Source organism: Gopherus evgoodei, unplaced genomic scaffold, assembly GCF_007399415.2.
Source record: "Gopherus evgoodei ecotype Sinaloan lineage unplaced genomic scaffold, rGopEvg1_v1.p scaffold_103_arrow_ctg1, whole genome shotgun sequence".
NCBI lineage: Eukaryota > Metazoa > Chordata > Testudines > Testudinidae > Gopherus > Gopherus evgoodei.
The window spans coordinates 1-139227 of NW_022059766.1; the positions used below are offsets into that span (position 1 = coordinate 1).

At 58.3% G+C, this 139227-nt stretch overlaps 8 protein-coding genes, 1 long non-coding RNA gene and 1 pseudogene across 21 annotated transcripts in view; 4 read left to right on the top strand and 6 right to left on the bottom strand.

Annotated features, from left to right (window-relative positions):
- The first annotated feature begins 31 nt into the window (after positions 1–31).
- On the top strand, positions 32–658 carry LOC115639677 (gastrula zinc finger protein XlCGF7.1-like). The gene has a single exon (XM_030542620.1). The coding sequence runs from the start codon at positions 32–34 to the stop codon at positions 656–658; it is 627 nt and encodes a 208-aa protein (XP_030398480.1).
- A 6894-nt stretch (positions 659–7552) lies between these two features.
- Positions 7553–49776, bottom strand: LOC115639678 (annotated as a pseudogene).
- Positions 10670–12345, bottom strand: LOC115639682. Its single transcript, XR_003997730.1, has 3 exons — positions 12330–12345; positions 11309–11495; positions 10670–10725 (listed from the first exon to the last, which is right to left on the bottom strand). It is a non-coding gene; the product is annotated as an uncharacterized LOC115639682 (long non-coding RNA).
- Positions 15041–28300, top strand: LOC115639681 (oocyte zinc finger protein XlCOF6-like). The gene is made up of 4 exons (XM_030542624.1): positions 15041–15605; positions 17479–17605; positions 21993–22112; positions 24016–28300. The coding sequence occupies exons 1-4, from the start codon at positions 15582–15584 to the stop codon at positions 26370–26372; spliced, it is 2628 nt and encodes an 875-aa protein (XP_030398484.1). The 5' UTR covers positions 15041–15581; the 3' UTR covers positions 26373–28300.
- LOC115639684 (zinc finger protein 585A-like) lies at positions 49546–66665 on the bottom strand. 9 transcript variants are annotated; one of them, XM_030542634.1, is made up of 7 exons: positions 66532–66665; positions 59208–59316; positions 57705–57859; positions 56951–57172; positions 56452–56565; positions 55573–55686; positions 49546–55262 (listed from the first exon to the last, which is right to left on the bottom strand). In XM_030542634.1, exons 4-7 carry the CDS (start codon positions 57051–57053, stop codon positions 52753–52755), a joined length of 2841 nt encoding a protein of 946 aa, XP_030398494.1. In that variant the 5' UTR covers positions 57054–57172; positions 57705–57859; positions 59208–59316; positions 66532–66665; the 3' UTR covers positions 49546–52752. The 9 variants fall into 9 exon arrangements, with proteins under 9 accessions (XP_030398494.1, XP_030398498.1, XP_030398490.1 ...); XM_030542638.1 differs by having other exon boundaries at positions 49546–55259; positions 59184–59316; XM_030542630.1 differs by having other exon boundaries at positions 59184–59316.
- Positions 66666–72121: 5456 nt separating this feature from the next.
- On the top strand, positions 72122–75930 carry RARRES2 (retinoic acid receptor responder 2). Its single transcript, XM_030542642.1, has 5 exons — positions 72122–72286; positions 73865–73969; positions 74528–74632; positions 75005–75141; positions 75778–75930. The coding sequence occupies exons 1-4, from the start codon at positions 72122–72124 to the stop codon at positions 75110–75112; spliced, it is 483 nt and encodes a 160-aa protein (XP_030398502.1). The 3' UTR covers positions 75113–75141; positions 75778–75930.
- A 714-nt stretch (positions 75931–76644) lies between these two features.
- On the bottom strand, positions 76645–78876 carry LRRC61 (leucine rich repeat containing 61). The gene has a single exon (XM_030542641.1). The coding sequence runs from the start codon at positions 78851–78853 to the stop codon at positions 78062–78064; it is 792 nt and encodes a 263-aa protein (XP_030398501.1). The 5' UTR covers positions 78854–78876; the 3' UTR covers positions 76645–78061.
- Positions 78858–110920, bottom strand: LOC115639683 (zinc finger BED domain-containing protein 6-like). Of its 5 annotated transcripts, none has more exons than XM_030542628.1 (4): positions 109527–110920; positions 96456–96499; positions 89515–93582; positions 78952–79040 (listed from the first exon to the last, which is right to left on the bottom strand). In XM_030542628.1, the coding sequence occupies exon 3, from the start codon at positions 92946–92948 to the stop codon at positions 89562–89564; it is 3387 nt and encodes a 1128-aa protein (XP_030398488.1). In that variant the 5' UTR covers positions 92949–93582; positions 96456–96499; positions 109527–110920; the 3' UTR covers positions 78952–79040; positions 89515–89561. The 5 variants fall into 5 exon arrangements, with proteins under 5 accessions (XP_030398489.1, XP_030398488.1, XP_030398486.1 ...); XM_030542626.1 differs by lacking the exon at positions 109527–110920 and adding an exon at positions 97788–97838; XM_030542629.1 differs by lacking the exons at positions 96456–96499; positions 109527–110920 and adding an exon at positions 97788–97876 and having other exon boundaries at positions 78858–79040; positions 89890–93582.
- A 103-nt stretch (positions 110921–111023) lies between these two features.
- ZNF467 (zinc finger protein 467) lies at positions 111024–118071 on the bottom strand. The gene is made up of 6 exons (XM_030542640.1): positions 117985–118071; positions 116619–116917; positions 115236–115350; positions 114771–114884; positions 113972–114088; positions 111024–113619 (listed from the first exon to the last, which is right to left on the bottom strand). The coding sequence occupies exons 3-6, from the start codon at positions 115267–115269 to the stop codon at positions 112052–112054; spliced, it is 1833 nt and encodes a 610-aa protein (XP_030398500.1). The 5' UTR covers positions 115270–115350; positions 116619–116917; positions 117985–118071; the 3' UTR covers positions 111024–112051.
- Positions 118072–123829: 5758 nt separating this feature from the next.
- Positions 123830–139227, top strand: part of LOC115639679 (SCO-spondin-like) — a 42696-nt gene continuing 27298 nt past the window's right edge. Inside the window, exons 1-7 of the mRNA XM_030542621.1 lie at positions 123830–123887; positions 125671–125851; positions 127308–127446; positions 129208–129420; positions 132437–132519; positions 136748–136918; positions 137409–137653. Coding sequence (XP_030398481.1) covers positions 127343–127446; positions 129208–129420; positions 132437–132519; positions 136748–136918; positions 137409–137653 — 816 coding nt within the window. The 5' untranslated portion in view covers positions 123830–123887; positions 125671–125851; positions 127308–127342. The remainder of the gene's footprint in view (positions 123888–125670; positions 125852–127307; positions 127447–129207; positions 129421–132436; positions 132520–136747; positions 136919–137408; positions 137654–139227) is intronic.

Below are 139227 nucleotides of genomic sequence, written 5' to 3' on the forward strand. Positions count from 1 at the left end.
AGGCGCTGAAGAAGCACGAAGCTCCACCCACATGGGAGACGCCTTCATCTCCCTTCACAAGTGCGGGAAGAGCTTCCGGCAGAAGGGCAACCTGGTGTCACACGAGAGGAGCCACCTGGAGGAGAAGCCGCACCGATGCCCTGAGTGCGGGAAGTGCTTCCGGGAGCAGCGCTTCCTGGCCAACCACCAGCGCACTCACACCCAGGAGCGGCCCTACCAGTGCCCCCAGTGCCAGAAGAGCTTCAGTGCCAAGCAGGGGCTCCTCGTCCACCAGCGCCTGCACACCGGGGAGCAGCCCTTCCAATGCCCCCTCTGCGGGAGGAGCTTCACCGAGAGGAAGAACCTCAACAAGCACCAGCGGACGCACAGCGGGGAGACCCCCTTCACCTGCGGGGAGTGCGAGAACAGCTACACCCAGAAGTACAGCCTGAAGGTACACCAGCGAACGCACAGCGAGGAGACTTCCCACACCTGCAGCGAGTGTGGGGAGAGCTTCAAGCAAAGGAACCACCTGGTGAGCCACCAGCGGAGCCACAAAGCCGGGAGCCTCTACATCTGTGCCGAGTGTGGGGAGAGCTACAGCCAGTGGGCGCATTTCACCGCCCAAGAGAGAATCCACACCAGGCAGAGCCAGCCAGCGTGCACTGAATATCGGTAACAGAGGCTACGTATCTCAGAGCATGCCAAGGATCCAGACGAGAGCCCACATCCATACACGAGTTAAGGGCCCCGGCTAGGTATAGGGCATTAGCCAGAGCCATTCTGAACCAGAATGCTTCCCGGCAGGCGTCAGAACGTCTGACCTCCTTGTGTTTCCCTAAAAGCAGCAAAGAATCCTGTGGCACCTTATAGACTAAGGATTCTTTGCTGCTTTTACAGATCCAGACTAACACGGCTACCCCTCTGATACTTGTGTTTCCCTGTCTCTCTAAGGACCCGATCCAGTCAACGGGAACCTTTCTGTTGACTTCAGTCTGGAAAGGGTCTTGGTTTTGTAAACTGGGTAGAACTTGCCATAAACCATTTTACAAGCCAACTAGGTAACAGTGATAAGCATCATGCAGCATTTACGTGGTCTCTAGACTTGCAAGCAATGTTCCCTCTAATTTTTTGACAGGCCGCGTGCACAAAAAATTCTCCTGTGCAAATTTTTGTGCCATGTGCGCGGAGTTTAGGATCTGTGTGTGGGTGCACACGCGCACAGCTTAGAGGGAACAGTGCTTACAGGTACTTGTAAACATCAGTTAATTAAATCAGGCAGAATCCTAGTCTAGGATGCTGTGTAGGTCAATCAGTTTGTAACACAGCCTGTAGGGGCTGGGGATCCATTTGGAAGTTGTGTTCACGCCTTCCTGGGACGATTTTATTTCAGAAGAGCTCTGTCTAAAATGTTGTCCCTCTCGGGCAAGCAGGACCAAAGAAACTGGCTCAAAACACAGAGAATGCTTCGCAGAGCCAATCCTGCTCCCACTGAAGTCCATGGAGAATTTGCAATCGAGGCCTTTATGTTTGCTGACTGCACACAATGCATTTAGAGTAGAAATTGCAAACTTTAAAGGGAAGTGATTCCATTTCTAAGGCACTTACCTCATGCAAGAAACATTTGTGTCTTGACATCTGATGCTGATGTCGTAAACAAAGCTAGAGCTGGGGCAGAGAAGATCTTTAAGCTGCAACTTTCACTGGGTTTAGCTGAGCGGGAAAGGCTGGATCCCCTGGCAGCAAACATAAAACCAGCACCTTCAGAAAACGACAGTTGGTGAAAGAACTTCTGGGGATCCTGGCAAGGATGGACCCATGACAGGCATCACTAACCTCCCTACTGGGTATACTTGAAGACTTAAATTTAAAAAGCTAATGCCCTCAAGGGGCAGGCAGTTTGAGACGGGCAACAAACCCAGACACACAGAATACACTGTACAAAAACCCACCAGCCACAACTAACAAGATTCCTCCAATAACACAATGTGTTATAGTATGATTGGCTCCTAGAGAAAGCCTGGGCTCCAGATTCTCGCTGATCATGAGTGGATGCTGGTATTCCAGTGGGAAGGAAGCACCCAGTCCCACCTATTCATGAAGAGTTTTAAGGGGACTTGCTGAATTTAGCTACCAAAATTCACCCTTTGCATGTAGAGAAATACCACGTGTATGCATCACTTGCTGGAGGTGCAGGTCTTGGTGAGACATTTATCAATGACGCTGCTGGACACGAGGGAAGGGACCAAGTTCTGGCAGCCATTGGGCAGCAGAAAGATTAGCTCAAAGCACATGCTAAGATGTTCATTCTTCCAGATTTAAGTACAACCACAGCAAAATTGAAGCAAAGAATGTCACGCTGTGAAGCAGAAGTCCTGTGGGTGAGGCCACAAGCGTTTCCATTCTGTTTCCTGCCAATGCATGGGTAATTCTTAACAAGTCCTTTACCTGTTGGAACATTGGGTGATGAAATTGGGTGCTGAGAAACATCACACAAGGCAATGCCAGAGAAGAAGAGGGTTTGAAAGGTGACCCGGGAGATGAATGAGCTGTAACTGTGCCATTTGGATGACTAACACTCAGGCTGTGAATGCAGGCTCTTAGAATTTATTACTGTTATTTATTATTTGCATAATGTCAGCAGGTGCTGAGCAGTTTACGGACAGGGGTAAAGGAAATGCTTCGCTTCATTGATTTTACAGTTTAAAGTTCCTGTCTACTATATGGTCCTTAATGCACAAACATTAAAATCAGCACTAAGAGTTTTGATGTCTGTTCCGTACCATTTAATTGTGTTGAGCTAGAAGCTACTCAACCTATTATTTTGTAGAAATATATAACACAGAATTCTCTTTAAATGTGGTACTGATTTTCAAATGTGGTAAGGAGAGTGATCCTGACAATTAAGGTCTGTAACTCATAGCCCTAGTAAAAACAGTAAAACATATTAAGGGAGAAAAAATCACTCATCAGCCACAAGGAACAGAATCATGAGCAATAATGAGCATGGGTTAATTATTATGAGGAATAGTTAGGCACAGAGAATATGTTTGGCATTGCACAAGACAGAAATCAGTTGTCTACAATTATCCTAACTTGAGGTGCTGATGATTGTAAGGCAAATGTAGAAAAGATGAGATGTATTAAGGAGATTCTCTGTGAAAAGAATAAAATTTGCTGCATAAACACAACTGGCATTTTAACAGAACGGCAAATTAGGGGGTAGAGTGACTGCAATAAATCAGAAATGTGAAATATATTTGGATTTTAGTCAAGTATTTGATTATGTGACTCACAAAATTTTCTTTGAAAAGTTAATTCATATTGGTTTGGATTGAAAACCGGCTGGAAGACCAGTCAATCTAACCTATCTATGTTCTTAATATGGTTCCCATCACTGGGTTATTTTCAGAAAGAGTAATCAGAAATGGTCATGTAACCAGTTATAGGGAGGTGTCTCACAGGCTTTAGAGTAACTGGTGAGAGGTCCTGTTTTAACATCTCAGTCAATGACCTCAAAGAGGAGGTGACCAGCACACAAATGAAATCTGCACATGATACTAAATCGGAAGGAGTTGCAAACATCAGACAAGACCTGGAAATAATCTCAAGGGTCCTAGTGGCATTAGAGACCTGGGCAGAAAATAACTAAATTAACATCAACTTGGAAAAAGGCAGAACATGTCAGGGAAAGTAACCAGAATCTCATGTAGACAGTGGGGAAGGAAACACCTGGGAAGCAGAAATGGCTGGAATGGACCTAGGTGGTGGTCCAGTGAGGATGGAGCTCGGCTGTTCTCCGTGGTACCCAATGACAGAACAAGGAGCAATGGTCTCAAGTTGCAGTGGGGGAGGTCTAGATTGGATATTAGGAAACACTATTTCACTAGGAGCGTGGTGAAGCACTGGAATGGGTTCCCTAGGGAGGTGGTGGAATGTCCTCCCTTAGAGGTTTTTAAGGTCAGGCTTGACAAAGCCCTGGCTGGAATGATTTAGTTGGGGTTGGTCCTGCTTTGAACAGGGGGTTGGACTAGATACCTCCTGAGGTCTCTTCCAACCCAGATATTCTATGATTCCAGGTCTGCAAATTAGATGCATGATGTGGCAGCAAAAAGTTTTGTCCCGTGTGCTGTCATTAGCACTGGTTTTCAAAAATCAAATGAGAAGAAAATTCCAAAAAAGTGACCAGCACATCAGTTATCGAAGCATTTCCTATTGGTCCTTGAAGAGTTCCTGTTACAATTTTGAAATGGGCTGGAAAGTTCTGGGATAGAGCATAACGGTCCATGGCCACATGTCCATAGACGCCACCACGACCAACTCAGCTGTACTTCTGCAGCAGTGGGGCTCTCAAACTCAGGAACACAGGAATGGCCCTGAGAACACAATAGCAGCGAGGCTTCTCCCCCTCCCTGGCTCCAGACACACACTAGAGGGCAATGGTGCACAGACCTGCTAGCCTGATACTGCAGTTCTCACCTGTGAGCTGAGGCTGGGGAATTTCTTTCTAGACAGTTAAGTGGTTAGAAGAAAATTCTCAATTTTCTTTGGGTTTTTTTGTTGTTGTTCTTTTTGTTTTTTGCTTTGTTTAAGGTAGTTCCTTGTTCTAGCAGCCATGTGGATGCCAGGTGCTGGGGTCTTGGATTGGTCCCCTGCCTCCAGGCCGGCGGCAGGGGCTCGGTTGTGGCATGCAGTGGCAGTACACTGACCTGCACTGGTAGAGCACTCCTTGCCTCTTGACCCCAGACATGCAGTCCTGTCTGAAGGCAGCTCTGGCCAGAGTGGGGCCTTCCAAGGGTTCATGGAGGGAATAAAAGAGATGAGCTGCTGGATGGGCTCGGAGGACCACATGCTAGGTATATGCGACTAGCTGAGAATTGTCCTCTCCCCCTCAGGCCATAGGCATATGGCCCGGGCCGTTCCGTGGAGTTAAAAAACTCTTCCTCCCACCCCCGGGAAAGAAGCCAGCACTTCACTGATTGATACTCTGGGCAGGCCCTGCGGCTCAGTATGTGCAGAGAAATACCAGCCAGAGCATCAGCTCAAAGACCCCAGCTGGCACCAGGGGGCTCACAGGGATGAAACCAGACCTGTGCGAGCAGCTGGGACACATGGAGATGCTATTCTCATTAGCTACGGAGGAGCCCTTCATCTTGGGTCCAACAGGATTGTGTGGAAGAACTACTCCAATGGGAGATTAGGTGACAAATTCAGAGCCTGCAATGAATGAGTCACTGAGACTGGCATTCTCATCGCATTAACAGTGCCACTGGTCTCAGCGAGGGTACGGAAATGCACATTCACCTAGCACCCCTTGGTGGTGCTGTTTGGGAAACCCAGCGGATTAGTCTTTGGCACGTTACCAGGGAGGTCTCTGATCTCCTGAAACTCCACACTGAAGGCACGTGATCTCTGAGAAAACCCAGTTTATTGTGTGGATCTCTTCCTTTCATCTGAATAAATCCTGTTTGCCTCCTGGCACTGCCTGCCAGGGCCCTTTGAACATGCAGGGACAAGCCCCAGGAATACAGCTTTGAAATCATTACCAAGCAGAGGTGTTGGGCAGCAGGAGGAAACTGATGAAAGAGAAAGCTGGGAGGACGACAAGGGCTTGTTTCCTGCTCCAACCCTAATCTGTCCTGAGTATCCCACGTCTTGGGGAGAGGGCCTGGTTTGGTTAACCTCTCAGGGAATGCTCTGGAAGAGGAGGTGACCAGCACACCCGTGGATGGAATCCCCATGGGGTCTTGAGCTCACACTTCTCGCTGGAGAAGCTTCCATGGGGAGGAGAATGTGAGGGTGGCATTTCCCCCACCCAGCATCCCTCTTCTGCCAGCCCCACGTCCCTTATGCTCTTGGAAGCAGAGGGGAGGAACTGGATCAAAGTCTCTGTGAATTGCTGCATGTGGCCTTGAGTTCTGAAAATTGAGTACATTCTCTGTGCCCACAGGGCATCCCGCGTGCTGATGGGACACTGCTTCTGAGGGCCATCGCAGCTCTGGGGCTAAAGGTTTCCCACTGGCTAAGTGCATGCGATTGTGTCTCCCAAGCCCCAGTGACTACCACAGTCTGACACTGCCTCGAGCTAATGGAGGGTGGTTGTTTAGCTGAACTGATAGAAGCCAGTGATTTAAGCACTGAAGTTCCTGGGCTGTGAGAGTGGGGATAGCCGTGTCTATGCAGCCAGCTCGTTACACCTAACCGGGGCCTGACGCTGGAAGATCATGGGTGAGCCGCGATCCGGACAGATTTTCACCTAAATCAATGATCACACAGCACAGATTTCCTTTCAAAACACACCTTCCTTTATTGATCTCTAGCATTCCAGGTACAGTACCAGAGAGACACCCCATCATTTCCATCCCCAATTTAATTGCTGCTTCCCCCCAGGATTAACCCTCACCAGACACACCCCTCCCCTACCAGCACCCGTCTTATTTTCATTTCCTTTAATCAACCCATCTCTACCACTCCTTCTGCCCAGGCAGGGATCACTACAAGAATTCAAACAGAGTTAAAGACCCCAGGATCCTCTATAGAAATACGAGCCACACATGCCTCTTATCTAGGAATACGGCACTCTCCAGTCACAGAAAGGGTACCTGAAACTTACCCAGCCATTCTCTGGAGTTACAGACAACATTTAGATTTATTTTTTAAATAAGGGTGTTGGAGGGTGAGTATCTCAAAAACCGTCGTACCGATGGGAGTGTTTGCATGAATCTCTGACGATGTGCTCTCTCATCCGAGGGAGTACCCTATCCCCTGGTAGGATGAGGGTTATTGTATTTGCTCCTCGGTCACTAAGGCCTCAATCCTGCAAGATCCTTGTCATGCTGATCCTGATCCAGCAAAGCCCTTATGCCCTTGCTTAACCTTAAGGCGGTGAGTGATCATGCTGACGCCAATGCATGTGCTAAAGCGCTCTGCTTTGCTGGATAAGGGCCAGAGCATTCAGCACCTTGCAGGACAGAGCCGATCTCTGATGTTAATCTCTGGATGTATCAGCTGTTATGACTTGAAATCCATGGTTAATTCTACCCCAGTACAGCTCCACTGAAATGATCTTCCTTCTCCCAGATGTTTAATATTCATTCCCCTGTGGCATTGGGAACCCAGTAACAATATGCCCATGGGAAGACCCAGAAAGTGAAAATGGCTAAAACTGAAACTGACCAATCTGGTTTCATTGTCCAGGCACAGTGACATTAACATTGGAGCAAAACAGCAGAAAATTATGAAAGGAAAATTCATTTTTCAAACCATTCCTGTTTCGCTCATCGGAACAGCTGAGTGACATAGGCAGGAACCGTTTGTGTTCGACATCTCTTGAGTTTTATGCTGACATGCACTGATGGGCCTCTCCCAGGGGAAACAGAGTGAATCTTGCCCTCCTCACATGCAGCAGAAACTTGCCTCCTTTTGAACATTAATGAAACCGTCCCCTTCTGCCCAATCTTCAGGCATAGAACAGAACATCACAAACCCAAACAGAAAGTACCAGAAGAGACTAGAACAGGAGGTGGGAAATACCACAAAGGGAAAAACAGGGATGCCACTGCATAGCAATGCTCCCTGAACTGGCCTGTAACAGCAGCCAGGGAGCAAACACTCCAGTGCTTCCGCTTGGCGATTTCTTGCTGTCCTGTGCAGCAAGGGGAGCGAATAAGATTTCTCCAACATACATGACATTTGTGTGATGTCTCTCCTTGTGTTTTAACGGACTATTTTCCCACCTTCAGGAAGTCTCAGGCTTATATTCAGAATTACAGGTTCACGGAATTTAAAGCCAGAAGAAATCACTGTGCTTCTCTAGTCGACCTCCTGCACTGGCCGGTCACAGAACTACACCCAGTGATTCCTGCAGAGGAGAGAATTAGTCTTAGCTTATCTCCAGTTCTGGGTAAGTGATCTCACTCATGCAGATTCACTCGGGAAGATTTATCTTGTGAGGAGCATGCCCCACTCGGGGTATTTAAATGGTCTCCTCTGGTATGGATTCTCTGGACCATAATGAGGTCATCTGACAGCTGAGGCGTGTCCCATGCTCAGAGCAGATAAATGGGGCCCTGTCTTTATGGATTTTTTCAGCTATCACCAGGAACATTCTCGGACCAAGCCTTTCCCACATTCAGTTCATTGGGATGGTCTCTCCCCAGTGCAGGTTCTCTGGGGTTTTGTGAGCCTGCTTCTCCCTGAAGGGTTTGCAGCAAGGATTATAGTCGCTTACTCTCTCTGTGCAGGGTCCCTGGTGATTTAGAAGAAATCTCTGGTCTCTGAAGGTTTTTTTTAACCGATTATGAGGATAATAGTTTCTCTGGGTGGATTCCAGGGGTGGGATGAGATCCTGCTTCAGGTGCCACCTTCTCTCCTGTGTGGTTTCTAGGAGAGGTGGCTGTGGGCTGAAGCTTTTCCCACATACAATGTATTAATATTTCACATGAGTCATGAGATCCTGCTTCTTTTTCAACTCATCCTTCTCGCTCCCTGGGTAAACGAACACATTCAGAGATTAATTCATGCGCTAGTGGAAAATTTCCAACTACCCGGATAATGCAAACAATACCGAACACATATAAATAGTGCTTTATGGGCCAGTGCCAGGGCCAGACAGCCCCGAGAGCTGGGTGCGGGGATGCCGGGCAAACATGACTGACAGCTGCTGTAATTTACATGGCTCTGCAATGGTCACAAGGCGCTATTAATTCAGCCAAGGGCTGGAATGGTACTGCCACATCTGCTTTCTCTGGGCGCACCCCCCTCTGCTCTGTTCACTGGCACCAGCCACCCTCACTGCATTCCCCTAACTCAGAGCTGCTGGTACCTTCATGCTTCCGCTATCCCACAAGGGGCTGCAGCTGAAGCACCTGAACTGCCCAGCTGAGGGGATTTAACCAACACTCACGGGCCATGTCTAACTGACAAAAAGTGAGTGCAGCTGCCCTAATCCTTAATGTGGAGGAGGGGCTTATGGAGAACCCGGATCCCAGCATGCCTGGCCACAACCTGCTCTGAGCAGCCAGGCCAACACCGTATGGAAGACCAGGGCCCTTGCGGCCCACGCTGTAGAACACTGGGCCTGCAGTGATCCCAGGGCTGAATTTTGGCCAGGCCAGAACTACGGGCTTTAAGGTCCTCAAGGCTGCAATGCTTAAGATGGAGAGAAAGCGAAGAGAGCTGTTCCTAGTTTTCAGGGGTGCTGGGCATTCACAGCTCCCATGGGAGCCAGCAGGAGGCGTGGGTGCTCAGCACCTCGGAAAAGCAGGCCAGACAGGTTTGATCCTGCAAGATGTCAGGCGTCTCCAGTGGAGGCTGAAGGGTACTGACAGGACTCAGCACTTCACAGGATCAGTCCTACAGCAGCAGTAAAGAACTTCGCAGTGAGTCTCCCTCGTTGTTATCTCATCTGCACCCAAGCACAAGGAGCCAAGCGAGCTGGGACAGGGACAGGGAGCTGGGGGAGGAACGTGGGTGGAGAGTGCCTTGCTGGAGGGTGAGGCCATCACCATGGAGCCGGGGGGCTGGGACTTAAGATTCCTTCAGGGGCTTCTGTGTGGGGCAGGCACAGAAGAGCACGAACCTGACCGGCCAATGGACAGAGGAGCTGTACAGGGGGACCCAGACTCACTGCATGAAGACAATCAGTATCCCTTGTGGGACTCCAGGGTGTATAAGGAGTGACTGAGGCCTTCCAGACACTCAGAATGTTCACATGGCGTCTCCGCCGTTCAGCCTCTCGCATCCAATGCAGTCATGGGCCCCTCCGGGAGCTCCCAGCAGAGTTCAGAGCTATCCGCTCTGTACAGCTTCTAGTGTGATGTCAGGCTCACGTCAGGGCTTTGTCTCCCAGGTGGGTTCTCTGGTGCGTAGTCAGGTTTATCTTCTGCGTGAAGGTTTTCCCACACTGGGGGCATGTGAAGGGGGTTTCCCCGGTGTGGATTCTCTGGTGGATTTTCAGAGACCCTTTCTGGCTGAAGCGCTTCCCGCACTCGGGGCAGGCGAAGGGCCGCTCCCCGGTGTGGATGCGCTGGTGGGTGACAAGGCCGCTCTTGCAACTGAAGCTCTTCCCACACTGGCCACAGGTGAATGGGCTCCCCCCTTGGTGAGTCTTCTCGTGCGTCACCAGGAACGTGCGCTGGCTGAAGCTCTTCCCGCACTCGGTGCACTGGTAAGGCCTGTCCCCGCTATGGGTCCTCTGGTGGCTGGCGAGCGTCTGCTTCTCCTTGAAGGACTTGCCGCAGTCGCTGCATTCGTAGGGCCGCTCCTCCGTGTGGGTCCTCTGGTGGTTGAGGAGGAATCGCTGCCTCCCGAAGCTCTTCCCGCATTCGGGGCAAGCGAAGGGCCGCTCCCCGGTGTGGATGCGCTGGTGGGTGACCAGGTTCTGCTTCAGGCTGAAGCTCTTCTCACAGACGCTGCACTTGTAGGGCCGCTCGCCCGTGTGGGTGCGCTGGTGGATATCAGGTTGTGTTTGAGGCTGAAGCTCTTACCACACTCGGGGCAGATGTAGGCCCTCTCCCCCGTGTGGTTCTTCTGGTGCCGGGTCAGGCTGGGCTGCTGGTTGAAGCATTTCCCACACAGAATGCACTTGTACTCCCGCTCCTCCGCCTGGCTGTGGATTATGAGGTTTCTCTCATCGCTAAAGCTTTCGTCACAAGCCGGAAACGCGAACGGCCTTTCTCCAGGGGGGGGACGTCAGGTGAGTCATGAGATCCTGCTTCTGATCCACACTCATGGGACTGTCATCTCCTGGGAAAACAAACACACGCAGAGATTAACCCATGCCCCGGTGGAAAAGTGCCATGAACACACCATTTAACACTAAACAGACTCCTCACTGCCACTCTCAGCATCAACAGCCATTAACTCTGCCTGAAAACATCTGGGTTTTATTATTATTAACCACGTCCCCGTTCCATTGATTTCTCCACTTCTGCTCGGAATATCCCCAGGGCGGTTTACAAATATAAAGAGATTAACAGGATCACGCGGAAATGCAGCCTCCCCTAGGGTGTATACGGGAATACGGGAGCCCTAAAACACCACACAACAACGCTACACAACAGCTGGGCACCCAAAATGAAGAATCCAATTTCAGCAGTAGGTGGAATTTAAATAAGGAGAGTGTAACCACCAATCAAGTCAAACAGGGCACTGACTCTTCCCAAGCGTGCCCTGGCCCCTGTAATGACAATCAGTGATTAGGGCCTGGCTGTCTTTCAGACCTCACCCAAAGGATGGTACCCATAGCAACAGTAACCCGTGCAGGGCTACACTGTGGTATTTATTCAGTACTGGAGTAGAGGGAAGAGGGACAACTGTTCAATCTCACCACTTGGTCCTACCACATCTGTGTCTCCTGGAAGGTCTCCAACTCTTCTAGCCTGATGGCTCCAGTGTGAAGGCATGATGGGATCCCAGCTCAAGGTGCCCTGGCTGGTGGCTGTGGGGGTTCCTCATCGTTTGAATACACAGCAACCAGAGGGATGTTGTCCCTTTGCATGAGGAGCCTTTGTATACTTAGGGTGAGCAGATGTCCCGACTTTAGGGTCTTTTTCTTAATATAGGCTCCTATTACTCCCCGCCCCTGTCCCAAGTTTTCACATCTGCTGTCCGGTCACCCTGAGCATACTCTAAAGCAGCTGAATTGGGATGCCCAAAATTTCCCCAGCAAGCGATTGCATGGAGACCCAGGAGTCCAAGTGATGAATGTCCTCTCCACAAAGTGAGGCTGGTATCAGCCAAACTCCCCCTTCATATTGCAGCCCACAGAGACTACAAGTCCCAGCATGCAATGGGCCACGGTGGCAGCATGCAACGAATCAGGCTCAGCCCTGGATCAGAGAGTACTGCCCACTGGGCCCTGTGCAGCGCATAGTGCTCGGCGCTGTGCTCCGCATTTAGACGAGGCAGGCAGCGTGTGACATCCCCAACAGCCAGGAACAAACGTTCATCCGCGGAGCCCCACAGCGCCCCAGCGAGGCGGGTTAACCTCCTTCCACACTGCAGCGAGCCAACGGCAAGTGACTTGCCCAAGGCCGCGCAGCCAGGCGGTGGCAGAGTTTGCACTCGGGGGGAGCAGGGCAGCGGCCCACGCTCCCTTGTACCTGCAGCTTCTGGGACAGCAGGGACTGCGCCCGTGGGGCTGCAGCGTGGGCTCTGCCTGGGGAAAAGCCGTGTGAACGCACCGCCGTGTGCTGCCCCCCGACACCCACCCCCATATCTCGGCATCCCGCAGGGCCCTGGCCATGCAAAGCAGCAAGTCGCGGTGCCGGATCTTAGTGCCGCCCCGCCCCGCCCCTCCCCTCCCACGCGCGTTTCGTTCTGCGGAACACCCACGCGAACGCCCTTACCCTGATCCGATTTCACTCCGGTGTGGCCGCGTACGGACACTGCCCCGGTCCGTGACCCGCCGGGAGGTTTGTGTACAACCACCCAGCTGGGGCTGTTCCCCGGGGACAGGGCTTGGTCCCGGGTGACTCCCCTGGCGCGAACGGACGGGAACTGGCTGGAAGCGTCCGCCCGGGTGGAGTTTGCGGGGCCTTCCCCCGGGCGGATTCCCCGAGCCGGTGAGGTGCGCCGGGCGCCTGCTCCGCTGCAATGCGGAGCTCGCCGTGTCTCGCTTCGCTTTCTCTCTCCCCGCAGCCCCTCTCCGCTAACGGCAGCAGGGCTCCCCCGGTCCCGGCCAGGGGAGGAAGGGGAGCAGGACAGGCTGGGTTCACACCGCACGGGCTAGTGGACAGGCGATGCTGGGAAATCAGCTCGCCCTTGGCGAGTCACGCCGAGCCTGCTCCATTGTGCGGGGCTTGCAGACTCACACCCTTGCAATGCATCCCTGGGAGCAGCTGGAGCACTTCCTGCAAGGGGAAGGAGGCTGCCTGCGTTGCTGCAATTTCCTGTTTTATCACGGGGTGGGAAGGGGCTGACAGGCCTCCGCCCTGGAGAGGGGGCTCTGGCCAGACAAAGTGACCCCCAGGATCAGGCCGGCTAGAGGAGCTCGGTGTAGTGCCAAAGCTGCTCTCTCCCCACAACAGAAGTTGGTCCAGTAAAAGATATCACCTCCCCCACCTCATGTCTCTCATCAATTGGGACCCACTGGCTACAACAAGACACAGACACTCTTCTGTCTGCTGTACCTCCATGATACTTTATAGTATCCTCCAGATCATCCCACTTCCCCGGCTCAAAGACAATCTGGTCACCCTGTGCGGATGAATCCAGAAAGCGACCCACAAAGGGGTAAAATGAGTTTGTGCCTTTTTAAAATATATATATATATGATGTATAAAAAGAGGCAGTTCCTCCCCCCTTGCTTTTTACGTTAGAAATGTAGGTCTTATATTTGATCTGGTTTTTTTTTCCTGGAAGACTTTGTGGATGACTAGAAAACTCTGAATGGCTGGAGATGTTCGAATACTATGAAGATGAGGATGGATAAGAAGACAGACGGACAAACAGAACTAGTCTTATGGCACTAGAGAGACCATACATGTGATCCTTCATTCACTGAGTGGGGAGATAACTATTATTCACTTTGGGTTTTGTTTGCTTTTGTTGACACAACTCAGGTGCCCAGAAACACTTGGAAGAAAGTTGTCTTTGTTAAAAATTCAGACCTAGCCTCCATCCCTTCTGTTAAGGGTTAGGGAAACTCACAATCCCTATTGGCCCCCTCTGAACACTGCTGCTAACAACATCTTCCTGCTTTGGGTCATCCTGACTTCATCCAACCCCGCTCTGTCCCACCACTGGCTCCCCCTTCTCCAGTGCAGCCAACACATGCTTCTTGTCTTTCCCTCTAAGGCACTTTGTGACTTAGCCTCACCCTCTCTGATCTGGTATTTTACCTCCCCTTTGCACTGCCAAATAACCCAGCCTTCCCTGTCCACCACTCAGTGTCAAGCCTCAGACAAGAGGGTGCTTTCTTCAGTGCTGCCAGGTAGAAGTTCCCAAGCAAAATCTGTCGAACTATCACCCTCTGCCTGTAAATCCCTTCTGAAAACTCACCTCTGCTGTGGTGCCTAGAGTTCTGCCAGCTGACACAGGGAGGGGAGAGGATGAAATGTAGACAAGGTTAGAGGACAGCCTGGATGTTGTATTTATAGATTCCAAGGCCAGAAGGGACCGTTGTGATCATTTGGTCCGACTCCCTGTATAACACAGGCCAGGGAATTACCCCCAAAATAATTCCTAGAGCAGAGCTCTTTAGAAAGACAGCCAATCGTGGTTTTAAATGTCCAGTTATAGAGAATCCACAGGAGTAAATGGCAGTGAATCATCCTGCAATTTACATGATCGAATCATATCCATGTGTTTATAACATGCCAATCACTGTAGTACCTAAGCAAAACCAATGCACTCGATTTGCAAAGAAGCCTGTACCAAGCCCCTTTTCCCCCTAAGTATGTTTGCACCTGCAGTAAATATTGCCAGAATGTTTGCACCACACTTCAATCTGGGTGCACGTACTTCACTCTCTAAATGCTACAGTACAGTACATGCCCACCGTTAAAAGGTGCCCACCAATATCGGAGGGTGGCCCTGAAAAGCTGTGCCCACGTTTCACTAATGCAGCGGTCCCCAACCTTTCTGTCTGGCGGGCACCAGATGAAGGACAGTGGCAGCGGTCGAGCATCTGCCAAAATACCGCAGAATTTGGGCATTTCAGCAGCGACACCTCTCGATGACATCGCTTGTAGGTGGCAAGGGGCGGCATCGAGAGGCGTTTTGGTGGATGCTCGACCACCGGCCAGGACACGAGCACATTTAGATGCCCACACAGGTGCCATGGCACCCACGAGCACTGTGTTGGGGACCACTGCACTAATGCTAGACATCAGAGGACTCTACTCATTCAAGCGGTTCCATTGAAGGCTGGAGGTTCAGACTAGAGTGACCAGATGTCCCAATTTTATAGGAACAGTCCTGATATTCGGGGCTATTTTCTTCGATAGGCGCCCTATTACCCCCCACCGTGTCCCGATTGTTCACACCTGCTGTCTGGTCACCCTAGATCAGAGCCCTGTTCTCTGGTTACTTATCCGGGAACGTGAAGAGACTGGTTTGGCATGCAGAGAGGCGGGGCTTTGCTGGCCCTGCAAGCCTGGGCAGGTTTGCCACAGCAGCCCGGCAGCAAACAAAGGGTTTGCAGGCCGGCTCCGTGGGCTGATGGGAAGTGTAGTTCTCCCTCCCGGGTAAGGTTCAAACCAATCTGTGCTGTGATCCCAGGCAGCTCCAGTACCTTCCGGGCAAGGACTACAGCTCCCAGGGGCCTTCTGCAGCTCGGTGGGGGGGGGGAACCTTCACTCTGGGGGCTAACACAGCAGCACATGTGACCTGCGTGGGGAGCTGCCCTGTTCCTCAGCATCCTTAGCGTGTCAGGCTTTGCTTAAACCGACCTAAGAGCCCTGCCTGCGGATCTGCCCCGTTCCTCTTCTCTGCTCTCTCCCTGCCTGCCCTGGTGACTGCTCAGCTCAGCCCAGAGTCCCCCTGCGCTGCGGCCATTAAGAGAGAAAACCCAGCGGGGGAATAGGAGTCCTCGTTATCCGCTGAGTTCCAGCCAAGAAAGCCCGTCTACACCCGGTGCGTTCCAGCACCAGAGGGGGATGGCCGAGGCGATCTCCGCTCAGGTAGGTCATGCACCCTGAACATCGTGTCTGCAGATCAATTATAAATACACCGAAGAATCTGTCATGAAGCAGACTGGGATCTCAGTGAGACTGGTGTAAATCCAGAGCAGCTCCACTGAATTAAGTGCAGTGGCTCCAGATTTACACCAAGAGCAGAATGTGTCTCTGTGTCTTGATACTCAGCCTGAGCCGACCAGTTAGGCTGCAGCTAGGGTGACCAGACAGCAAGTGGAAAAATTGGGCCAGGGATGGGGGGTGTAGAAGGGAAAGCCCTGAATATAGGGACTGTCCCTATAAAATTGGGACATCTGGTCACCCAAGCTGCAGCCTGCAGGTTTCTAAATACACGGGTGGAGGCTTGGAGTTTGTTCTACTGGAGCAGCGTCTAACGAAAGGGTAAAAAGTCTCTCTGTGCTGGGGCTCCACTATAACGTCATAGATTCCAATGCCATGTGGGACGTTCATTGAAATCATCTCATCTGACCTCCTGTGCAACACAGGCCAGAGAACGGCCCCCAAATAATTGCTGGAGCAGAGCTTTGAGACCAGTGCTGCCTAGGAGCAGGGAATATACACTTTTGAGCTGCCCCTATCTGCCCTACACAGTAAAGCGGTGCCGAGCTGTCACATCTGAGGGGTCTGTCCTGCAGCTCTGCCTCTCTCTATAGAGCCTGGGAGGTTTTGTAGCTGTCGGTAGGTGCATGTGGCATTTGAAAATGTGGCCTGGGATGGTTGAGAAATGCACTCGGGCTGAAGAGATGGGGCACTCGTTTTAGAGATGGAGCATGGAAGGGGATCATCTAGATTAGTCTTAGCCCAGGTCTACACTTGTGCGGGGGTCGACCTAAGATACACAACTTCAGCTACATGAATAACAAATAGCGTAACTGAAGTCGGCGCATCTTAGGACGATTTACCAGGCCGTGAGAACGGCGGTGAGTCGACCGCTGTCGTTTCCCCATGGACTCCACCTCTGCCTCTTGCGAGCTGGAGTTCCAAAGTCAAAGATGACCGTGATCGGGGATTGATTTTATCGCATCTACACTAGAAGCAATAAATCAGCCCCCGATAGATGGATCACCGCCGTTCCGGCAGGTAGTAAAGACCTGCCCTTAGAGTGGAGCGCAGGTTAGAGGCTGAACCAGGAGTAGGGGTTTCTATTCAGCAGCACAGAGCCCAGCTGTTCTTGTGAGATTTCATCCCCAAAGCAGCTGCTCTCACAAGGCTTATGCCACATGAGGCCAAAATCACATGAGAATGGGTTTCCTCTTCATCTTAGCCAGAAAAGGAAAATAAGACCCTGCCAGGTTTAGAATCCAGCCTAGAATCAAAATCATAGGGTGGGCTTTGCAGCTGGGAATCCGTATCCAGCCCCTCCACTTTCAAAGGGGTTTGGCTCGTAGGTTCTGCAGCATTAATAGCTATTGTACTTGGGAAGAGAATTAGAAAAATAACCTATGGTTATGGGCACCTAAATGTGTTACTGCTCTGCAAAGGCTGGGCCTGTCCTTTGGAGGAGCTCAAAGTAACGATCCCTGCAGACAAACTATTCCTCAGCAAGGCAATGCCATGCATTGGAGATAACCAGCGCTGTCTTTGCACCCACAAGACAAGGCATATGCCTGTAGCTAGTTGAAGGACAAACTGCAGTTTTCAGGAAGGTAAGTGCCAAACAAGGGTTCCAGAACCGAGCAGTCTCACAATTCCATTACAAACCCTCAGGTTCCCGGAATTTGTTCACCTGCTTCCCACTTAACACGCTGTTAACCACGCACCCACACGCACACACAGAGAGCAGCTTGTAACCTCACATCAATACCATTAGCCCTTCCTGTTCCAGGAGGGACTGAGCGGGTTGCTGTTTGCGTTTCAGAGGCTGGTAACGTTTGAGGATGTCAGTGTCTATTTCTCTCCGGAGGAGTGGGAGATTTTGGAAGAATGGCAGAGAGAGCTTTACCGGGACGTCATGAGAGAGAACTATGAGCTTCTGATCTCAATGGGTAAAAATCAACAATCATTTTGCCTTTGCTTTACAGATAGCCTGATTCTGGGCATGTCTGGGATGACTTCAGTTTATCAGGTTGTACCACATTTTTAAGGGTTTGATTTCAATGGGAGTTAAGCTCGTGGGTGATTGTGAAATCCCACTAGGTACCTACCTGCATCTTTAGGCATCTGGATACCTTTAAACATCTGGCCTTTCTCCATCATGGTGAAGGCGTGAGCCTGATTCTGAGCTCAGTTACGCTAATGTAATTCTGGAGTAACTCCAGTGAGGTCCACGGAGATTCACCACTGTAAACGTGGTTTAAGTGAGAGCAGAATCGTGCTCCGTGAATGGAAACAAGGCAGTAACATGCCTCAGCTCTGACCCACTCATCTGGAAATGGGGGTAAACAGTGAAATGGCAAAGTTTGCAGATAATACAAAATGAGTCAAGACAGTGACGTTCAAAGCAGACTGCGAAGAGCTACAAAGGGGCCTCACAAAGCTGGGTGACGGGGCAACAACATGGCAGATGAAATTCAACCTTGACAGGTGCAAAGTAACACACTGGGAAAAGATAATCCCGACTACACATTTATAATTATGGTTCTCAATTAGCTGTTACCACTTAGAGAGATCTTAGAATCACCATAGATAGTTCAGCTTAATGTGCCGCAATGGTCTAAAAGGCTAGCAGATTGTTAGGGACTATTCGAGAAGGAACAGAAAATAAGGCAGAACATTTCACATACCATTATGTAAGTCCCTGGTGCGCCCACACCCGCTATACCAGTGGTCCCCAATGCGGTGCGCCCACGTACTGGCGGGTGGACAAGCATCCGCCGAAATGCCACCGAGAAGCAGCGTCATCCAGAGGCGTCGCCGCCGAAATGCCACTCCTTCTCGGCGGATGCTTGTCTGCCAGCCACTGTCCTCGGTGTCTCGTCGTCCGGCCAGATGAAAAAGGTTGGGGACCACTGTGCTATACTGTGGTCGCCCCATCTCAGAAGGGATACAGGGGAACTGGAAAAAGTTCAGAGAAGGGCAGCAAAGATGATCAGAGGAATGGAACAGCTTTCCTATGAGGAGAGACTAAGAAGATTAGGGCTGTCATTTTAGAAAAGAGACGACTCGTGGGGATATGGTAGAGGTCTATAAAATCATGACTGGTGTGGAAAAGTGTTATTTACCCTTTCCACACTACAAAAACCAGGGACCACCCAATAAAATTAATAGGCAGCACATTTAATACAACCAAGAAGTACTTTTTCACATGATGCAAAATTAACCTGTGGAACTCATTGCCAGCGGATGTTGTGAAGCCAAAAGTATAACTAGGTTAAAAAAAGAACTAGATAAGTTCATGGAGGACAGGTCATAGAATCACAGAATATCACGGTTGGAAGGGACCTCAGTAGGTCATCTAGTCCCACCCCCTTCTCAAAGCAGGACCGAGCCCCAACTAAATCATCCCAGCCAGGGCTTTGTCAAGGTCCATCAATGGCTATTAGCCAGGTTGGGCCTGGATGCAAAACCATGCTCTGAAGTGTCGCTAGCCTGTTTGCCAGAAGATGGGTGGATCACTCCAGCTGTCCTGTTCTTTACAGTTCTTTGAAGTTCTGGGGAGCCATTGTCAGAAGACAGGACACTGGGCTAGAGGGACCATTGGTCTGACCCAGTATGGCCGTTCTTATGTTCTTAACTGCTGGCTTGTGGCCTATCCCTCCTCAATACATGTTTCTGAAAAAAGCCCTCCGAGTTGGTTTGTTTCACAACTTTGTTTCTGCAAATCATCATCGCTCTAGGTGACAGGTGCAATAGAAATGCCTAGTCATTCCATGCATTCATTCATTCCAGTGCTCGCTCTCTTGGGGCAGCCAAGAGACTCACCACCGTCCACCCGAACAAATATTCTCTTAAATATTCCTCTGCATTGCTGTAGAGCGGAGGTACCCTCCCTTTTGCTGCACCCCCTTCTCCACGGGAGTCACATAACAGCCCACCCCCAAACTCCCGCCAAACTGGGGCAAAGGTAACTCACCAAGCAGAGCCGGCAGCTCACCCGAGGTCGGGGCAGGACCTGACTGGCTAAGTCTCCGGAGAAGCCCACGGCAGCGCAGTGCAGGAGTAGACCAGGCACCGTATGCCTCCTCCCCCTGCTCAGAGCCTCTAGCTCCTGCCGGCTCCGGAGGGTATGAAATACATGGTGCTGGGGCCGGTCAGGCGTGTAGGCCAGGGCAGGACAGCAGCGGGGACAGTGCGCAAGGAGTCCTCAGCAGTCTGGGAGCAAGAGGCAGAGGAGAGCAATGGGCTGCTGCCTGGACTCCCCCTCCCAGCCCGAGTGCTGGGGGCTTCCTACCTGTTATTTTTCCACATATCAAATCCAGGGTTGTGAGCTTTCCGACGTTTCGGACCAGGCATGGTGCTTACTCCCTTGAAAGCAGTGGGCTGACTCATGGCAGTAAGCACTGCTCCCTGGAGTAAGTTGTTTGCAAGATAAAACCCTTGCACGCCTAGTGCTTAACTTCAGAGCTGGCGTAGGCAGGCACAGCTCCACTGATGCCAGGTGTAGCAGAGTGCGGCAGGGCCCCCTTGGCGCCTGCCTCTGCTGGTCCACAAAGTCACTCAGAGACCCTGAGGTTAGTAACCAGCGGTGCCGTTTATTTGCAGGCTTGTTCCCTGCCGTTTCACTGTGTACAGTTGGCCTTTCACCATCTGCGGGCAGGAGGGAATCCTTACCTCCCTGCTTCCGTTCCCTGACTTTTCCCTTCCTTCTCCGAGGCTTTTATACAGCCCCAGGTTAATCAGGCGGCAGTTCTCTCTGCTTCCCCAGGTAGGCCAGGTTATCTCCAGCCAGCTCTAATGTATTCCCCTAAATGGGAGCTGGCATGACAGAGGGTATAGGCCCAGCCAGCCCTGTGCCCAGCATCTGTCACACCAGCAGTGTTATGATCACTGACGTCAGGGGTGACTGTCCCTTAGTCCATACACGCTGCGACTGGGACAATTCTCAGTGGAATCCAGAAGTAGAACATTCTACGTAACAGTGGGGCAGAGGGGTGGGTGGTGATGTGAGATCCTACAGGGCAATGTACCATGAGGGGGACAATACGAGGGACTTAAAAGCCCCTGTTTATCCTCAGAGCAGGTACAGCCTGGACTGCAGCAATGCCAGATCCCCACCACCACCCTTACCCATCTGCACCAGTTTAGAGCAGGTCATTGTTAGGTGAGCCCCTTAGACACCCCACTTAGGACCTAACAAAGATGCAGTTTCTCACTCTAAAAGCCAGGTTCCCTGGCTGGGGCTAACCCTAGAGGGACTAGCACAATTTAAATTCACCCCTTTTTTCTCAGTCTGGGCCCTAAAGGTGAGAGGGGAGTCGCGTCTCCTTCGCCCGCTCACTCCTTGGCCTCTCTCATGAGATGTGTGAGGGTTGCTGACGAGCATTCACTGCGATGGTGCGTTTTACAATAGGGGTGCCATTAGGTACGGGAAAGAGACCCTGAAGCCCACTCACACAGTGGCATCTGTGCACCACTGTCCCAGGCCACATCCACACCAGTCTCCTGGCAGGCATGTTGCCCAGCGACGGCCAGTCCCCCTTTGTGGGGCCACTGTATTCCCACACTATGGACCACGTTGCCAGCTAGGCCTGACTGATGGCAAGTAGGCCCCGGGCTGCCGCAGTCCAGGTGAGACGCCCCCTCCGGGCTGAGTCCCATTGCCACGTGAGGCCTGGAAGGAGATGGCACCATCTCACCCACTTCTCTTCCTGCTGAGAGGGGTGGGGAGGCCCGGGAGCAGCAGACAGCGCCCACCCAGACTCCTGGTTTTCCTCCGATTTAGGGCACTGTCTCCCAAGCGGTTGTCATTGCACTGGCTGTCTGGGGTACCAGCCCTGAAGGATGCGGGGCAGCGTGACGGATACCCCTATGCTACGCAGAGGGCTGTATCTCTGTGTCCAATCCAAGTGAGGGGGGGGCAGCCCGCTAGGCCGGCTCTCCGTGGTGGGAGAGCTGTGCGGGCTGGAGAGGCTCTGTAGGCCCGGTCTCTGTGTCCCAGGAGGGTAGCCCCAGCTGGAGGGAGGCCCCTGCCAAGATGAGAGTCCCTGGGGGAGAAGGGAATCAGGCCAAGTAGGGAGCTGCTCCCTCAGTGGGATGGGGGGGACACAGCCAAAGCGGGGACCCTCCTGAGGGCAGTGGAGCAGGGAAACCTACCCTTGGGAGGGAGTAGGAAGAGTGGGGTTTGCAGAAGCAAGACCCTCCCTCGGAGAGGAGTTTTCCCCTTGCCAGGGGGCACATTCACTAGGATGAGGGGACCTTGTCAAGGGTCCACAGAAGACTCTGAATCCTGGGAGATGCTAAAGGAAACTAACTGGGTCTGCCTTGTGCTCTCAGCAGGTCATTCTGTTACGAAACATCACCTCCCGCCGCAGAGTGAGCAAGAGGAGGAGCTGCCACGTCCCAGGGAATGGCGCGACGCAGAGGAAAAGGGGACTCGGCAAAGCTGCCTCACAGGTGAGGGATCAGACCTACTCCAGAAACACTCAGGTGTAGGCCCAGCCGGCCCTGGCCAGCGGAAATGGGCTCACAGCTTCCTAGGGAGGAGCTGCATTTAAACATGAAGCTTTGAGGGCTGCTTCTCTGGTTCTGTCTTGGCGGATGCAGATGGGGCAGAAAAGGAATGAACCCAACATTCCATAAGCTCTTCAGGTTACAGGGTTTCTCTTCCAAGCTGTTTTTACCTCTTAGTTGTCACATCTTGCTGGGCTGGGCTCTCAAATGCCATTCAAAGACTTTGTTCACCTAGAGCTTGTTGAATTTTTTTGCTACAAATTTAGCACCTCGTTGGTTAATCTCGCTCTCAAATCCATCCTCCGTTTCTTCAGATGGTTCGTTATTCTCTGGGCAGTGGGGGCCTGTCATTTTCAGGCTGTTGGCTCTTTGCAAACTGTTTTGATGATTTCTATTCATTATTAGTGCTTCTTATAGTGCTGTGTGGTCAGGGCCGGCTCCAGGTTTTTGCCACCCCAAGTGGCCAAAAAATATAAAAAAAAAAAAAAAAAAGCCACGATCGCAATTGGCGGCAGCTCCACCACGCCGCTTTCTTCAGTGGCACTTCGGTGGCAGGTCCTTCCCTCCGAGAGGGACCCGCCACCAAAGAGCCGGACGTGTCGCCTCTTCCCCTTGGCCCCCCCAAGCACCTACTTGCTGAGCAGGTGCCTGGAGCCAGCACTGCGTGTGGTTGGGCAAATTAAGACACATGATATTGTGTGTACATCCTGACTGGGAGAATAGCAAATAAAAAATCATGAATAGCACATGATTAAGATCACACTTTCTGGTATGGATTTTCCAACTCAATCTTTTCTGTGAAAATTTTTGGAATTTAGAATAATTTTTACAATACAATAGAATCTCAGAGGTACCAACACCAGTTACGAACTGACCGGTCAACCACACGCCGCATTTGGAACTGGAAGTACACGATCAGGCAGCAGCAGAAACATAAATAAAACCCCACCAAAGGTAGTACAGTCATGTGTTAAACGTAAACTACTAAAAAAATAAAGAGAAAGTTTAAAAGAACAGATTTGATAAGATAAGAAAACTGTTTCTGTGCTGGTTTTATTTAAATTAAGATGGTTAAAAGCAGCGTTTTTGTTCTGCACAGTAAAGTTTCAAGGCTGCATTAAGTCAATGTTCAGTTGTAAACTTTTGAAAGAACCACCCTAACGTTCTGTTCAGAGTTAGGAACATTTCAGTTATGAACAACCTGCATTCTCGAGGGGTGCGTAACGCTGACGTTCTGCTGTATGTGACCCTCATCTTAATCTTCATAAGTAAACAGTGGTATGACCCTTGGGCTCATTGCAAACTGATATGACCTGACAGCATTTTTTTAATCTATATTTCATACATGCCACCTAGGATTAAAATAATAAAGATGATCATGTGAGTAATTTTATCTGTAACCAGCAAATTCTCATAAATCATGGAAAGGATGGAAGCAGCATGTACAGTGGGAGAAAGGTCCCCTGAGTTGTGTTTCCAGCTTTCTGTCCCTAACCTATTGTGTGACCTCTTGATCTCACTGTGCCTCAGTGAGCTACTCTGTAAAATGGGTATGATACCAGTACGGCTTACCTGCCTATCTCACAGCATGGGTGTTGGGGACTAGATAATGCCCGTAAAATGCTTTGAGATCCTAACATGGAGGCAACATCTTGTATGCATGATGACTTCTTACAAAAGTTCCAAACCTTGTATCTGTAAACATGGAGGTGGTACAAGGGGCCTATAACCAGTGCTGCTGTGAGACACACCTTCATGGGATTACACTGGAAATCAGAAAGCGTTGATATTACAAGTTTTACCTTCCCTTGCAATAATGTTCTTAACTCTTGTCTCTGTGTTGTAGATGATGAGAACTTTACTATAAAATCAGAACCACCTGACCCCTTACCAGAGAGATCAGTAGAGAATCTCTCCTTGACTCCAGACTGGAGAAACGCCTACGAGATCCAGTGCAAACCGCAAAGGCAACAGATGTACCATGCAGGAGCCAGGCATGAGAAGGTAACTATAAAATTAGAGCCAAGTGAGTCCTCATCAGAAAAGTCTGAGGAAGATCTTTCCACATCTTCAGACATCTACGGGATCCAGTGCAAACCAGAAAGGCAGCAGATGAGCCCCACCGGAGCAGAGAATGAGAACCTTTCTGTGAAATTAGACTCACCTGAACAGTCCAAAGACACTGTTCTTGAGCCTTCAGATTGGGACAGCATCTTCAGGATCTCTTGCAAATCAGGAAGGCAGCCGGTGAGCCCCACTGAAGCAACCCATGAAACCTCCACTATAAAACTGGAGGTACTGGACCAATCATCAGAAACTCGCCAACAGAATGTGACCATGAATTCAGACTGGGGGAGTGTCTGCAGGATCCCATGCAAATCACAAAGGCAGCTGAGGAGCACTCTAGAGGCTGAACAATCCAGCTTTGGCAACATGAAGAATTTTGCACTTTTCCAAGAACACCTGAAGAGAGAAATGCCTTACGTGTGCCTAGAATACGAAGACAACTTTGCGGATCAGGTTGGCCTGGAACCACACCAGGGAAAGCTCCCACTGGAGGCTCCATTTAAGTGGACTGGTTGTGGCAGCGGCTTTGGGCCGATGTCCCTTCTCATGACTCATGAGAAAACCCACATGGGAGTGAGGCCGTACATCTGCACGGAATGCAAGAAGGGCTTCAATCACAAACAAGACCTGATACGGCACTACCGTATCCACACGGGAGAGAGACCCTATCAGTGCACCGAATGCGGGAGAAGCTTCGTCCAGAAAACGCACCTTATAACGCACTTCCGAATCCACACGGGCGAGAGGCCGTTTCCATGCACCGAGTGCGGGAAAGACTTCAGGAAGAAAACCCACCTGATGCGGCACCAGAGGACTCACTTGGGAACTCGGCCGTTTCCCTGCTCTGTGTGCCAGAAGAACTTCAGCCACAAGCAAGATCTTGCCAGGCACCAGCAGATCCACACAGGGGAACGGCCATTCACGTGCACCGAGTGTGGGAAAAACTTCGGTTGGAAGAAGAATCTTATCACCCACCAGCGTATCCACACGGGGGAGCGGCCCTTTAGCTGCGCCAAGTGTGGGAAGAGCTTCAGCTGGAAGAAATACCTCATTACGCACCAGAAGACCCATGAGGAGAAGAGACTGTACAACTGCCCTCACTGCGACAGGAGCTTCTGCCAGAAGTCCATGCTCAACTTGCACCAGAAGACTCACCTCGAGAGGCGATCCTACACCTGCACCGTATGCCAGAGGAGCTTCGGCCACAAGCAGGACCTCATAAGGCACCACCGGATCCACACCGGAGAGAGACCCTTTGCCTGCAGCGAATGCGGGAAGAGCTTCAGCCAGAAGACTCACCTTGTTACCCACTTCAGGATCCACACAGGCGAGAGGCCATTCCTGTGCAGCGAATGCGGGAAAGGGTTCAGCAAGAAAACCCACCTGATGAGGCACCAGCAAATCCACACCGGGGAGCGGCCCTTCAGCTGCACCCAGTGCGAGAAAGGCTTCAGCTGCAAGAAGAACCTCCTCACCCACCAGCTGATCCACTCGGGGGACGTGACCCTCTACGCCTGCACCGAATGCGAGAAGAGCTTCATCTGGAAGAAGAACCTCATCACCCACCAGAAGATCCACGCGGGGAAGAAGCCGTTTATCTGCACCGAGTGCGGGAAGACCTTCAGCCAGAAAACCCACCTGAACACCCACCAACGCATCCACACCGGAGAGCGGCCTTTCCCCTGTGCCCAGTGCGGCAAGGCCTTTAGCCAGAAGTCCATCCTCATCACCCACCAGAAGACCCACCTGGGCAGCAGGCCCTACGCCTGCACGGAATGCGACAAGAGATTCAGCCACAAGCAGGACCTGAAGCGACACCTGAGGATCCACACAGGAGAGAGGCCTTACGTGTGCACCGCGTGCGGCAAGAGCTTCAACCAGAGGACGCACCTCATCACGCACTACAGGATCCACACCGGGGAGAGGCCCTTCCCCTGCGACCTCTGCGGGAAGCGCTTCAGCAAGAAAACACACCTCATCAGGCACCAGAGAGTGCACGCCGCGGTAAAGCCGCACACGCGCAGGCTCAACATAGGGGCCATCTCCATGGGGAGCCAGATTTCGGTCTCGGTTGGAAGTCCTATTTCACTCGGGGATCCCCTGAAGGAGGAGACCATATACATTTACCAGCTGTGAAAGAAGAGCAACGCTAGACGCCTGCCCCACAGAGCTGAGCGAGGAAGGTGCAAAGAAGCAGCTTTTTGTAAAATAACCACTCAGAATCCAGACAGTTCTGGATGTGAGAGAAGCTTCACTACTGCTCCACAGCAGGGCCACATGCCTGGACCCAGTAGGCAGGAGCAGGTCCAGTCTAACCATCCAGCTCCTGTTTCCGCCAACAAACACGCACAGAGCAGAATTCATGTCTATTTATCAGGCTGACATCTGCAGATAAACATTAGAGCACCCCAGGGACCAGCCGAAGGTTCGTCTCCTCTCTAAGGTTAATTAGTGGCCTCACACAAAGAACATACTTTGGCTCAAAATTGCAGCAAGTTGCCTTAGTTGCACATGCAGAAGTTGAGTGCATCTGTCTGTGCCCCCAAAAGTGCATCAGCCTATGCAAGATGAGCAACTGCATGCACAAAAGCATGTTTGGAGTGCACATAAACACCACATGCTCCCAATATTTGCAAGCACAGTTAATGAGTCCCCCGGGAAACACGTCCCTTTGTATCCTGGATGAAAGAACATCCATCACAACTGGATTTTTAAAAGTCACAAGACAGTCCACACAGACATTCACGGGAATCTGCGGAGAGGAATAGAAGCTTCACTACTAGGTCCTGCTCCAGTCTACTCTGCAGATCTGAACCAGGAGAGCAAAGACAGACCTGTAATGAATGTGTGAAAAGCTGCTGTTGATGTTTAAATGTAAATCTCAAATGGGATTATCGCAGGAATGAACAAACCACAAAGACTGCACTCAGTTGTACAGTAACCTATGAACATGTGAGAAATGGGGGGACACAGTATACAGCGTGTGGAATGGTTTCAAAAGAAGAGGAGTAAAGGAATAACCATGATACCCTGTTATCTCCTTTGTCTGCCGCTCCCCCTGCACCCCATATCCGCAGGGTGGCAGAGGACATTGAAGGCGAGTTGGCAGGAAGCCGTGGTGGTAAGGAGTTTTGAACAGAACCATCATTTCTCCTTCTTGAACTGCTCCTGGAAACATTGGAGTGTATTTCAATGGCCAGGGGCTTTCCATTCAGACAGGGGGAATGTCTGTGCAGATCTTTGCTCGTTCGGCTCACATATCTGCAGGGGAGAGCCGCTCGAGGGGATTCAGAACCGGGTGTACCATGAGAATCCAGGCACCGTCTGCTTCCCCACAGGGACCAAGGGCTGTTACTGCCTGGGTTAGATCTAGCTGCCAAACCGAGCGTGCTGAGTATCAGACACGCTCACACAGTCTAGCCATGATACACTAACAGGGCTTACATTCGTCCGGAGCCGAGCTCTGGGAAATATTTCCGAGCCCCAGCACTACCCTGTGGGGTGCAGCCCCTGCCCACTATGTGGAACTGAAGCCCTGAGCCTCTGTGCACCCCCATCCCGCACCTCTGGTGCGGCTGAATCCCAGAGCCCATCACCTCGCCAAAGGGCAGAAGCCCTGAGCTCACCCCACCAGTCCAGTGTCTGGAGCTCTGAGCCTCCCCTCCACCTTGCTGGGCCCTGGAGTTTTTATAGCATGATGGGGGAGGGTGTTAGGGGCTCTAGGAAATAATCTACGAGATTTAAGATCTGCCCACTAATACTACAGCCTCTGCAACAGGGGCTGGCAGAGACTTTGGTGCCTAACATACAACACAACGACTTGTTCATCCACAGAAGCAGAGAATCTCTGAAGTCGCATTCAGTGTCCTCCATAAAGTACAGGTCCGTTGTCGTGACAGTGATGATATGACTGATGTTACTGCACTTACCTCTCCCAGGCAATCTAGGGGCCCGAGTCTGAGCTGTCCAGCGCCTCAGGGCCTGTATCTCTCCCTCCATCGCTGTAGTGTCTGAATCCCTCCAAGTAAAACCAACCCCCCATTGCCACTGTTGGAGGGTTTTAAGAGCAGCTTGTACAAACCCCTGTCAGGGATGGTCTGGGTAATACTTAGCCCTGCCTTGAGTGCAGGGGGCTGGACAAGGCCACCTCTCGAGGTCCCTCGCAGCCCTATGATTCTATTGCTTTCTTCCGTCCCTGCTGGCAAGGAGCAGGTTTGGTAGGCACACGCACACCCACACCGCAGTAAATAAAGAATACGAGTTTAACCTTGTGCAATGGAATAGACATGGGGAAAGTTACTGGGAAGGTGAAGTGCCCCTGTTCTTTTTGCAGCTACAGACTAACACGGCTGCTGCTCTGTAGCACATCCGTGAGCTCAGCAAATACCTGCCTTGGTTTGTAAAGGCGGCACCGAGTGAAAAGGCAGGAAATCCCCTTCTGTTCCTACCTGTTGTAACAGTCACCGAAGACCTTCACTCAGTGGTTCATGTACCACGCGGAGCCTGCAGCATCAGGGCTGGAATTTGCTGCTCATTGTAAATGGTGCGAGTTTGATCTGGACCCCACTGAGGACAAATCAGTGTTAAATGCCCCACCCCCACTTCTGTTTCGACAGGGCCCAACTACCTGGCCACAGTCAGATTCTGGTAAAGTCCCATAGCAGCAGGCCCGCTGACGAGGGGGGAGGCAAAGGGGGCAATTGTCCAGGGGCCCGGGCAATTTAAAATGCAGTGGGGTTAAGGAATGGCCCTACGGCCCCTAGGGGGGTCGCCGCGCACTGCCCCCACCCTGAGCGCTGACTCTGCAACTCCCATTGGCCAGAAATTGTGACCAGTGGGAGCTGCAGGGGCAGGGCCTGTGGGCAGCAGCGTGTGGAGACCCCCTGGGCCCCCTGCCTAGGAGCCGCTGCAAGAGGGGTGTACCGGTCGCTTTCAGGAACTGCCAAAGGTAAGTGCTGACCCCCTCCTACACCCCAGCCTAGAGCCCATACCCTGCACCTGAACTCCCTCCCAGAGCCCGCACCCCCTCCTGCACCCCAACATTCTGCCCCAGCCTAGAGCCCGACCCCTCACCCCCTCCCACACCCAAACTCCCTCCCAGAGCTAGACCCCTCACCCCCTCCCGCACCCAAATTCCCAGAGCCCGACCCCTCCCCCCTCCACATCCAAACTCCCTCTCAGGCCCTGCACCCCCTCCTTCACCCCAGCCTAGAGCCCATACCCTGCACCTGAACTTCCTCCCAGAGCCCACACCCCCTCCTGCACCCCAACATTCTGCCCCAGCCTAGAGCCTGACCCCTCACCCCCTCCCACACCCAAACTCCCTCTCAGGCCCTGCACCCCCTCCTGCACCCCACACCCCTGCCCCAGCCCACACCCCGCACCCAAACTCCGTCCCAGACCCCAAACCCCCTCCTGCACCCCAACATTCTGCCCCCGCCTAGAGCCCGACCCCTCACCCCCTCCCACACCCAAACTCTCCCCCAGCCTCGTGGAAGTGAGCAAGGCTGGGGGAGAGCGAGCGACAGAGGGTGGATGGAGTGAGTGGGGCGGGGCGTGGCCTCATGGAGGGGGCGGGGCAAGTGTATTTGGGTTTGTGCAATTAGAAATTGGTGACCCTACCAGGTGGGCATGTGGCAGCCCTGGCCGTGCCGGAAGAGCGCACCCAGCATCGCAGCCGGCAGCTCGCTAGACACCAGCCAGCACAGGGGCAGCACTGCCCGAATGTCAGGCGGACCACGTCCATGCAGGCCCAGCTTGTGTGCGTGGGGGCCCATTGACTGGTCTGCCCTGGGGCCCGGAATTGCTGCCGGCCGGCCTGCCTGCCTGCCTAGCAGCATACACAGCTACAGTCTCATCTGTGTTTTCAGTTTATAAGTAAAAGTCTCTGTACAAACCAATGTGTTTCCATGCTGAGATTAAAATACCGCACAATGAATCACACGTCAGCACAGCGCTGAGGGCCGAGTACCATAAGGTGCTGAGAGCTTTTGCCTGGTGACGTCCCTGGGAGCTGAGAGCAGGCCCTGGCCACATCGTGTACAATTGCTAAATATTCGTACTCTGCGAACTGCCTGTTTGCGAGCAGGAGACGCTGTGCTGGAGATCAGAGACAGGTGGCTTTGAGGGGTGGCAGTTTGGGATTCTTGTCTGGAGAGTTTTCTACCAACATCTGAACCACTCTGCCATCATGACCTGCTCTGAGCAAGGTAAGGCAATGTGGTGATGCCAGCGCGTGCGCCTTGTCTACACTAGCACTCCCACTGTTGCTACCACGACTTCCACTGGCTTCAGTAGGCATTGGATCAGCTCCCCGACGAGCAGCTACGGCAGATCGTGGAGGTGCTAACTTTGGAAGGGGAAAACTCAGGGCAAGATTCTCCCCCGGAACCCCTTCTTGTGTTGGGCTTTGATGCTCAGCTCCCCTTACGGGCATAGACCCAGGGGTGACGAGTTATATACACTCGTGGTGCCTGGGCTCCAGCAATATTCAGGGCCAGGGGGCCCAGCTCCACCAATGTTTGGGGCTGAGTCTCTCCCCCGGCCCCACCTGCCACCCCCGTGCACCTCCCCCGAGTATCCCCCCCACACCCCTTGCTGGCCCCGTGCACGTCCCTGGCCCTGGAGCCTGCAGCTCACCCTGACTCTGCTTTGCCGGCTCCCAGCATCAACTGGTGCCACATGGTCCTAGTGCCCCCCAAACAATAATGGCAGGGCAGGCAGCCCTTATTCTGCCCTTCTACCCCAGCCCTGAGCCTCTCCAACGTCCCAAACCCCTCAACCCCAGCCAGAACCCTCAGCCCCCCCACCCTAATCCTCTGCCCCAGCCCTGAGCCCCCTCCTGCATCATGAACCCCTCATCCCCCCCACCCTAATCCTCTGCCCCAGCCCTGACCCCCTCCTGCATTATGAACCCCTCATCCCCAGCCAAAGCCTTCATCCCCCCACACCCTAATCCTCTGCCCCAGCCCTGAGCTGCCTCCTGCATCATGAACCCCTCATCCCCAGCCAAAGCCTTCATCCCCCCACACCCTAATCCTCTGCCCCAGCCCTGAGCCCCTCCTGCATTATGAACCCCTCATCCCCAGCTGAAGCCCTCACCCCCCACACCCTAATCCTCTGCCCCAGCCCTGAGCCCCCTCCTGCCTCATGAACCCCTCATCCACAGCCAAAGCCCTCACCCCCACACCCTAATCCTCTGCCCCAGCCCTGAGCCCCCTCCTGCATCATGAACCCCTCATCCCCCCCACCCTAATCCTCTGCCCCAGCCCTGAGCCCCTCCTGCATTATGAACCCCTCATCCCCAGCCAAAGCCCTCACCCCCCGCACCCTAATCCTCTGCCCCAGCCCTGAGCCCCCTCCTGCATCATGAACCCCTCATCCCCCCACCCTGATCCTCTGCCCCAGCCCTGAGCCCCTCCTGCATTATGAACCCCTCATCCCCAGCCAAAGCCCTCACCCCCACACCCTAATCCTCTGCCCCAGCCCTGAGCCCCTCCTGCATTATGAACCCCTCATCCCCAGCCAAAGCCCTCACCCCCCACACCCTAATCCTCTGCCCTAGCCCTGAGCCCCCTCCTGCATCATGAACCCCTCATCCCCAGCCAAAGCCCTCACCCCCACACCCTAATCCTCTGCCCCAGCCCTGAGCTGCCTCCTGCATCATGAACCCCTCATCCCCAGCCAAAGCCTTCATCCCCCCACACCCTAATTCTCAGCCCCAGCCAGAGCCCTCATCACCTTGCACTGCACCTAATCCTCTGCTCCAGCCCTGAGCCCCCTCCTGCATCATGAACCCCTTATCCCCAGCCCCACCCCACATCCCAACCCTCTGCCCTAGCCCTGAGCCCCTCCCCCACCCCAAACCCCTCATCAGCCCCACAGTACTGACCCCTGCACCCCCTCCTATCTCCAAACTCCATCCCAGAGCCTGCACCCCAGACCGCCTCCCCCACCCAAACTCCCTCCCAGAGCCTTAGGCAGGTGGGGAACGGAGTTTGGCGGCGGGGTGGGTTCTGGGCACCAGCAAAATTTCTACAAACCTGCCACCCCTGCATAGACCTGGGGCAGAATTCCAACCATTTGCTTGCACCTGGGCGGGGGGTGATACGGGAGCACGTATGGAGACCTCCCCCTCAGAGAAGAATAATGACCAGTTAACGCCCATGATACAGAGTACGTTAGACACTGTGCGACAACCAGCAAAGCCGTCATTACCATGATCACTTTAGCATCTCAAGAGTGTAAAAGTATCTGAAAATGTTAATTGCCATAGAGACAAAATGTCTCTCTCCCACCATCCACGTGCATAATTCTCACTATTGCACCTGTGTCATGGTATAATTCCCCACTCTGAACCTTAGCGTCCAAAAGATGGGGTACCAGCATGAATTCCTCTACGCTCAATTACCAGCTTAGAACCTGTAGCGCTGCCACCAACCAGGAATTCCAGTGCCTGGTACACTCTGGTCCCCCCAAAACCTTGCCCGGGGACCCCCAAGACCCAGACCCTCTGGATCTTAACACAAGGAAAGTAAACCCTTTCCCTCACCGTTGCCTCTCCCAGGCTTCCCCTCCCTGGGTTACCCTGGAAGATCACTGTGTGATTCAAACTCCTTGAATCTTAAAACAGAGAGGACAATTCACCTTCCCCCCTCCTTCTCTTTCCCCCTCCCAGACTCTCCCTGAGAGAAGGTAATCCTGGCACAGAGAGAAATCAGCCTCTCTCTCCCTCTTCCCTCCTTACTCCCCACCAATTCCCTGGTGAATCCAGACCCCGTCCCCTGGGGTCTCACCAGAATAAAAAAAACAATCAGGTTCTTAAACAAGAAAAGCTTTTAATTAAAGAAAGAAAAACAGTACAAATTATCTTTGTAAATTTTAAGATGGAATAGGTACAGGGTCTTTCAGCTATAGACACTGGGAATATCCTCCCAGCCTAAGTATACAAGTACAAATTAAAATCCTTTCAGCAAAATACACATTTGAACTCCTTCCAGCCAAATACACATTTGCAAATAAAGAAAACAAACATAAGCCTAACTCGCCTTATCTACCTAGTACTCACTATTCTGGACATATAAGAGCTTGTGTCGGAGAGATTGGAGAGAAACCTGGTTGCATGTCTGGTTCCTCTGAGCCCCCAGAGAGAACAACAACCGAACACTAACAGCACACACACAAACTTCCCTCCCTCAAGATTTGAAAGTATTCTGTCCTCTGATCGGTCCTCTGGTCAGGTGACAGCCAAACTCACTGAACTTGTTAACCCTTTACAGGCAAAAGAGAGATGAAGTACTTCTGTTCTATTAACTCTTACTATCTGTTTATGACAACCTGGTTTCCAGCCATTAAGAAAACAAAACCCCACAGATCTTTAAATACTAGCACATCTTGTCAGATTCCAGTAAGGGTTTGGATTTCTCTGAGGTTTCTTTCTCCCTTCCTTCTACTTGCTCCAAGAGGTTAAAATATTGATAATAACAAAAACATACACACTTAAAATAAACCACCACCACCAAGATGACACAATGCCCCCCCCCAGAGTCACATCTCACCCTCAAAACAGAATTGTCTCATTATAAAGCCAGGTGCAGCAAAGAGTATTAATATGATGCTTTTGTAGTAAGCTTTGGACTTCTCAGGGGAGGGGTGTAAAGCTGCATTTCTGTTTCACCATGTAACAATTTCATAAATTCAGAAAAACAGCCACACTGGGTCAGACCAAAGGTCCATCTAGTGCAGTGTCCTGTCTTCTGACAGTGGCCAATATCAGGTGCCCCAGAGGGACTGAACAGAACAGGGAATCATCAAGTGATCCATCCCCTGTGGCCCATTCCCAGCTTCTACCAAACAGAGGCCAGGGACACCATCGCTGCCCCGCCTGGCTAATAGCCATTGATGGACCTGTCCTCCATGAACTTATCTGGTTCTTTTTTAAGCCCTGTTATAATCTTGGCCTTCATACATCCCCCAGCAAAGAGTTCCATGGGTTGACTGTACGTTGTGTGCAGAAGTTTTAAACCTGCTGCCTATTAATTTCATTTGGTGACCCCTAGTACTTGTGTTATGAGGAGGAGTAAACAACGCTTCTTTCTCCACACCAGTCATGATTTTATAGACTTTCTCATATCCTCCTTAGTCATCTCTTTTCCAAGCTGAATAGTCCCAGTCTTATTAATCTCTCCTCATACAGCACCCGTTCCATACCCCAAATCATTTTTGTTGCCCTTTTCTGAACCTTTTCAAGTCCAATAGCTCTTGGAGGAATAGAGCCTTCACCCATTGACATCACTGGGAGCTGAGAGCCCCTTGAGAGAACAGGCTGGGCCCATCGTGTACAATTGCTAAATATTCGTACTCTGTGAACTGCCTGTTTGCGAGCAGGAGATGCTATGGTGGAGATCAGAGACTGGCGGCTTCGAGGGACGGCAGTTTGGGATTCTTGTCCGGAGAGTTTTCTACCAATTGAACCCCTGTGCAACCAATTGATAACCTCACAGATGTTGAGGCCAGAAGAGATCCTTGTGAGTCTCTAGCCAAGCTGTGGGCATCACACAGGTCACGGGCTGTTCCCCTGAGCACCTTGCCATGGAGGTGGATATTAACCCTCGTGCTTCAGGGCTTCAGCCAATCGCCAACTCTTAGGGATCTGGATGGGATGTGTTTGGAGGGGAAGATTATTCCACATCTACTGCTGATGGGATCTTACGCCTTCCCCTGAAATGTTCGGAGCTGGCCAGTGCCACAGACAGGCACTAGCCTGGAAGGATCTGGGGTCTGACCCACTCTGGCAAGTCCTGTGTTCCCAGGTAAGTGACACTGCTGTGACTGCATGAAGCATTTCTCTTGTAGACCAGCATCCAGGTTCTAGTTAAATACTTATAGGAAGGATGAATTTACCACTGCCCCAGGCAGTCAGTTCCCATGATTGGAGACCCCCCACTCCGCACCAGTGTAACTATCTCACCCAGCAGTATCCTACCATGCTGCCTTATTGACTGGGAAGGGCCAGACGGGATGGTTAATTCTGATGGCAAAAAACAGGCAATGTAACTCCCTGCTCAGTCCGAGGCCATTTGCCCTGCCGATGGGTCAGTGAGCCCCCCCGCCCTCCCAGCATGCACTCGCACCGTAGCACACCAGTCTGGGGGGTCCCACAGTAGGTAACATGCACTGGGTGTTAGCTCTGTTTAATTGCACTGTACGGGGTGGGGGGATTTTCACCCCCCTGAGCAATGCAGTTACACTGGCCTCATTCCCTCGTGCAGACCAGGCCTTAGATTTAAGCTCTTCAGGGCAGGACCCATCGGTTTGCCCAGCACAAGGAGGCCCTGTCTCCAGTTACTATCATAGTACAAATGATGAACAAAGTAGGCGTGAGACAGGCACACAAGGTGTCAGTGACTCCAGTTTATGGTCTAACAGCTCAAGACCAAGCCCCAGAAGCAGCCACGTCCAGGGGCGGGGTAAGGCCGACACGTCAGCCTTAATGCTGGCTCAGCGCGGGGGGCTGCTAACGGCAGTTCAGTTTCACTTTAATGCTCTGACTGTAGGCACGGCTCTGTCCTAAAGCCAGCGGGTGCGAGGGAAGATGGTCAGACAGTCAGACAGGGAACACTACAGTCCCACAGGGTTTTGGCTACTGTTACTCTCAAGCCTTTGGCCCCCTCAACAGTGTCTTGATGCAGCGTCCGTACTAGGGAGTATAAAGAACAACCACATACTTATTTACTGGGGGAGTCACTCGGCTGGGTCGTGCCTGGAAGCCAAGGGCAGAGGCTCAGGATGTGGTGGAAAGTAAGGCACAATCCCATCTGCTGGATATTTTCAAGCCTTTGGAGTGACATGGTTTTGGAGCGGCAGGTGAGGGCGTGGTGGCAGAACTTAGAAATATGACTGCCGTGTCACCGCTTGGTCCTTTTGTGCAAAGCGTATGCAACAGCCCAGGCTCACATGATGAGGGAGGAGATCTAACCACTGTGGCCTGCGGCTCCAGAGCATCTCGTACACCGTGTCCCATACAGTGTAGCGTCTATTGTGTGTCCCTACCAAGTAGTGACCAAGGGAAGGCGTGACAGCAGTGCCTCCCCCGCCCCCCCCGTGTGGTACGTCCTGTGGAATGGCCAGCCTGGCAATCCTTGCACGCCCAAACTCCCCCTGGCGGGCAGGGTACACTAGAAACGCAGCTCCCAGTCTATGGTGTCCTACGTGTGAAGTCTCAGGGGTCACAGACTGATTTCACGGGGGGTGCCCAGGTGTGGCAGGAGGCAGAGTTCAGCTCACTGGTGTTAGACAGATGTGCTCCCATTGCAATCTCTCTCCCACGCCCTTGCTTAGCTCCCCTCCAGCCTACAGGGGCCCTGTTTCACAGCCTGCATGCTCTGGGGTCTCTGTCCCCTTCGTGGATACTCTGGTGTTTCAGGAGGTGCTGCTTTTGGGCGAAGCCTTTCCCGCACTCCCCACAGCGGTGGGGCCGCTCCCCCATGTGGTTCTGCTGGTGCCAGACCAAGTTGGGTTTCTGGGCGAAGCCCTTCCCGCACTCCCCACACCGGTGGGGCCGCTTCCCTGTGTGGTTCTGCTGGTGCCGGACCAAGTTGGGTTTCTGAGCGAAGCCCTTCCCGCACTCCCCACACCGGTGAGGCCGCTCCCCCCATGTGGTTCTGTTGGTGCCGGACCAGGCTGAGTTTCTGGGCGAAGCCCTTCCCGCACTCCCCACACCGGTGGGGCCGCTTCCCTGTGTGGTTCTGCTGGTGCCGGACCAAGTTGGGTTTCTGAGCGAAGCCCTTCCCGCACTCCCCACACCGGTGAGGCCGCTCCCCCCATGTGGTTCTGCTGGTGCCGGACCAGGCTGAGTTTCTGGGCGAAGCCCTTCCCGCACTCCCCACACCGGTGGGGCCGCTCCCCTGTGTGGTTCCGCTGGTGCTGTGTCAGGTTGGGATTCTGGCGGAAGCGCTTCCCGCACTCAGGGCACGGGTGGGGCTGCTCCCCGGTGTGGATCCGCTGGTGCCGGACCAGGTTGGGATTCTGGCGGAAGCGCTTCCCACACTCAGGGCACGGGTGGGGCTGCTCCCCGGTGTGGATGCGCTGGTGCCGGACCAGGTTGGGATTCTGGCAGAAGCGCTTCCCGCACTCAGGGCACGGGTGGGGCTGCTCCCCGGTGTGGATGCGCTGGTGCCAGACCAGGTTGGGATTCTGGCGGAAGCGCTTCCCACACTCAGGGCACGGGTGGGGCTGCTCCCCTGTGTGGTTCCGCTGGTGCTGGACCAGGTTGGGATTCTGGCGGAAGCGCTTCCCGCACTCAGGGCACGGGTGGGGCTGCTCCCCAGTGTGGATGCGCTGGTGCCGGACCAGGTTGGGATTCTGGCAGAAGCGCTTCCCGCACTCCCCGCACAGGAGGGGCCACTCCCCGGTGTGGATCTGCTGGTGCCGGACCAGGTTGGGATTCTGGCGGAAGCGCTTCCCGCACTCAGGGCACGGGTGGGGCTGCTCCCCGGTGTGGATGCGCTGGTGCCGGACCAGGTTGGGATTCTGGCAGAAGCGCTTCCTGCACTCCCCGCACAGGAGGGGCCAGTCCCCGGTGTGGATCTGCTGGTGCCGGACCAGGTTGGGATTCTGGCGGAAGCGCTTCCCGCACTCAGGGCACGGGTGGGGCTGCTCCCCGGTGTGGATGCGCTGGTGGATGGTGAGGGCCGACCACCAGCTGAAGCTCTTCCCACACTCTCTGCAGATGAACTGCCGCCGCCCGGGGAAGGGTCTGTGCCCCGCAGGAGGCTTCTGGAAGGCCAGGGGATGTGGCTCCCACTGGACGTTCTGCGGGAACTGGCCCACGGCGAAGCGCCACTCCCCAGCCTGGGCCAGCTGGGGCCCGTTCAGGCCGATCTGTCCCACCGAGTGCTGTTGGGCCAGGAGAGCCGGCTGCCAGCCCACACCCAGCCCACGTCACTGCGGGGGAAGGGCCTGTGTCCCGGCACACTCTGCGGAGGGACAAGGAGACGCGGTGTGCGAGCCAGGCTCTGGCTGTGTTCGCACGCCCACCGGCAGCCCTTCCCCCACATGCCTGCGCCGGTGCAGCCGCAGCGCGCCCCGGCTTTTGAGCTCTGCCCGCCCAGGGACCCCAGCAGGCCCCGTCCCCCCAGTGCCTGCACTGGTACAGGAGGAGGTGCTGCTTCTGGGGGAAGCGCTTCCCGCACTCAGCACACGGGGGGGGCCGCTCCCTGGTGTGGATCTGCTGTGGATGTTCAGAGCCGACCCCCAGGTGAAGCTCTTCCCGCACTCACGGCAGAGGAACTGCCACCGCCTGGGCTGGGCTTTGGGTGGCCTCATAAGGGGCAGCTGCCAGCCAAAGCCACTGCTGCCCTCAGCCCACACCAGCACCTTGTCTCGCAGTGGGACCCATGTTCCAGTCTCCTTGAACCGCCTGTCCCTGGCATGGGACTGCCGGTGCACCGCAAGCACTATGGGGCGGGGGAAGCTCCACTGGCACTCGGGCAGGCGTGCCTCCTCTTGGGGGTGCGGGTTTTCTGGTGCTTGAGGAGGTGCTGCTTCTGGGCGAAGCCCTTCCCGCACTCGGCACACAGCTGGGGCCGCTCCCCAGTGTGGTTCCGCTGGTGCCGTGCCAGGCCGGGCTTCTGGCTGAAGCTCTTCCCACACCTGCTGCATTTGTACGGCTTCTCGCTGGTGTGGGTCCATTGGTGGATGTTGAGGGACGACCACCAGCTAAACCAGAGCTGCCAAGATGAGGTCGCTCAGAGGTCCAGGGGCAGGATGCACCCAGCTGAGGGACACTTCGTAAGCAGTGCCCCTGGCCCGGCGGGGGCACTGAACATCCATTCTCTTGTCCCCTTCCCGGTGCCCTTACAGACACCTCAGTCCCCAGTGCCCTCCTCCACCTGCCTGGCTCCCACAGGCGTCTTCTCTTTCCCTGTCACTTTACACTGGTTTGTGCAATTCCTTCTTCTGCCAGAACACTGGAAAATAGTCCCCTTTTCTGGGAGCATCCCCTGGGCTTCTGCCTTCTCCACATGGTCCTCACGTTGCTTCTCTTTCTTGATGTTGTTCACAGGCAGAACTTCTGCGATATTAGAGAGAGAGAGAGCGAGATCCGGACGTTACTTCAGACGCTGGTAACAAAGGAAAACTCCACTGTTAGGAAACATTCGATTCACAACCAAGCCACCAGAATAACTTCTTCCAGCAGCAAAAATGCACTTAACACACCCGTGAGTCATCATTCCAGGTCAGCTGGCTTTGAAGCACTTACTCTTCTGAATATTCACTGAGGCAGAGAAATGGCCCAAACTGTCCCAAATCCCCTTCTTTTACTCACACTGTCTCGTCACTAGCACAGGGCACTGTGGCGGCTGGGGTAAGGGGAATGCAGACAGTTTTCTGGATGGATGGAAGGGATTTTTAAGGCAATCTAGAGCATTTTAGCTCTTGGTCTCTGGTTCTCTGCAGCCCAAGGAGGTCCTGGAGCAAGCTGTTATGTGGAAGCAGTTTGACAGCTTGTGTGAAAGGAGCTGAGGGTTGGACAGGTTTCCACATTCAGTCGCGATTCAGTCACACGCCCCTCCCTCCCCCCCCGAGTGGTGTAGAGACACGATTCAGTCACACACACCCCCCGAGCGGCGTGGAGACGCGATTCAGTCACACACACACACACACACCCCGAGCGGCGTGGAGACACGATTCAGTCACACACACACACACACACACACACCCCGAGCGGCATGGAGACGCGATTCAGTCACACACACACACACACACCCCGAGCGGCGTGGAGACACGATTCAGTCACACACACACCCCGAGTGGTGTAGAGACACGATTCAGTCCTGCCCCACCCCCCCGAGCGGCGTGGAGATGCGATTCAGTCACACACACACACACACACACACACCCCGAGCGGCGTGGAGACGCGATTCAGTCACACACACACACACCCCGAGTGGCGTGGAGACGCGATTCAGTCACACACACACACACACACACCCCGAGTGGCGTGGAGACACGATTCAGTCCTGCCCCACCCCCCCGAGCGGCGTGGAGATGCGATTCAGTCACACACACACACACACACACACACACACACCCCGAGCGGCGTGGAGACGCGATTCAGTCACACACACACACACACACCCCGAGTGGCATGGAGACGCGATTCAGTCTCTCACACACACACACACACACACCCCGAGCGGTGTAGAGACATGATTCAGTCACACACACACACACCCCAAGTGGCGTAGAGACACGATTCAGTCACACACACACACACCCCGAGTGGCGTGGAGACGCGATTCAGTCCCCCCCCCCCCGAGTGGTGTGGAGACGCGATTCAGTCACACACACACACACATACACACACACACACCCTGAGCGGCGTAGAGACATGATTCAGTCACACACACACGCACCCCCCAAGCAGCGTAGAGACACGATTCAGTCCTGCCCCACCCCCCCAAGCGGCGTAGAGACGCGATTCAGTCACACACACACCCCCCCAGTGGCGTGGAGACGCGATTCAGTCACACACACACACCCCAAGCGGCGTAGAGACGCGATTCAGTCACACACACACACACACACACACCCCAAGTGGCGTAGAGACATGCTCGATATAAGAATGTGGACTCAGTGTCCGTGTAGACACGGCATTGCTTACACCGACTGTTGCTGGCCTCCGGGAGCCGCCCACAACGCCCCACACTGAGAATACAATTGATACGTGCGCTCCCGCTGGGGACACACCCGCCGACACAAGGAGCAATGTGTGCACAGGCACAAGCGATGTAATAACTGCAGGGCCTGTGTGCCACGTAAGTTAGGGAGACATCATGTTGTAACGTAGACATGGCCGAGGCCATGGCGGTATCGCTCTGCAGTAATTACCCCTCGCTGAGTTTAGGTCGGTAACCGTCCCCGTGGAGCCAGAGGGCAGTCCCCAGCTCCGGAGATACAGAGAACAGACGCCTGGGAATGGTCTGTGTCCTCCTCCCAGCACTGCTCAGTAGGATAGGCCATGGAGCTTTCCACGCGTCCGGGGGCTCCCTTCTGGCCCCGCGGCTGGGGCGGGACAGCATCCCGGGAGCACGTGCTGTATGTGGGGCTCTTTACAAGCTGGACAGTTAAATGCAGGAAAGAGGTTGTTTGCAAAGTGCTGTTTCCAAGACTAAAGCCAAGCTGAAGTATTTTAGAGGCAGCTTATATCTATCGGCCTTTACTACTGTTCAATTTGTATATTACAGTAGCAGTCAAAAGTCGAAGCAGGTTCCCTGCCCTGGAGAGCTTTCTGCTAAACAACTCGCCCTGTGGCACCAAGCTGGGATCCTGGGGGGTGACGGGGGAGACCGCGGCACCGGATTGGCCAGCAGGATAGTAGACAGGGAGTCCTGAGTTCTGGCCCCTGTTCTGACACGACTCTCCCACGGCCCCGGGGGAATTCTCCAGGCACTTTGTGGAGGATCTGGCTCCTAAGAAAGCAAAGGGAAAAGTGATCTAGATGAAATCACTACAAGCTGGGTGCACAACTGGTTGAAAGATTGGACTCAAAGTGGAGTTATCAATAGTTTGCTGTCAAATTGGGAGGGTGCATCTGGTGGGGTCCTGTACCTTCAACTGCCACAAGACCAAACTTCCTCTCTGCCTCTAGCATATCATGTGGCAGTGAGTTCCACAGGTTAATTATGCACTGTATAAAAATGTCCTTTTATTCCCTTTCAGTTTCATTGGGGGGTCCCCTCATTCTCCTGTCACACAAAAGTGTGAATGGGATTCACTTTCTTTGGACTAGTTGTTATTTTGCGCATTCCCTCTCATGTGACTCCCCTGGAAACAGGTCTAATCGTACCAATCCCTCTAGCCATTTTCACTGCCCATCTTTGGAGTCCAGCTGCTTCAGCTCTTTTTTGCCATCTCACTTAACCCCCCTATGTTTTCTGTCACCTCTGATGACCCCCTTTTTCTCCTCCTTGATATTTATTCTCATCACCCAAATCCTCAGGTCAGTGCCCCTTTGCAATGAAACCTGGGGCTCCCACCAGCCCGAACCTTTCTCCCTCTCCTGGATTCCCCCTCTGCCTTACAGTCCCCCCATCTGGAATCAGCTCCCCATGGACTCCCGTAAGCTGACCAGTCACCAACAGTAAAAGAAAATGCAACACCCATCTCCTGCCCATGGCGCTTTCCTCACATTCTGTATCTAAGCAAACCTGTCCCCTGCCTGGTGGCTTTTCTTACCCTGTGTGTGTAAAGGGTCCTTTTCATCACGCAGTGGGCGAGACCCTGGGGGAAAGGGGCTGCAGCATAATAGAGCGACCATCTATTTCACAGCTCAACTCAGGGTCCAGAGCAGATGATTTACTCCAACCCCCACAGCGGGGGGCTTCCTCTGCTCTCCAACAGTTACCAAGGGAAGTAAAGTTTCAATAGTCTCCATTGTTCACACCTGTTTCCCTCCACTTCTGCTTCAATCCAAATCCTGCTCTGCCCATGCAGAGATGCACGGACACCAGTGTACTGGCCACCCACACTGAAATGCAGCCGGCACCGTGGCCTGACCTGGGAGAGCCCCTGGAGCATGTCACCTGCCCTTTTGGCCCTGGAGCCGAGCAGCTGGTTTCCTCTTCTCCTGCCCCAAGTTTAATCTGGTTGCTCAGGAGGCAGCCTGGCCTCTGCCCCCTTCCCAGGGGAGTGAGACTGACCCCGCCCACCACCCCCTGTTTGCACAGACTACAACAAACGTTTCCAAGTGGAGGGGAGCTCGTGGGAAGGTTTGGCAACCCCACAAGGACATCAATCGCTGAGCTCCACAAGCCAGGCCATGTGGGGAGCCTGCTCGATGGGGGCAAAGCTCTGGCCCTGCCTGTGCAATGCAGAATTCATGCAACAGCAGGTGCAGGGATCCCGTTGGGTGGCGGAGATTACAGAGAGATGCAGACCCCCCCAGATCTACATACACACACATCCCCACTCGCATTGCTGGAGATGGGCTCCGAAGAGCATCCCAGAAAGAGAGAGAGAAAATACCTTTGGAGCTAAAGGGGGAAACACTCAGGGCCTGGGCCCAGTTACTGTTTTCCTGGCTGACAATTGAGTCCTGCCTGTGCTAGGCCTGGACTCCGGCCAAGGGTTGGCTTGGGGCCCTGACAATCCAAAAGGCCAGAGCAATCAAAGGTTTGCTCTGGGGGGGGGGGAAATAAAGGCAGGTAAAGTTGAGGGTAGCAGGAAGGCAGCTGCCATTGGCTCCTTTTCTCAGATGACCCAAACCCTCCTATTGCAGGAGGTGGTGGGGAGGTTAGGGGGTGGCTGACAGCTCTGAGGAAGGGCTTTGATCTCAGGGCCCAATAGCCAGTGGATTCCCCAGCTCCCTGGCCAGCCACAGTACTGGGAAGTGATCGAATTAACCCCAGCGTCTCCAGGAGCAAACAGGCCTCAGCTGGGCGTGGAGAGGAGTGCCCAGCCCTGCTAGTGTTGGCTCGGGATACCAGCTCCGGCGCTGAGACACGGCTGGGGCACTAGTCATTGTACCCATTGTACAGCACCGTGCACATCTGCAGCTAGGTGACTGTGTGTCGTGCGGCAGCATTGCGAGTAGCTAAAATGTCCAGTTCTCGAGCGACAAGGTGGGGGAGGTCATATCGTTTAGTGTGCTGACTTCGATGGGGAGAGCGTTGGTGCAGTAAGACGTGACGTCCCCAGCTGGGCCTCTCTCAGATCCTGGGGCCAACATGGCTGCAACTTCACCACAGACAACAGGTCTTGCGTGACAGCGCCCGTAATGCAGGAGTAAAGCTCAGGGACGGAAGATGAAGCTGGCACACCCAGAGCACTTCCTCTCTCTTCAGCCTCCTTGGGGGCATCTACACAGCAAGCAGCACCCTCTGCCATGGGGTGTCAGAGCCTGGGCTGCAGTACAAGGCTTGCAGGACTCGCACGGTGACACTAAAAATGTCATGTAGACTTGGAGCTCTGAACACCAGGGAGACGTGGTGGGTGCAGAGCCCGCGCTCCAGCCCAAGCCCCAAGGCTATGGGGCTATTTTTAGCACCATAGCCGGAGCTCTGGGCTTGAGAACTTGCTGGGTAGATGCCCCCTTTGGCTCATGGGTGCAGCACAGCCTGTGTCTTGCCAGGTCTTCCCAGCTTGCCGTGTTGATGTTGAAAGTTTTCCAGTCCCGCTTGGAAATGTCCTTAAACCTGAGGCTAGGTTGGCCCAGTGGCCTTGGGCCATCGGCACGGTCTCCTTACAGGGGACCCCCTGGAAAGCATCTGTTAAGATAAGTTCCTGTCTGCATCCTAAAAACTTGCCCATACCGGTATTGCCCTGGCCTCTTCTTTTGTCATTCAGTGTTAAACGAATTCTAAACTATATGCATTTCCTCACCTTTTGGGGGTGAAGCCAGACTTTCAGGCACCTGCTCCCCTACTTGGTGTAAACTTTGCTTGTATCAATCAGAAACGAACACACACAGTTTTTGGGCCCCGTCCCCTATGACACTTCTATGATGTCATAGTGGGTACTTTAGGCTGGTCTGCCATGTGCAGGCAGAAGAGGAGAAAGAAAAACAAATCCTGTGTACCTTGTGCACACCCGTAACCGAGCCTGATCACCTCAAAGCCTCTCTCAGCTCACGTGTTTTAAGCAGAGTTTCTACGTTTGCCGGTCGTTATGAGTTGGTTTGTATTCGTAAGTATTGGTTATTACTAAATGCTGCATCTGTGTTTATAAATATTGTTTACTGCATCTTTGTTTATAAATATTGTTTGATAGTAAATACTTTAGCCATTGTATGTTTTAAGTTCCATTAACCCTATTAGCTAATCATACGCTGCTCCCCTACCCTTTGTAACTATCCCCAATAAAACTTTAAATTAATTAATTTTAGTTGTGTGCGTGCCTGCAGTTTGCATCATGACCCATACCCTCCTTGCATCCCTTACCTATACAATCTATTGCCACGTGCAGCCTGGTAAATAACAGGTCTGGATTTTTCTTTCGCCCCTAAAAGTACGTGGCAATCTACAGCATCCATGCGGGCAGATGTCCTAGCCAACGGAGATGCCTGTGGTGGAAAATAATAATTAAACTTGACACTTTTGCTTTCTCCTGTATTTCAGTGTCTGTAATTTTGGTTCCCACTTGCCATTTAGAAGACGGGGAAGCCAGCAGGGGTGGAAGATACTCAGCTTTCTCTCATGCCTGCTACAGGCTGTCCAGGTCTCGCTCCCACCCACTTCCGGAAGTGGGATGGAAGAATCGCCCACACAAGGCAGAGCAGGTTGAATTAGACCAGTGATGCTCAGACTGAGGGTCCTGAGCTGCAAGTGACTCTTAAACGTGTCTCCTCTTTGCAATACATGATAGTAAAACACTGTGTGACTAAATTATTAACCAGTCAGGAGACTTCTACTGTGTTATTAACCAATTGTTGATAAAGAACTAGGTCAGTCATTTTGCTGTGGGAATAATATAACTATTTCTGTCATACTGTTTAAATGGGACTGTACAGAATTATATGAAACCATGAATTCACATGACTGGGCTCTTTTGGCTCATGCTGATGGCTAATTTGGCTCCTGAACCACTGAGGTCTGAGTATCACTGAATTAGACCAATTAACCTGATAGGCTGATTGATGAGGGAGCCCACTGAGGAGCAGACAGGGCTGGTATAAAGCCAGGAAGCTGGCAGCAGAAGAGAGCTGCAGGGGAAGTAGCCAATGGGAGCTGTGGAGCCGGCGCTCAGGGCGGGGGCAGCACACGGAGCCTCCCTGGCCACCCCTGAACTTAGCAGCCGCAGGGACATTCCAGCCACTTCCAGGAGCCATGCAGAGCAAGGGCAGGTAGGGAGCCTGCCTTAGCCCTGCTGCGCCGCCGACTGGACTGACCGGAGCCGCCAGGGTCCCCTTTCGAACGGAGGTTCCAGTTGAAAAACCAACTCCTGGCAACCCTCAGTGGCACGTGGGCTGGACCTGGCAGAAAGACTAGTCAAAGGCACGAGAACTGACATGCTGGGCTGGGCAAAGCTACTACCTGTGGTGTCTCGGGAAGCAGGGCTAGTGATCTTTTTTATAGCTTCCTTGTCAGGAATGAAGTGCGTAGGTGCTCCTAGGAACAGCAGAACGGCCACACTGGGTGAAATCAAAGGTCCATCCAGCCCAGTATCCTGCCTGCCGACAGTGTCCAGTGCCAGGTGCCCCAGAGGGAGTGAACCGAACAGGGAATCATCAAGTGATCCATCCCCCGGGAGTAGGGTTGCCAACTGTGTAATCACACAAACCCAAATGCCCCACCCCGCCCCCTTTCTGAGGCCCCGCCCAGCTCACTCCATCCATGGCTCCCTCTGTCGCTCACTCTCCCCCACCCTCACTCACTTTTAGCAGGCTGGGGCAGGGGCTTGGTGGAGGGCGGAGGTGCAGTCTCTGGGCAGGGGCTGAGGGGTTTGGAGTGTGTGAGGGGGCTCCAGGCTGAGCCTGGGGCAGGAGGGGGTGCAGGGTGCAAGTTGAGCGAGGGAGTTTGGGTGCTGGAGCAAGGGGTTGGAGTGCAGGCTCTGGGAGGTTGGGTGCTGGAGGGGGCTCAAGGCTAGGGCAGGGGATTGGGGTGCAGAAGGGGGTTCGAGGTGCCCGTTCTGGCCAAGAGGTGTTTACCTGGGGCTGCTCCTGGTCAGTGGCGCAGCAGGGATAAGGCAGGCTCCCTCCCTGCCCGCCCTGGCCCCACGTCTCTCCCAGAAGCAGCCAGCATGTTTCTACAGACCCCGAGGGCGGGAGCTCTGCACGCTGCCTACGCCGCAAGCACCGCCTCTGCAGCTTCCATTGGCCACACTCCCCGGCCAAGGGGTGCAGCAGAGTCAGCGCTCAGGGCACTGGCAGTGTGTGGAGACCTCCTGCCGCCTTCCCCCTGGGGCACAAAGACGTGCTGGCCACTTCCGGGAGTGACACAGGTCCGGGGCAGGCAGGGAGCCTGTCTTAACCCTGCTGCGTTGCCGGACTTTTAGTGGCCTACAATCTCTGAGCTTGGTGCAGTAGCCGCTGGGAGATGAGGCCTAATTCTAGGAGACTCCTGGCAAAGCTGAGAGGTTGACAACGCTCCCTGTCGCCCATTCCCAGCTCCTGGCACCATCCCTGCCCCGCCTGGCTAATAGCCACTGATGGACCTGTCCTCCATGGACTTACCTAGTTCTTTTTTGAACCCTGTTATGGTCTAGGCCTTCACGACATCCCCTGGCAAGGAGTTCCCCAGTTGACTGCGCTGTGTGAAGAAATACTTTCTTGTGTTTTAAATCTATTAACTTCGTTTGGTAACCCCCTAGTTCTTGTGTTGTTCCTTCACACCGGTGAAGATTTTATAGACCTCTATATCCGCCCCACGCCCCGTCGCCTCTTCTCCAAACTGAACAGTTCCAGTCTTATTAATCTCTCCTCACACAGAACCTGTTCCATACCCCGAATCATGCCTGTTACTCTTCTCTGTTCCTTTTCCAATCCCAATACATTGTCTTTGAGATGGTGCGGGTGTACCATGGATTTATATAGCAGCAATATGTTATGTTCTGTCGTTACCTTTCCCTATCCTAATGGCTCCCAACAGCCTGGTCACTTTTCTGACGTCCGCTGCACATTGAGCGGACGTGTCCAGAGAACACAAAGTGGGGAGCAGTTGCAATTTCCAGTGAGGACCAGCAAATAGCACAGGAGTTTTGCAGGTGTAAAACCTAGGAAGAGAATAACTAAACGAGAGTAATCTGAGACCGAGGGATGGAGCAGCTTTGGAGCAAGCGCATTACACCCCCGGCACCACCCTATGCACAGCACACACACACACCCTGCACCACACTGTGGACTGCACCACCACCACTACACTGCGCACAGCACACACACACACCCTGCACCACCACCCTGTGCACAGCACACACGCACACACCCTGCACCACCACCACCACCCTGTGCACAGCACACACACACACCCTGCACCACTGCACCACCACCACCACCCTGTGCACAGCACACACACACACACACTCTGCACCACACTGTACCACCACCACCACCCTGTGCACAACACACACACACTCCCTGCACCACACTGTGGACTGCACTCCCAGCACCACCACCCCACACTGCACATAGCACACACACACCCCACACCACACTGCACCACCACCACCACCCTGCGCATAGCACACACACACACCCTGCACCACATTGCACCACCACCCCGGCACCACACTGTGGACTGCACTCCCAGCACCACCACCACCACCACCCTGCGCACAGCACACACACATACCCTGCACCACATTGCACCACCACCCCGGCACCACACTGTGGACTGCACTCCCAGCACCACCACCACCACCACACTGCACACAGCACACACACACCACACTGCACCACCACCCTGCTCACAGCACACACACCCCGCACCACACTGCACCACCACCCCGGCACCACATTGTGAACTGCACTCCCAGCACCACCACCACACTGCACAAGCACACACACACCACACTGCACCACCACCCTGCTCACAGCACACACACACACCCTGCACCACATTGCACCACCCCCCCAGCACCACACTGTGGACTGCACTCCCAGCACCACCACCACCACACAGCGCACAGCACACACACACAGCACCATACTGCACACTAACCCTGCTGCATCTTAAGAGGTATCTAGGCTACTTTAGATCAGTGCAAGAGGCTGATCCACAGGCAGTTTTCAGCTCCCCCTTTCCCTTCCCCAGCCATGCCATGCACCACACTCGGACACACTTTCAATCACTTAAACAGCGCCTCTGCCAAGCTGCCCTGGACACATCCATCCAGCCCCCGGAGCAGCACTCGGCCAGCCAGCAGTGGTTCTCCAGCCAACTGCAGGGCTTGGATTGCCTGGGATAGCTGTGTCCTGGTGTCACCATGGACATTGCATGAGGACAACGGAAGTTTGTTTGTTTGCATCAAACAAATCCCTACATTTGGTGGCTGAGGAACAGGCCAATGGGCCTAATGCTGCAGGGTGTCCAGGAGCTGCAACCTCCCTGCCCCACTGCTCGGCCAGACAGAGATGCCAATACACAGAGGTTACGCTGCACACCAAGGAGAGCTAGGAGCTTTAGGGACTCACCTCTCACAGGCCTCTGACCAGCCACCCAAGAGCAAAGGTTTGCAGTTACTGCTGGCCTGGCCTGAATTCAGCCTAGAAGCGAGAGGCTGGAACCCAATCCCCTGACCAGGGTCCTCTCTGCGATTGGCCCTTGCTCCCAAGCAGCCCACACCACCAGTCAGGCATTTCCAAAACACAGAACTCACCTGCTGCCCCAAAGCTTTTATTGTACATGAACATACCCAGGGGGGACTCCCCAGGCTCTGAAAGACAGTGCGAGCACAGGGCTGGCTTAGCAAGGATGGTGACACGGGCATTTCCCACCAGCGACACGCCGTGAATACACAGCAGCAGCATGAGATGGTTGGTGATGAGAGGGCTGTGGGTATGCAGCAGGTTTGTTTTCATGCTAGAGAAATGGTCCTCAACCATGCTAAGCAACTGTGCCATCCGGCAGCCTCCTGCCCCTGGCAGTCCCATCCAGCTCGCTGCCTAGGCAGGTGCGTTCTAAGCCAGGAGCCTGATCCACGAGCAACGCACAGTCCTTACTGGTCCTCCAGGCTCTGCCAGCCTACCTCAGGGTGCTGACACCCAAGGAACTGACGTGCTAGTCCCGGTCCAGCAGCTCCATGGCACACTGGAAACAACACACCTGGCCCAGTGGCAGACAATGGCAGCACATCAGGGCCCGTCATGGGACACGGCAGTCCTAGATTACCAACCACGGGGGGCTGAAATGCCCAGTCCCACAGCTGTAACCTAGTGAGTGTCCACGCCAAGTGCATACATGCGCAGTTATCGTGGGTATTAGCGTGGCACCAAGAGCCCTGGCGCAGGAAGAGTGCCTGCCCCGAAGAATTTCCTCTGAAGGCACAAGTCCATGTCACGCCCAGCGCTAACCACCACCCAGAGCAGGACGTGGTCCTCACTGGTGCGGCTCAGTGGCTGGGAACGAAGCGGCTCCGTGCCCACGAGCGAGGGAGGCGGGGAGGTGGCTGCAGGGACAGGGTGCGCACGGCTCTCTGTACCGTAGGGTGGAAGCAGCCCAGTCCGGTTCGTGAAGTGTACAGCCTTTCACTCCTCACCGCCTGAGGCAGGGTCCCCTCCAGAGCACCCCGCTCCATGAACCCTGCTGCACAGCGGTGCCTGGCTGGCATGCGGGGGGGCTTGTGGACGCTAGACAAGAACGAAAGGAAGCAACACACTAGTTGGTCCCCACCCAAGTGCCCACTCTCACGCTAGCCAGCCGCTGCTGCTGGGAGGGGCCCCAAAGCTTCGGGAGATGTCAGCACGGAGACAGCGCGCGCTCAGGTAGCGAAGCCCCCGTGGTTCTGTAGCCAGCTCCCCCCGGCGCTCCTGGGAGCTATGTACGTTCAGTGTGGGAGGAAGGCGCTGGCCTAGCAGCCCGACGTCCCGGTGAACCAGTCAGCAGCTATGGCAGAGCCCTGCACGCTTCGCATGTGCGCCTGCCCCATCTCCCGACCCTGCCCCAGATCCGCTCTGGGGCTCACGGGAGGCCAGGCCAGTGGCCCGTTCTGCCCACGTGCTGGGACTGCTCAACAGGACTTAGTGTGGCAATGGCTGGTGGGAACCGGGCTCCTTTCCCTCAGCCTGTCCCCCCCCTGCGCCAGCCCGTGGGGAAAGCAGAAGCTTGCGCTCGTGACAGCAGGGGCTGGTGCCCGGGAAGAGACGGTGCAGCACAGGCCCCACCTCACGGTCACTAAGTGAAGACAGGATTGGGTCCCCAACCAGCCCTGGCTTCTTCCCCCTCATCATTCGACCTGTTCACCCAGCCACACCCACAGGCCAGGCTGTCCCCTCCCCACCTCTGCAGCAGGCAGCTTCAGTCCCCCCAACACCCTACGGCAGCAATCCACCGACAGGCAGCGCCTTCGCCGCCAGCACGAGGGAACCCTGGGAGGCCTGAGAGCGAGACGCCCACTGCTGCCTGGGAATGCACAGCCCTGGAGCGGGCTGTCGGAGCGGGGTCCATTGCTGAGTGACTGACCTACCCATGCGATACCCCCTTAGCTGTAACACCCTGGGGCACTGCTGGCTGCGTTTCTAGGTAAGGGAGAGAACTTACGAGAGGCTCACCACACACACTGTCACTGCTGCAGGCCTAACTCAGCACACACCGGGGTCCTGCATCCCTCCGTTCCCCACCCGCTCCCTGGGTGCCACCCTCCCTTCCCCCCTCTAGTACAGGGGCTCCCTGCTACAACCCACAGCCTCATGCTAGAGGCTCTGTGTGCCCCCCGTTCTGCCAGGGGCTGTGTGTGTCCCTTGTCCCCCCAGCCATGGGCTCTGCGTTCCCCACCCCCCGAGTCCTCCTGCCATTAGTATTTCTTTTTTTCCTGTCTGGAACATACGACAGTCCTGGTGTCACCACGCTCCTGCTGGGATGGGCATAGCACAGCTGGGAGTATCACACTGCAACCTGCTGATGGCTCTGTTCTCCGCCCTGGAGCTAATTACACACCTGGCCGAGGCTGGCGGCTCAGCTAAGCAGGTACCAGGGCTCCCCGTGCCCCCCGCTGCCCCTTGACGGGCCCATGGAGCTGAGCTCTGCCCCAGCACACAGTCCTCCTCCACCAGGGCATCTGCACCCAGCTTCTCCTTCCTGCTCCCCCGCATGGGCACCTCCCCCCACCCACTGCTTTCAGACCAACCGCGGCTTTCTGCGGGGCTGGGCCTCCTGCCCCTCCCCCCTCAAGAAGTGCAGACACGGGAAGGGGGGAGCAACATACACACTGTTACTGTCTACAGGGGCTGGAGCTGGCAGTCCCAGGCGGCCTTTCACTGCCCTGCAGCTGGCTCTGGGGGGGATCCAGAACCCAGCAATACCCTCGGTACAACTTACGCCCAGGCTCTGCCTCCGCTTGGATCGGAGCTTCCAAAAGCCACCCCCACCCCACATTTAGCTCCAGGGAGGCGAGAGGGTAGAGCTCCACAGGCCGTTCTGTCCAGGGAGTATTTCAGGGTTTGGTTTCCCAGGACACTCGCTGCAGGGCCCCAGGCCTGCCAGCTTGCTGTGCCCTCCCCTCATTCTGCTCACAGCAGTACTCTCTGCACCCTGCAGCGATGTGTGCTGATCGATCAGCCGGCTTGCCCGCTGCCAGCAGCTGTGTCCTCTCTGAAGTTCGGTGTGTGCAGAATGAAGTCAGATCTGGCTTCTGGCTGTAAAGTTCCCCGGTCCGTGTCTGGTGCCGTGGGTGTGGCAGCAGCACGGGTTAGCCCCAGGTTCCCAGATCCAGTCACCGTACAGCTCGCCGATCAGGCACACGCTCTACTCACTCCAGCTTGCACAAGGGGACGGATGCTCTCTGGTGCGCCCGCAGAGCTCTCTGATCTTCAAAGCTCCTGCCACCCCTACTGCATTGACACCACGTCTCTGCTTGCTTTGCTTCAGGAGCTCCCCGCTGTGGGGGACGCGGTGGCTGAGGCACCCTCTGCAGGCCAAGCACACGTGGGGCCAGTCCCCACCGCGGCACAAGGTGAAGGTGTTCCCGTGGGGGAAGCTTGCGTGGCACTGGGGGAAGCATACGGTCTCTGCTGGGAATGGGTTCTGCGGTGAGTGAGGAGATTGGGCTTCTGGCTGAAGGTCTTCCCGCAGTCAGTGCAGCTGTAGGGCCGCTCCCCGGTGTGGGTGCGGTAATGGGTCACCAGGTTGGGCTTCCAGCTGAAGCCCTTCCCGCACACAGTGCAGGCAAAGGGCCGCTCGCCGGTGTGAGTCCGCTGGTGCGTGAGGAGGTTGGGCTTCTGGCTGAAGCTCCTCCCGCACTGGGTGCACTGGAATGGCCGCTCCCCGGTGTGGGTCCGGAGGTGCGTGACCAGCGTGACCTTCTGCCGGAAGCATTTCCCACACTCTGGGCAGGCGTATGGCCGCTCCCCACCGGGCACTCGCTGGGGGAGCTGCAGGGCAACGTGCTCCTTGAAGGGTTTCCCACATGGTGAGTGGGAACAGCACCTCTTCCCGGCGTGGGCCTCTATCAGATCCACGCTCGGCGGCCTTGCGGGAGCTCTCTCCCCTACGTGGACACGCTGGTGGATCTTCAGGGACATCTTGCCTTTGAAGCGCTTGGGGCACTGGGCGCAGGCAAAGGGCCGCCGCCCCACATGGGTTCTCTGGTGGGCGAGGAGGTTGGGTTTCTGGCTGAAGCTCTTGCCGCACTGGAGGCAGGCGAAAGGTCGCTCGCCCGTGTGGGTCCGGTAGTGAGTCACCAGGTTCCCCTTCTGGTTGAAGCGCCGCCCGCACTGGCTGCAGGCGAAGGGCCGCTCGCCCGTGTGGAGCCGCTGGTGCGTCATCAGGTTGGCTTTCAAGCCGAAGCTCTTCCCGCACACGTCACAGCGATGGGGCCTGTCGCCCCAGTGGCTTTCCCGGTGCTTTTCCAGCTGGCTGTGCAAGCTGAAACTCCGCCTGCACTCAGGACACGTCCAGGCTGTCTGCCCCACCTGCGCCTCCTGCGGGGCTGGCAGGGACAGCCGGGGCCTGAGGCCTTTCCCGCGGTCAGGAAGCGGATACGGCTGCCATCCTGCGTGGCTGCCCTGATGGGCAACGAGAGCCGGCCAAAAGCTAAAGCTGCTCCCACACTGGTTACAGATGAAGGGCCGCTCTGCCCCGGGGGCTGCGTGCGCCGCGTCGCCAGGGCCCAGGCAGGGCTCCAGGTGTCTGAGGAGATGTTGGTTCAGGCTGAGGCCTCTCCCGTACTGGACGCTCTCACAGGGCCTCTCTATGGCATGGCCGGGCTGGGGCTTCAGAAGGGTCGCCTGTGGGCAGCCTTCCCCGCACTGCACGCACAGGAACGCCTGCTCTGCTGAGGGGGTTTGCTGGGGCAGTGGGATATGCTGTTTCTGGGGGAAGCTGCTACCACAATCCGTGCACGTGCACAGTGCCTGGTTTCCGGGGATCTTCTGGGCTAGCACTGGCTGAGTGGGGTCACGCTGGCTCTCCTGCTCAGCACCTGAGGGCTGGGGCAGCACAGCGGGGGGACTGTGGAGTGGGATTGGCTCTGGATTCCCACAGGGTCTGGGCTGGCTCAGGCTGTGGGTTCTCTGGTGCGCTTTCAGGGACACCTTGTCCTTGAAGCACTTCTGGCACTCCCCGCACGGGTACGGGCGCGCATCCGTGTGGGTGCTCTGGTGAGTCACCAGGTTGGTCTTCTGGGTGAAGCGCTTCCCGCACTGGGGGCAAGCATAGGGCCGCTCCCCGGTGTGGGTCCTGTAGTGAGTCACCAGGTTGGTCTTCTGGTTGAAGCTCTTCCCGCACTGGGCACAGCTGAAGGGTCGCTCGCCCGTGTGGGTCCGGTAGTGAGTCACCAAGTTGGGTTTCTGCGTGAAGCTCTTCCCGCACTCGGGGCATACGAACGGCCGCTTTTCCTCATGGTCTCCCTGGTGTGCTGGGGACTTTGGCTTCCCCCCAAGCCCGCCCCACTGCGGCGGCTTCTCCCCCACATGGGTCCTCTGGTGGGCAATGAGATTGGCCTTCTGGCTGAAGCTCTTCTCACACTGCGTGCAGGAGAAGGGCCGCTCCCCGGTGTGGATCCGCCGGTGAGTCAGGAGGTTGGGCTTCTGGCTGAAGCTCTTCCCACAGTCTGGACATCTGTAGGGCTTCTCTCCTGTGTGGATCCTCTCGTGTGTGACGAGGCTCTGCTTCTGGCGGAAGCGTTTCCCGCACTCGGCACACTGGAAAGGCCCAGCCCCCAGCTGACGTACGACGGCATCTGAACATTTGCTGAAGCCGGCTGATTCTTCCATCTTGATCCTTGTCTGGTTTCTCTGCTGCCTCTTGGATACCAGCTGCCGACTGTGAAACAAACTGTCGGAACTGTCACAGACCACGGGCGATAGCTCTAAGTCTGCAGCAAAGCTCTCTGAGTTCTCTTCTTGCTCGACTGCGTTCACACCTCCGTGCTCTGCTGGATTGCAAAGAGAGAATGACAGCATGAACCCATGGGCCTTCCTCGCCGTTTGTAAAACTCTACAGGAATGAGCAGCTCCTCAGGCTGGGCCCAGACTGTACCCAGCCGAGGGCTGCACTGCCAGCCTGCAAGAACAGCAGAGGCTGCAGCTAACTGCCACAAAGCAGAGCAGACTGCAGCTGTCCTCATCTTTGCAATGGAACTGCAGCCCCTTGAGACAACAGGTCCAGCAAACCACCCCCTATGCTGATCTCAGCCTCCGCTGGAAGGGGAGCCCAGAGCAGAACCAATCGCAGCTCTCACTCACCTACGCAGGCACTTCCAAGGATCTTGCTCTCCTCCAGTTTCTGCTGAGCCTCCATGTAGCGCTCCTCCCATTGCTCGATACGGAATAAACCATCGGGCTTGAAAAATCCGTAGCCTGGTTGAGGGAACAGAGGATGTCATCGTGTACGGTTAGGCACATCCAGTGCCAACACCCCTGTGCTGGAGACGATGCATCTGCTACTTCACAACTCAAACAATTAACCTAAGTCCCAGGGGAACCTTTGTCTTTATTCTAAGCCTCTGCTTTCTAATGGGGAATTAAAGATACCGGACAACACAATCAACACACCCGCAAGCTCTCTGAAAAGCCCGTCTTTTCCTCACCGCTGTCCTGGGGGCGACCGGCAGACAGAGGAGAGCAGGTCTGACCGGGAAAACAGTGAGCTTTCAACGCATCTTCCAAATGTTCCGAAAAATACTTTGTTCTTTTTTGGTGCCTTCAACCCAGAATCTCAAAGCCCGTAACACGTGTCAATGAAGCCCATCTCCAGCCTGTCTCCTGGGAGGGAAGTCTGGATCACTAGCCACACTGTACTGATGGAGATACTGAGGCCCAGGAAGGTTAAGTGACCGGATCCAAATTTGCACAGTGAGTCAGAGTGACAGAGCTGGGATTAGAACCCGGGAGCCTAGACTCGTCCTTTGCCTTGTGCACTAATCCTCTCTGACCCTCTCAATCACAGGGGAGGGGCGACAGCCAGATGCCATTTAGGACTGGAGCAAACCCATGACTGACACGTCCCCTGAAACTCTGGCAGATCTCAGTGAGTAAAGACATGGAAGGATTAAGCCAATGGCGGTTTCATCGGCTTCTCTCAACCTCATGTGCTGCTAATTAGCTACTGTGCTGAGCACTCACCTGTGCAGGGATCTGGCGGACGCTCTAAGCCACCAGAGACCAGCTGAACCCCCACACCTGGTTGTTCCCCTCGTTCAATCCGGAACAAGAGATCAGGTTTGAGAGCCGGGTGGCCTGGGTCGGAGGGAAAATATTCCTGTTAGCAGGTGCTGGACCACTGCTGCCCGCACTGAGGCCAACGGGAGCCAGGGCTCGGTCCCCGCTGCATTGCTAGCTGGCGCTGGGTGGAGGGACACAGCTGCTCAGAGCACAGCTACGGTCAGAGAGGGGAGAATGGAAAATGGCACAATCATACCCAGCCCCTCTAGCACCCGGAGGGGCAGGGAGGAATGTCTCCACTGCCCACTCAATCGCCAGTGTCTCATGCAAGATGGACAGCGACGGGGCCAGGCTGGGGGTGGATTTTAGGAGGTGGCCTAAGTGGACCGAGGCCCTCCAAATAATTTCATGAGGGTCTCCAAAGAGGCTCAGATGACAATGACTTTGGAGCAGCACTGACCTGGATTTGAACTGGTGATGCCACGAGAAAAGGTTCCACAACCCAACTCCAGTTCGCTGTGCCATTCTGCCCCCTCCTTTGAGGGGTGCGGTTCTTCGGACATGGCTACACCCAGCCTCACTGCCTTGTGTGGAGGTGGGGATCTCAGACCCTGCAACAGGCAACGCCTGCGCCCCACCAGGGGCCCAGGCTGATCGCTTTTCCCTGTGGAGCTGCTTTCGCCTGAGGACGGGAGGGACAGAATGAGGAGGGAGACAGGGCGCTCCCTGCTGCCCCACCAACCAGCCAGGTACATGGCAAAGAGGGTGATCCTCTCCAGCACCCCTCACAGCCACACCCACAACCACCCGCGGCAGCCAGGGAGCAGCCCTCTGCCCTGCCAGGGAGGGCTGCAGAGTGGAGCCGTGAGGAAGTACAGAGCCTGGCTCCTGGCAGCCCCAGTACAGGTTCCCTCAGCTCCTGGCTCCCAGATCCCACTGGGGGAGCATAGGCTGGTGAGAGAGAGTGAGGTAGGCAGCAGCGGGCAGTGAGTTTAGTGACACTGTCGTCCGTGGCTGGGGGGAAGAGCTGTCCCATGCACTGGCAGTACCAGCTCTGCTTTCAGGGAGCAGGATCTTGCAAAGGGGTTTAAAGGAGGAGAAGGTAACGGCTCCTCAATCAGTGAGACAGCTGAGCCCTGCCCAGCACCGTCTCCCGACCGAAGAGTTGTATTTACATCAGCACTCTCCAGCCCTTTTACTGCCTGGCATCTCACCTCTAGCCTGTGCAGCAGACAGTCGTCACCCAGCAAGGTGACCAGGTCGTAGTCCTCCCACCTCACACCCCAGTACAGCTCCCTCTGCCATTCCGCTAACGCCGCCCACTCCACCGGGGAGAAACAGCCCCGCCGTCCTCAGACGTCACCGGCACCTGCAACGAGAACCCCCACTCAGCCCTGCCTGCTTCAGCAGCACAGCAGTCACCCACCCAAGTCTACTGGGCAAGGCCACTGTGTGCTGGCCGAAATGGGAGAACAGGCTGTGTGTGCCAGGCACTCGTACCAGGCAACATGGCTGAGTACAAGATGGGTGACTGGTGGTACCACGGCTCCTGCCTACCTCACCATGCTGCAGATGTCATGTCAGAGAGCAGAAGGTTCTGTCTGGAGGAAAAAGCTTGGGATAGCTGGGGTACGAATGGACAGGGGACACGCCTGTGAACAAACTGCTGGCTGGCAGCATCTCACACATGGGAGTGGCTGGAGTAGGGACTGGGAGGCCTACTTCCAGCTCTGCCACTGATTCACTATGTGACCTTGAGCAAGTCACTTTCTCTGCTGTGCCTCAGTTTCCTCATCAGTGAATCTGGGATATACCACATCCTCCCTCCCAGGAAAACAGTCAAGCTGTATTCCTTACTGTCGGGAAGGTCTCTAGCTAGAACCAAAGAACCAAAGAGAAAGCTGGGCAGGAGGAGAGGGGGCACAGAGGGATCCTGAACTCCTGGAGGTGCAGTGACTAAGACCCAAAGGGCTCTCAGGAGAGGTGAGGAAACTGAGGCAGGGTCTTGCATGCAGCTGTTTGTTACTTCTCCATAGCTCTGTATATCCCTTGTACTCTGGGTATGAGTGAGGTGTGTGTAGTTCAGAAATACCTTTGCGATGTCTGTGTCACTTGCTTTAACTGTAACAAAGTCCCTGTAGGATTAACCTGTAAACCAGAGTGCCCAGGCGGGCGGAGCTTAAATCCTGGGAAGACCTGGGGAATCAACACTGGTCTTGGGGCCTAGGGCAACTGGAGCGCAGGGTTCCACACCTCCAGGAAGGGTGCCAGACGTGTGCCAGGCAGGCCAGGCATGCAGACAAGGTCTGGACACTGCCCAGGCTCAGGAGGCTGAACAGTCCATAGGATCCAAGTCTTCTGTCTATTACAGCAGCCTGGTTACTGCCCTCAAGGGGCAGGGAGCTCAGCCAGGAGTGTGAATGAAGGCACAAAATAACAAATGGGGTGATGCATTGTTAGGTCTCCAACTCCCCCAGCAAGTGTCCAACCGCCACCACAAACCCCTCACAGAGCAACAAGGGATCAAAGGCTGGCCCCACCCACCACAGCACCACCTTCCTCTCTTCTGTGATGGGGGAGGGGGCGGAAATAGAGATCAGAATTAACCCCTCCCTGTCCGCAATGCGTGTGCACAAGACAGCAAGCAGTCAGGCAAGCCTCTGGCACCCTGCAGTCCCCCGGCTGTGGCCTACCTGGGCAGCACCCCCTGTACGCACTTTCCCATGGGAGACGCCTCGGTGGAAGATGCCGTGGATCCTGTGTGGAGGATGTGAGGACAAGATCCTGTCCCTTCTCCCAGCTTCTTCGAGGGGCTGCTGCAGATCCCTGCACTGACAGCAAGGAGAACTAGTAAGTGGGGGCTGGGGACAGAAGAGAGGCACAACCCAAAGGCTGGAAGCTGCTCAGAGAGGGACCTGACCGACGCTTTCATCCCACCTCTCTCCAGCCATCTTAGGGAAAGAGTTCAGCTAAGCCCAGGCGCTGTACTGAATTCAGAGCACTGTTATTGCAAACTTCCCCAAGACCAGCCCGCTCAGCACTCCTGGGACTTGTAGTCCATGCTGGGAGAGGATGCTACCCCACGTGAGTGCTGCCTAGCCTGCTTCACAGTACACAATGGGGGAGGGGAGAGAAAACTACAGCTCCCAGCAGTCCCCAGTACAGCACACAGCCTGCCCGTCCAGCGAAATCAGGGCCCCTTTCTCCCAGCCCACCAGCTGAGCTGGGCCCACAGCCCTGGAGGGTAGCACTGCAGGAAGTAGGAATGCAGAGAATTTCCCCTCCTCTCATCCTTTGTTTCACTAATTCAGCGACTCCTGGCCTGGCCTTAGCGCTAGCCTGTGGCTGAGTCTCCTACAGGTGAATTAGGCACCAATTCCGTCCTTTGCTGAGTTCTAAACGTGCTGCCTTTCAAGTCCCGGAATGGCCCTTTGTTCCTGCAGTGTAGGCGGTGATAAAGGAGAGCCCTGATTTACCTGTCTATCCAGTCATTACTTTGTCTCCTCCTCTCTCCACTGAACTGTCCCCGCCTGGCCTTGGCTCCATCTCTATCCCCTTCCTATGGCTGCGCTCTCTTGTCTGAGAAAGGGGGATCAGCACAGAATGCAGAATGGGGGTGGGGGGGATGTATAGAATGGCAGCCCTCCAGACAGGAGCCCCACTCTCATCCGAAGCTGCCAGAAACCCTCCCCGATTCATACACTACAGCCCCGCCACGCCTTCACAAAGGAGCCAATGTTTGTGTTCCAACACTGACTAGCTAGCACATGAAGGGTTAAGTCTGATGTGTAGGACAACTGCACTCAGCCCCTGATTTTCGGAGGGGCTGGTTGTCAGCTCCCCACTGAAGTCAGGAGAGCTGCACACCTCTCAGTGCCTGACCCGCAGCGCTGACAGAGAACATCCCATTTCCAAAGCGGTTAGCTGATCCTTGAAGCACTCCAACGCAGCAGGCAGTAATGGAGACACGTGGATGGGAAGGAACTTTCCCCAGGCCTTGCAGCTAGCGAGTATCAGAGCTGGGATTCAGACTCAGGACGGCCTGGCCCCCAGACCCAGGCTTACCCTGCACTTTAACTGAACTGTCCCAGACATCCATAGTAAAGGGGGAGGAATTACCTCCAGTCTCCTCCCCAGTAATTTTTCTCCCTGGCAGCAGAGGAGCCTTGCTGCAGCTAATCCTGGAGGTGCTGTCGTGCGCTCCTAGCGGGCAGAGCACCTGCTTTATGTCGCAAACGCCATTAATTCCACTTTTCTGGGGCAGGAGCATTTATTGAAAACTCGTCGTCTCTTCTACTCTCTCTGTGGAGCTTTCTGCACTTTCATCTTCATCTGTGCCCAAATGCTCTGCTTTGAAGGGAAACGTTCACCCTGGGCTGGTGCTGGAAGGACACAGCACGCTGCAGGAAAGCTACTCGTTGGGAAATGTTGCATAACCACGGACCAGAATTTGAGCTGAGAAAACAGGCTTTGAACTTCGGCACCTTCAGATGCTTTAAAATCCATCTTCCTCCTTGTTCGCTAGAGCATCCGAGGAACAGGAAGGCACTATGGATACCAACTAAGCTAGGGGTAGTGTCAGGGAAGAAGTCCCAGGAAAGGACTGGCAAGAAGTCTTATGCCAAGTGCCATAGGCCGGTTAGACACTGGTGACTGGTGTGGCTGAGGGACTTCCACACTCATCTCCTCTGATGCACCCTCAGATGTGCTGGGCCACAAATTCTAATAAAAGCCCCCACCCCCACCAGCTCCATTAGTGCTGTGGCAGCTCTTGCTGAGTCTCTGAGCCTACCAGGCAGAACCATTCTCAGTACTCGGCTGCTAAAAGAGTAAGCAGTTAAGGAAGCTCATTTGGATCAGCGCTTCTCAGCCTTTCCTGGGAACTGGAGTAGCGCACCAGAGTAAGGAGCCTGTGCTGATCTCACCCCAGTGAGGATCGGGGGTAACTGCGGAAGTTCCAGCAGCGTAGGGTCCTCATGACAGCAGAATCAGGCACTCGGACCTCTGCGGCACAAAGATTCATCCCCCATTTACAGATGGGAAAACCGAGGCACAGAAAATTACTTGGCCTGCACTACTCAAGAAATCAGGGCAGAGCTGAGTTTGGAACCCAGGGATCCTGACTTCCAATCCCCAGCTCCCATCAGTAAGCCACACTCCCACGTGAAACAAGTGAGGCATTGCCCAGCCCACACCAGGAAGCTGTGTGCACATCCCAGTTCCATGAAGAAGCCAAAGGAAGGGAAGAGGCCAAGCCTGCTGGAGGGGACATTGGGGTGTGGAGAGGAAAACTCACAGGAACTTTGCAACGGAATGAGATAAATCCCTCCGCTGGCCCCTCGTTCTATTTACAAAGACAACAGAGCTGGGTTCCGTGTGCAGAGGGGCCTCCCGACTGGCAGGCAGCCAGGGACAGGTTTGGCTCAGGGAGGGAGATGTCAGGGAGGCAGGAGGGGATGGGGTCCAGCCTCCACATTAGCACTGCAGGGAGCACAGGAGAGACTCAGGGGCAACTGTACACCCTCTCTTCACTTCTATACAACTGCTGGGGAGGACCACTCCTGACCTACCTATATCAGGTGAGGCAAGCAATGGTGATCCTCAACCACCTCCCATAAAGACATATGTGGAAACCACTGCTTTACCCACCCAGAAAGCACTTTCCAAGGCATACATGCGGTAGCCTCTTGATGTGGGGGTGTTGATGGGCTTTTCCATCCCATAGTGCCCAGAGCTAGTGCCCGATGTTGTGCTGGGGGCGGGGTGGGCACTTGAAGCGGGTGGGAGTAAAAGCTGCCCTTCATTCAGGATAAATGTAAGAAATAATTAAGTCCTTTATGGAATAAGATGGCTGAAACAAGGAGCCACCACCCAAAACACAGGCCATATGCAAGGAGCTGAGCACATGCAGGGGGATGGGTATTGCGATGGAGCCGTGCATGCGTGGGGAGAGAAGCAGCCAGAAACACCACAGAGGCACACAGAGAAGGCAGCAGGAAAGCACTAGAGACAGCCAGAGAAGCATTTGTAGCATGACCTTAAGAGAAAACTCTTGGGCAGAGTGCTAGCTGGAAAGGGGCTTGGAACCAGGAACAAAGAAGCTTTCTCCAATTGCTTGATTCCTGCTGTGTTCAGGGAGACAGAACTTTGCATATTCTTTGTAGATAAATAGGGATGCATCAAAGAAATGCCTGATTCCATCATCGATTGCTCCTAACAACCCACAAGTCCCCAGATATTGGCTAACCACTCAGGTCAAAAAGGGTGGCACCGGTGAGAAGAACTGGCTTTCAGCACTCTCTTGGTTTGCAGTTATTTACAAAGAAGTACTCAAGGGTTTGGTTCTGCTCCCATTTCCCTGCTCTGCCCCATGTTGGCTTCCAGGTCTCCCCAGCCCCTGTGCTAGAACAGAACCCCCCCCACGCACAGGGAGAGATCTCTTGGATGGCTCCATTGATTGATACAGTTGACCACAATAAGAACAACTAAACCCTTGAACCTCCAAACGGAAAGTGCACTTCCCCTCCCTATCCTGCTGCCGGACACCCAAGCTCAGCTCCTTCAGCAATCTGAGTTGTTTCCATCTTTCATTAAGCACAGGGGGATGTTGGACAATAAGGGCCAATCCAAGCTGAAACCACCTGTCCCCAGGAGACTTGAACACAGGATGTGTTTTTCACAGAAGTCCCAAAGCAGCAAGACTGAGCATCTTTGCAATACACCTCGACCCCAATATAATGCTGTCCTCAGAAGCCAAAAAGTCTTATCGTGTTATAGGCGAAACAGCTCCCCCGGCCAGCGCTTTTACCGCCTTATATCCGAATTTGTGTTACATCGGGTCGCGCCATAGCTGTGCAGAGGTGTACAAGGCTGTATCTACTAGCAGCCAGTCTGGCAAACACTCAGTGTGACTGAGTCTCCTTTCGCCCATCCCCTGAATTCAGGTCACACGGAACTAGCACTGCAGGGAGTGAGATGGGCAAACATCAACAGAGCTGAGCCGGAAGCTTGTTCCCAGCTATTACCGAGCTCTAAAGAGAGAATTTACTGCTGTTTCGCTATAGCCCTCCTCCAACGGCCATGGCACGACGGTCCCCTACAGTCCACTTACAGAGCTAATTTGTACTGTCCTGGCTAGCAGGGCTCCTGTCCCTTCCCTTAGGACAGTGGTTCTCAACCAGGGGGATGCTTAGCCCTGGGGGTAGGCAGAGATCTTCCAGGGGTACACCAGCTCATCTAGAGATTTGTCCAGATTTACAACAGACTACATAAAAAGCACTAGCAAAGTCAAACTTCTTACAATGACTTATTTGTACTGCTCTACATACTACACACTGAAATGTAAGTCCATTATTTACATTCCAATCAATGTACTCTATACCTTTCTGGTAGAAATGAGAGAGCTAGCAATTTCTCAATAATAGTGCGCACGGACACGGCAGTGTTTTTATGTCTGATTTTGTGAGCAAGTAGTTTTTAAGTGAGTGACACTTGGGCTACTCAGATCAGACTCCTGAAAGGGACCAGTAGTGTGGCCAGGCTGTGAACTGCCTTAGGAGGTGGGTTTACATGCTTCTCACTGATGCACTAGGGAGCTTTTCCTTGACATTTCCCCTTCATTTCCCTTTTCTCCATTCCAGCCCCAGTCCCCGTCACCTTCCCACCCTGGCGGCATCCTGAGTAATTCCTCTGCCAGCGCAACGAACAACTCACCTCAGCACGGGGCAGTGCCAAGGGATAAAACTAACCTCAACCGAGCTTCTCCCCACCCCCACCCAGCCTCTCCCCACACCCGTCCCCTCCATCCAGCCTCTCCCTGCTCCCTCTCCCCACATCCACCCCTCCCCCAGCCTCTCCCCACCCCCTCTCCCCACATCCACCCCTCCCCCAGCCTCTCCCCACCTCCTCTGCCCACGTCCACCCCCACCCAGCCTCTCCCCACACCCATCCCCTCCATCCAGCCTCTCCCCGCCCTCTCTGCCCACATCCACCCCCACCCAGCCTCTCCCCACACCCGTCCCCTCCATCCAGCCTCTCCCTCTCCCCACATCCACCCCTCCCCCAGACTCTCCCCACCCCCTCTCCCCACATCCACCCCTCCCCCAGCCTCTCCCCACCTCCTCTGCCCAAGTCCACCCCCACCCAGCCTCTCCCCACACCCATCCCCTCCCTCCAGCCTCTCCCCACCCCCATCTCTCCACCCCAACCTAACTATCCCCCCAGCCTCTCCCCACACCATCCCCTCCTCCCAGCCTCTCCCCATCCTGTCCCCTCCTCCCAGCCTCTCCCCACTCCCATCCCTCCACCCCAACCTAACCGTCCCCCCCAGCCTCTCCCCACACCGTCCCCTCCTCCCAGCCTCTACCCACCCCATCCCTCCACCCCAACCTACCGTCCCCCCAGCCTCTCCCCACCCCATCCCTCCTCCCAACCTACCGTCCCCCCAGCCTCTCCCCACCCCCATCCCTCCACCCCAACCTAACCGTCCCCCCCAGCCTCTCCCCACACCGTCCCCTCCTCCCAGCCTCTCCCCACTCCCATCCCTCCTCCCCAACCTAACCCGTCCCCCCCAGCCTCTCCCCACACCGTCCCCTCCTCCCAGCCTCTCCCCACCCCATCCCTCCACCCCAACCTACCGTCCCCCCAGCCTCTCCCCACTCCCATCCCTCCACCCCAACCTAACCGTCCCCCCCAGCCTCTCCCCACACCGTCCCCTCCTCCCAGCCTCTACCCACCCCATCCCTCCACCCCAACCTACCGTCCCCCCAGCCTCTCCCCACCCCATCCCTCCACCCCAACCTACCGTCCCCCCAGCCTCTCCCCACCCCCATCCCTCCACCCCAACCTAACCCGTCCCCCCCAGCCTCTCCCCACACCGTCCCCTCCTCCCAGCCTCTCCCCACTCCCATCCCTCCACCCCAACCTAACCATCCTCCCAGCCTCTCCCCACCCCGTCCCCTCCCCCCAGCCTCTCCCCACCCCATCCCTCCACCCCAACCTACCGTCCCCCCAGCCTCTCCCCACCCCCATCCCTCCACCCCAACCTAACCGTCCCCCCAGCCTCTCCCCACCCCGTCCCCTCCTCCCAGCCTCTCCCCACCCCCATCCCTCCTCCCCAACCTAACTGTCCCCCCAGCCTCTCCCCACCCCGTCCCCTCCCCCAGCCTCTCCCCACCCCCATCCCTCCACCCCAACCTACCGTCCCCCCAGCCTCTCCCCACCCCATCCCTCCACCCCAACCTACCGTCCCCCCAGCCTCTCCCCACCCCCATCCCTCCACCCCAACCTAACCGTCCCCCCCAGCCTCTCCCCACACCGTCCCCTCCTCCCAGCCTCTCCCCACTCCCATCCCTCCACCCCAACCTAACCATCCTCCCAGCCTCTCCCCACCCCGTCCCCTCCCCCCAGCCTCTCCCCACCCCATCCCTCCACCCCAACCTACCGTCCCCCCAGCCTCTCCCCACCCCCATCCCTCCACCCCAACCTAACCGTCCCCCCAGCCTCTCCCCACCCCGTCCCCTCCTCCCAGCCTCTCCCCACCCCCATCCCTCCTCCCCAACCTAACTGTCCCCCCAGCCTCTCCCCACCCCGTCCCCTCCCCCCAGCCTCTCCCCACCCCATCCCTCCACCCCAACCTACCGTCCCCCCAGCCTCTCCCCACCCCCATCCCTCCACCCCAACCTAACCGTCCCCCCCAGCCTCTCCCCACCCCGTCCCCTCCTCCCAGCCTCTCCCCACCCCCATCCCTCCACCCCAACCTACCGTCCCCCCAGCCTCTCCCCACACCATCCCCTCCCCCCAGCCTCTCCCCACACCTCAACTCCCCACGCGGTCCCCAGACGCCCCCCCAGCGCCTCCTCCCATCACGGCTGCGGCGCTTACGTCACCCCGTGACTCCATTTTGTGGCGGGAACACGTCATCGCGCATTGTTATGGCAACGCAGCCCAACTCCCGCGCTCAGCCCGAGACCCGCATCACCGCGGCGACCGCCCAGCCTCGCGGGATGACGTCACGGCGGAACGCCGCGCGGACGCGCTCACCTTCAGCGGGCCCCGTGGAGACGCCGCCGCTGAGCGCGGCCCCGCAAGGGATCACGGGAAAGCTAGGAGCCAGACATCTCGCGAGAGCACGCGGGACTTCACGGGGTGATGGGAGATGTAGTTCCGGGCGGGGCGGGGCGCTCCCGGGAGCTGGGAGAGCAGGAGGGGCCCGCGCGGTGTTCTGTAGAGGGGAGGAGCCTTGACAGGGACAGCTAGAGCGCCGCCCCATGGCACCATAGAGTCCTGCCAGAGCGCCGCTCCCATGGCACCATAGAGTCCTGCCAGAGCGCCGCCCCATCACACCATAGAGTCCTGCCAGAGCGCCGCCCCACCACACCATAGAGTCCTGCCAGAGCGCCGCCCCACCACACTATAGAGTCCTGCCAGAGCGCCGCCCCATCACACCATAGAGTCCTGCCAGAGCGCCGCTCCATCACACCATAGAGTCCTGCCAGAGCGCCGCTCCCATGGCACCATAGAGGCGTCTCCGCCAGAGCGCCGCTCAGGTGGTGCCACCATAGAGACGTGCCAGAGCGCCGCTTCCGTGGCACCACAGAGAAGTGCCCGCATGGCGGCGCACCTCCCTGAGCGCCCGGGTGGTGGCGCCATAGAGACTGTAGAGACGTACCAGAGTGTCCCTCCCCCAGTACCATAGAGACGTGCCAGAGTGCCGCTCTGGCAGCACCAGAGAGACGTACCAGAGCGCCGCCTCTGCCCAGTTGGGGAGCCAAGACCTGAGAGGCTGAGGCTAAGGAACCCAGGCGTCCTGACTCCCCTCCCCCACTCTAAGTCAGGGTTGCCAGGTGTCCGGTTTTTGACTGGAAAATGCAGTTGACAACGGGACCCGCCACAGTCCGGTCAGCAGACGCTGACGTCTGGTTACCAGACTAACCGTGATCAGGCTCCCTGCCGAGCGGGCGGGAAGACCTGCGGCTGCTCGGCTGCTGATGGAGAGCCTCAGGGGCAGCTCCAGGAGGCCTCTCACAGCCTGGGAACGAGGCTCCGGCTGAGGAGGGGCAGGCCCGGGGCTGGGGAGCGTCTGCAGGTTCACGCCAGCGCTGTGAGCAGACCAGACGAGAGGAGGGCAAGCTCCGAGCACACCGGAGAGGCCACGGGCTGTCAACTTTCTAATCGCACAAAACTGAACTCCCTTGCCTCGCCCCCTTCTCTGAGGTCCTGCTTCCTCCTCCCTCCATCTCCCCCACTCCACCCCTTCCCCCAGCCTCTGCCCTGCCTCTTCTCACCCCTGCTCCACCCCCTCCTCACCCCCACTCCGCCCCTTCCCCCAATCCTCCGCCCTGCCTCTTCTCACCCCTGCTCCGCCCCCTCCTCACCCCCACTCCACCCCTTCCCCCAATCCTCCGCCCTGCCTCTTCTCACCCCCACTCCGCCCCTTCCCCCAATCCTCCGCCCTGCCTCTTCTCACCCCTGCTCCGCCCCCTCCTCACCCCCACTCCACCCCTTCCCCCAAGCCTCCACCCTGCCTCTTCTCACCCCCACTCCACCCCTTCCCCAATCCTCCGCCCTGCCTCTTCTCACCCCCACTCCGCCCCTTCCCCCAAGCCTCCACCCCACCTCTTCTCACCCCCACTCTGCCCCTTCCCCCAATCCTCCGCCCTGCCTCTTCTCACCCCTGCTCCGCCCCCTCCTCACCCCCACTCCACCCCTTCCCCCAATCCTCCGCCCCGCCTCTTCTCACCCCCACTCCGCCCCTTCCCCCAATCCTCCGCCCTGCCTCTTCTCACCCCCACTCCACCCCTTCCCCAATCCTCCGCCCTGCCTCTTCTCACCCTTCCTTCGCCACCTCATCCCCATTCCACACCTCCCCCTAAGCCTCTGCCCCTGTCTCCTTACCCCTGCTCTGCCCCTTCCTCAGCCCCACTCCACCCCTTCCCCTAAGCCTCCGCCCCACCTCTTCTCACCCCCACTCCACCCCTTCCCCTAAGCCTCCACCCCTGTCTCCTTACCCCTGCTCCGCCCCTCCTCACCCCCACTCCACCCCTTCCCCCAATCCTCCGCCCCGCCTCTTCTCACCCCCACTCCACCCCTTCCCCCAATCCTCCACCCCGCCTCTTCTCACCCCCACTCCACCCCTTCCCCCAAGCCTCTGCCCCTGCCTCTTCTCACCCCTGCTCTGCCCCCTCCTCATCCCCACTCCACCCCTTCCCCCAAGCCTCCATCCGCCCAGCTCTTCTTGCCCCTGCTCCGCACCCTCCTCACCAGGGCCGGCGTTAGGCCGAATCGCCCGATTCCCAGGAATTGGGCCCCGTGCCTAAGAGGGCCCTGTGCCTTAGACACTTTTTTTTTTTAAACTTACCCCGGGTCCCTGGCTGCAATCTGCTCAGGGGTCTTCCGTGGTCTCGCTCCCTTGAGCGAAGCGCAGGCAGGAGCGCGGCAAGCCCCGCGGCCCCGGCTGGAGCCCTGGCTGGAGCGCGGCAAGTCCCGCTCTCCCGGCTGGAGCTCTGGCCGGAGCGCGGCAAGCCCCGAGGCCACACTGTCCTGGCTGGAGCCCTGGCTGGAGCGCGGCAAGTCCCGCTCTCCCAACTAGAGCTCTGGCCGGAGCGCGGCAAGCCCCGCAGCCCTGCTCTCCTGGCTGGAGTCCCGGCCGGAGGGCGGCAGGTCCCGCTCTCCTGGCTGAAGCCCCGGCCGAAGCGCGGCAAGCCCCGAGGCCCCGCTCTCCCGGCTGGAGCCCCGGCCAGAGCGCGGCAAGCCCCATGACCCTGCTCTCCCGGCTGGAGCTCCGGGCCTTTAAATAGCCTCCAGAGCCCTGGGGTAGTGAGGGGCTCCAGGGGCTATTTAAAGGGTCAGGGCTCCAGCTGCCTGCCTCTGCCGCCCCAGTCCTTTAAATAGCCCCCAGAGTCCGGCCACCCCCATGCATTCCCCAGGGCTCCCGCAGCTATTTAAAAGGTCCAGGGCCGGGTAGAAGCTGGGGAGCACCGGGCCCTTTAAATAGCCCCAAAGCCCTGGGATAGCAGGGAGCTTGGGGACTATTTAAAGGGCTGGGGCTCCAGCTGCCTCTGCTGCACCCCCTGCCCTGCCCACACCAGCCCCACTCCCTCTGCCTGCAGCCAGCTCTGCACCCTGTGCCCACAACGAGTTCCTGTCAAACCCCCTGCCCTGTCTCCAGCCAACCCCTGCCACACACCCCTGCAGCCCTGCCCAAAGCCAGCCAGCCCCCCACACACTGCTGCCCGCACCAGCCCTGCACACCCTGCCCTGTCTCCAGCCAACCCCTGCTGCACCCCCCTGCCTGAAGCCAGCCAGTCTCACACTCCTGTCTCCAGCCCTGCCAACCCCTGCTGCACCCCCTGTGGCCCTGCCTGAAGCCAGCCCGCCCCACACACCCCCTATCTCCAACCAGCCCTGCACCCCTTCCCCTGCCTGCAGCCAGACCCTACCTCCAGTCAGCCCCTGCCCTGCCTCCAGCCAGCCCCATGTCCACTGCTGCCCTGCAGTTCCAGGGCAGTAACCCTGCACACCTGCTTCAATGAGAGGGGCAGGGAGCAGCTGGGACCCACACATGTGAAACGGCAGTCATTAATAACCAATCAACAGCATATATGATGCAAAGTACATAATATATAGTTATGGAAAGTAAATAATACATGAAAGAAATGAAAGGCTTTTTTTTCCACTTTTTTTTTAAGTCATCCCTGCCAGGGCCCCGCCGAAAATGTTCGAATTGGGCCCCGCACTTCCTAAATCCGGCCCTGCTCCTCACCCCCACTCCACTCCTTCCCCCAAGCCCCCACCCCGCCTCTTTCCGGCTTCCGTCCCCTCCCCTGAGTGATTCCAGGAGCAGGACAGGGCTGGCTGGGGCCGGGTCAGTCGCTGCTGTTGGTGCCAGGCCCTGGCTCTGCTTGGACCCGTTCTGGGCACCACCAAAAATTATACAAACCTGCCGCCCGTGCTCCCAGCCCCACTTTAACTGTACCAGTCTATCTTTAGAAATGCTCCCTGATTCCCCGGCTGTACGCCCTGTGCAGTCATGCTCCCCCTGCCTCTTTTTCGACCCGGCTAGGGAGCTGGGGGAGCTGGGGGCTAGGTTGGCTTGGCGGCAGTGGGGCCCGGAGAGAGGAGGTCAGCTTGGAACTCTTTGAAGGCGAGAGGAGAGTATTTTAAGAAGAATTAGAAGAGCACTGCAAGGGTTGAGTCTTGTTGGCAGGGAGAAAGTGGGATTGGGGCTGGGTGGGGGGACAGGCTACGGTTAGGGGCAGGGGTGAGGCACAGAGCAGGGAATAGCTGGCTTCAGTATCTAGGGATAAGTATCTCCGCTGCCCCCTGCCCTCCCCAAGCGCCCAGACTCTGTGCTGAGAATTCAGCTCTTCGAATCGTTGGGAGAAACACTGAACTTCAAACCAGCTCGACCTTCAGCATTTCCAGCCCCTGCTCTCTGTTCCTCTGTGCAGGGTGATGCATTGCCTAATCCACCTGCCCTCCCGGCCAGTGACCCGATGCCACGAGTCCCCTGCCTGCCAGGGACACTGGGAAAGGTTCAGCTCTGGGTGGAACATCAATCAGGTTTCAGATAAAACGTAGCGACCAGAATGGAAAAACAAACTGATCCAGCCGTGGGGGCTGGAAGACCTAGCGCCAGGGACGTACCCAGCCAGGTTTCCCAGCTTGTAGGGAACAAACCTGGCGTTATCCCCAGATGGACTCAATGGGACCCGCCCAGGCTTTGCCATCGCTGCTGCTCTGAGCTCCTTTCTCGTCACAGGGCGGGGCTGGGGAAAGCCTGCAGAGCCCCCTGAGCTCCTGTGGGGAGCACCCCTGGAGACAGAACCCTGAAGCTGTCAGAGCTCGGGGCAGACCCCATTGGGAAGAGCTCTGGAGAGATGGCCTCATGGCTGGGAGTTCTGTTCCTTTCTCTGCCAGCCGCTCGCCACTGGGCTGCCGGGATAGTGACCCGCCCCAGCCATCCCTGTGTGCATTGCCCTGGTGCCCTCGGGTGGGCGATGCCCTGGGTTGCAAAGGGCTGTGATGAGGAGCCAGCCCAGGGGTGGGGGAGGGGTCCCAGCACCAGGCCGGAAGTAACGAGAGGCAGAAGCTGAACCTCTGTGGGTCTCTTTCCATTTCACCTCCAGAGCATCCCCTCCCCCACCCCAAACACACGCCTGTCCCTGGCCAGCTGAGGGCTGGGTGTGGTGCAAGCTGGTAGGGCGGGGGGTCTCCCTGCATTGCGGTGACCCGCAGGGCACGCAAAGCTTCCCCTTGGCACAGCCAGGGAGAGGAGCCAAGAGAGGATGTGCTCTGGCTCCAGGAGCCTGCAGCTGCAGCTCCTTCAGTCTGGCCCTAGAGGCTAGATGAGTTTAGGGACCAGCCACAGGAAAGAGCTTCCAGGCCACCAGGAACTGGGCACCCCGTTCCCCTGGCTCGCCCGCCCTCCTGCCCCACCCCCATGGCTGGGCTGGGCCAACTTTGCCTGCCTCTCTCCAGCAGCTCCCAGCAACAAATCGATGAGAGATTGCAATGGGAGGGTGCTGGCCCAGGACAGGGCAGCTTCTGGGGAATTAGTTAATGGATGACTAAGATCACCGGTGGGGGAGAGGGGCCAACGCTCACTGGGGTCCATTCGCCACCCGCACAGATGAAGGGGCTGCTCGTTCTGGGCTTGGGCTTGGTGGCCCTGGTTGCGGCTAGTGAATTGACGCAGCAGCAGAGGGTGGTGGACTTGGTGCTGGAGGCTTTTCACAACAGGAAACTTGTGCAATGGGTGTACAAGGAACAGGCGGTGGAAGATGTCACTGAAAGAGTGAGTGCGTGAGAGCCGGCAATGCGTTGCTGTGCGCTGAGCTGCTGAGGCCCTCCCCAGAGGTGGCTGCTCTGCAGTGATGGGGGAAGCGATTCCTGTCTGCCCAGCCTGTATGGTGCTCTGGGATCCTGGGGGATGGGAGGAACGTGGGACTCTCATGGCTGAGAGCCCATGTGGGTGGGTTTGGGGTGGGGGTGCACACGGCCCTGGGTGGGGATGGAGGAGGTCTGCAGAGGCTGTGTGGGGGCAAGGAAGAGGAGTTGTGGGGAGGGTGGGTTTGGGTACAGGGAGGGGGGGTGAGGGGGTGGGAGGGCAGTGGGCAGGGGCCTGGGGATGAGTGGGAGCTCTGCAGAGCTTGGGGCAGACACAGCCATGCTCAGCACCCCCAGTGGCCCATACGTCGTGCATCGCGTGGCTGGGGCATGGCCAGCTAGGGGAGAGGGCAGGGTGGCCAGGGCTCTGCACACCCAGAATGCCTCTTCGGGGCTGGAGAAGGCAGCAGAGCTCTTCCTCCCTCCTGCCGGAGCCCTGGCCTGGCCCCGCGGAGCTGCTCACGGCCCCACAGGCAGCATGAGGCAGGCGTCTGTCGGGAGAGCTGGTCCCAGCTAACAGGGCTCAGCGTTCTGGGCTGGGGGTGCTCGGGCTAGGCTGGGTTGTGGGCACCAGGCCAGCCTTGTCGGAGGCGAATGGACGTTGACCTGCAGAGCTCAGCTAGACATGAATTATGCCCGGCCCCCCTGAGGGGGCAGCTAGCAGCTGGCACAGGGTGCGGGTCACTGCCGGGGCCTAGGAGTGGTGATGTCCCAGTAGCCCCACCCCTCCTGAGCGGGGGACCCTAGGCCCACCCACTTCCCTGGGGTCCAGCCCGGGGACCCCGCCTTGGCAGCTGTTGCTGCTACTCACAATCCCTCGCTGCCCCTCTCTGGGCTGTAACCCGCTCTCCCGGGTGCTCCAGCACTGCTGCAGCCTCGAGTGGGCTGACCACAGTGCTCGGCCTCCCCGGTGGCAGCTTTGCCACCCAGCTGTGCCCCTCGACCCCCTGGAGACGTCACTGACCAGCCGTTGGCCCCTTCCCGGCTGCTGCAGCGTGGGGCGAACCCCCCCCCCACATTCCAGGACAGGCCGCTGGTGCTCGGGGGCTTCTCCCAGGCTCCTCTGCGGACACTGCAGCTCATGGGAGCAGGCACGTTGGACGGCATGTCAGACTGGGGGCCCGAGGCTGGTTTTCCCGGGAGCTGCACGAGGCAGCCCCTCCGTCGCTGCGCTGGCAGCAGGGAGGGCCCCTGGGGCGACACTGCCCCTCACACGGTCATGCCATGGTGGTGAGTGAGGCTGTACCCTGGAGGTGGCTGGCTGGTGCAGGCTGGTTCTGTCCCTGCCGCGTGCTCAGGCCCCTGGCTCTGTGCTGGGCTGGAGTCTCTGGCTAGTCACAGCGAGCAATGCACAGCTCCCCTTGGGTGCTTCCTCGGGGCCCGCGGTGTGCCGGGGAGCCTCCACCCGCCTCAGCAGAGGGAGCCCGGGGCTCTGGCAGGAGCTGGCAGCAGCACTTTGCTGACCCTGGTTTCTGTTGGGTTCCAGGAGTATCCGGCGGGGCCTTTTGTGCGGCTGCGGCTCAGGCTCCAGCAGACCCAGTGCCGGAACCAGCCGGGGAGCAGACAGGACTGCGCCCTCAAACGCAGAGGGGTGAGTGAGGGGCCAGCTGCCTCCAGCCTCTGTCTGTCGGTGGCTGGGGCACTGCTCCAGAGGGCCATTTCCTCCCCCTCCACCGGGAGAGGGGCTGCGGTGACGCGCTCCCAGCCCCTGGGAACGAGGGTGGGGGGCAGCCGCTGGCTCCGCCGGGCCCCAGGGAGGAGTGCGGGGCGTGTGAGCGGCAGGGAGGGCTGGGCCTGGCACGTGTGGAGCAGTGAGGGCTCCAGCTGGACCCTGCGTGGTGTCGGGGCGCGGTGCTGGGCTCCGGTCCCTGCTCTGCCAGGGACTCCCTGGGGACAAGTCAGTGTGTGGCTCTGGCTGTGCTGTGGTCAGCGCCTGCCCCGCCCCACGGGCTGTGCGGGGGAGGCCCAGCACCTACAGGGATTGGGGCCAGGGAGGTGCGGGTGCGAGGAGAACATACTCCCCGGTGAGGGAGGGGCACAGGCGGCACTGGGGACACGTGCAGCAGGGGAGCTGCTGCATGTTCTCGGCCCAGCCTGCCCCAGCTCGCCCACGGGGCTGTGACGCTTCCCTTGGCCCCTCTCTCCTCAGAGGAAGCAGATCTGCCTGGCGTGTGTCAAGTTTGACTCCCACAGCCCGGGCGAGGTGCTGGCTCACTACGTGCACTGCAGGATGGAGATGCAGCAGGCTGTGAAGGTGAGTGCGCCTGTGGGGTCAGTGCGCTCTCCTGAGAGCAGGGTGCTGGGGAAATCGGACACGGTGGGGCCAGGCTCAGCTGGGCCATTCCACCCCCCAAGTCCCCCCCAGGTGCAGCATGGGTCTGCACATGGACAGACGGACACCCGTGCTCCTGGTAGATGCCAAGACACGCACATGCCCGTGACACATGCACACAGACATGCACACGCATGCAGCACGTGAGCACCGAGGCTCAGCGGTTCCATGCTCTGTGCAGACTGATGGTGCCAACAGCGCTGGGCCCAGCCCATGCCTCCAGGGCGCTGCTTGGGGCTGAATCCGCACCACCTCCCTGGCCGGAGCTGTGACCTGGCACCTCTGCCCCTGCAGGAGACGGAGATGGTGAGACACGAGGAGGAGTGCAGGACTGTGCAGGAGAAGGGCGAAGCACCCTACCGCCCCGGCCTGTTTGCCTTCTCCAAAGGGCTGCCATCCTAGCCAGGGTGGCACCCCCCATCCAAAGCATGGTAGGACGGCCCCCCAGGCAGGGTCCAGGTGGGGGCTGGGCTGACCAGTTCTAGGCTGGGCTGCTCATGGTTCCCTTAGGGGGCTCTGAGCTGGGCACCAGATTGCTCCCCCCCTCCGACCAAGCCCCCCTGCTCTGCGCCCGCTCCCCTTGGAACTGATGCTCCTTGACCCACTGCTCTCCCCAGGGGCTGATCCCACAGGCCACAGCCCAGCAGGGGGCCCCAAGATGCACCGCAGTGGGAGGGGGCGTGTCCAGCACCCCCAAGGGGGAACCAAGGGCAGGCAGCAATGGGGCTGGGGGTTCCGGGTCCAGCCTGGACTCGGGCTCACCCAAGGCAGTGGTCACCAAGCTGAGCTGACAGCACCCCCACAGGGCCCCGAGTGCCAGCCGGGGGGCGTGCCTGCGGGCCCCTGGGGTGCAGAAGGGATGCCCTTGCTCCTGCCCCAGGCAGCCGCACCTCAAGGCCACGCTCCGGGCAGCTTGGCTTTCTGCAAACGTGACCCGCTCAGCTGGGCAGACGCCACCTCCAACTCCCAGAAACAAACCCAGCCTGGCGAGCAGCAGGGACGGGGATCCCCTGGAGCCCCCAGCCGCAATGCTAACCCCATGGCGTGTCTCCTCTTCCCCTGGCCAGTGCCCACAGTGCCAGGACACCTCTGGCGCCTCCCACCCGCGGAAGGACGCTGCTATCGCTGCTGCCCAGCAGAGACCCGGCGACCACCCCTGCCCGTCAGAAACTGCGCCCACTCGAGCACCAGGCCGGGCAGAGCGGCCTGGCCAATGGATCCTGCTGCCCCTTCCCCCCACCCCCGCCTTGCCCAGCTCCATCGCCCGGCTGTTCATCCCCAATAAAGCCAGACCCACAGTTGGGAAGGGCTGTGCTGTTATTCAGCCAGGGGCTGCCCTGCCGGCGGATGCAAAGTCGGGCCAGCCGGCCCCCAGGGTATTTCTCGGGTCACGGGGCTATAGCAGCACTGGCTGCTGAAGCAGAACAGCCGCCTGGGCCTGCCCCCCCCCGCCCCGGATTGCCTCAGTGGGTCGTCTGCTCCAGCGCATCATCTCCTGCCGGGGCAGGGCAGCCCAGGAGTCCGTCACCCGCCCTCCCACCCGGCTGGGTCCCTGGGCTCTGCCCCGCCTCGCACTGGGGGTGGAGCATTTAGCTGGGTGTGGTGGCCCCGGAGTGTGCATTTAGCTGGGCGTAGTGGCCAGCGCAGGGTCCCTGAAGCACCCTCCCGAGTTTTACAATCCAGCCGCCAGGAAGTAGGAGGATGCTGGGGTGAAGGTCCAGGCCAGGCAGGGATCTGGGGGACAGAGCTGGAGTGACGGGTGCAGCCCCCAGAACTGACCAGGGTAGGGCAGGGGCTTAAGAACCCCAAGATTATCAGGCCCCCCTTGTGGCAGTGAGGCCCCGCAGGCCAGCCCGTCGGAAGAAAGTCACTGGGCCCTGCGGTGCAGCTGGGGTGCCCCTGGCTCTATGCACCGGGCACAGAGAGGCAGGGGCCAGGGAGGAGAGGAGACATTTATTTCACAGGCAAATCTCTTCACATGGCACCGCGGCACTTCCACACCAGGCAGGGCCTATGGTGCCGGAATGGGCAGCTCCCAGGCCCTGCCTCCCCTTGGTCACCCACAGGCTGTGTCCCCTCCTTCCCGAGTCCAGGGGATTGCGCCACTCCTCCCCTGGGTCCTGCCCCACAGGAAGCAGGCTGAGCACTCCTTCCTCCCAGTGGCTCAGGGATGCTTGCCGCAGTCAGCACCAGGGCTGGCCCTGGTCTCTGCTCCAGTCTAGTCCATCCTGCGAGGGGTCCGGGAAGGGCTCCTGCCAGCCTCGCATGGAGAAAGAATCCCACGGGGTCAGCTGCGCGCCATCCCCAGTCCCTGGCAGGTCTCAGAGCAATGTGCCAGGGCACACACCATCCCGAAGCCCGGCTGGCGCTCCCCGGCGGGGGATGCTGCCAGGGCCCCACACCACTGGCAGAGCTGCCCTTCACCAGCAGATGGGGGTTCACAAAGATTACAGGTCCCCCCTGCCGGCTCCTCCTCTCTGCCACCGGGGTCAGCCGGCCGGTTCTTGCACAGGCACTGGGTTGGGAGAGGGAAGGTGCTGCCCTGGTGAAGGGACTGGTTCCCCCAGGACCTGGCCGGTAGGGACTGAACGCTGGGCCCTGCTGGCAGCTGGCGGGCTGCCTGCAGGAAGGAGACTCAAAGGGAAGGACAGGGGGATCCCCTCCCCAAACCCCTATCTGCCTCTGGCCCCCACTGGCCCTGTGAGCTGAGAGGCCAAGGAGCGAGGGAGCGAGCCATGGAGCAGGCGGGGCCGCTGCCTGTTGGTGGTGGGCCGCTTGCCCTGAGCTGCCCGCACGGTGCCTGCTGGTGGAATTGTCTCCGGAGCAATCTGAGAATTAAGCCCAGGGCAGAGGGAGATGGGGGCAGCCTCAGCCCAGGGGCAATGCCAGCGGCTGAGCAGACTCACCAGAGGCCCAAGGGGAACTGGCGAGGTGCTGTGGGGAGATCTGGAAAAGCCCCCAGGCTCACCGGCGCCCAGCTTCAGGGGCTCCCACACACACCGGTGCTGGGGCTCCGTGGCTAGGCTCATCGGCTCAGACCCAGGTGTGCCCCGCTGCGGGGCTGGGCCCCTCCATCCAGTCAGCTCCTGGAGCCACTCTGGCTTGGGAGCAGAGCCAGATCAGCTTGGGATGAGGGCCAGGGCCAGCGCCCCAGGGCCTCAAGCTGGCTGTGGTCAGCAGAGGAAGGCCGGGGACGAGGGCAGAAAGGGGCTCTCATTCCAGGCAGGCAGGGCACCGGGGCTAGAGGGCAGGGGGCTTTGCAGGTGGGGACTCAAGCATGGGCCTCCGTGGAGCTGGGCGATGGAGGCCGATCCCCAGCTTCACCCCTGCAGGTGGTGCCCGGCGAGCGGCTCAGAAGACGTAGGAGCTGGGGTCGCTGCGGACGCTCAGGGCCCGCTCCGCCTGGGAGATGGTGTCGTCTGCCCTCTCGCTCAGCTCCCGGCACTCCTGCAGCACGTCGTTGAACTGCTTGTAGGCCTCCTCCATGATGGAGCTGCGCCGAGCCGGCCTCTGCTCCCAGTAGCCCTCCTCCACCCAGGGCAGGGCCGTGCCCGGCGGCTCCAGGCTGCCCGCCCCGCCGCTGCCGCCCCGCTCCAGGGAGCTGTCCAGGTCCCTGCAGAGCTGGTAGAGCTCGCTGCCGCGCCCGGAGACCCTCTCGCCGTCGATGGCCTTGAGGCCGGGGAGCAGGTCCCCCAGGGCGCTGCGGTAGGCCCCGGTGGCGCAGACGGGGTTGCTGAGGCAGGCCCGGGCGTCGTGCAGACGCAGGCTCTCCAGCCGGCGCAGCCCCGCCAGGCACTGCAGCTGCTGCAGGCTGCCCAGCAGGTTGCCGGCTACGTTGAGGCTCTGCAGGCTCTCGCAGGCACCGAGTGGCTCCAGGCTGCAGATGCGGTTGGCCGAGAGGTTGAGGACAGCCAGGGACTTGAGGGCAGCCAGGGGGCCCAGGTGGGCGATGGCGTTGCCGGAGAGGTCCAGCCACTCCAGGCTGGCGCACTCGCCCAGGCAGCCCAGCTCCGAGATGCCCAGGCCTCGCAGCTTGAGCAGCAGGATGGACTCCAGGGCGAACTCGCCCGTCTTGGCCTTCAGCAGCTGGGCGGTGATCCTGACGTTCTCACCCTCGTCCCCCTTCTCCGCCCAGGACTCCATCGCGGCCGGCCGGCTGCACTACGGCTCAGACGGGGCCTGAGCAGTCACAGCCACAGTAGGGAGAACCTCTGCACACCCCGAGCTGGGCCAGGTCCGGGAAAGCGCTTTGCCCCTTCCACGCGCCTCTGCCCCACAGGGCTCCCTGGAGCTCGCGGCCCGAGCAGCCACGCCAGCAACGCACCAGACCCTGGAAGGGAAGAGGAGACGGGATCAGGACCCTGCCCAAGCCCAGCTGCCTCCTTCCCGCCAGCAGCAGCCTCAGCCAGCAGGGCCGGAGCCCCCTTTAACCCCCTCCCCCCCGCCACACACAGCTGGGCACTCGGGGCGGCTCTATGGCCTGCTGGCCCCTGGTGCTCGAAGCTGCCATTTGTGGCAGGTGCAGCTGGGGAGGTGGGGCAGGGAGGGGGCACGAATCTCCTGCAGGCTGCTCCGGGCAGGATGCTGCCAGGCCCACAGTAAGAGGTTTGCCCCGACCTCGATGGCAGCAGGGACCAACAGAGAGGTTCACACTACAAGCAGCAGCTGCTCAGAGCTGGGTGAAGAAGGAATTCGCCCCCTGCGGCCCCATACACCCGGCCACTTCCATCCAGGGGCATCACCCCCTGCCTGTCTCAGACCTGAGGCCTTGTCTGTCCTTCCCTGCGGTACTAACCCCCATTACACCCCATGGGTCAGGGGTCTCCCTGGCTTCTTCTGCGTCCCCTTCCAGCCCAGGCCATGGCCAGAGCCCCGGCTGCTTTGATTGCCAGGCATTGGGGGAAGGGGGGTCCACAGGCACTAGGAGGCCAAGGCTGCAATGTTTGGCCTGCAAATGTGTGCAGGGTGTGTGTGGTGTGTGTGGGGGGGGGGTTTCCCATCCCAACAAAGCAAAAGGGGGTTGTGGAAATAGGGTATTTAAACACCAATTCTTGCCACCCTTGAAGGGACCCCCCGGGGCCCCAGGCCGTCTGCAGCCTGACACCTCCAGTGGGCCAGGGAGAGCGCGGGGGCTTCTGCCACCAGCCCATGCACCCTGAGGAGCTGGCGGGACCCTGGGAATGCATGTGCACACCATGTGCAGAGCCAGACACACCTGTGCACATGTGCATCCCTCCCCACAGGTATACAGACAGCACATCTGCGCAAAGCAACACAGCTACATGAACGTGTACATGGTGCTCACATGGATGAACACAATCACACACACACACACACACACACACACACACACGGATGACCTCACACATGCAGACATGGACACACACAGAGATGAACACAGTCACACGCACACACACAGATGACCGCACGGACACACACAGATGCACACATGGATGGCTGCACACACGCACGACACACGGATAACCGCACACACAGAGATGCACACATGATCCCACATCGATGAGCACAGTCACTCACACACACACACATGGATGACCGCACGGACACACAGATGCACACCTGGATGGCTGCACACATGCACATACACAGATAACTGCACACACACACACACAGATGCACACATGATCCCGCACAGATGAACAGTCACACGCACACACACAGATGACCACACAAACACAATCACATGCACACACATGGATGACCGCACGGATACACACAGATGCACACCTGGATGGCTGCACACGCGCACACATGGATGCACACCTGGATGGCTGCACACATAGAGATAACCACACACACACACACACACAGATGCACACATGGATAACCGCACAAACACACATGCACACCTGGATGGCTGCACACACACGGATAATCGCATGGACACACACAGGCACACACATGATAACCGCACACACACAAGCACACAGATGCACACATGATCCCACGTAGATGAGCACAGTCACACACACACACATGGATGACCGCATAGACACACAGATGCACACCTGGATGGCTGCACACACGCACATACACAGATAACTGCACACACACAGATGCACACATCGATGGCTGCACACACGCACAACACACGGATAACTGCACACACACACAGATGCACACATGATCCCACACAGATGAACACAGTCACACGCACACATGGATGACCGCACGGACACACAGATGCACACCTGGATGGCTGCACACACGCACATACACAGATAACTGCACACACACACAGATGCACACCTGGATGGCTGCACACACGCACACGCATGGATAACTGCACGGACACACACACGCACACAGACGGATAACCGCACACATACAGATGCACACATGATCCCACACAGATGCACACAATCACATGCACACATAAGGATGACCGCAAGGACACACACAGATGCACACCTGGATGGCTGCACATACGCACACACATGGATGCACACCTGGATGGCTGCACACATGCACACACACGGATAACCACACGCACACACAGATGCACACATGGATAACCGCACACACACGCACACCTGGATGGCTGCACACACACGGATAAGCGCATGGACACACACACGCACACACATAGATAACCGCAAACACAAGCACACAGATAAACACATGATCCCACACAGACGAACACAATCACACACACACACACAGATGACCACACGAACACAATCATACGCATACACATGGATGACTGCACGGAAACACACAGATGCACACCTGGATGGCTGCACACATGCATACACATGGATGCACACCTGGATGGCTGCACACATGCACACACATGGATAACCACACACACACATACACACACAGGTGCACACATGGATAACCGCACACAGACACACATGCACACCTGGATGGCTGCACACACACGGATAACCGCATGGACACACACACGCACACACATGGATAACCCGCACACACACAAGCACACAGATGCACACATGATCCCACATAGATGAACACAATCACAAACACACACACAGATGACCGCACAGACACAAACAGATGAACACCTGGATGGCTGCACACATGCACACACGGATAACCGCACACACACACAGATGCACACCTGGATGGCTGCACACACACACACACAAACGGATAACCGCACACACACACAGATGCACACCTGGATGGCTGCACACACACACACACATGGATAACCGCACACACACACAGATGCACACCTGGATGGCTGCACACACGCACACGCATGGATAACCGCACGGACACACACACGCACACAGACGGATAACCGCACACATACAGATGCACACATGATCCCACACAGATGCACACAATCACATGCACACATAAGGATGACCGCAAGGACACACACAGATGCACACCTGGATGGCTGCACACACACATACACACACACACGGATAACTGCACACACACACACAGATGCACACCTGGATGGCTGCACACATGCACACACATGGATAATTGCACACACACACACAGATGCACACCTGGATGTCTGCACACACACACACAGATAACCGCACACACACACATACACAGATGCACACCTGGATGTCTGCACACATGCACCCACATGGATAACCGCACACACACACACAGATGCACACCTGGATGGCTGCACACATGCACATAGATGGCTGCACACACACACACACACGGATAACCACACGCGCACACATGGATTACCGCACGCACGCACGCGCACACACACACACACGGATAACCGCGCGCACGCACGCACACACACAGATGCACACCTGGATGGCTGCACACACGCACACACGGATACCAACACACACACATACAGATGCACACCTGGATGGCTGCACACATGCACACACACGGATAACCACACACACACACACACAGAGGCACACCTGGATGGCTGCACACAGGCACACACACTGATAACTGCACGGACACACACAGGCACACACACAGATAACCGCACACACACAGATTCACACATGATCCCACACAGATGAACACAATCTCATGCACACACACGGATGACCGCACGGACACACACAGATGCACACCTGGATGGCTGCACACACACACACACGGATAACCGCACACACACACACACACAGAGATGCACACTTGGATGGCTGCACACATGGATAACCGCACACACACACGGATAATGGCACACACGCACACAAACGGATAATGGCGCACACACACACACAGATGCACACCTGGATGGCCGCACACACGCACACACATGGATAACCACACACACACACACAGAGGCACACCTGGATGGCTGCACACATGCACACACATGGATAACTGCACGGACACACACACGCACACACACGGATAACTGCACACACAGATGCACACATGATTCCACACAGATGAACACAATCACACACACACACATGGATGACCGCACGGACACACACAGATGCACACCTGGATGGCTGCACACACACACACACACACACACACACAGACGCACACCTGGATGGCTGCACACAGGCGCACACACGGATAACCGCGCGCGCACACACACACACACAGATGCAGACCTGGATGGCTGCACACACACGGATAACCACACACACACACAGATGCACACCTGGATGGCTGCATACAGGCACACACACAGATAACTGCACGGACACACACAGGCACACACACGGATAACCGCACACACACAGATGCACACATGATCCCACACAGATTAACACAATCACATGCACACACACGGATGACCGCACGGACACACACAGATGCACACCTGGATGGCTGCACACACACACACACAGATAACCACACACACACAGATGCACACTTGGATGGCTGCACACACGCGCACACACGGATAACCACACACACACAGAGACGCACACCTGGATGGCTGTGCACACAGACACACATGGATAACTGTGCACACACACACAGATGGACACATAGACTCATAGACTCATAGACTCTAGGACTGGAACGGACCTCGAGAGGTCATCGAGTCCAGTCCCCTGCCCTCATGGCAGGACCAAATACTGTCTAGACCATCCCTAATAGACATTTATCTAACCTACTCTTAAATATCTCCAGAGATGGAGATTCTACAACTTCCCTAGGCAATCTATTCCAGTGTTTAACTACCCTGACAGTTAGGAACTTTTTCCTAATGTCCAACCTAAATCTCCCTTGCTGCAGTTTAAGCCCATTGCTTCTTGTTCTATCATTGGAGGCTAAGGTGAACAAGTTTTCTCCCTCCTCCTGATGACACCCTTTTAGATACCTGAAAACTGCTATCAGGTCCCCTCTCAGTCTTCTCTTTTCCAAACTAAAGAAACCCAATTCCTTCAGCCTTCCTTCATAGGTCATGTTCTCAAGACCTTTAATCATTCTTGTTGCTCTTCTCTGGACCCTCTCCAATTTCTCCACATCTTTCTTGAAATGCGGTGCCCAGAACTGGACACAATACTCCAGCTGAGGCCTAACCAGCGCAGAGTAAAGCGGAAGAATGACTTCTCGTGTCTTGTTCACAACACACCTGTTAATGCATCCCAGAGTCACGTTTGCATTTTTGCAACAGTATCACACTGTTGACTCATATTTAGCTTGTGGTCCACTATGACCCCTAGATCTCTTTCTGCCATACTCCTTCCTAGACAGTCTCCTCCCATTCTGTATGTGTGAAACTGATTGTTCCTTCCTAAGTGGAGCACTTTGCATTTATCTTTATTGAACTTCATCCTGTTTACCTCAGACCACTTCTCCAATTTGTCCAGATCATTTTGAATTTTGACCCTGTCCTCCAAAGCAGTTGCAATCCCTCCCAGTTTGGTATCGTCTGCAAACTTAATAAGCGTACTTTCTATGCCAACATCTAAATCGTTGATGAAGATATTGAACAGAGCCGGTCCAAAAACAGACCCCTGCGGAACCCCACTTGTTATGCCTTTCCAGCAGGACTGGGAGCCATTAATAACTACTCTCTGAGTACGGTTATCCAGCCAGTTATGCACCCACCTTATAATAGCCCCATCTAAATTGTACTTTCCTAGCTTATCTATAAGAATATCATGCGAGACCGTATCAAATGCCTTACTAAAGTCTAGGTATACCACATCCACCTCTTCTCCCTTATCCACAAGGCTCGTTATCCTATCAAAGAACGCTATCAGATTAGTTTGACACGATTTGTTCTTTACAAATCCATGCTGGCTATTCCCAGCTGCACACACGCACACACACGGATAACCGCACACACAGACACAGATGCACACATGATCCCACACAGATGAACACAGTCACACGCACACACACGGATGACCGCACGGACACACACAGATGCACACCTGGCTGCACACACGCACACACACACAGATGCACACATGATCCCACACAGATGAACACAGTCACACGCACACACACAGATGACCGCACACACACACACACAGATGCACACTTGCACACACACGGATAACCGCACACACACACACAGATGCACACATGATCTCACACAGATGAACACAATCACACGCACACACGGATGACCGCACGGACACACACAGATGCACACCTCGATGGCCGCACACACACACACACACGGATAACCGCACACACAGATGCACACATGATCCCACACAGATGAACACAGTCACACGCACACACATGGATGACCGCACGGACACACACAGATGCATACTTGGATGGCTGCACACACGCACACACACACAGATGCACACATGATCCCACACAGATGAACACAGTCACACGCACACACACAGATGACCGCACACACACAGATGCACGCTTGGATGGCTGCACACACACGCACACACGGATAACCACACACACACACACAGATGCACACATGATCCCACACAGATGAACACAATCACACGCACACACGGATGACCACACGGACACACACAGATGCACACCTCGATGGCTGCGCACACACACACACACGGATAACTGCACGCACATACACACACAGATGAACACAGTCACACGCACACACACGGATGACCGCACGGACACACACACAGATGCATACTTGGATGGCTGCACACACACACACACACACACACACACAGATGCACACATGATCCCACACAGATGAACACAATCACACGCACACACGGATAACCGCACACACATACACAGATGCACACATGATCCCACAGATGAACAGTCACATGCACACACACGGATGACCGCACACACACACACGGATGCACACATGATCCCACACAGATGAACAGTCACACGCACACACACAGATGACCGCACAGACACACACAGATGCACACAGTCACACGCATACACAGATAACCGCACACACACACAGATGAACACAGTCACACACACACACACACGGATGACCGCACACACACAAACACAGATGCACACCTGGATGGCTGCGCACACAAACACACACACACACACACACACGGATAACCGCACACACACACACAGATGCACACAGTCACACACACACAGATGCACACATGATCCCACACAGATGAACACAGTCACACGCACACACGGATGACCGCACGGACACACACAGATGCACACCTGGATGGCTGCGCGCGCGCACACACATACACACGGATAACCGCACGGACACACACACACACACACAGATGAACACAGTCACACGCACACACACAGATGACCGCACGGACACACACACAGATGCATACTTGGATGGCTGCACACACACACACACACAGATGCACATTTGATCCCACACAGATGAACACAATCACATGCACACACGGATAACCGCACACACACAGATGCACACAGATGCACACAGTCACACAGATGCACACATGATCCCACACAGATGAACACAGTCACAAGCACACACACGAATGACCGCACGGACACACACAGATGCACACCTGGCTGCACACACGCACACACACACAGATGCACACATGATCCCACACAGATGAACACAGTCACACGCACACACACGGATGACCGCACACACACACACACACACACACGCACATAGTCACACAGATGCACACAGTCACACGCACACACACGGATGACCGCACACACACACACAGATGCACACATGATCCCACACAGATGAACACAGTCACACGCACACACACGGATAATCGCACACACACACACACACAGATGAACACAGTCACACGCACACACACGGATGACCGCACACACACACACACACAGATGCACACAGTCACACAGATGCACACATGATCCCACACAGATGCACACAGTCACACGCACACACACGGATAATCGCACACACACACACACATGAACACAGTCACACGCACACACACGGATGACCGCACACACACACACACAGATGCACACAGTCACACAGATGCACACAGTCACACACACACACACAGATGCACACATGATCCCACACAGATGAACAGTCACACGCACACACGGATAACCGCACACACACACACAGATGCACACAGTCACACAGATGCACACAGTCACACACACACAGATGCACACATGATCCCACACAGATGCACACAGTCACACAGATGCACACACGGATGACCGCACGGACACACGCCCATCCCCCACTCTCCATTGCCCTGGACCCGCCCGCGGTGCCCGGTGCCCCCCGCCCGCAGCCCCTCACCCAGCGCAGCCGCCTGCTCGCTCCCGGTCGAGCCCTTCGTGGGGCGGGGCCGCGCAGCGCTGCCATGGCAACAGGGGGCGGGGCGGCAGCTCCGCGGGGGGGGGGGGACATTTAAAGGGCCAGCGAGCGGCAGGTTCTGCACCGCGGGGGAGGGGCGGCTCCGGGGGACCCCGCTGGGGCCGGGGGCTGGAAGCAGGACCCTGCAGCCCCTTTCCCGGCATCGCCGTCCCAGCGCTGCAGCCAGCTCCGGAGCAGGGGGCTGCCCGCTCCCAGCCCCGCTCCCGGTGTCTAGTACAGTCCCGGCCAGGCCACGGGCTCCCTGCAGTTGTGCACGTTGCCCCTGACCTGTCCCGGAGCTGTACTGAAAAGCACCGTGACAAAACCTTCCCCTTAGGAATGGGGCATCAGCAATCAGCCCCGGGGCCGGGCACATACACACTGCACATGCTGAAATAAGATACACCCCGTGCACACACACCCTGTGCACACTCACACCCACACAGATACACACCGTGCACACACCCACACCCTGTGCGCACACCCACACCCTGTGCACACTCTCTCACACACCCCCTGTGCACACTCACGCCGTGCACACCCACCCACCCTGTGCACGCACACACACCCACACCTTGTGCGCGCACACCCACACCCTGTGCACACTCTCACACACACCCCCTGTGCACACTCACGCCGTGCACACACACACCCTGTGCACACACCCACACACACAGATACACACCGTGCACACACACCCACACACCGTGTGCACACACCAACACCCTGTGCGCACACCCACACCCACACCGTGTGCACACTCACGCTGTGCACACACACACAGAGTGAACACACACACACTGTGCACACTCACACCCACACAGATACACACTGTGCACACACCCACACACCGTGCACACACCCACACCCTGTGCACACTCTCACACACACCCCCTGTGCACACTCACGCCGTGCACACACACACCCTGTGCACACACCCACACACACAGATACACACCGTGCACACACCCCCACACACCATGTGCACACACCAACACCCTGTGCACACACCCACACCGTGTGCACACTCACGCTGTGCACACACACACACAGAGTGAACACACACACACTGTGCACACTCACATCCACACAGATACACACCGTGCACACACCCACACACCGTGCACACACCCACACCCTGTGCACACACACACACACCCTGTGCACACTCACGCCGTGTACACACACACACCCTGTGCACACACCCACACACAGATACACACCGTGCACACACACCCACACACCATGTGCACACACCCACACCCACACCCTGTGCGCACACCCACACCCTGTGCACACTCACGCTGTGCACACACATACACACTGTGAACACACACACACACCCCCTGTGCGCACACACACACCCTGTGCACACTCACACCCACAGATACACACCCTGTGCACGTGCACACACACACCCTGTGCACATGCACACACACACGCCCTGTGCACACTCACACCGTGCACACAGATACACACCGTGCACACAGACACACTGTGCACTCACACATCTGTGCACACACACACACACCTGTACAGATATACCCTGTGCACGCTCACACATGCAGCTCTGCACACACATATACCCACTTTACACACACAGTGCACACAAAGATGTGCACAGAGATACACACTTCACACTCCCATCTGCACATGCACACACATACACGCTGCAGTCACACAGACATGTCCTGGGTATGCTCACACATGCTGCACACTTGCCAACGCACATGCGCCATGCATGTTCACACACACACTGTGACGCTCAGAGAAACACAGCCATGTAGGGCTGGTCACCACACCCAGCCCCCTGCGCTGAGGCAGCACACAGGGAAGCCTAGACCCTGACAGGGGTTTGTCCAACCTGCTCTTAAAACACTTCCAGTGATAGAAACTTTCCCCTAATATCTAACCTCCAGCCCCCTGGCTGCAGATTAAGCCCATTGCTTCCAGGCCGACTGTTCACTGTCCTCTTTGTAGCAACTGAGACCAAACGGCCTATGGTTAGGAGCCACACCGAGCGCTGTACCCTCCCCCTTCAGCCATCTCTGCCCCATAAGGGCCCAGGGGCACCCAGCGCCATGCATCCGGCCTGGCGTACCCCGGAGACGGGCGGGTGCCCCACTGCCTGTATCTTGGAGATGGTCTCTAAGCGGGCCGGGTCCCCTCCTCCCTGCTGCTGCTGCCTGTGCTGTCGTTCTCCGAGCAGATGAGGGGCGGCGGAGGGTAGTCGGGGAAGTTCCCCAGGTTGGCTCTCAGAAAGACAAGGCGCTCTGTGCTCTCCCCCTGCGGGGGGCGCCTCTCGGAGAAGGGGCTGTCTGGGGCAGTGAAGATGCGCTCCGAGAAGGCCCCCGAGGGTGGGCAGGACAGGTAGAGCATGGCCAGTTTGGCCAGGGCCGGCCAGAGCCAGTGCCGCTTCTCCCAGTACCCCAGCGGGTCCTCCCGGGCCCCAATGGTCCGGTTGTCCTGCAGGTACCTCTCCACCATCACACAGGCCGAGTGGCTCTCAGTGGGGAGGGAGGCCCCGCGGCCTTCAGAGGCCAGCAGCCCCACGCTCTCCAGGTGCTCGGTCAGGGTCTTCTCCTTCTGGATCAGTGGAGGCACCGCAGAGCTCTTCCCACTTGGCCCCCTGTCCTGAGGCGGCTCTCTTGGCTCTGCCTCCCGGGGCTGCGGGGCCGCGTCCACAAAAGCCTTGCCGGGCTGGGCGTTCCAGGGCGAGGAAGGGCAGCCGGTGGGTGAGGCCAGGAGCTCCTTCACCTTCCGGACCAGCAGCTGCTTCCAGTGGTCAAGGTCGGAGCCCAGCGGCAGGATGGCTTCCATCCTTCCCTTGAAGCGGGGGTCGAGCAGCGTGGCCAGCACGTACTCTTGGCGGTGGAACATCTCGCTGAGCCGGGGCTCCGTGGAGAGCTGCAGGGCCAGGCTCTCGGCCAGGCGCACGGCGGAGCCAGCCTCCTCCCCGGCCTGGCTCTCGAAGCGCCGGCGGATCTGCTGGAGGAAGATGTGCAGGTAGCGCACCTGTGGCAGCACCTGGCTCAGTGAGGCCTCGGCTGCGCTCGCCTCCCGCACAGCCATCTCGAAGGGCTGCAGCAGCTCCACCAGGCTGCGCATCAGCGTCCACTGGGTGGTGCTCAGGGCCAGGCCAGCCTCGCCCATCCGGCGCTTGCCCACGTACTCCTGCACAGCCGGCTGCAGCGCCAGCAGCCGCTCCAGCATGTAGTAGGTGGAGTCCCAGCTCGCCGTGGCCTCCTGCTTCAGCCGGCGCGGGGCCAAGCCGTGCTGCCGCTGCAGCTCCGTCAGCCCCCTCCTGGCCTCCGGCGAGCGGGCAAAGTGGGCACAGATGGCACGGGCCACCCCCAGTGTGCCCTCGATGCTGCGGTGGAGGCGCAGGAAGCCTAGCACCAGCTGGCTCAGGCAGTGAGCGAAGCAGGGGATATGGGTGTAGCCGCCGTCCTTCGTGGCCCGCTCCATGCCAGGGCTGCCGCCCGAGACCAGGAAGCCGGGGCTCAGGGAGTTCTGGGCCAGCCACAGCTGGAGCTGCTCGGCCAACACCTGCTGCACGCCACCCAGCGCCGGCTCCTCCTGCAGCGCCTGCACACACAGCACCGCCTGCCTGCGCTGGCTGCGTGGCTGGCGCTGGCCTGAGTCCGAGCGGGGCGCCAGCCAGTGCGCTGCCAGCGCCAGGTACTCCCCTGCCAGCCCCTGGGCCCACACGTGGGCGCTGAGATGCACCCGGCTGACGCTGGCCTGCTGCAGCTCCAGGGCCAGGCCCAGGCCGACAGCCTGGCACAGCTGGGGCACTGCCTTGCGGGAGAAGAAGGCCGGCGAGGGGACATGGTAGCGTGGGTCAGCCTGCGCCATGAATCGGTGGAAGGGCTTGGCTGAGACGAAGGAGCAGGGCAGGGCCATGCTGCACAGCAGCTCGGCAATGCTGCGGTTCCATGCCTGCGCCTGGGGGTGGTTGGGGGTGTATTTGCCAGGCACGTCCCCATCCTGCTCGGCCAGGCCAGCTTGGTTCTTGCTGGGGGGCAGCAGGGTCGCTGGGGCTGGCAGGGCTTTCTCCACCTTGCCTTCAGGAGGTGCCTCACTCTGCCAGCTGTTACACACAGGAGCTGGGGCCCCACCAGGTCTGGCGCAGGGTGATCTCAGGGGGTCCGATGTGGCAGGCGACATGAGAGACAGGTCCTCCTCAGGCTCCTCATCCTCCGCCGGCCCCAGGCTCAGCCTCTCGGACCGGGTGCTGCTGAGAGGGGTGGCAGGTGCGCCAAGAGCCCGCCCCCGCCCCCACTCCAGCGGGTGCTTGCCCTCCAGGTGGCGCATGAGGGCCGAGGTGCCAAAGTGGCTGCCCAGTTTGCCACGGCTGACACTGGCCTGGCACAGGGTGCAGACGGCCCGGCACACGTTGCTGCAGTCGATGTAGAAGAACTGCCAGACGGCTGAGGTGGACTTGCGACGCTTCGTGCCTGGTGGCACCAGCGGGTGGTTAGGGAGGCTGAGCTGCCTGGACTTGGGGAGCTCCTGGCCCACTAGCATCTCCAGGTAGGGTGTGGCCAGGTCCGGCTTGGGGTGCCCTGCTTGGGCACAGCCCTTCATGCCCCTCCCCTGGCCCTGGGGGAGCATCCTGCTGCTCTCACTGCTTTCCTCCTCGCTGGACTCTCTGGAGGAATCGGTGACTGGGGTGCCTGTCCTTCCCCGCCCCTCCTCCTCCTCCTCCTCACTGGAGTCGCTGATCACATACAGGAAGCGGGGGGCACCCTGGGGCACTTGGGGGGGCACCCTGCTGAAGGTTTGGGCGGGGGAGCACAGAGCATGGCTGGTGCCAAACACAGTGTCCTGCAAGGGAAACTCCTTCTCCACCTGCTCTTCCTCCTCCTCCTCCTGGGCCCTGCCCCCTGCTCTCTTCCTCTGCCCCCACTCCAGCGGGTGCTTGCCCGCCAGATGGCGCTTGAGGGCGGTGGTGTTGCAGTGGCCCCTCAGCTTGCCACGCCCGACGCTGGCCTGGCACAGGGTGCAGACAGCCCGGCAGGGGTCGCTAGCATCTGGGGAGAAGAACTGCCACACCTCAGAGGTGGTCTTGCGGCGCCGGGTGTGGACAGGGAGGCCAAAGGCCGGCGGTGCGGGGCGCTTCGCTGCCCATCCCTCCAGGAGAGCCTTGTCTACACCCAGCATGGAGGAAGGGTGTTGCCAGCTGGCCGTGACACGAGGCTGGCTGCCCGCACTTCGGGGGGCCAGCTCTGCCTTCTTCCTCTCATGGCTCTCTTCCCCACGGGCCGCCATGAATCCCAGCGTGCCACCCTCATGGCCCTCCTCCTCCTCGTCACTAAACTCCAGCTTGATCTCGATCTCGGGGACGCGCTCATGGTCGGAGCCCGGAGGCAGATGGCGGAGGTGGGCATCAGCAGCTACAGCGAAGGGGAAAGTACCCGCAGCACGCTCTCCTATGGCCCTGGGCAAAGTGGCACAGACGCCAGGGCTCAGCATAGCCGAGCCGCCGACTGTCCTCCGCTTCCGCAGCTTGCTTTTCTTTACCGGCAACATGCCTAGCGAAAAGGAGCAGGTTCGGAGAGGGAAACACCTAGGGTCAAAGGCAGCTGGCGAAGCAAGCGGTTTCACCCTGCCCCATACCCTCTCCTTCCCCTCAACAAGAGGAGACGTGCTCGTTAACAGCAGCTGAGCCAGGTGCTGCAGGCCTTCCGAGCTGGGGGAGAGGCAGAGTCCTGTCCGTAAGAGCAGAGTTCAAAGCTGCACTTGTGGCTGGGGTAGGCTGGCAGAGCGGCCTTGGGACTACCAAGAAGGCACCAGAGGCAGGGTTCTAGGGGCGGGAGGCCGCCGGCTGCCACTGCTTGTTGATTTCCACGTAGGTAGCAAGTCTGCTCACAAAGAACACTTAATTCAGGAGTTCATTCCTAAGACCTCAGTGGCTCCTCAGCCTCTCCGCCTGGCTGCCCCGTCCTGGTGTCCATTCACAGGAAGCCATGGAGCTACAGCTGCTGTTACCCACTTGTTCTGGGTGAGGCAGCGCAGGGGGCTCTGCCTGGGGTCTCTGCAGCAGGGCTCTGGGAGTCCGGGCCAGGCCCACGCATCTGGAGCTGGGAGCCGGGAGCCCAGTTTCTCAGGACATGCCCAGGGACACACAGTGCTGGGGAAGATGGAGAATCCACCAGTTCTGGACCTACAACAGCAGAAAGGAAGCTCAGAATCCTACAAAGCAGCCCCAGGAGAGCAGCTGCCCGTCGCTGCCAGGTTAGGCCGGGGCACATAACAACGGCCATACTGGGTCAGACCAAAGGTCCATCTAGCCAGTGTCCTGTCTTCTGTCAGTGGCCAATGCCAGGTGTCCCAGAAAGAATGAACAGAACAGGGAAGCAAGTGATCCATTCCCTGTGGCCCATTCTCAGCTTCTGGCAAACAGAGGCTAGGGACACCATCCCTGCCCAGCCTGGCTAATAGCCACTGATGGATCTATCCTCCATGAACTTATCTGGTTCTTTTTTGAACCCTGTTATAGTCTTGGCCTTCACAACATCTTCTGGCAAGGAGTTCCACAGGTTGACTGTGCATTGTGTGAAAAAAATACTTTCTTCTGTTCGTTTTAATTATGCTACCTATTAATTTCATTTGGTGACCCCTAGTTCTTGTGTTATGAGGAGTAAATAACACTTCCTTACTTACTTTTTCCACACCAGTCATTATTTTATAGACCTCTATCATATCCCCCCCTTAGTCATCTCTTTTCCAAGCTGAAAAGTCCCAGTCTCATTAATCTCTCCTCATATGGAAGCTGTTCCATACCCCTAATCGTTTTTGTTGCCCTTTTCTGAACCTTTTCCAATTCCAATACATCTTTTTTGAGATGGGGTGACCACATCTGCACACGCTATTCAAGATGTGGGCGTTACCATGGATTTATATAGAGGCAACATGATATTTTCTGTATTATCAATCCCTTTCTTAATGATTCCCAGCATTCTGTTCACTTTTTTGACTTCCGCTGCACATTGGGTGGATGATTTTGGAGAACTATCAACAATGACTCCAAGATCTTTCTTGAGTGGCAACAGCTAATTTAGGCCCCATCATTGTATATGTATAGTTGGGATCATATTTTCCGATGTGCATCACTTTGCATTTATCAACATTGAATTTCATCTGCCATTTTGTTGCCCAGTCACCCAGTTTGTGAGATCCTTTGGTAGCTCTTCGCAGTCTGTCTGGGATTTAACTATCTTGAGTAGTTTTGTATCATCTGCAAATTTTGCCACCTCACTGTTTACTGCTTTTTCTAGATCATTTATGAATATGTTGAATACAACTGGACCCAGTACAGATCCTTGCGGGACACCTCTATTTACCATGCTCCATTCTGAAAACTGACCATTTATTCCTACCACGTGTTTCCTATTTTTTAACCAGTTACCAATCTATGAGAGAACCTGCCCTCTTATCCCGTGACGGCTTACTTTGCTTAAGAGCCTTTGGTGAGGGACCTTATCAAAGGCTTTCTGAAAATCTAAATGCGCTATATCTACTGGATCCCCCTTGTCCAAATGCCTGTTGACCCCCTCAAAGAATTCTAGTAGATTGGTGGGGCAGGATTTCCCTTTACAAAAACCATGTTGACTCTTCCCCAACAAATTATGTTCATCTATATCTCTGACAATATTGTTCAAACTAGTTTCAACTAGTTGGCTCGGTACTGTAATTGCCGGGATCACCCCTGAGCCCTTTTTAAAAATTGGTGTCATATTAACTACCCTGCAATCATTTGGTACAGAAGCAGATTTAAATGATAGGTTACCAGCCCAGCTCCTGCAGACACACCAGGGTAACCAGCCTGATTCTAAAGAATTACAACAGTGGCAGAGCTAAGCAGCACCAGGCTCTGCTGGGACAGATGCTGTGAGCTCTCGGGCTTGTCAGCTAGGGCGGGTCACTTCTCCCCAGGTTCCCCCGCTCGCAGTCTCTCCTCTCCGCTCAGCACTTCTGTGGTTTATTCTCCCAGTCTTTCCCCCTCATCCCACGAAAATCAACACCTCCCCTGAATATACACTTGTCTCCATCCACCAGGTCGCTGTGTCTCTCACACTGCACACTCACTCACACTGCCCTGCCTTGTGCTGCCTCTCTCACCCCCCTAGCACCTCCCCTGAACCCCCTCTCTCACACACCCTCCCGTACTCTCTCCCCTGCAAAACATCCACTCCCCCACCCCAAAGCCATGTGGCGCCTTCCTCTGTCCATGCCCTGCCCCAAACGTGCTCAGCCCTTCTGCACTTAAATGCCGTTCCCCGCTTGCCTGCCAAGCTGAGCTGGGGGGGATGTCCATGGGGACGTGGGTCTGACCTAGGGGGTGCAGCAGTGAGCAGGACAGAGGAGAGGGGTTCTAGCTTCTCTGTCCCGATTGCTCTTTTGTCTAGTGCAGTTCTCGAACTGTGGGTCATGACCACCAGGGCTGGCTTAGACTTGCTGGGGCTCGGGGCCGAAGCCTGAAGGATTCAGCCCTGGGTGGTGGGGCTCAGGTTACAGGTCCCCTGGCTGGGACGGAAGCTTTGAGCCTGCCCTGGGCAGTGAGGTTCAGACTTTGGCTTTGCTTCCCCACCCCGGGCAGTGGGAATCAGGCGGACTCAGGCTTCAGTCCCCCTTCCTGGGGTTGTGTAGTAACTTTTGTTGTCAGAAGGGGGTCATGGTGCAATGAAGTTTGAGAACCCCTGGTCTAGTGGATCTGCCAGGCAGGAGCCTCGGGGATGGAGAGGAGATTGGGCAGCTCCCAGCCCGCTCCCCCACCACCTTAAAGCTGCCTATGGGTTATTTGTGCAGAGGCCTGGCCTGCCTTCATGTGCTTCACAAATCTGTGGGGAACTGCCACTGAAACGCAGCCACCTCTGGGGAGAAACCCAGCAGCCACAGGAGCTAGGCAGCCATGCCTCACGCTGTTTGCAACGGGGGCTCAGCAGCCTGCAGGCTCAGGCCCATTGTAATTAGCTGAGCTGGGATGCCGGGATTAACCTCCGCACCCTTGGAAAAGAGCCTCCCGAGGAGACAAACCTGGCTCCTGCAGCTAAAAGACAGAGCCTCCAGCAGGGCAGCACCTGCATAGGGGAGAAGAACAGGGGCACTTGTGGCACCTTAGAGACTAACACATTTGAAACCTGTCATTATACATAGGGAAGAACACACACTGCTCAGCCCCCACCCCGCTCCCTGCAGCCCAGAGCCCCCCACCAAGGCCCCACTCACTGCTCAGCCTCCACCCCACTCCCTGCAGCCCCCACTCCCTGCTCAGCCCCTATCCCGCTCCCTGCAGCCCAGAGCCCACCACCAAGCCCCACCCCACTCCCTGCAGCCCCCGCTCCCTACTCAGCCCCCACCCCACTCCCTGCCCAACCCCCATCCCGCTGCCTGCAGCTCCTGCTCAGCCCCCACCCCACCCCCTGCAGCCCAGAGCCCACCACCAAACCCCCACTCCCTGCTCAGCCCCCACCCCACTCCCTACCACTCCCTGCTCAGCCCCCACTCTGCTCCCTGCAGCCCAGAGCCCCTCACAAAACCCCCACTCCCTGCTCAGCCCCCACCCCACCCCCTGCAGCCCAGAGCCCCTCACAAAACCCCCACTCCCTGCTCAGCCCCCACCGCACTCCCTGCAACCCCTACCCTGCTCCCTATAGCCCAGAGCCCCCCACCAAGCCCTCACCCCACTCCCTGCAGACCCCACTCCCTGCTCAACCCCCACCCCACTCCCTGCAGCCCAGAGCCCACCACCAAACCCCCACTCCCTGCTCAGCCCCCACTCTGCTCCCTGCAGCCCAGAGCCCACCACCAAACCCCCACTCCCTGCTCAGCCCCCACTCCCTGCAACCCCTACCCTGCTCCCTATAGCCCAGAGCCCCCCACCAAGCCCTCACCCCACTCCCTGCAGACCCCACTCCCTGCTCAGCCCCCACCCCACTCCCTGCAACCCCTGCTCAGCCCCCACCTCGCTCCCCACAGCCTAGAGCTCCCCGAGCCCCTGCCCTGCTCCCTGCAGCCCCCACTCCTTGCTCAACCCCAACCCTGCAGCCCAGAGCCCCCCACCGAGCCCCACCCCACTCCCTGCAGACCCCAATCCCTGCTCAACCCCCACCCCACTCCCTGCCACTCCCTGCACAGCCCCCACCCCGCTCCCTGCAGCCCAGAGCCCACCACCAAGCCCCCATCCCTTGCTCAGCCCCCACCCCTCTCCCTGCAGCCCCCACTCCTTGCTCAACCCCCACCCTGCAGCCCAGAGCCCCCCCCACTCCCTGCCTTTGTTCTGGCCTCAGCCCCGCCCCCTTGGGTGCCGGCTGCCCGGGGGAGCGGTGGGGTTCCCCCCCCCAGCACAGAGCCGCCCCCTCCCCTTACCCTGCAGCAGCGGCAGCAACAATCCGCCGGCTCCCCCCTCCCCCGGCAGGGCCTGCTGACCCCGCCCCCCCGCCGCGCCAGTACTAAAGATGGCCGCCATCTCCAATTGTTTGCAAGGGGCTCGAAGCTCCATTGCCCTCTCTCAAAATGGCCGCCACGCTCTCCTTTGGGGGCGGGGCTGAAGGAACTGCAGAGGTGATGGACAGCTCCCTTCCCGGGGACGGTGAGTGGGGACCCCCTGAGGGGAGCGCGGACCGACCCCCCCAACTGCCTCTGCACCCCCCTGAGGGGAGCGCGGACCGACCCCCCCAAACTGCCTCTGCACCCCCCCTGAGGGGAGCGCGGACCGACCCCCCCAACTGCCTCTGCACCCCCCCTGAGGGGAGCGCGGACCGACCCCCCCAAACTGCCTCTGCACCCCCCCTGAGGGGAGCGCGGACCGACCCCCCCAACTGCCTCTGCACCCCCCCTGAGGGGAGCGCGGACCGACCCCCCCAACTGCCTCTGCACCCCCCCTGAGGGGAGCGCGGACCGACCCCCCCAAACTGCCTCTGCACCCCCCCGAGGGGAGCGCGGACCGACCCCCCCAAACTGCCTCTGCACCCCCCCTGAGGGGAGCGCGGACCGACCCCCCCAACTGCCTCTGCACCCCCCCTGAGGGGAGCGCGGACCGACCCCCCCAAACTGCCTCTGCACCCCCCCTGAGGGGAGCGCGGACCGACCCCCCAAACTGCCTCTGCACCCCCCCTGAGGGGAGCGCGGACCGACCCCCCCAACTGCCTCTGCACCCCCCTGAGGGGAGCGCGGACCGACCCCCCCAACTGCCTCTGCACCCCCCCTGAGGGGAGCGCGGACCGACCCCCCCAACTGCCTCTGCACCCCCCCTGAGGGGAGCGCGGACCGACCCCCCCAAACTGCCTGTGCTCCCCCCTGAGGGGAGCGCGGACCGACCCCCCCAAACTGCCTCTGCACCCCCCCTGAGGGGAGCGCGGACCGACCCCCCCAACTGCCTCTGCACCCCTCCTGAGGGGAGCGCGGACCGACCCCCCCAACTGCCTCTGCACCCCCCCTGAGGGGAGCGCGGACCGACCCCCCCAACTGCCTCTGCACCCCCGCCTGAGGGGAGCGCGGACCGACCCCCCCAACTGCCTCTGAACCCCCCCTGAGGGGAGCACGGACCGACCCCCCCAAACTGCCTCTGCACCCCCCCTGATGGGAGCACGGACCGACCCCCCCAAACTGCCTCTGCACCCCCCTGAGGGGAGCACGGACCGACCCCCCACCAAACTGCCTGTGCACCCCCCCTGATGGGAGCACGGACCGACCCCCCCAAACTGCCTTGCACCCCCCCTGAGGGGAGCGCGGACCGACCCCCCCAAACTGCCTCTGCACCCCCCCTGAGGGGAGCACGGACCGACCCCCCAAACTGCCTCTGCACCCCCCCTGAGGGGAGCGCGGACCGACCCCCCCAAACTGCCTCTGCACCCCCCCTGAGGGGAGCGCGGACCGACCCCCCAACTGCCTCTGCACCCCCCCTGAGGGGAGCGCGGACCGACCCCCCCAACTGCCTCTGCACCCCCCTGAGGGGAGCGCGGACCGACCCCCCCAACACTGCCTCTGCACCCCCCCTGAGGGGAGCGCGGACCGACCCCCCCAAACTGCCTCTGCACCCCCCCTGAGGGGAGCACGGACCGACCCCCCCCAACTGCCTCTGCACCCCCCCTGAGGGGAGCGCGGACCGACCCCCCCCAAACTGCCTCTGCACCCCCCCTGAGGGGAGCGCGGACCGACCCCCCCAAACTGCCTCTGCACCCCCCCTGAGGGGAGCACGGACCGACCCCCCCACACTGCCTCTGCACCCCCCCTGAGGGGAGCACGGACCGACCCTCCAAACTGTCTCTGCACCCCCCCTGAGGGGAGCACGGACCCCCCCAACTGCCTCTGCACCCCCGCCTGAGGGGAGCGCGGACCGACCCCCCGAACTGCCTCTGCACCCCCCCTGAGGGGAGCGCGGACCGACCCCCCCAAACTGCCTCTGCACCCCCCCTGAGGGGAGCGCGGACTGACCCCCCACACTGCCTCTGCACCCCCGCCTGAGGGGAGCGCGGACCGACCCCCCCAACTGCCTCTGCACCCCCCCCTGAGGGGAGCGCGGACCGACCCCCCCAAAACTGCCTCTGCACCCCCGCCTGAGGGGAGCACGGACCCCCCCAAACTTCCTCTGCACCCCCGCCTGAGGGGAGCATGGACCGCCCCCCCCAAACTGCCTCTGCACCCCCGCCTGAGGGGAGCGCAGACCGACCCCCCCAACTGCCTCTGCACCCCCGCCTGAGGGGAGCGCGGACCGACCCCCCAAACTGCCTCTGCACCCCCCCTGAGGGGAGCGCGGACCGACCCCCCCAAACTGCCTCTGCACCCCCCCTGAGGGGAGCGCGGACCGACCCCCCCAACTGCCTCTGCACCCCCCCTGAGGGGAGCGCGGACCGACCCCCCCCAACTGCCTCTGCACCCCCCCTGAGGGGAGCGCGGACCGACCCCCCCAAACTGCCTCTGCACCCCCCCTGAGGGGAGCGCGGACCGACCCCCCCAAACTGCCTCTGCACCCCCCCTGAGGGGAGCGCGGACCGACCCCCCCAACTGCCTCTGCACCCCCCCTGAGGGGAGCGCGGACCGACCCCCCCAACTGCCTCTGCACCCCCCCTGAGGGGAGCGCGGACCGACCCCCCCAACTGCCTCTGCACCCCCCCTGAGGGGAGCGCGGACCGACCCCCCCAAACTGCCTCTGCACCCCCCCTGAGGGGAGCGCGGACCGACCCCCCCAAACTGCCTCTGCACCCCCCCTGAGGGGAGCGCGGACCGACCCCCCCAAACTGCCTCTGCACCCCCCCTGAGGGGAGCACGGACCGCCCCCCCCCAAACTGCCTCTGCACCCCCGCCTGAGGGGAGCGCAGACCGACCCCCCCCAACTGCCTCTGCACCCCCGCCTGAGGGGAGCGCGGACCGACCCCCCAAACTGCCTCTGCACCCCCGCCTGAGGGGAGCGCAGACCCACCCCTCCAAACTGCCTCTGCACCCCCCCTGAGGGGAGCGTGGACCGACCCCCCCAACTGCCTCTGCACCCCCCCTGAGGGGAGCACAGACACCCCCCCAACTGCTTCTCAACTACTCGCCCGAGGGGAGCACGGACCAACACCCCCAAACTGCCTCTGCATCTCCACCTGAGGGGAGCACAGACGGACCCTCCCAAACAGGGCCGCCCCAAGCACGGTGGCACGCCGCGGGGGCGCTCTGCCGCTCGCCTGTCCCGCGGCTCCGGTGGACCTTCCGCAGGCGTTTCTGCAGATGGTCAGCTGGTCCCGGTGGAGCTGCCGCAGGCGTGTCTGCGGCAGGTCCACCGGAGCCGCCTGCCACCCTCCCAGCAACCGGCACAGCGCCCCCCGCAGCGTGCCGCCCCAAGCACGTGCTTGGCGCGTTGGGGCCTGGAGCCGGCCCTGCCCCCAAACTGCCTCTGCACCCCCGCCTGAGGGGCGCACAGACCGACCCCCCCAAACTGCCTCTGCACCCCCGCCTGAGGGGAGTGTGGACCGACCCCCCCAACTGCCTCTGAACCCCCCCTGAGAGGAGCACAGACACCCCCCCAACTGCTTCTCAACTACTCGCCCGAGGGGAGCACGGACCAACCCCCCCAAACTGCCTCTGCACCCCCGCCTGAGGGGAGCGTGGACCGACCCCCCCCAAACTGCCTCTCTATCCCCGCCTGAGGGGATTGTGGTTTCACCCCTGGCAGTTGTGGGGTCAGGGTCTCGGGTAAATGCTCGATGGGCCCTGCTGCCATGAACTCATGGGGCTGGCAGTGATGCAGGGCCAGGCTGTCTGCCCAGTGCCTGCCCCAAACAGCCAAATGGCCATAACCCCAGGTGCCCATGTGAGGCTGAGTCAGGAGGGGATCCCCCCCCCACCCCACCACCAAAGTCAGGGGCAGTTCTCAAACCCAGCCTACCCCGACCCCTCTCTCCTGGACCAGCAAGCCCCCTGAATCCAGGACCCCTTTGCCTGCTGCCAGTCATGCCTCTACCACCCCACCCTAGACACACACACCCCCGGCCTGGCCACCCTCCATCCCCAGTGCCCCACAGAACGGGAGAATGGAAGGAGACTGGCTGCCCCCCAACACTGCTCTGACCCAGAGGTGCAGATGACACTGGCGTATGTCTCCCCTTCCAGATGGCTGAGGGCTCCCGGTCAGAAGGCAGTTTGGGGGGGGTCAGTCTGTGCTCCCCTCAGGCGGGGGTGCAGAGGCAGTTCAGGGAAGGCCGAGGTGGCTGCACGGCTCTGGCCCCCTGCTTGCCTAACTGGGCCTAACATACCCTGGGGGCCATCCTAAGGGGTTTCTGCCCTGTGTGTCAGCCCTGCAGTCTCAGTCCTCGGGGAGACCCCACCAGCCATGCCCACCAGTCCATGCAAGGGGAAGTTACGGGGCTTAGTGCCATGTTTTATTTATTTCTGTTCTTCACTTTGAGCACCAAGCCACCTGCTCCACCCCCCAGAGCCTTTGCTCTGCTGTGACAATGCCTGTTTTCCTTAAAGCCCCAGCTCCTGGAGTCATGTGGATCTGATTATTTCAGCCTTCATTCTTAAAGAACAAGTAAGTTTCTACCCCTCCTGGCTGTGAAGAAAGCTTCAAAATGTGACTCTAAGGGCTCAACAAGCAAGAGGCAAATCAAAAGAATGCCAAATCTATTTTTTATTACAGAATCTCCCGCTTTTAAAGCCAATCTCGTGAGTTTTGGTGAGCCTGACTCATGATTTTTGACCATTTGGGATTGGCAATACTGCCATAGTTAGAGCTCTCACCTGGGTTCGATTTCCCCCTCCACTGGAGGAGGAGAAAGGCTTTGAACAGGGCTCTCCCAAGCATGCCCTAATCACTGAACTATGGAGTAGCCTGATGTGGGGCTCCAACAGTCTCCACTATGAACTTTTCCCCTGTGGATAAATACTGACGGAGGGATTCGAGCTGGGGCTCGGGGGTGTGCCCTGAGCACTGGACTACATACAGAGTCACTCTCTCTCCGACCCAGTGACAGGGCTAGAGCAAGAGAATGAATGAATGACTAGTCCAATGAGCCCACCTTACCAAGTGCTCCAGATCGGTCTGTATAACTGACCTGTGCCCATCATGACTGATCACTCTGCCAATGTTTGCGGTGTCATCTGCAAATGTTACCAGCAAAGGTTTTCTCTTTTCTTCCAGATGCTTGAGAAAGCTAATGAATAGCATTTGGACAAAACAAACACTAGGAGAAACACCCGCAAAGGAGGATGATTCTCGTTTGCTATTACATTCATGATCTCTCAGGTAGCCAATTTTTAATCCATTTAATATGGGCACATGGATTTTGTATAGTGCTAGTTTTTTTAACAGAATGTCATGTGGGACTCAGACAAAAGCCATGCAGAGGTCATTGCTACATTGTCATCAGTTATCTTTATCAACCAAACCTGTAATCTCATCACAAAGTGATGTAAAATGTGTGTGACAAGACCTGTGTTCCATAAAACCACGTTGATTGCCATTAGTCAGGCTGCCATCCTGTCAGTCTTTGCTGACTGCATCCCAGAGCAGCCTTGTCATGATTTTGCCCAGGATTGTTGTCAAGCTAACTGGTCTAAAGTCACTCAGCTCATCCTTTTTGGCGTTATTTAAATGTCTACAATATTTGCATAACAGTAGCATTTTCCCCAGTCCTCCGGAACTTCCTGGGTATTCCACAGTTTGTTAAAAATCAACATCAGTGGTTGAGAGAGCTCATCAACCAATTGTTTTCATATGCCTGGGTGCAAGTTACCCGGTCCCGCCAATTAAAAAATTAACTTCAGTAGTTGCTGTTTAACACCCTACAGGATTCCTGCTGGAATAGAAGGTATTTCCTTATCACTGTGAGATATGAATACATCATCACGCTTCATTCCAAATACAGAACAGAAAATTGATTCAATACTTCTGCCTTTCCTGGATCAGGATGGTCTATTTTAGCATCTTGACCTGGTATTAGACTTATACCATGGTTAGGATTTAATTTGTTCCTGGTATACTCTACTTAATGAATTCCTTCTTTTTGTCCTTAACTACACTGGCCATAGATTTTTTTCACTGCTATGCTGAGTTTCCCTTATCAACTATCTACATTTTCCTAATGGTTAGTTTGTATTCATTGCCATCAAATTCCCCATTTTTCCATTTGTTATATATTTTATTTTTATTTTTAATTGCTAATTTCACTTCCCCTCTTAACGAGAATGTTACTCTTTTTTCAATGAAGAAGACTTCAGACATGATTGCAGAATTGTGGGGAGCATTTAGCATCTAATAAAGCATTCCTAAAAAGCTCCCAATTATCACTCCGCTCTCTTCACACCCCACACTCCCATTCCTTGAAGCCTGTAGTGTCATTTGCCTCTTTGTAATCTCTCTCTCCAGTAGAATACCCTGGAATTTCTTGGACGCAAATATATATTTTAAATGGTGAGTGTTGATCTGTCAGGTGGACTTAATGGTTTCCAGTGAAGCATCCTCCATTTCCACTGAAGTGCAAGGCCAGACACTTCCCATACAAAGAATGCCATTTTACCATCCTTTCCCTTTGCTTTGTAAGGCTGCGCATGGCAGAAATTCTGTCCTGAACAGGATGTGTCAGACACTTGGTTTTTCTAACACTGTACCAAGGCCTCTTTGGGTTGCTGCTGATTTCCTTTAACACCTCCGGCAGGCTGCAGGGGATGTTGACAGGGCCGGTGCTACCATTAAGGTGAACTAGGCAGTTGCTTAGGGCGCCAAGATTTGGGGGTGCCCAAAAGCGGTGCCCCCAATTTTTTTTTTACAGAGGTTCCTCCTGGAACGCGGTCGCTGCTCAACTTCTCCAGCCTCCCAGGCTTGCAGTGCCAATCAGCTGTTCGGCGCCGCAAGCCTGGGAGGCTGGAGAATTACAGCGGGAGCAGCGTGCTCGGGGAGGATAACAGAGGGCTGGGAGGGGGAGCTGCGGGGGGGCTGCCTCAGGGCAGAGTGGGGGCAGGGAGCTGCCACAGGGCTGGGGTGGGGGGTGCAAGGTGGAAGTTTTGCCTAGGGCACGAAACTTCCTTGCACTGGCCCTGGATGTTGAAGTGGCTTGCAGACGTGACTGGGGCTCAGGCTCCTCAGCACATTTCTGTGGGTTAGCCTCTCTTCCATTCACTATTACAACATGACCAGCGAAATGCTCACAGCAAAGCTGGACACTTTAAAAGTTAATCCCTTTGGACAGCATCGGGTGTCTAACCACAGTTTCTCACTCGGAATACAGGCCTCAGCCCTTTACGGCTCAGGGACTGGGGGGTTTCCTTCCTAAACAAGTGAGTAAATCTGGAGTCAGCTCAGTGTGTCGCACGATGGGAAAAGCTTAGCTATGGAGCGGGCAGGCGGGTGAGCCAGGTTTTGGAAGCTGTGAGAGGAGCTGCCTGTCTGCAGGAGGAACCGGCGTCTGTCTGAGATGTGACACTCAGTACGGCAGAGTGAAAGGGAGTTCAAGTGCCCAGCAAAGCCCATGAGCTCCAGCTGGACTTGTGTGGTGTGCACGCCCCAAAGTGTCTCACTGTGCAAAGTCCATATGCACTGAACCGCAACCATCTGACACAGGGGCTGGCGCTAGCCAGGGTAGAGACCTGTGTCTGGAGCTGAGAGAGCAGGGTTCTTGTCTGGTCACACCCACCCACGGGGGTCTAGGCTAGATTGGAGCTGAAGCATGGGGCTTTGTGACAGTAAAAAAAGCAGAGTGTGGGCCCATGGCAGGGGTCAGGCCTCATCCCATCTTGGTACCATCCCACCCTGGGGCTGGAGCATTGTGCCCTCATCACAACGTCAGCCCCGAGGCTCAGAGGGAAAATGAAGCTGCTCCGAGCAGCCTGCAGCTCACAGGGAGAAAAGATTTGCCCAACTGGATCTAAGTTTCTAAAGTCTTATAAAAGTTGGCTCTGGTTGGAATAAAACCATCTAACATCCATCACCGGCCATTGGGCATATTTACCGCTAATAGTCAAAGATAAATTAATTGCCAAAATGAGGCTATCATCCCATACCGCCCCCTCCATACACTTATCAAGCTTAGTCTGGAAGCCAGATATGTCTTTTGCCCCCACTGCTGGGGGCGGTGCCTGAAGCAACACACACCCCTGTACCTCTCCTCCCCCACATTCTTTTCGCTTCCCGGAGCGGCACGGGGGCAGGGCAGGGAGCCTGGCAAGGAGCCTGCGCTGCCCCCGGTGCACGCCGGGCCAGAGCCACGCTAGGTAAACACTGGGGGAAGGTGGGGAGGCCACGAGGACCTCACGGGCCGCAGAAAATGACCTTACGGGCCACATGTGACCCGTGGGCCGCGTGTTTGAGACCCCGGTCTAATTTCAAGTCTAAACTTCATGATGCCCAGTTTGTATCCATTTGCTCTTGTGTCCGCATTGGTACTAAGCTTAAATAATTCCTCTCCCTCCCTGGTATTTATCCCTCTGATATATTTATAAAGAGCAATCATATCTCCCCTCAGCCTTCTTTTGGTTAGGCTACACAAGCCAAGCTTTTTGAGTTTCCTTTCATAAGACAGGTTTTCCATTCCTCGGATCATCCTAGTAGCCCTTCTCTGAACCTGTTCCAGTTTGAATTCATCCTTGTTAAACATGGGAGACCAGAACTGCACACAGAATTCCAGATGAGGTCTCACCAGCGCCTTATATAACGGTACTAACACCTCCTTATCTTTGCTGGAAATACCTCGCCTGATGCATCCTAAAACTGCATTAGCTTTTTTAACGGCCATATCACATTGGCGGCTCATAGTCATCCTGTGATCAACCAATACTCTGAGGTCCTTCTCCTCCTCTGTTACTTCCAGCTGATGTGTACCCAGCTTATAACAAAAATTCTTGTTATTAATCTCTAAATGCATGACCTTGGACTTTTCACTACTAAATTTCATCCTATTACTTTTACTCCAGTTTACAAGGTCATCCAGATCTTCCTGTATGATATCCCGGTCCTTCTCTGTGTTAGCAATACCCCCCAGCTTTGTGTCATCCGCAAACTTTATTAGCACATTTCCACTTTTTGTGCCAAGGTCAGTAATAAAAAGGTTAAATAAGATTGGTCTCAAAACCGATCCCTGAGGAACTCCACTAGTAACCTCCTTCCAGCCTGACAGTTCACCCTTCAGTACGACCCGTTGTTGTCTCCCCTTTAACCAGTTCCTTATCCACCTTTCAGTTTTCATATTGATCCCCATCTTTTCCAATTTAGCTAATAATTCCCCACGTGGAACCATATCAAATGCCTTACTGAAATGGAGGTAAATTAGACTCACTGCGTTTCCTTTGTCTAGAAAATCTGTTACCTTCTCAAAGAAGGAGATCTGGTTGGTTTGGCACCATCTACCTTTTGTAAAACCATGTTGTATTTTGTCCCAACTACCACTGACCTCAATGTCCATTAACTACTTTCTCCTTCAAATATTTTTACAAGACCTGGCATACTACAGATGTAACTAACAGGCCTGTAGTTACCCAGATCACTTTTTTCCTTTATTAAAAACAGGAACTATGTTAGCAATTCTCCTGTCATACGGTACAACCCCTGAGTTTACAGATTCATTAAAAATTCTTGCTAATGAGCTTGCAATTTCATGTGCCAGTTCCTTTAATATTCTTGGATGAAGATTATCTGGGCCCCCCCATTTAGTCTCATTAGGCCAGTGGTTCTCAAACGTTTGTACTGGTGACCCCTTTCACACAGCAAGCCTCTGAGTGCAACCCCTCCCCAACTAAAAACATCTTTTTATATATTTAACACCATTATGAATGCTGGATACAAAGCGGGGCTTGGGATGGAGGCTGACAGCTCACAACCCTCCATGTAACCACCTCGCAACCTCCTGAGGGGTCCCAACCCCCAGTTTGAGAACCCCTGCATTAAGCTGTTTGAGTTTGGCTTCTACCTCAGATGTTGTAATATCTACCTCCATATCCTCATTTCCATTTGTCATCCTGCCATTCTCCCTAAACTCCTCATTAGCCTCATCAGAGACTGAGGCAAAGTATTTATTTAGATATTGGGCCGCATCTAGATTATCCTTAACCTCCACTCCATCCTCAGTGTGTAGCGGTCCCACTTCTTCTTATTTATATGGCTATAGAACCTTTTACTATTGGTTTTAATTCCCTTTGCAAGGTCCAACTCTACGTGGCTTTTGGCCTTTCTCACTTTATCCCTACACGTTCTGACCTCACTAAGGTAGCTTTCCTTGCTAATCCCGCCCATCTTCCACTCCTTGTAGGCTTTCTGCTTTTTCTTAATCATCTCTCTGAGATGCTTGCTCATCCAGCTTGGTCTACACTTCCTGCCTATGATTTTTTCCCCGTCTTGGGATGCAGGCTTCTGAAAGTTTCTGCAGGCCTCCTCTGCCTTTAGATCTACAAATTCTTCAGTCCAATCCACTTCCCTAACTAATTTCCTTAATTCTTTAGAGTTAGCCCTTTTGAAATAAAAAACCCTAGTCCCAGATCTATTTTTGTTTATCCTTCCATCTAGTTTGAACTGAATTAGCTCATGATCACTCGAACCAAGGTTGTCCCCTACAACCATTTCTTCTATGAGGTCCTCACTACTCACCAAAACCAAATCTCAAGTGGCATCCCCTCTTGTTGGTTCTTCAGCTACTTGGTGAAGAAATCCATCAGCTATTGCATCCAGGAAAATCTGAGCCCTATTATTATTACTAGCACTTGTCCTCCAGTCTATATCTGGGAAGTTAAAGTCTCCCAAGATCACACAATTCCCATTAGTGTTTACTTCATTAAAAATATTAAAGAGGTCTCTATCCATCTCCAAATCAGATCCTGGCAGCCTGTAGCACACCCCAAGCGCTATCCCAGGGGAGTCTCTAGTAGCTTTCTTTCCCAGTGTGATTTTTGCCCAGACAGACTGTCTTATCCATTCCATCACTTCTTATTTCTTTACAGTTAACTTCATCATAGATATACAGTGCTACTCCACCACCTTTGCCTTTATTTCTGTCTTTCCTGAACAGCACATAGCCTTCAATACCCGTACTCCAGCCATAGCTACTATTCCACCACGTTTCTGTTATCCCTATAATATCTGGTTTCACTTCCTGCACCAGTAGCTCTAGTTCCTCCCTTTTGTTACCTAGGCTCCTCACATTAGTGTACAAACATCTTCATTTTTGCTGTTTGGCTCAGCTGTCTGGTTCCCAGCTGTGCCCCCAGGGTTGCCTTTGCCCACCTCATGCCACTAGCCCTCTCCACCTGAATGCCATCAGCTCTGCACTCCCTGCTGAGGTGGTTGCACTGGCTGCTGCCCCTGCAGGCTTCAGGGAGTGACCAGGCTGGCAAGCCGCAGGTCTCTGTCCCCAGCTTCCCCCTCAAGTGTCTTGCTGGGAGGCTTGGCCAGCTCTGTGGGCAGAGCAGCTCCCCCCTCACAGCCCAGGTTGGGCAAGGTCCCCTCCCCTGTCAAAAATGCAGCCAGATAGTTCCCCTCCCCTACCTCCAGGACTCTGATTGTGGGACCTGCCCCACTCTCTCCTGACTATGGAGCTCAGCCGCCTTCCCCCTCAGCCTGTGGATGGAGGGCACCGGCCCTGTGTCCACCCCACACAAGGGTTGAAGGGCTAAATTAGGCCAATTAACAGGTAGACCACTTACTGATGAAGCCCAGCGGAGGGAGGAGCTGGACTGCATTTATAAAGCCAGGAAGCTGGCAGCAGAAGGGGGCTGCAGGCTGCATTCACTCCCAGGGAGAGGCACCAACAGTTACTCCCTCTGAGGTTAGAGGTGGTTCACCCAGAGAAGAGAGGGACCAGAAGCTGTAGGAAGGAGAACAAGGGCTGAGGGACAGCAGACCAGTTACTAGGTACAGGGTCCCTGGACTGGAAGCTGGAGTAGTGAGTGGCCCTGGTTTCCCTACTGGTTGCTAGGGAAGTGGCACCATCAGGACAGGGCCAGAGGACTGCCTGGGAATGGTTGTGGGTAACCCTCAGAAGGGGAACCACGTAGTGACCTGGCCAGAGGGCTGAGTCTGGAATAGGTGACTGCAGTTCCTGGAGCGAGAGGGGCTGCAGGGTGAGACAGGAAGGGTGAAGACACCGCCAGTGGAGGGCACAGTGCCTGGCACAGCTAATCCCCAGGATGGCCAGGAGGCGGCACCACCAGCGGTGAATGCACCCTGGCAACAGACAAGCTCTCCTGCTGCCCACCAGGCCTGGCACCAAGTCCCCCTCAGCCAGGAGCTAGGGGTGACAAACCAAATCCATGAGTGTGATAAGCAATTTCTGCTGTGTGCCAGAAAGGGATCAGGGCCCCACTGGACAGTCCCTGCCTCAGTGAGCTCATGTGCCATCTCCACGCCTGCTACTGCTCCCCAGCCCCGCTCTGTCTCTGCGTCGCCTGTTAAAACAGCTGGCACCCAGACCAAGGATGTCAGTATCACAGATTCAGGGAGCCAGGGGGGCCAATCTGCTGCCCACAGCAGGTCTATCTCTGCCCTGCCAGGAGATCCTGGGTCAGGGATGGGGAAGAGGGAGCAGCCTGCACAGCTCAGGGAGGCTCTGCTCCGCCCTCCCTCTGCACCCAGTCATTTCAAGCTGGGGAGGGAGGTAGGAACAGGCCCCTGCTGAGCTGCCCCCTCCTAGGTGGAGGGGAGGGCCTCCACGGCTGCAGGGGGAGCAAAGGTGGAGAATTGCTGGGGCTGCAGAGCCAGAGCCGATTTCTGCGGCGTTGAGGAGGCAGGAGAGGTGCAGAATCAGCTGATGCCGGGACAGAGTGGTGCAGAATGAATGGAAGTAGAACAGGGGGACAAGGGCAGGTGGGGACAAAATTAACTCCTTGGCAATTGTGCTTTGCGGGGAGAAGCTGGCAGCTCTCCCACCATGACTGTCATTGGTGTGATTTCACCCAAACAGGACATTAACTCGTTTTTGTTTGTTCCAAAGATATTGGCAGGTATGGCGGGAACTTGTGAGCAGGCCCCGCTCGGTCCCAGCTTCCCCACTCTGTGACCGTCTCACCGTGGACCCAAGCAGGTCTCACCAATTGTTCTCAGTGCCCAGCCTCTGCTTCCCACCCTGGAGGGCTCCTCAGAGACCCTCCAAGACAGGTGTGAAGAAGGAACGCCCAGCTCGCAGCACTAGCCAGGCAACAGGCTTAAGTTTCGTCTTTAATTACAGAGGGATGTTAACATTCAAATGCCCCTTTGCTTGGGGGTCCCCTGCTGTGCCCCCTCTCAGGTAGAGAACAGAGACTCCCCCTTCTCGCTCACCCTCAGTTCTTGCTGGACCACTGCCGGGTGCCCTGGCCAGCGACTGGGGAACTGAGCAGGCTGAGAAGCCAGCTTCCAACTCATCTCCAGCACCGTTGGATAACACTGTTCATGGCACCATTTGGCTCAGGGAATGGGATTATGCCCCTTTCTAGCTTAGGAATGATTCAGCGATGAGTCCTAACGCCGCCTCCTGCCTGGTCAGCTGCCCAGGCAGTGTCAAGGGCTTGTCTCGCAGGTGCTGTTTGTATCACCTGCAGCAGGTGGATGATGGACAGGCCGAGGCTGAGGGCAGCTGCACCCAGCGGTGTCCCTGCCTGTGCCCATAAGGGCTGGGCTGTGTGAACAGCACGCTGGGCTCTCAAGGCACGTCTGGATCAGAAGTGGGTCTCACTGCAGGACACTCAGGCAGCTTCTTTCCTGTGGCTTCCCAGTTCTCTCTCCCGTCCCATCCGTACACCGGAGAGCTGGGATTGAGGGCGAGTGGCAGAGCTGTGTGGGTGGGGAGCCCCAGGCGGGCATGGCAGGTTGGGCTGAGCTGCAGGGCCAGGCTGAAGGGAGGCTCTAGAGAAGGACTGCGATGGTTGGCTGTCAGGAATGAGGGACACCAGCAGAGCTGGTGGGGAAGGGAGCCCCAGGCTGGATTAGCAGGGGGCTGCAGGTCGGGTGTGAAGTGCATGAGCAGAACCAGGGTGACACGGAAGGACTGGGATACGGGGGGGCAGGGTGGGGTGAGAGCGGAGCGTTGCAGAGCAGTGTATGTGTGGGGAGCCCAGGGCTGGGATAACATGGCGGGGAGGGGGGTTACAGGTTGGCACTAAGGGCACAGCACCTGCCCGCACTTTGTCCAGCTCACAGCAGAGCAGCTGGTCCCTCGGAGTGGTGAGCCTTGCGAGTCACTAGTCCCCCACCGCTAGAGGCAGGCTGCCTGCTGGCTCAGGGGGTCGTGCATGGCCCAGGCGCTGCCCCTGTCGCTCTGCAGGGGGGCAGCGTGGGTACGCTCATGCCTCAGGAGATGCGTCTTCCTGCTGAAGCTCTTGCCACACTGGGTGCAGATGTAGGGCCGGTGCCCCGTGTGCACGGCCTGGTGCCGGACCAGGTTGGTCTTGGAGCTGAAGCGTTTGCCACACTGGCTGCAGCCGTGGGGGCGGGTGCCGGTGTGCACGGCCTGGTGCCTCACCAGGTGGGACTTGCGGCTGAAGCCGCGGCCGCACTGCTCGCAGATGTAGGGCCGCTTGCCCGAGTGGGCCTTGGTGTGGGCGATGAGGTTGGGCCGGGAGCTGAAGCTGCGGTTGCACTGGGGGCAGGCGAAGGGGCGCTCGCCGGTGTGGACGCGGCGGTGCCGCACCAGGTGCTGGTTGTGGGTGAAGCTGCGGCCGCAGTCGGGGCAGGCGAAGGGGCGCTCCCCGGTGTGCGTGCGCTGGTGCGTGGTCAGGTTGGGCTTGTGGCTGAAGCTCTTCTCGCAGTAGGCGCAGGCGTAGGGCTTCAGGCCCATATGGCTGCGCAGGTGGGCGGTCAGGTGGCGCTTGTCGCTGAAGCCGCGACCGCACTCGGCGCAGGAGAAGGGCCGTCCCTCCAGGTGCAGCCGCTGGTGCGACGTCAGGTTCTTCTTCCAGCTGAAGCTTTTGCCGCACTCGGGGCAGGTGAAGGGTTTCTGCTCCGGCAAGGACCCTGGGGGTGGCACTGCCACTCCTGGCAGCCTGCAGGGGGCACTTGTCTCCAGCTGGGCCAGCGCCCCCGGCTCCGGCTGCAGGTGCACGCGCTGGTGCCGCACCAGATGCTGCTTGTGGGTGAAGCTGCGGGCACACTGGGCGCACTGGTAGGGGCGCTCCCCAGTGTGGATGCGCTGGTGCCGGCTCAGGTGCGTCTTCTTGCGGAAGCTCCGGCCGCACTCGGCGCAGGGGAAGGGCCGCTCCCCAGTGTGCGTCTTCTGGTGCGATCCCAGGTGAATCTTCTGGCTGAAGCAGCGGCCGCATTGGGCGCACTGGTAGGGGCGCTCGCCCGTGTGGATGCGCTGGTGCCGGGTTAGGTGGGCCTTCTTGCTGAAGCCCTTGCCACACTGGGCGCAGGGGAAGGGCCGCTCCCCGGAGTGGGTGCGCTGGTGGGCCACCAGGTTGGGCTTCTGGCTGAAGCTGCGGCCGCACTCCCCACAGGCGTAGGGGCTCTCCCCGGTGTGCACCCGCTGGTGGAGCCGCAGCGTCAGCTTGTCCTTGAACCGCCGATCACACTCACTGCAGCCATACGGCTTCTCGCTCAGGAGCTGCCACTGCTGCAGGGCCAAGCCCGGGAGGTCGCCGTAGCTGCCGTAGTCCTCCAGGCTCGGCCTCTCCAGCTTGCATGCGCCCAGGAAGCCGTGGCCCCCGTCGGGGTGCAGCAAGCCGCTGCCCTGCAGCTGGCCCGACAGCAGCACCTCCGCACTGAGACTTGTGGGCCACTCCTCATAGTCCTCCTCCACCTTCACCGTCCGGATGAGCCAGTCGTCTGCCCGGGGGGAGGGGAGAGAGAGATGGGGAATCAGACAGCCCAGCACGTCGGGTAACCCAGCAATCCCCAGCCACATCCCTGGCTTCTTCAGGGACAGAACTACGCCCAGCAATTCCAGTACCACCCCCTGCTGAGCTACCGGAGCAGCTTCCACGGCCCAGCGAGTCCTGGGAACCGGGGCCAGGGATGTGAACGAGCCCCGAGTGGTCCCCTCGCTGGCCAAGGGATGTGGAGACGGAGCACCTCTCACCGCAGGGCTGGGGCACATTGGCTGCGGATGGTGCCAGGGCGTTTGCTTGGCTGCTCAGGCTGCCCCTGCTTGGCAGTTTGGGGGGGGGTGTTTCCTCACCTGAGCAGCTGCTCTCAGGGCCTTTTCGTCCTTCCAGACCCATCTGCTGCTCGCCACCATGCTGCTGCAGCTCTCGCTCACCTTGTGGGACGATCTCGGGCTTGGGAACTACGGATCCTGTCGGTGGGGGGGGAAGAGAATCAAGCCCAGATTCCCCCATGCTTCAGGAAGTGTCACAAGCAGCCCAGGAGGGGCTGGCTGCACCTCCCTCCAGCTCCCTCAGGTTTTATAAAGTCGCCCATCACCCGCGGTGTCATGGCGCCTGAAGGGCGGCAAATCCTGGCTCTGGCGGACGGAGAGGAGAGGAGAGGAGAGTTCCACCGCCCCTCCCTGCCAATGCCAGCAGAGGCTCCCTCCTGCATACAGCACGGGCAGCAGCACTCAGAGAGAGGCAGCCCCATAAGCAACCGTGACCCAAACCAGTAAGCGTTTTGTTGGGCCCCAGCAATAGCTCAAAGTGCCTGCAGCCAGGGACAGGCAGCCAGCACCAGTGCCCCAAGCTCACAGCTCCATGTGGGGGCTGTTGCAGTCCCCAGCGCAGCCCCCTGGAGACACCCACCAGGCGCAAGAAGGGCTCCTGCTTCCCACAGGAAAGGACGCAAACCTCAGGCCGAGCACCAGCGATGGCAAGTCGCTGCGGCTGGGGTTCTGCAGGACCTCCAGGCTGGCAGAACACCACCGTGCCCAGATCCTCCTGCCCTGACACGGCACAAGCACTGGTTAGTCCACATCCTTACTCTGCTTCCAGGACCTAGAGCATCTGGCTTGGGAAAGAGCCCTGCCCCTGCCCCTCACTGACCTGGGCTGGCGCTGCCAGGGGCCTCCCTCTTCTCTGCCTCCCCAGGAGCCTTGGCACGAGGCTCTTCGGCTTGCTCGATCCGTGGGACAATCTCGGGTTTGGCGACGGGGGACCCTGCATGAGACACAACAGAGGCTGCTGACCACATGCAGGGCAGGCCGAGCCACCCGCCAGCTCTCGGGCACAGCAAACCCAGTCGCCCAAAGCTGACAGAGGGTAGGTTTAGGAGAGGAGTCCAAATAGGGCCGTAGTCCCAGTGGAGATAACACTCCTGCACAGTGCCACTGGGCTGGGGTCGCAACTGCAGGGCCTGCCTGTTTGCAGCCAGTACAGAGCCCCCAACACCGTCAGTGCTCCATCCACCAGCCCCCCAGGGAATTTAGGGGGAGGTGCTCCTCGCTGGCTCTCCCCAGAGCACTCCCTGTGCAATGCAGGGCACACACCGCAGGCGGGGGCTGTTTTTACCCAGAGCAATCATGGTATCATAGTTCTCCCTCATTCTGGTCTCATGCTGCTCCCCATGTGCTCTGCCCCTGCTTCAGAAGGGGAGGGTGGTTCCGTCGTCACGCCTCGCTGGGACCTGCAACAACACGAGACGCCCGCCCATCAGAACACGCAGCTGAGTGAGCAGCATGCTCAGTGGGGATACCCCAGAGAACGCACCCCAGCGCATCCCAGGGGCTTTGGAAATGTCCCCGTGGGCTAATCCACTTCAGCTCTGGGGCAGCATCACAGTCAGGGCTCGGTGAGCTCTGCGAGAAGCTGGGCCTACATTCTGCAGCCTCTGGTGGAAAGCCTGCAGCAGCTTCAAATACATTCGGAAACGGAGCTTTCTGTGGACTCAGGGATGAAGCTGAGTAACGCAGCGCAGCTCCACACTCTGTATTTGGATGTTGAATCTACTTTGCTTCATGCTGTCCCCACACACTCAGTTTTCAACGTGCTATTGAATCCTGAACGAAATTACAGAAAGGCTTTGCAGACATCTTCCTGGGGGAAGCTGAAAGTCTCGGTCGCTGCATGAGAGGCAACTGGCAGCTGGGAATGGGTGGAAGATTGATTGACAGTGTGGAGTCAACACACTGGCTGGACGCTTCTGCCCAACTAACTAGCACTGTTGGGTTGTTACTTGCCATCTGTAGGGTTCAGAGTTAACATCCCATTGAGATGAGTGGGGAAATCTGCACCCGTCCAAGCTAGGTATCCCTCAACTCAGGCAGACATCACTGCACAGCTTACACTTGGCTCAGGCTTTCACCATTTCATTTATTGCTATGAGGGTAAGAATCATTTTTAAAGTAGGGCTGACCTGCTGGAGCCCAGATCCGCTCACAGGGCGGATGGTACTATTGGGACCTGTGTACTGCCTTAGATGTTCGCCTTCAGGCTTGGTCCCTGGCCGCCAGGGACACCTTTATCATTAGGATGCTGGATCTGCTTGCAGCCCTGCTCCCATCTTCTGGGAAATGAAAACTCTCTCTGGCATTAAACAAGGGACCGTCCCCCAGTATTGTGTGTGGAGGCATCACGGGGAGAGCAGACAAAACCCGCCTGCTGGGACACAGTGATTCAGCTGGCCCAAGTGATCCATGCTCTGCTCCCTGTGTGCCCCATGCCCCTTCTGGTGTATCTACACTGCAGTAAACCCGTGGCATCGAGGCTCAGGCTGCAGGGCTATCACATCGCAGTGCAGCTTTCTGGTTCAGGCTGGAGCCCAGGTACTGGGACCCTCCCACACTGTGGGATGTCAGAGCCCAGGCTCCAGCCCGAGCCTGGATGTCTACACAGCCGTGCAGCCCGAGCCCGGGCCAGCCGTGCCGCAGGCCTTTCACCACGGTGCACACGTACCCTTAGCGACTCCTTCTTACTCCTGAGCTGGGTCGGCTCCGCAGGGCCAAGAGAGGGGGCTGCATCCTATTCTGGCTCGTGCTCCATTGGCAGCAATGGTGGGCGAGGAAGAACAGCCGAGCAGGGCTGTCAGATCCCAGGCGGGGTTTGCGGGGCTGGCAGCTCGGGCTCTGAGCACACGCTGTCTCCTTAGCGTGCTAGCACCGGAGGGCGGGCGGGCAGGCTGCTGAGGACAGCTTGGGGGGCTGCATAGAAATGGACGTGTCCTGTCGGCGTGAGGTGGCTCTGACTCGATGGCTCTGTAGAGAAGACAAGGCTAGTGAGATGGTGGGCCGCAGCGTTCTCACGGAGGCCTGGCATGGGCGCAGCACCTTAGCTAGCAGGTGGCACAGCTTTCTCTCTCCCACAGGCCTCAGTTAACCCCTTCCTAGCCGCGTTGGCTGGCTGTGGTGTCCCCTTAGCTCACAGGGCTTCACGCCCCACTCCAGAGCAGGTCTGTGCCTGAGGACCAGCACCATTGCCTGGGCTCCCGCTGGAGTCTCCCTCCAGCAAGGAATCGCACCCCAGGGCTCAGCCCTACTGAGACTGTCCCAGCACCTGCCGTGTCTCCCACGGGTGCTGTCCCTCTTCCCCCTGCCCAGTTTCTCCCCCGCCCTCCCCCAGCTGCTCAGCCCTTCCCTCTCTGTGGGCTGGCTCTATCCCCTCCTCTTCCTGCCCAGCTGCCTCCCCCTCCTCTGCCACATGGCCTGGCCTTCCTCTCCTCCCCTCTCAGACCCTCTCCCCCCTCCCCTGCTGCGCGGCCTCCCCTCCCGCTCTGCACAGACCCTCTTCCCCCTCTCACCCAGGCTCTCCCTTCCCCCTCTGCACAGACCCTCTTCCCCCCTCTCCTGCTCAACCTCCGCCCCTCCCCCCACTCTGCACAACCCTTCTTCCCCTCCCCTTCCTGTACAGCTTCCCTTCCCCTTCTGTGGAGTCTTCCCCTTCCCTCCCCTCAATTCTTGCTTCATCCCGCCCTCCTCTTCCTGCATCGCCTCTCCCCCTCCCCCAACTCTGCCCAGATTCTCCCCCCCCTTCTCCCTCTCTCCAATCTCCCGCCCCCGGGTGGATGGTCCCCCACCCACCCACGTCTCTCCCTTTTCCCCATATTCCCCCCCCTCGCCCCATTGTTAAGCCCTTCCCCCACCCCCTGCGGGCAGAGTACAGGGCGCAGCGGGGGACCCAGGAGTCCGACCCCACCCCCTGCGCTGCTGCATCAAAGAGGGGGCAGGAGATGCCCCTCCAGCACATCCAAGCGGCGCCGAGCTCTCCGCGCCCATCACCGCGGCGTCGGGCGCCCCCTGCTCCAGCTGCCCCACGCGTGTCCTACCTGCGCGGCAGCCCCCACGCCCACGCGTGGCCCGGCTCCGCCGCAACGGGACCGCGCCCGGGGAGCGGAGCCTGGTCCCGGGCCGGGCTGGGGAGCGGCGGGCCCCCCCCTGCTCCCTCCTGCCGGAGCCGCGCCAGCCACGAGCCGGGCTCGCAGGCGCCCGGGCAGCTGGGCTGGGGGAGCGGCTGGGCCGGGCACCCTGGGAGCTGTAGTGTTCCTGCGGGGCCCCGCGGGGCTGGCGGCAGGGCGGGGACTACATCTCCCAGCAGCCCGCGGGCTGGGGCCAGACCCAGCTGACCGCTGCAGAGAGCCAGGCCCGCGGGGTCCCAGGGGAGGAGAGAACAGGGGGGCAGCCCCCCCGAGCTCCCTCTGGCTCTGGGCAAGGGGCTCTCAGCAGAGCCGTGTAAGGGGGACTTCAGATCTCTGCCCCATAGCTCCAACAGCTGTCACTACCCCCAGCGCTTAGCCCGTGGGGGCCGAGCCGGGAGCCCCGCAGTGGAGACAGCCCCGCCCCGGGGGAAGGGCAGCGAGCCCAGGACGGGGGGTCTGCCGCTCCTGTGCAACGGGGAAAGGCCCCGATTCAATCACTGGCCTAACTAGCCGGAGCAGCGCTGCCCACCCACGCCAGGGCAGAGTCACCCCTGGCTCTGACCCATCTCTGTCCCTGGGCGGTGGCAGGCTGCTCTGTGGGCCAGGCCGGCTGCCAGGATCAGGTGCCCGTTTGCGACGGGTTCATGACTGTCTGAGACTTTTCTCTGCAGTCGCCCTCTGTCAGACACGGCAGCAAGAGTCTCTCTCTTCGTAGCTCCCCTGTCGTGCTGGCTGCACATCTCTCCTCCCCGCGTCCAGGCCATGTCATGTGCCTCCCGACTTCCAGCTCTAGTCTGGTCGGTGACTCGGCGCTTGGCAAGAAGCTGCCAAAGGGTATGGCTACAGTTGCAGCCGTACAGCACTGCCGTGGGAGTGTGGTTTGAAGTGCGAGTGTGGTCACGGTGCCAGCGCTGCGAGGTACTCCACCTCCTCGTGAGGATTAGCTTACAGCGCTAGGAGCCACACTCCCAGCGCTGGGGCACTGTTTACACTGGCGCTTTACAGCGCTGTAACTTGCTGCCCTCAGGGAGGTGTTTTTTCACACCCCTGAGCGAGAAAGTTGCAGCGCTGGAAAGCGCCAGTGTAGCCAAGCCCTGAGTTCCTACTTCAGGGTGGTGAGGGGCGGCCGTGGCCCCACCTTGCAGAGCAGCTGGGAGGATGTTGGTAAATGGCTGTAAGGCAGGCCCAGCTCTGGCAGGGCAGCCCTGGCGTCCTGTCCCCTCCAGGACCTGGCTATGCTGCTGTGCCCTTCTGGGGGAACGAGGGTGTCTCCTCCTCCCAGGGTCTCGTGCACTAGCCCAGTGCTGCTGGGGTTTGGTGGCAAACACACCAGGGCATGTTTTTGGTTAACCCCCCTTTTCCCAGCACTTCAGACAGTTCCTGGAACAGTCCAATCCGCCATGGGCTTTGGGGAAGGCTTCTTTTTCACATCCTAAACAGCGAGCTAAATTTGTCCCGACGGGGTCCCTTCCATGTTAGCCTAGAGCTGGGCAGGGGCACAGCCTGGGGTTGGCAATTGCAGCCGCAGAAGCTCAGCAGCAGAGGCAGTGATTCCGGCATGGCCGGATAGAGGACAGAGATCCTGCTTAATCCTTAGCGGTAGCTGACCAGCCCTGGGACGTGCCATTGGCCGCAGCTGTTCTCTGGCTGTAGCCAGCTCAGCCTGTGCTGTGACTCAGAGCCAGCCAGCTGCAGGGCAGGTTAGTACGTGGGAGGGACCCCAAGGAGCACCAAGGGGCCCATAGAATTGGTGCTGGGGACTCGAGAGAGAGGAAGCAATGTACGGGGTGGTGCTGTCTTTTGGATGAGACCCAGATGGCACCAGGATCGCGTTCAAAATCAGGAGTCAGATCCCCCCAGATCAGGAGATGGTAAAAAAAAATATGAAAACCTATTGTATGATCTGTCTTCTGTGTTTTGAATTCCTGCTGCCTCCCTGTGCGTGCGTGGGTGTGTGTGCACGTGTGAGCATGCGTGCGTGTGCATGACACAGAGAGAGAACTAGTGTTGCCACTAGCTAGTGAGAAATATGGCAGGCCTAGGAGGGAGAGGAGGAAGCGGAGCTGCCTGCGCTGCTGGGCTCTTTCTGCTCCCTACTTCCCCACCCCCCCTGGGAGCAGTGTCAACTGTTGCCTCTCCCCCCTCCCCTACCCCAAAACTCCTCTTGGTTGGCGAAATGGGGGGAGTGCTGTGTGTCTCTGCAGCAGTCCTGATTGGCTGCTCTTCCCCAGGAGGCAGGGAAGGCAGCCAATCACAGAGCGGTTCCCTCAAAAAGGCATGCCTCACTGGGCCATTGAATCCAGCAGGGGCTGGTGATGCGTCACCTGCCATCGATGCCCAAGAGTCAGCAATGCAGAACGTGCACCCCCAAGATTCAGAGCCTCTGTGCGCTGCTTGGGGTGGACTCTGCTTTCCTTGGGGGGGGCGGGAATTCCATCCCTCTGTCCTGTTCCTCCCACCCCCGACTACACAGGACAGGCAGCAGTCCCAGTCCCACTCCCACTGCGTGCCCCCTGCACCAGCTCCTATCTCCCGCCTGCACCCGGCATTCGCTTATCCCCCGTACTCCCCTCCTTTCCCTCACATGCGCCCTCTCTGCCATCCACGTTCCCCTGCAATCGCACGCTGTGTTCTCCCATCCCGCTTTCCTGCTTCCCACCTCCCCCAGCACCCCAGGCATCCCTGGCCTGTCAACTTCTGCACTGTGGGGGTGAGTCTCCGAATCCTTGGGTATGTCTCTTAACCCCCCGGCCCCTGGACTCAGGTGAGTTTCTTGAGAATCTCAGCTCTCATAGGGGGAAAAAGGTAATGTTCTAGCCCTCCTGGCTGTGGAGAAATGCTTGGCAGCATGAGCCAAGTTCCCCCTGCAGACTCTCACACCAGGGGTGTCACGGAGTTCCCAGGCGATGCTCTGGAACTGCTCCCTACGAAGCCAAGCAGGACTCTGGGGAAGTCTCCTCTCTGAGCAGACTCTCTCCAGGGCAAGAAGCTCACATGGCTTCACCTTCCTGGGTCTGACCTTGGAGCATTCAGCATCCTCTGCCCCTCCATGCGCTTCCCCCAGCGAGTCTGTGCAGGCGGGTTCCTGGGGAAGCCACAGGGTCCTGCACCCAACTTCACAGTCAGACATGACTCTTAGCCAGCCAGTAAAACAGGTTTATTGGATGAAAGGTGTGACAAAGTGGGAATACTGTGTGGATGCCTCAGTTTCCTCTCTGCATTTCTTAAGTCTCTAGGTGGTGGGATAAATCACCAGTGTGCATAAATCACCGACACTCTGTCTCCTGGCAACAAATGGCCAGGGCCCTTCCCCCCTGCAAGGGAATAGCTAAAGGTGAACAAAGAGATCAGGTGACCTCCTGGCCTGGGAAAGAGACAAAGGCCAGAAAGGAGGGGCTGGAGGGGGTTTAAGTTTGGGACTGGCTGGGGATGGGAAGTGAGGGCAGACGGGGGTGTCTGGCTCGCTGGGCCCCAGAATGGACCAGGCTGAGGGGTCCTGTTCTCTGTACCTACAAATTCTGTTTTCGACTGTGTTCCTGTCATCGAATAAACCTCTGTTTTACTGGCTGGCTGAGAGTCACGTCTGTGAAGTGGGAGTGCAGGAACCTCTGCCCCCCCAGGACCCCGCCTGGGCGACTCGCTGTGGGAAGCGCACGGAGGGGCAGAGGATGCTGAATGCTCCAAGGAGAGACCCAGGAGGTGAAGCCGTGTGAGCTTCTTGCCCTGGAGACAGTCTGCTCCAAAGGAGAGGAGGCTCCCCAAAGTCCTGACTGGCTTTGTGTGGGGAGCAGTTCCAGAGCATCACCCAGGGACTCCGTGACAACAGGAACATGGTCTAAAACAGAGCTTGTAGGTACAGAGAACAGGACCCCTCACCCGGGTCCATTCTGGGGGGCAGTGAGCCAGACCCTCATGTCTGGGCTTCACTCCTTGTCCCTGGCCAGCTCCAAACTGACTCTCCAGCCCCTTCTCTTCTGGGCTTTGTCTCTTTCCCGGGCCAGGAGGTCACCTGATCTCTTTGTTCTCCCACACCTTTAGCATCCCCTTGCAGGTGGGAAGGGCCTGGCCATTAGTTGCCAGGAGACAGAATGTCGGCCATTTATGCACACTGACTCTTTGCTCTGCAACAATTACACCCCCTTATCCCACCACCTAGAGACTTAAGACATGCATAGGGGAAACTGAGGCACCCACAGAGTATTCAGAGGAAACATTAAGAACAGTCCCGCTTCCTCACAGAGGGCCCAGCAGGGACCCCCCACGTTCATCAATTCTGAAGAATCTCATGATTTTGGGGGCCTGACTCAATGGTTTTCGAACACTGTGGTTGGCGAGACCATGAACCCATCACCCCCCCTGCTGACCTCGCAGTCTCGTTCCCAACACTTCCCTGTTCCCTGGCTGGCCCCTCTCATGGCCATGTCTTCCCTGAGAGCGATGTGGCACCTGCTTGGGAACAACGATGCGGTGCCCAGCAGTGCTGAGGGCCACCTGTGCCTTCTGTTGCCATTTTGGGGAGGTGGAGGCAGAAATCATAAATTCACGAGAACCCTTAAAAACTCCCCAACAAGCCAGGAGTGCAAGCCGCCTGACACTGGGGTGAGAGTTGGCAATGCTGGGCCGGAGGGGTGTGTGCAGCCTCCAGCACCACGGGACCGAATCTGCGAGTGGGACTTTGGGTGCTGCTGCAATGTACACAACAAATCACAGCAACCATTCGCCCACCTTTGCATTGTAAGGGCTAAATGAAAGTTATCAGCCACCACTGGGCCCTGGGAAGCAGAGAATAGCCAGAGTGCAGCATGCTTGGGCCATGTGCCCTCTCTGTAGCTTGCCCACCTCCTTCAGCCCAACCCCTGACCCCACCCCCCCGGCCGGCTGGCCAGACAGTTTTTAAGCAGCGTGGCTGGTTTCTGGACTGTCTGGCTGGTTAGCAGATTCCCTGGGCCTCCTCTCCGGGTCACAGCCCCACAGCTTGGGCTGCTGCACCGTGCCAGGACGGAGTAAGGAAAGTGATGAAAGAACATAAAAGTGTGTGCGTGCGTGTGTGTGTGTCTGGGTTTTGTTGGGGGACGGGTAGGGTGACCAGATGTCCTGATTTTATAGGGACAGTCCCAATATTTGGGTCTTTTTCTTATATAGGCTCCTGTTACCCCCCACCCCCGTCCCAATTTCTCACACTTGCTGTCTGGTCACCCTAGACGGGGGGCAGTAGCCGGTTTGCCTGTGTCTGGGAGGAGGCCACCCTAGGGCTGGAAGCAGGACCAGCGCAAGGCCCTGAGGGCAGTTCTGCACCCCGGGGAGGCTGGCAGGGATGCCGGGGGTCTCGGTGAGCCAAATCCACCCACTGAACATGCCCAGAGTGGCACAGAGGGGCCTTACTGAGAATCATGGCCTGGGGAGTTGCTAGGCAGTGGAGGCAATGCAGCCTTGCCCAGCTGCCCCAGGATGATGGGTAGGCACAGACTGGGGAGAGGCAGAAAGGGGGCTAGGCTGGGGGGAGGTGAGTTAATAGGGCTATGCAGGGCTGGAAGTGGCATTGCAGGGCAAGGAGCAGAGCCATCTCTCTGCAGGGCCTCAGCAGGGCCTCGTGCTTTTCAGCCTCTCCCTTTCCCAATTTGCTTCCAGTCTCAGCTAATACGCCAGGCTCTGAGGACGGGGCCTGGGTGGCCACTCGGGACACTGCTCTGGGAGGGAATTACTCACAAGGAGTAGGAGGAATCTAGGAGCTGCCGGACTGGAGCTGGCAAGGCGTCCACCCAGCTCAATATCCCGTCTCCAGCTGTGGCCAGGACCAGCCGCTGCAGAGGCAGGTGGGGGCAAATCTGGGCTAACCAGCCCCTAGTGGAGCTCCTGGGGGAGTCTGGGATAGAGGGGTGCAGCAGATCTGTGAATGGGAGCCCAGCTACGGACTAGTCCGCGGCTGGTGGCTGGCGCTGAGCGATCTCACCAGAGCAGTGTGTTTCTGGGGAGCCGTCCCCTCTGGGGCGAGCCCCGTGTGACTCAGATCTTGCCTGGGGGGGCGTGGTGAGCAAGGTCTGGTTGGGGGGACTCACGGTGCTCTGATTTTGTCCTTACCCTTCCCCCGGTGCCAGAAGTCTGCCCCCTCCCCTCCCTTCCCTGAGTGGGGGGCCCGGCCTCGGACATTCTTTGTGGGGATGAGCCAGAGCCCAGGACGTGAGGATAAGGCAGATCCGGGTCTGGGACAGGCAGCTGAAGGGGAAGCCAGCAGGGGCCAAGATTCCAGCCCAGCAGCTGGGAAATCCCCAGGCCACATCCTAGTTACACATGTGAGCCCCTGTTCTGGGCAGGCAACATCCTGGAGAGCCCCCACGCTGGCACCGGCCACTCCCCCACCCTGCCCACCACGGGGAAGGTGGCACAGAGCTCTGCGTTCAGGGGCCTGCCTGCCTCCTCAACGCCCCCGGGCGGGTCCTTCCCTGGGGAGCAGCTTGGCCTGGTAGTTATAGCAAGGGGCTGGGCTGGGTGTCAGGACACCTGGGTTCTCTCTGTGGTGTTGGGAGGGGAGTGGGCTCTGGTGGTTGGAATAGGGGCCTGGGTGTCAGGACACCTGGGTTCTCTCTGTGGTGTTGGGAGGGGAGTGGGCTCTGGTGGTTGGAATAGGGGCCTGGGTGTCAGGACACCTGGGTTCTCTCTGTGGTGTTGGGAGGGGAGTGGGCTCTGGTGGTTGGAATAGGGGCCTGGGTGTCAGGAATCCTGGGTCCTATCCATGGTTCCAGGAAGGGAGTGGGAGCTGGAGGTTAGAATAGGTGTCAGGGTCTCCTATTGGTAGGTAGCTGATCACTGTGTGATCTTGGGGGAGTCTCTGCCCTCCTGTGCCTTGATTTCCCTACATGGGAAGTAGGACCCCTGTACTTCCCTGGGGGCTGGGGAGCTCCCTGTTTGCAAAGGGGGCTGCGCACGTGTCCCCTGCACCACACATGCTAATTGCAACGAGGTGTTATTATGCTGGCTGTCCCCCACGGCCCCTCACTCCGAAGCTCATGAGGTGCAGCTTTACATGTTGGGACTCGTAGTCTCTGGGGCCCACATAGCCCAGGACCTGTGGCCATGGCAGGTTACAGCTGAGGCCCAAGGAGGCTGCAGGGCGCGAGCAGGGAGAACCGCCTAGGTCCAGCTGGCTCCTCTGCCGAGCCCAGGGCATGGCTGGTCCCTGCACCTGCCCTGGGGCCGTGCCCAGTGACTGTCACGCACGGGGCCCCCACCCCACCCTGGAGACAGTTGGGCGGCGGGGATCACTTTGGGGCTCAGGCCATCCCATTCCTCGTCTCTGTTCCCCCTGGAGCTCCCCCAGATTGTTCCCTCCTCCCTCGGGGGTCACACCCTTCAGGTAGCTCCCAGCCGTCCCCAAGCTCCGCAGATGTCCCCTGCCCAGAGACACGCAGGGCACAGGGCTCCGTACCCGCTGGCCAGGCCTTAGCTCATCCCCCCACGTGTCCCCTGTGAAGTGTGGGCTGGAAAGACCCCGGCCCCCTGTGGCCCAAGGGGAGGGTGGGGGTGGAGGGTTTCCGTCTGAGTGAGCAGAGCGAATCCCCACTGCAGCAGCTGTGTTTCCCGGGGAATTCTCCAATCCAGGCTTCTCCGATGGCTGAATCCGGCTCAGCGGACAGGATATAAAGCCCTCCCCTGGGCTGCTGCCCACCCCACTCCAGAGGGGAAGAGCCACCCAGGGATGTGGCCCTAGGCGCAGGGAGCGGCTGCGGGGGAGGCAGACCCAGGCGAGCACACTGGGGCTTTGGGACTCCACAAGACTCAGGTAAGGGAGTTCTGGGTGCGCAAGGGTCCTGGGGGCTCAGAGCAGGTAGGGGTGGAAAATCCTGGGGTGATTCCTGCCTGGCTCCCACCCCAAAGCCTCTGAAGAGAGGTGTGTGAGTTCCCCACTCCCATCCAGCCCGGCGTGGCTGTGGGCATCCAGCGTACTTCCTACCCCGGGGTGAGCGTGGGGCCGAGCAGGGATGTGGCGAACAGTTCTGGAGTAGCCTGCCCCTAGGAGACGCTGCTGCCTCCCCATAGCAGTTAGGGGTTGGCAGGAGGGTTTCTAGCCTTTCTAAATCGTTATGCTATCTAACGTAGCTGTGAACGTTATTCACATGAGCATTTAGCCAAATCCTTCTTTGAACCCACTGAAGCTCTTGGCCTCAGTACAATCTTGTGGCAGTGGGTTCCAAAGGTTAACGCTATCTGGTGTCTCCAGGAAGGCCAATGTTTCCATAGCCCACGGTGTGCTGGCAGGGAAAGTCCCAGTCTTCAGCCCCGCTAGGGAGTGGAATAGTCTCCACTGCTGGGTGGGAGCCAGTCTGGGCCTCCCGCAGTAGAGGGGGGCTGACCCCGTCACACCCTGGGGCCCGGGTGGAGGGGGCGGCTCTGAGATGGGCAGCGAGGTGCGGGATCAAGGTGCCGTTTGCTAGCTGTTACACACGTGAGCACGCTGCACACACTGCTGGGGGTGTGTGATTCCAGCTTGGGCAGACTCCCACGCTGGCTCTGCTCTAGCGGGCGCACAGAAAGCAGCAGCAGTAGGGGCAGCAGCGTGGGCTAGCCGCCAAGTATGTCCCCCGGGGTCAGGCGGGGCGGCTGGCCTGACCCGTCACCGTGCCACCACTCCACACTGCTGTTCTTAGCACACGCTCCAGCACAGCTAGCGCCTCTGAGCCCTGGGGTTGGCACCTCCCAGCTGGTGCGAAGACGTCCCCCGGGGGACCCTCGCCAGCACCAGTGGAACCGCAGGGGTCCGTAGGGTTCCCCGCACCCGGTGTTACCGAGCAGGGCTGTCTGTGTTTGGCTCAGCGGGGTCTGCTTCGGGAGAGCCCTGTGCTGCTCCCAGCCCCGGCTCGGCTCGGGGAGTCTCCGCTTCAGGAAAGCCCTGGCCGCTCCCAGCCCTGGCTCGGTGGGGTCTGAGCTCTGGGAGAGCCCTGTGCTGCTCCCAGCCCCGGCTCGGCTCGGGGAGTCTCCGCTTCAGGAAAGCCCTGGCCGCTCCCAGCCCTGGCTCGGTGGGGTCTGAGCTCTGGGAGAGCCCTGGGCTGCTCCCAGCCGTGTCTCGAGGGGTCTCCGCTCCAGGAGAACCCTGGGCCGTTCCCCGTAGTGCCCAGGCTCGGTGAGTCCCTGCTGGACGGTTTGCTGTGAACGTTGGCCTGGCTCTGGCCCGAGCTGCTTAGCAAAGTTGGGGGGGTCTGTGCTGCCCCCGCTCCCGGTGAGCCTTTCTGTCTCCGCAGGCTGCACGTGGCGACGGTGAGATTGGCTGCAGGCCATGCCGGGCGCAGCACGGGGCCGGGCTCTCTGCCCTCCCGCCGGGGAGCTGACGGGGATGCTGGTCTGGCTCTCACTCTGGGTGCCGGCGGTGCTGGCTGAGGGGTAAGGATGTGTTACCTGCTTTGGGTTCTTCCATGAGCAGCCGGCCCCAGGCTCCCACCGGAGCTGTTACACCCCCCACCTGCCAGGCCCTGCAAGGGAGCAGAGCTGAGCCCCAGTGCATGGGGATATGACCCCCCAGGCGGCTGTGCAGCTGCAGGCCTCTGCCTGCCTGTGATCCCCGGGGCCGGTCCCTGCAGGTCCCAGCTGCGCTGGGGTCCATGGGGGGGTGGGAAAAGCCTGAGTCCACCCGCATCCCTCAGGATAGAGGGGTGAGGCAGTGCTGGGGGCAGGGTGAGGGTTAGTTTAGGGGGCCCCTTCCCCCTGCTCAGCTGGGCTCCTCACCCCCTGACTCCAGCCAGTCCCAATGCCTCACAGCCCCTCCACGTGGCTTCACCCTCCGCTGCTGGCTGGGCAGTCTGGTAACCCCATGGCAGCCCCTCCCCTTGTGACTCCAATGTGGGGGGGAGGCTGGGAAGCCAGATCCCGGCGCAGCTGGGATGGGGGAGTCAGGCTCCTTGAACCCCACGTCAGAGCTGGGACGGGGGAACCAGGCTCCCTGAACCCCATGGCAGAGCTGGGACGGGGGAACCAGGCTCCCTGAACCCCACATCGGAGCTGGGACAGGGAGACAGGCCCCCTGAACCCCACGTCAGAGCTGGGATGGGGAGCCAGGCTCTCTGAACCCCACGTCGGAGCTGAGACGGGGAGCCAGGCTCCCTGAACCCCACGTCAGAGCTGGGATGGGGGAGCCAGGCTCCCTGAACCCCACGTCGGAGCTGGGAGGGGGAGCCAGGCTCCCTGAACCCCACGTCAGGGCTGGGATAGGGGAGCCAGGCTCCCTGAATCTCATGTCGGAGCTGGGACGGGGGAACCAGGCTCCCTGCCCACGTCATGGCTGGGATGGGGGAGCCAGGCTCCCTGAACCCCACCTCGGAGCTGGGATGGGGAGCCAGGCTCCCTGAACCCTGTGTCGGAGCTGGGATGGGGGAGCAAGGCTCCCTGAACCCCACGTCAGAGCTGGGATGGGGAGCGAGGCTCCCTGAACCCCACGTCGGAGCTGGGATGGGGAGCCAGGCTCCCTGAATCCCACGTCGGAGCTGGGACGGGGGAGCCAGGCTCAGCACAGGCCTGGGCTGCACAAGGGGTTCCGGATCCGAGTGCTGTGGGTTTGGCGCTGGGACTCCTGGTCAGGCTTGGCCAGCTAAGGGCTGGGGTTGCAACCTGAGGGGAGGGGTGGGAAAGGCTGGGTCCCGGGCTCTGGTCTGGGGGAGCTGAGTCCAGGGCTTTGGTTTGGGGTTCAGGGTTGTGGTTTGGGGGACCAGGGTTGTGGTTTCAGGGTCCAGGGCTCTGATTTGGGGGATCTGGGTCCAGGGCTATGGTTTGGGGGTTCAGGGTTGTGGTTAGGGGGACCAGGGTTGTGGCTTGGGGGTCCAGGGCTCTGGTTTGAGGTACCAGAGTTGTGGTTTGGGGGTCCAGGGCTCCGGTTTGGGGGAGCTGGGTCCAGGGCTCTGCTTTGGGGGTTCAGGGCTCTGCTTTGGGGGAGCGGGGTCCAGGGCTCTGGTTTGAGGTACCAGGGTTGTAGTTTGGGGGTCCAGGGCTCTGATTTGGGGGAGTTGGGTCCAGGGCTATGGTTTGGGGGTTCAGGGTTGTGGTTTGAGGGACCAGGGTTGTGGCTTCAGGGTCCAGGGCTCCAGTTTGGGGGTCCAGGGCGCTGTGTGGGGGCCGGGCCCGTTCCTCGTTTGGATGCCGGTGCCATTGCAGGCGCTGGTGTGAGAGGACGGAGCAGGTGATGGAGGAGGAGGTGGTGAGCCCCCGGCGCGAGCAGGCGGTGCCCTGCGTGGACGTGCACCACTACAACCTGGCCGGCTGGCGCATCGACCAGCACAGGATGCGCCAGGCCTACGGTGGGGACCAGGCCATTGCCCGCTTCTATGCCCAGGCTGGGCCTGCCGCCTCCCTGTGCTACATCTACAAGTGAGTGGGCAGGGAGAGCAGGGGGGCACCCGGCCAAGCAGGAGCCGCCAGCGGGGCAGAGCAGGGGATGCTGGGGGGAGGTGGGATCGGGGAGGCCAATAAGGAACCAAGGAAGATTCAGCCCAGGAGTGACTCCCTCAGCACCTCCCCTCTCTGTGCCCCTGTCCCCTCTCTGTACCCCTGTCCCCTCTGTGTGACCCCACCCGCTCTGTGCCCCCTGTCCTCTCTGTACCCCTGTCCTCTCTCTGTACCCCCGTCCCCTCTGTGTGACCCCACCCCTCTGTTCCTCCGTCCCCTCTCCGTGCCCCTGTCCCCTCTCTGTACCCCGTCCTCTCTGTGCCCCTCGTCCCCTCTGTACCCCCGTCCCCTCTGTGTGACCCCACCCCCTCTGTGCCCCCGTCCCCTCTCTGTGACCTGCCCCCTCTGTGCCCCCTGTCCTCTCTGTACCCCTGTCCCCTCTCTGTACCCCCGTCCCCTCTGTGTGACCCCACCCCTCTGTTCCCCCATCCCCTCTCCGTGCCCCTGTCCCCTCTCTGTACCCCGTCCTCTCTGTGCCCCTCGTCCCCTCTGTACCCCCGTCCCCTCTGTGTGACCCCACCCCCTCTGTGCCCCCGTCCCCTCTCTGTGACCTGCCCCCTCTGTGCCCCCTGTCCTCTCTGTACCCCTGTCCCCTCTCTGTACCCCCGTCCCCTCTGTGTGACCCCACCTGCTCTGTGACCCCTGTCCTCTCTGTACCCCTGTCCTCTCTCTGTACCCCCGTCCCCTCTGTGTGACCCCACCCCTCTGTTCCTCCGTCCCCTCTCCGTGCCCCTGTCCCCTCTCTGTACCCCGTCCTCTCTGTGCCCCTCGTCCCCTCTGTACCCCCGTCCCCTCTGTGTGACCCCACCCCCTCTGTGCCCCGTCCCCTCTCTGTGACCTTCCCCCTCTGTGCCCCCTGTCCTCTCTGTACCCCTGTCCCCTATCTGTATCCCCGTCCCCTCTGTGCCTCTCTGTACCCCCGTCCCCTCTGTGTGACCCCATCCCCTCTGTGACCCCTGTCCTCTCTGTACCCCTGTCCCCTATCTGTGTCCCCGTCCCCTCTGTGCCTCTCTGTACCCCGTCCCCTCTGTGTGACCCCACCCCCTCTGTGCCCCCTGTCCTCTCTGTGCCCCCATCCCCTCTCTGTGCCCCCTGTTCTCTGTGTGCCCCATCCCCTCTGTGTGACCTCACCCCCTCTGTGCCCCCTGTCCCCTCTGTACCCTTATCCCCTCTCTGTGCCCCCATCCCCTCTCTGTGACCCCCGTCCCCTCTCTGTACCCCTGTCCCCTCTGTGTGACCGCACCCGCTCTGTGCCCCCTGTCCTCTCTGTACCCCTGTCCTCTCTCTGTACCCCCGTCCCCTCTGTGTGACCCCACCCCTCTGTTCCCCCATCCCCTCTCCGTGCCCCTGTCCCCTCTCTGTACCCCGTCCCCTCTGTACCCCCGTCCCCTCTGTGTGACCCCACCCCCTCTGTGCCCCCGTCCCCTCTCTGTGACCTGCCCCCTCTGTGACCCCTGTCCTCTCTGTACCCCTGTCCTCTCTCTGTACCCCCGTCCCCTCTGTGTGACCCCACCCCTCTGTTCCCCCGTCCCCTCTCCGTGCCCCTGTCCCCTCTCTGTACCCCGTCCTCTCTGTGCCCCTCGTCCCCTCTGTACCCCCGTCCCCTCTGTGTGACCCCACCCCCTCTGTGCCCCCGTCCCCTCTCTGTGACCTGCCCCCTCTGTGCCCCCTGTCCTCTCTGTACCCCTGTCCCCTATCTGTATCCCCGTCCCCTCTGTGCCTCTCTGTACCCCCGTCCCCTCTGTGTGACCCCATCCCCTCTGTGACCCCTGTCCTCTCTGTACCCCTGTCCCCTATCTGTGTCCCCGTCCCCTCTGTGCCTCTCTGTACCCCCGTCCCCTCTGTGTGACCCCATCCCCTCTGTGACCCCTGTCCTCTCTGTACCCCTGTCCCCTATCTGTGTCCCCGTCCCCTCTGTGCCTCTCTGTACCCCGTCCCCTCTGTGTGACCCCACCCCCTCTGTGCCCCCTGTCCTCTCTGTGCCCCCATCCCCTCTCTGTGCCCCCTGTTCTCTGTGTGCCCCATCCCCTCTGTGTGACCTCACCCCCTCTGTGCCCCCTGTCCCCTCTGTACCCTTATCCCCTCTCTGTGCCCCCATCCCCTCTCTGTGACCCCCGTCCCCTCTCTGTGCCCCATCCCCTCTGTGCCCCCTGTCCTCTCTGTGCCCCCTGTCCTCTCTGTACCCCATCCCCTCTGTGTGACACCACCCCCTCTGTGCCCCTGTCCCCTCTCTGTGCCCCCTGTCCTCTCTGTGCCCCTGTCCTCTCTGAACCCCCGTCCCCCCTCTTTACCCCCTCCCCTCTCTGTACCCCCCTGCCTTCTCTGTGACCCCGCCCCCTCTGTGCCCCCTGTCCTCTCTGAACCCCCGTCCCATCTCTGCCCCCGTCCCCTCTGTGACCCCCGTCCCCTCTCTGTGCCCCATCCCCTCTGTGCCCCCTGTCCTCTCTGTACCCCGTCCCCTTTCTGTACCCCTGTCCCCTCTGTGTGACACCACCCCCTCTGTGCCCCTGTCCCCTCTCTGTGCCCCCTGTCCTCTCTGTGCCCCATCCCCTCTGTGTGACACCACCCCCTCTGTGCCCCTGTCCCCTCTCTGTGCCCCCTGTCCTCTCTGTGCCCCCTGTCCTCTCTGTACCCCATCCCCTCTGTGTGACACCACCCCCTCTGTGCCCCTGTCCCCTCTCTGTGCCCCCTGTCCTCTCTGTGCCCCTGTCCTCTCTGAACCCCCGTCCCCCCTCTTTACCCCCTCCCCTCTCTGTACCCCCCTGCCTTCTGTGTGACCCCGCCCCCTCTGTGCCCCCTGTCCTCTCTGAACCCCCGTCCCATCTCTGCCCCCGTCCCCTCTGTGCCCCCTGTCCTCTCTCTGCACCCGCCCCTCTCTGTGCCCCCCATGGCTGTGCCCACCACCCCTCTCTGACCGTGTCTCTCCCCTGCCCACTAGGCCCCCAGACACAAGGCCAGTGGTGTGGAACCGCACAGTGCGAGCCTGCTGCCAGGGCTGGAGCGGGCCCCACTGCACCCAGGGTGAGGAACCTGCCAGAGCCGGGCACAGGGCGTCGGGCTGGAGCAGGTGGGGGCCGGGTTCAGGGGGAGAGGAGCCGGGCACAGGGCGTTGGGCTGGAGCAGGTGGGGGCCAGGTTCAGGGGGAGGGGAGCTGGGCACAGGGCGTCGGGCTGGAGCAGGTGGGGGCCGGGTTCAGGGGGAGGGGAGCTGGGCACAGGGCGTCGGGCTGGAGCAGGTGGGGGCTGGGTTCAGGGGGAGAGGAGCCGGGCACAGGGCGTTGGGCTGGAGCAGGTGGGGGCCGGGTTCAGGGGGAGGGGAGCTGGGCACAGGGCGTCGAGCTGGAGCACGTGGGGGCCGGGTTCAGGGGGAGGGGAGCTGGGCACAGGGCGTTGGGCTGGAGCAGGTGGGGGCCGGGTTCGGAGGGAGGGGAGCCGGGCACAGGGCACTGGGCTGGAGCAGGTGGGGGCCGGGTTCAGGGGGAGGGGAGCTGGGCACAGGGCGTTGGGCTGGAGCACGTGGGGGCCGGGTTCGGGGGGAGAGGAGCCGGGCACAGGGCGTTGGGCTGGAGCAGGTGGGGGCTGGGTTCGGGGGGAGAGGAGCCGGGCACAGGGCGTTGGGCTGGAGCAGGTGGGGGCCGGGTTCGGAGGGAGGGGAGCGGGCACAGGGCATTGGGCTGGAGCAGGTGGGGGCCGGGTTCGGGGGGAGAGGAACTGGGCACAGGGCGTTGGGCTGGAGCAGGTGGGGGCCGGGTTCAGGGGGGAGGGGAGTCAGGCGTTGGGCTGGAGCAGGTGGGGGCCGGGTTCTGGGGGAGGGGAGCCGGGCACAAGGCGTTGGGCTGGAGCAGGTGGGGGCCGGGTTCGGGGGAGGGGAGCTGGGCACAGGACGTTGGGCTGGAGCACGTGGGGGCCAGGTTCAGGGGGAGGGGAACCGGGCACAGAGCGTTGGGCTGGAGCAGGTGGGGACCGGGTTCGGGGGGAGGGGAGCTGGGCACAGAGCGTTGGGCTGGAGCACGTGGGGGCCGGGTTCAGGGGGAGGGGAGCCGGGCACAGGGCGTTGGGCTGGAGCAGGTGGGGGCCGGGTTCGGAGGGAGGAGAGCCGGGCAAAGGGAACTGGGCTGGAGCAGGTGGGGGCCGGGTTCGGGGGGAGAGGAACTGGGCACAGGGCATTGGGCTGGAGCAGGTGGGGGCCGGGTTCGGGGGGAGAGGAGCCGGGCACAGGGCGTTGGGCTGGAGCAGGTGGGGGCCGGGTTTGGGGGGAGGGGAGCTGGGCACAGGGCATTGGGCTGGAGCAGGTGGGGGCTGGGTTCGGGGGGAGAGGAGCTGGGCACAGGGCGTTGGGCTGGAGCACGTGGGGGCCGGGTTCGGGGGGAGAGGAGCCGGGCACAGGGCGTTGGGCTGGAGCAGGTGGGGGCTGGGTTCGGGGGGAGAGGAGCCGGGCACAGGGCGTTGGGCTGGAGCAGGTGGGGGCCGGGTTCGGAGGGAGGGGAGCGGGCACAGGGCGTTGGGCTGGAGCAGGTGGGGGCCGGGTTCGGGGGGAGAGGAACTGGGCACAGGGCGTTGGGCTGGAGCAGGTGGGGGCCGGGTTCAGGGGGGAGGGGAGTCAGGCGTTGGGCTGGAGCAGGTGGGGGCCGGGTTCTGGGGGAGGGGAGCCGGGCACAAGGCGTTGGGCTGGAGCAGGTGGGGGCCGGGTTCGGGGGGAGGGGAGCTGGGCACAGGACGTTGGGCTGGAGCACGTGGGGGCCAGGTTCAGGGGGAGGGGAACCGGGCACAGGGCGTTGGGCTGGAGCAGGTGGGGGCTGGGTTCGGGGGGAGAGGAGCCGGGCACAGGGCGTTGGGCTGGAGCAGGTGGGGGCCGGGTTCGGAGGGAGGGGAGCGGGCACAGGGCATTGGGCTGGAGCAGGTGGGGGCCGGGTTCGGAGGGAGGGGAGCCGGGCACAGGGCACTGGGCTGGAGCAGGTGGGGGCCGGGTTCAGGGGGAGGGGAGCTGGGCACAGGGCGTTGGGCTGGAGCACGTGGGGGCCGGGTTCGGGGGGAGAGGAGCCGGGCACAGGGCGTTGGGCTGGAGCAGGTGGGGGCCGGGTTCGGGGGGAGAGGAGCCGGGCACAGGGCGTTGGGCTGGAGCAGGTGGGGGCCGGGTTCGGAGGGAGGGGAGCGGGCACAGGCATTGGGCTGGAGCAGGTGGGGGCCGGGTTCGGGGGGAGAGGAACTGGGCACAGGGCGTTGGGCTGGAGCAGGTGGGGGCCGGGTTCAGGGGGGAGGGGAGTCAGGCGTTGGGCTGGAGCAGGTGGGGGCCGGGTTCTGGGGGAGGGGAGCCGGGCACAAGGCGTTGGGCTGGAGCAGGTGGGGGCCGGGTTCGGGGGGAGGGGAGCTGGGCACAGGACGTTGGGCTGGAGCACGTGGGGGCCAGGTTCAGGGGGAGGGGAACCGGGCACAGAGCGTTGGGCTGGAGCAGGTGGGGACCGGGTTCGGGGGGAGGGGAGCTGGGCACAGAGCGTTGGGCTGGAGCACGTGGGGGCCGGGTTCAGGGGGAGGGGAGCCGGGCACAGGGCGTTGGGCTGGAGCAGGTGGGGGCCGGGTTCGGAGGGAGGAGAGCCGGGCACAGGGAACTGGGCTGGAGCAGGTGGGGGCCGGGTTCGGGGGGAGAGGAACTGGGCACAGGGCATTGGGCTGGAGCAGGTGGGGGCCGGGTTCGGGGGGAGAGGAGCCGGGCACAGGGCGTTGGGCTGGAGCAGGTGGGGGCCGGGTTTGGGGGGAGGGGAGCTGGGCACAGGGCGTTGGGCTGGAGCAGGTGGGGGCTGGGTTCGGGGGGAGAGGAGCTGGGCACAGGGCGTTGGGCTGGAGCACGTGGGGGCCGGGTTCGGGGGGAGGGGAGCCGGGCACAGGGCGTTGGGCTGGAGCAGGTGGGGGCCGGGTTCGGGGGAGAGGAGCCGGGCACTGGGCGTTGGGCTGGAGCAGGTGGGGGCCGGGTTCGGAGGGAGGGGAGCGGGCACAGGGCGTTGGGCTGGAGCAGGTGGGGGGCCGGGTTCGGGGGGAGAGGAACTGGGCACAGGGCGTTGGGCTGGAGCAGGTGGGGGCCGGGTTTCAGGGGGGAGGGGAGTCAGGCGTTGGCTGGAGCAGGTGGGGGCGGGGTTCTGGGGGAGGGGAGCCGGGCACAAGGCGTTGGGCTGGAGCAGGTGGGGGCCGGGTTCGGGGGGAGGGGAGCTGGGCACAGGACGTTGGGCTGGAGCACGTGGGGGCCAGGTTCAGGGGGAGGGGAACCGGGCACAGAGCGTTGGGCTGGAGCAGGTGGGGACCGGGTTCGGGGGGAGGGGAGCTGGGCACAGAGCGTTGGGCTGGAGCACGTGGGGGCTGGGTTCAGGGGGAGGGGAGCCGGGCACAGGGCGTTGGGCTGGAGCAGGTAGGGGCCGGGTTCGGAGGGAGGAGAGCCGGGCACAGGGAACTGGGCTGGAGCAGCTGGGGGCCGGGTTCGGGGGGAGAGGAACTGGGCACAGGGCATTGGGCTGGAGCAGGTGGGGGCCGGGTTCGGGGGGAGAGGAGCCGGGCACAGGGCGTTGGGCTGGAGCAGGTGGGGGCCGGGTTTGGGGGGAGGGGAGCTGGGCACAGGGCATTGGGCTGGAGCAGGTGGGGGCTGGGTTCGGGGGGAGAGGAGCTGGGCACAGGGCGTTGGGCTGGAGCACGTGGGGGCCGGGTTCGGGGGGAGTGGAGCCGGGCACAGGGCGTTGGGCTGGAGCAGGTGGGGGCCGGGTTCGGAGGAAGGGGAGCTGGGCACAGGGAACTGGGCTGGAGCAGGTGGGGGCTGGGTTCATGGGGAGAGGAGCCGGGCACAGGGCGTTGGGCTGGAGCACATGGGGGCCGGGTTCAGGGGGAGGGGAGCTGGGCACAGGGCGTTGGGCTGGAGCAGGTGGGGGCCGGGTTCGGAGGGAGGGGAGCCGGGCACAGGGAACTGGGCTGGAGCACGTGGGGGCCGGGTTCAGGGGGAGGGGAGCTGGGCATAGGGCGTTGGGCTGGAGCAGGTGGGGGCCGGGTTCGGAGAGAGGGGAGCCGGGCACAGGGAACTGGGCTGGAGCAGGTGGGGGCCGGGTTCGAGGGGAGGGGAGCTGGGCATAGGGCGTTGGGCTGGAGCAGGTGGGGGCTGAGTTCAGGGGTGGGGAGGGGAACTGGGCACAGGGCGTCAGGCTGAAACAGGTGGGGGTCAAGTTTGGAGGTGGGGCCTCGTTCTCCCCTGACCGGTGTCTGTCGCTCTCCCCCAGGTGAGGGCTTCCTAGGGCTCTGCTTCTCCACGTGGCAGTGCCAGGCTGGCCTGGGCACCTGGAACCTGTCCCTGCTGAGCATGGCCGAGTGCTGCGGGCGCCCCTGGGGCCGCAGCTGGAAGAACACCTCCTCCGAGCTCTGCCTCAGCTGCTCCACCCTGCCCCTGCCAGGTGAGTCCCGGCTCCGGGGGCAAGGGGCACTGCCCTGCGTGCTCCTCCCATAGCCAGGCCCTGCTGCAGCCCCCCGTGACCCAGCCAGTCTCACTCCCCAGCACCATGGAGCCGCAGCCCCCGGGAGGTGGCAGCTCCCAGCATGCCTTGCTCCCTGCATTGTGCTCTCTGGGACAGCCACAGGGGTGCTAAGGAGCAAGACCCTCACACCCCTGGGCAGCAGTGACCCTCAGGAGAGACCCCAGGGTGGCCCTGGCATGCTCTATCGCCTGCCCTTGGGCAGCTGAGCTCTGACTGACCCTCCCAGGGGGTCAAGTCGGAGCCCCTCACGCCAGGTCTCTCAGAGGCCAGTTATTGGGTGCCCCCCAGGCCATGCTGTCTACCTCGCCTCTACGGCAGCTCACAGTAGGGGGTCCTGGTTCTGGAGTTCTGTAGGTGTCACCAGACCGTGACGTGCCCGCTGGCTGATTGGTCCCCCGTTCTTCCGCAGGGGACCTTCCGGCCCCCTTCCTCCTCCGGCCCTTGCCTCCCAGGGCCCTGCTGGGCCTGCCCAGGCCTCGCCACCGCCTCTTCACCACCTGCGTCACCTGGGCCGGCTTCCACTACCGCAGCTTTGATGGGAAACATTTCCACTTCCATGGGGACTGCACCTACAGCCTAGCCGCTGCCTCCGACGGCACCTGGGCCGTGGACATCTCAGGCAGCGGGACCTGCGCACCACCACACTGCCACCGGGTACGGGGTCTCGCCGGGGTCCTCCAGGACCATCCAGGGCCTCGGGTGGGGGGTGGGGGGCGAGATAGGAAGAAAGGGAGAGGGAGTGAGAAAAGAGCAAGGGAGAGTGTGATGGGTTCAGTCACAGAGACCCCCTTGGGACTGTCACCTGATGTGCTGAAGTTACCTCTGAGCCCGTTTTCCTTGCCAGCTTGGGACTCCAGAACCCTGCCTTGTTGAGCCAGACACGCCAGCCTGGTGCAACACAGACTCAGGGTCTAGGCCATGCCCCCAAAACTGCAGGCTTAGCTGAAAACAGCTCAGCAGGTCACCTCTCCAGCACCCAGACACTCAGCTCCCAATGGGATCTAAACCCCAAATAAATCCGCTTTACTCTGTATAAAGCGTATACAGGGTAAACTCATAGATTGTTCACCCTCTATAACACTGATAGAGAGATACGCACAGCTGTTTGCTCCCCCAGGGATTAATCACTTACTCTGGGTTCATTAATAAACAAAAGTGATTGTATTACGTCTAAAAAGTAGGATTTAAGTGGTCTCAAGTAAGAACAGACAGAACAAAGTAAGTCACAAAAGCAAAATAAACTTGCAAGTCTAAGCCTAATACATTAAGAAGCTGAATACAGGTAAATCTGATCCTCAGCGATGTTCCAATAAGCTTCTTTCACAGACTAGACTCCTTCCTCATCTGGGCCCAATCCTTTCCCTGGTACAGCCCTTGTCAGTTCCCGCTCAGGTGGTAGCTAGGGGATTTCTCATGACTGCAGCCCCCTTTGTCCTGTTCCACCCCCTTTTATAGCTTTGGCCCAAGGCAGGAATCTTTTGTCTCTCGGGGTCCCCACCCCCTTTTGGATTCCAGCATCATGTGACATGGTCACATGGCCTGTGAGACGCCCCAGCCTCCATTCTTCCTGGGCTGGCTCACAGGTACTCAGGAAGGCTTGCAGGTAAACAGCCATTCACAGCCAATGGTTCTAGTCAATGGGAGCCATCAAGATTCTAAACCACCATCAAAGGCCCACACTTTGCACAATTACAAGAGGCCCCCAGAGTTATACTTCATATTCCTGGCTTCAGATACAAGAGTGGGACATGCCTACAAATAGGGGGAATATAGTCACTAGGTTATAACCTTTGTAATGATGTCTTCCAAGAGACCTTTTGCACAAAGCATATTCCAGTTACATCATATTTCCCCTCCTAAGGATATTTCCATAAATCATATGGATGCAACGTCACAAAGAGAGAGCCAGAGAGACACACTGAGAGTGGGCTGGGGGTGGAGGGGGGTACCAGGGAGACCCCGGGGGGGAGACTGGCTGAGGAGGGGCCGATGGAGGTCACCTACCCCCGCGCTCCACAGAGCTTCAGGCCAGAAGACCTCTCAGGCCACAGGCTGTGAATTTCAGCCAGTTCTTTCTGGCCCGAGCCCCGTGGCTTGTGTCTGGCTAGAGCAGTGGTTTCCCCAGGAATTGAAATTGGGGGCGGGTGTTCGAATTTACATGAGGGGGGTGTCAGGACCGATGGGCTATATAAAAGAGATATGAATAAAGTAAAGTGTTTTGTTAGGAT

Coding starts and splice junctions, on each gene's coding strand:
- LOC115639677 (XM_030542620.1), top strand. CDS start 32: ATGGGAGACGCCTTCATCTCCCTTCACAAGTGCGGGAAGAGCTTCCGG.
- LOC115639681 (XM_030542624.1), top strand. CDS start 15,582: ATGGCCGAGGCGATCTCCGCTCAG. Junction 17,606..21,992: donor TGAGCTTCTGATCTCAATGG/GTAAAAATCAAC, acceptor TTGTGCTCTCAG/CAGGTCATTCTGTTACGAAA. Junction 22,113..24,015: donor TCGGCAAAGCTGCCTCACAG/GTGAGGGATCAG, acceptor TCTGTGTTGTAG/ATGATGAGAACTTTACTATA.
- LOC115639684 (XM_030542637.1), bottom strand. CDS start 57,053: ATGTCCGAAGAACCGCACCCCTCAAAGGAGGGGGCAGAATGGCACAGC. Junction 55,687..56,451: donor TCCGCCAGATCCCTGCACAG/GTGAGTGCTCAG, acceptor TCCCTCAACCAG/GCTACGGATTTTTCAAGCCC. Junction 55,263..55,572: donor CCTTGGAAGTGCCTGCGTAG/GTGAGTGAGAGC, acceptor TTTGCAATCCAG/CAGAGCACGGAGGTGTGAAC.
- RARRES2 (XM_030542642.1), top strand. CDS start 72,122: ATGAAGGGGCTGCTCGTTCTGGGCTTGGGCTTGGTGGCCCTGGTTGCG. Junction 72,287..73,864: donor TGGAAGATGTCACTGAAAGA/GTGAGTGCGTGA, acceptor GTTGGGTTCCAG/GAGTATCCGGCGGGGCCTTT. Junction 74,633..75,004: donor AGATGCAGCAGGCTGTGAAG/GTGAGTGCGCCT, acceptor CTGCCCCTGCAG/GAGACGGAGATGGTGAGACA.
- LRRC61 (XM_030542641.1), bottom strand. CDS start 78,853: ATGGAGTCCTGGGCGGAGAAGGGGGACGAGGGTGAGAACGTCAGGATC.
- LOC115639683 (XM_030542627.1), bottom strand. CDS start 92,948: ATGTTGCCGGTAAAGAAAAGCAAGCTGCGGAAGCGGAGGACAGTCGGC.
- ZNF467 (XM_030542640.1), bottom strand. CDS start 115,269: ATGAGGGAGAACTATGATACCATGATTGCTCTGG. Junction 114,885..115,235: donor TGATACCATGATTGCTCTGG/GTAAAAACAGCC, acceptor TGTCTCATGCAG/GGTCCCCCGTCGCCAAACCC. Junction 113,620..113,971: donor CCCTGAGAGCAGCTGCTCAG/GTGAGGAAACAC, acceptor CCCCCCGGGCAG/ACGACTGGCTCATCCGGACG.